The sequence below is a fragment of the Aquila chrysaetos genome, chromosome 11 (genome assembly GCF_900496995.4).
Source record: "Aquila chrysaetos chrysaetos chromosome 11, bAquChr1.4, whole genome shotgun sequence".
NCBI lineage: Eukaryota > Metazoa > Chordata > Aves > Accipitriformes > Accipitridae > Aquila > Aquila chrysaetos.
The window spans coordinates 1,235,126-1,379,304 of NC_044014.1; the positions used below are offsets into that span (position 1 = coordinate 1,235,126).

Genomic DNA, 144,179 nt, shown 5'->3' on the forward strand with positions numbered 1-144,179 from the left:
TGTTCTCACAGGAGCAACACACGAGATCTCTTCTTTCCTTGCTCTCATGCTAGATCAAGTCGCAAACTCCTTCCTTCCCTTTGAACTCTCTCTAATGTGTCTTGAGGTCTGGGCTTGGTAGCAGCCTAGTTTGTCATTTGAGAAATGTAGATAACGGCCTCACTACTAAAAAAGAGAGAAGACCAAGACAATTTCCCAACCATCCTGCTGTACACAGGGCCTCCAGAAGGAATAGTGAATTCATGGAGCTACATAAATATTGCTGCTAATACTCCAAGCACTATTACACTCATCAGCACCCTTCATTTGGACATTAGCTCCACAGCCAGAGATCAGCGCTCTACCTTAACACCACGGCTTGGCAATTTTATCTGATTACTGGAGTAAGTGGTGCATACAAAAGAAAGCTGCCTAATGACAAAGCCCTGATATGAGGGATCTAGAGATTAATCAAGCACATCACTCTTTCTGTAGGAAACAGGCAATTTCTTTAAAATTAATGGCTTGGAAGACTTTCTAGTAGATTAAAAAAAAAAAAAACACAACAAAAAAACCCCAACAAAACAAAAAAACCAACAAACCTTGGCAGATTTGCTTGGTGTGTGAAGTGTGTGGAGGCAAGTTTGGAGGAGCGGAGTCAACTGGTGTAAAGCACAACGCTGATGCTGCAGGATGCTCCATTGCAGGAGCCATCAGACCTCGCTCCACGGATGGACTCTAGCCCCATGTTGGTGCCCACCAGGGTCAGCAGCGGAGGACTGGCGGCTCAGGGGAGCTAGTGGGAAATTCTGCTTGCCTCCATCCCGTGGACTCACTCACTAACACCTGCTTTGGGAAGCCATGAGAAATGCCACGTCTGCCCCACAATGGCCCATCATAGCACATCTTGCTGCTACAAAGCAAGCAGTGAAAAGAGAAAAAAAATATATATATTTAAAGCCTGCTTTTATTGGTATTCAACAAACAATAATAATGTAATCAGAGATCAAATCTTCAAGTACTGTCAAATTATTTCTGGAAGATGAAAGCATGAAATGTTCTGTGCTTCTGGCAGTTTTTGCTACAGAAACTGAACAAACTGAAGAGTTTGATAATGCATTAATGTTACTGGTTTTAAGTGCAGTTTGCGTGAAATGCTACATTTCCCCTGCCACAGGATCGGTGGGGATTTTTTTCTTGTTGCTTGGTGCGTTGGGGGTTTTCTCTCCCACCTCTGCACAATCATGCTCAGCTCGTACATAAAACCCTGCACGCTCCCAGCAGTGCAGCAACTGGTCTCCTGGTCCCACTCGGGGGGAGTTTGAGCTTTAGTTATAGACTGGGGAGTTAAAAGAAACTGTCCCTTGCTGGTAAAACCTTAGAGATTTGAGGAAGCAAACTCAGTTGTGGTTAAATGTCTGGGTGTCTGTAAAACTCCTAGAGACTGGAAAAGAGCCACTTAAAAGACTTTGATCATTTCTTTGTCCAAACTGATAAAAACAAGACTTCCTTTTCTCAAGTGTATAATGTGGAGTAAGGGGAGGTGAAAATAAAATAAGGCCTGAGAGGTGTGGTTTGAGCTGGGCAGTGGTCTGGACTGGGCTGCTGAAATTCAAGGTAAGAGGAAAGTTTGAAAGTGGTATCGCTCCTGGGATCACAGATAGGGACATATTTCCTGCTTGTATCAAAGCAAAAATAATTGACAGACTTAGAGTAAAATAAGAAAGTGACATAAGAGAATAATGGCAAAAATCAGAGGGATTACAAAGGAGTGTAAAAGTAGCACTGACGTTTTGAGAAATTTTTTAAAAGATATGGGTAACTAAAATGTTTGTTGAAGTGTGATATTAAATATCTCCCATTCAGTTGAGACTGCTCAGACATGCAGGACCTGGCTAGATATAAAAGTTGCATCACTTGGTGATGCAGGGCACACATGCCTGTGCCGTGTCGCCCGTGGATGGAGACAGGTCCCACCACTTCTCTCCTCACTGGGGACCTCAGTGAGGCTTCCAAAAGCCGAGGTCATGCATGTCGACCTGGGCAGCGGGGACCAGCCCTCAGTGGTAAATCTCTGGTCAAGCTCTTGGCAGGGAGGACTCGGCTCGCAGACGGTCCTGGCTCACGCTGGGCACGGCTGAGGGATGATGCTCATCTAACAGTGGCTGCATTACAGATTGGGCAGGGTGGTGGTGGTGCTTTTATTTATTTTTAATTTGTTAGTGGAAGAGCTGCTTCGTTTAGCCCGGAGAAAACCTTCACCTCTGGCCAAGGGCAGCTTTTACTGGAAACGTTACACTTTCCCCACCTGATGAGAAACTTTTTGAGTTCCGCTGGCTCGCTACCATAAATATGGAAGGATTTTTAACGGGAGAGCTTAGGAGAGGGCAGACCACAAAGTTAATCATGTCATTATCTAAGTGGATAAATAACTCTTCAGGAATGGCATTAAACTCTCATGGTCTGCTAATTGTATTATTTAAAAGGTTGGCTGTGCTGCTTAGAAATATTTGTATTTGGGCTATTTGGGCTTTTTCTTCTTTAGAAAGTTACTGGGGAAACAATTTCAGCTCCTTCCACCATGTCCACCCCCACCCCAGCATGCTCAAACAGGCCATTAGTACATTGAGTTTTCTCTGAAAGACCCCATGAAGAACTTGTGAAGGACTTAAAAAAAAAAAAAAAAACCAAAACAAAAAACAAAAAAAAACCCCCCAAAAACCCCCCAAAACCCTCAACAAACCCAACAAAAAACAAACCACAACCAAAAAACCCAAACCCAAACAACCAAATCCCGAACAAACACACAAAAGACTGTGATGAGCTCAGGGACCTTCCCCCCCCCACTTTCACGAGGGCTCAGAACAAGTAACACACAGAACTCGATTACCAAGAAGAAACACCGTGGAAGATGTAATTGCCACCTACCAGCAGGACCCTCTGGAATTGATTACTTTTTCCCTTTGGGACCTTGCTTGTCAGTTGAGCTTTGCTTTCATTAAAGTACTTCTTTTCTCTTTCCATTTTTGTCTGCTCAAAACCACCCTAAAAAGAAACTAAGGTTTTTTTTTTTTTACCTCTTTAGTAGAACAGCCTTACCAGCAGTTGCTTAGGCTACTTTTAAATTACAATGAGCAGAGGAATTTTCTAATAAGAAGAGAGGATTTCAGTCATTATTAGTCTCACTTGAAGCCCAAGCCCGAAGCTGACAGTTTTCCCCACCTCTAGTTGTCCTTTTGGAGAAGAAAGGCACAACAAGTCTGCCATTGTGCCAGGCACGGCATGCTTTTTTTGGTTTGGTAAGACTTTTTACTTTTGTCTTAAATTTACAATCCTCAAGGTGTCTGGAGAATTAAACTGCTTTGCAAGGTTGATCACAAGTCTTTACTAAGCAGTAATAGTGATTTTTTTTTTTTTAAATAAGCAATACCAAGATGGCTAGATGTGTATTCCTTCTAAAAACTTGTGTTAACTGATTCTTTTTTAAGCTGCTTAGAAATTCTCCTCTCTGTCCCTGTCTCTCTTTCCATTTTCCCATCTTCTTATGAAAATTTAAGATCATATCCATTTGTACATTAAAAATAACCTTTTTCTATAGGAGAAAGTAATAATTTGGGATTCTGTCACAAGGACTTTTTAGTATGTATTTCTTTAAAATGTATTTGAATATTTTCTAAGCGCTAATTTCATAAAAATAAAGTTAGGGAAGTGTCATTATGGATGGGTGATATAACAAAGAACTTTATTACTTGAATGAAAGGAACTGATTTGAATGCAGCAATTATTAGTTTAATGATAATGATTAGCTAGAAATACTTTGGGACAATACTTTTTTTTTTTAGGTAAGCTGGATGCATATTTATAATTTACAAAGTATATCTGGCACAGCCGAAGTAAGTTTTTGGAAGCAAAATAATAGACTTCTGTGGTATCACTACCTAGACTTAAGGAAAAAAAAAAAAGTGCTCCAGGGGAAGGAGAAAGGATGTTACAACAAAGCCTGTTTTTGTTTTTTTGGTTTTTTTTTTTTGTTTTTTTGTTTTAAGAACTCTGATCAGGTTTATCAAACAGGGGAAAAACATGTAGATGATCTTATGAGAGATTAAGTCAAATATCCTGTCTAATTGTATTAATAAACAAATTAAAAATATGCACTTGTAACCATAACTAGTGCAAAATCATTGTTGGTGTACGGTTTTGAGATAAGAACCTAAGGCATTATTTTTAAAGCAGTGTAATAAGTCCTTTTTTCCTTAACATATTAAGACAGATAAGGAAAAACGCATAAAGTAAGAGAAATCAAGCAGGCAGCTATTGCAGGAGTTACCAGTGGCTATTACAATAAATGCGGTGGCTATTTATGGGACTCCAAGGGCATATGATAAGGATTCCAGTTCTGGTGACAGTCACCAGCCCAAAGCACCGTGTCGCTTGGTCCTCTTTAGTCTTACAACATCAGGTATGTGAGATTTCTGCTTTCACATGGCTGAATTTCAGCCACCGTGAGCTCACCGAGCGAGCAGTAGAAACTGTTAAAATGTAATGTTGTGAGATCTTCCAAACCAGGAGCTGGTTCTGGGTTAGGAGGATTTCTCTGTGGGTGATCTCAGAAACACGCTCGCGTTCAGTTCATCTTGCAACGCTACGTCTCTGGAGCCGTTCTGCTTCTTTCGGCACCTGACAGCTGACTTTGGCATCTGCAGTGAATCCTTCTGTAAAAAGAAGCCAAGTGAAGAAGGTTCTTGATGTCAGCTCATAGCCCGTAGGAAAACTCATTAAGAGCTGAGCCGCTCCACGGACCGTTTTGAAAATAGAAGTTCATGTACAAGGAAGATTATTATTCAACAAAATGATTTCTTCAAGCAGCAAACAAAATACAAGTTGGGCTTGTGACATGAATGACATATTGTGAAGAAGCGTCAGTTGGGAATATTGCCTTCAAACAGCAAGTGCATCCATCCCGGCTGCGGGAGCGTGTGCTCTTTGTGGAGCCCTCGTTCCTCGGAGCACTGCATGGGGAGAAGACAGCGGGGATCAGAGGGAGTCTCCGGCTGTAATGAAGGGAAGAAGGCAAGAGAGAAAATAACGCTTGCCTCTGCCCTCCGGTATTTCCTTTTAACACTGGAGGTGGTGTCCTCGTCAGCCGAGCAAAACATAAATAAGTTATGATGCTGGTAATGCTCAACCCAAAGACAGAAATGCACAGCTTGGAGAGATCTCTAGAGAGAGGAGAGCGTGCATTTACCTACTGTGGACAGAGGTAAAATATCAGTCCTTGAAGGGTTTTTTTGTTTGGGGTTTTTTTTGTGTCTTCTTATTGACCAAAGTGTCAGGGAAATAAAGAGGGAAGATGAACTCCAAAGGCTAGCTGAAAAACAGCAGCAACAAACCAACCCCAAAATGTATTTTAAGATTTTGAAATCAGTGGGGTCTGCCTAACCACCTCAGAGGAGGAAAAACAGACCTGAAAACCAAAGTTAAAACCAGCCTGAGCAAACCTCTGAGGCAGGGAAGGAGAGGGGAGGCTGCCTGGCAGATGCCCAGAGAAATCCAGCAACGCTGGAGTATGGGATGATCTTCTCCAGGCTGATCTTGAGTGATGGGAATTATTTTTTGTATTTGCTACTCAACTCAATGTCATGTAGTGGGATAATGCACCACGGGAGACTGCAAGCAAAAGTGTGCATGAAACAATTTTTTTTTTTCTAATTTGCTTATTAAAAAAGTAGTAAAACAGAAACAATCAAACTATTCCATCACTTTCCATAGCCTATCTCAGGCTTTGGACTGTGTTGAGCAATTTCTCTCCCTAACTCAGGGGCTCTAAAGTTGTGCCCACCTCCATGTGCCTCTCCGCAAACTGGCGGGAACAGCAGTGGCATCTTTGAGCTGGAAATTCGTGTTTGGTTGTTAACAATTTGTGCAGTTTTGAGTATAAGCTCCTTCTGAGCAAGAAGTTTCTTATGAAATAAGAAAATGACCTTTTATGGTGGTTTCTGCACTAACTTTGAAGGCTGAAAGCCACAGCTCGGTCAACGTTATTCACAACCTGTGTGAAACGGTTCTGTCTCGGAAACGTAAGAAGCGGCTGGCGAGCCCTAACGAGCGGCTCCTCTGCGTCCAGCGCTAGCCTGACCCATTCCTCGGCTTTATCAGCGCTCTCTTGCTTTGTGCTGGACCGTATCCTGACACGGTGGCTGCATCCCGACCTGGCAGACGGAGCCTCGGGCTCCCTGCAGAGCAGGAGGGAGGGACTGCGGCTCCCGAGCCCTGCGGCCGGTGGGCCAAGCCCCGTTGCTGTGCCTGCGGTGGGTGGGAGCCCTGCAGGGACGGATCCAGGGCAGGGGCTGGTGCGAGGAGCCAGCGGTGCCTTTCTCCTCGTGGGGTGGAGGGATGGGGCTGGCAGCAGGAGTTACCCTTCGCTCTTGGCGCGACGGTGTCCGTACCGCCGCCTGCCTCCCTGCTCGCCCGTTCCCGCACCAGGGTTGGGAACTGGATTCAGAAGAACGAGTCGGACCTTCCCCAGCATCTCCTCCTCCTCCTGCTCCCCTGGGGCTCCTCACTGGAATCGGGGGAAGCCGCAGGCTGTTGCTGCTGTAGGTTGCGTCCTTGCTCCGAGCTGCGCGCCCCAAGTGCTGGGGGACGCTCCGAGCCCTTCGGGGGATGGAGCACGACTGCTCCTCTGAGACGTGGCTACCCAACCAAGGCAGCAGGGACCAGTCCTACCCCCAAAACCAGCTGTGAGATACAACTGGTATCTGCTCACGGTGTACCGATATCTTCTTACTGGGCAATAGCTGGGAGCTTAGCACTTACCGGAGAAGCTTGGGCTGGGTTCTGCTCTTGGCCAGAGGACTTCCAGGCGCTGGAGACCGCAGACCCCACTTCTCCCCGCGGCTCGAGTGCCTCCTGCGCACAGCAGCACGTGCCCAGCTCGGAGGCAGGGACTTTAATGCAAGCATTTGTTTTTAGAATGGCTTTGCGCTCCACTTAATTCCTAAGTGAACGGCTGAGCACTTTAATACGTGTCAGAACCAGACGTCTTTTATCCGGCCCTAAGCCGCTTACAGAGGAAGGTGGCTCTGCCGCGGCGAGGCGATCCCTGCCGTGCCCGCCGGTTTGCGAAGGCACGGGGAGGCGAAAAGCAGCATCCAGCCCCGCTCAGAGGCTTGCCGGTCACCGTCCTGAATTGCAGGAGAAGGGACCGGGGGTGGAATAAATGGCCTAAGCTAACAGCCAACTGCAAAGTAAAACCATCCCTGAAACGGGTAATTAGGTGGCAAGCAGAAGTAGCGGCAATAAGGAGAGACCGGGACAGCTCTGTCCTGAAAGCGTTGCGAAATGCTCTTCTGGGAGCGGAGCAGAAGCCATTACAGCTGAGTGACTGAAGAACGATACAGGGGGATTTAATGTTGGAGAAATTAAATCTGAAGGTTTCCAGATGGAATAATTAGTTCTTGGTATATTTTTTTGTAACTTGACACTGATATTTCCACATTTGGTTCCCAAAATGGTTTTGGAGATAAGTATGTGATCTGGTATGCTGTCTCCACTACTGAATCCAGAAGAATAGTGATGTTACTTAAGAGCAATAATCTGGGAAGAGAAATAATTAGGTAACAAAAATGTATTAAAGTTACTACAAAGAGGATAAAGCTCATAAAAGTGTAATTGCTCGGCTGATGAAGTGAAGTTTTAAACTTGCAATGAGCTTTGACTTAACCGTGTTGACATGGGGAGGTAAAACACCTAATTAAGAAGCCAAACCCATGTATTCATACCTTGGAACAATGTGTAAAAAGTAGAGGTAGTAATGATTTTCCACCTTCTGCGGAGACCAAAGTGCCCACGACTCACCCTCCCTCCCCTCATGTATTTTAAATAACCTGAGTTCAGTGTAACCAACTGTCTCATAACGCTGCCTTTGCAATAAGCCCTTCTAAGCAATTTGTGAAAATAGCGTGTGGGCTGATGATAATTAAGTGCCTCAGGAAAAGTCTGTCCTTGGCATGAAACATTACTGTCTCTTCACTAACCGATTTGGTGCATGTTGTGTACAACAGTAGTGTGGTGGGTGGGTGCAGCACCTTTCAAACACTCCCACTTGGCATCCAGAACATTCCTGGGGGCATTATGTCCATATCCAGAAGCCTCCTTCTTGTCTGGTGGGTGACATGACCATCCTTTGAGGACCAGCAGTCACTGTGCATCCTGGAAACAGCAGCTCTGAGACAAAAAAACTGTGTCCTGTGGGCAGTTTTGAAGACTTTCTACAGGACACGATGTGACGAATGACTATTTCCAACCCGCTGCAAAGCTGACCACACTTTTTGTTGTTCTCGATGTTACCCGCATTTCAGAGCTGTTCCTGTTGTTCCTGTTACTTCTAAGGTTCACCGCTGAGTGTGAATAAAGCAGGTTTCAGGAAGGGCCTTGCAACTATGAGATAAGCTGTGGGGCTGTTTTGCTGTCTGATGTCTTATCAGTTAATGCAGTGTTGCTCCCATGTCTTTTCTGGAAAACTGATCTTTTCTAAACTGGAGATTAAGCAATAACAAATGTTTGTTTGGGACTAAAAAGTGATACGAAGACTCCTCTCCTTCCAACTTCCACACAAACCACAGTGTTAAAATGCTGGGTGGTCTACAGCAGTGAGAAGAGAACAATTTTTTATCCCTCCAGGATGAAATGCAACTTGCTTTTGAGAGTAAATAAACGAGTTGCTGAGTACGTGACAGACTGTTTTGCTGGACGCTGGTATCTTCTGCCTGCTCTGCTAGCACTATGGAGTCTGCAGATTTGATTCCTGCTCTTCACCTTTTATTGATAAACTAGCTACAACTGAGCACCAGAAAAATTATTACTATAAACCCTACTGTTAGTCTTTCTACAAGGGAACTCATCTGACTATCTGTCAAGTATCTCTTTAGAGTAGTAGGTAGATGTGAGATGGCACCATCTGTTGTTTGTTGTTTTGGAATCCACAGCTTTTTGACTAGCTAGATGTTTTGAGCTTGTCACATATATATTTTGCTGAAATTCATGAAACAGTTAATTTCTAAGCAAGTTATTGTGAGTGAAGTCATTGATCTGACTTCACTGAGAACCTGGAATGCTCAAAATGTCTTCCTTAGCTACCCGAGGTACCTGAAATGCTTATGAGACACGTGGTGATGCAGAGGACCAGGTCTCTAGGCTTTCAGCGATGGTTGAAGAATGTAAATGAGGAAAGAATCTCTTCTGAAAAGTTAAAAATAAAACACCCCTACTGATTCTCTTCTGGGCTGTACCAGCTGCAAACCAACATCTCTTCAAACCCTCGATGCCAGGCAAGTGCCTCAGTGTTTTGGAGGACTAAGAAGGTGTAAATCTGATTCCGAGAATGCTACTTTCCTGCAATATGTCTCCTCTGAGATGCACGGATTCCTTCCAGACAATCTGTAGGCTCTGAAAAGACAGGAGGGAATAAGGAAATTTGTCTGTTTCTGCTCGTGGTGAGCAATGCCTACCAGGAGTATCTCCTGTGGAAAGCCCCTAGGGCCCCTCTGGAGCATGTGGACCAGCACCGGGTCAACACACCTGCATCAGCAATGCTGGTACTTAAGGGGAGGTGACCATACGTGGCTGGGAGGGAGCACCTCCCTTGTATCTGTTCCCTGACGTTACGGAGAAGCTCTCTTCCCTTCACATAATGCTTTGCCAAAAGCAGCTACTACACTTCTAAATTTCACAAACTGACGCGTGGTGTGTGAGGGTGGCATCGCTGCCCTGACTTGACTTCATAAATTCCAGGTGCAGATTGAGAATTCCTCTCTCACGGGTTTTAGCCAGCCTCACCCTATCTGTCTGGAAGTGGAGGGGAGATGGGTTGATGCATCTACAGATTGCTCAGTCCCACATTTAGCATGGAAACTTTTTTGGAGTCTTTTAAAGGAAGGCCCAGATCAAAGTGAGTTGTGTGTGTTCTCAGGAGTGCTCTGGGACAAAGGGTGGTCAGAGGTAGATATCTTTATCCCAGGGGGGTTTTATCCTTCTGCTACTGCGGGGTGGAACTGGGAATGACTACCAAAGAGGGTTAAAATCAGACCAGAGGTGTATTCCAACTGACTAGTTAAAAAGAAAATCTTGCCTCAAATGACTGTACTCTTTATTCTTCAGTTAAAAATGTTTCCAGCAACTTAGTCTCTAGCGTGCACATACAAAATATGCTATTTTTTTTATACTTCACTTTGTTTGAACACCTTTCTGTTTCTTTTCTTAGCTACCTGAATTAATCTTCTTGTATGCAAAACCCTGCAGAGCTTTACTCTGGACTATGCATCAGTTGTTCTGTTTTTAAAGAAAAAAGGCGTGTTTGACTTCTGCATCCAACAGGATTAGAATAAATTTAGGATTTTAGTGAACGGGTTTAGCTGTCCCAGCAGTCAGGCAGGAGATGTTTGCCTGTCCCCTCCATGCTCCTGCTTTCAGTTGACCATGCAGGAGGCTGAGGGGAGACCTTATCGCTCTCTACAACTACCCGAAAGGAGGTCGTAGTGAGGTGGGTGCTGGTCTCTTCTGTCAGGTGGCTGGTGACAGGACGAGAGGAAACGGCCTCAAGTTGCAGCAGAGGAGGTTTAGATTGGATATTAGGAAAAATTTCTTTACTGAAAGGGTTGTCAGGCATTGGAACAGGCTGCCCAGGGAAGCGGTTGAGTCACCATCCCTGTAGCTGTTCAAAAACCGCATAGACGTGGCACTTCAGGACATGGTTCAGTGGGCATGGTGGTGTTGGGTTGACGGTTGGGCTTGATGATCTTAAAGGTCTTTTCCAACCTAACTGATTCTATGATTCTATGAGGGCAGCTGTCTCTCACTTGTTTCCCCTTCCTAAATAATCAGAGTTTGAAATTTTGGTATCAATAACTCCATCTTTGTATAAAAATAGCTGAAGAATATTGTATAAGAAATCGGAAAACAAACTGATTGAAGTATAATGGAAAGGAAATTAATATTTTGCAGGTTAACTTGACAATTAATCATCTTTGTGCAATCATGTCCTTCTCTGACAGCTGCTCAAACTGCCATTGGGTTAATCTAGCACCCAGCAAGGTGAAGATTAGCCAAGATCTCCTGGTGGGACCACCAAGAAACCTGAAGGCCGGCAAGTTTGAAGTCAGAGTGAAAAAGGAACAAATGGCTAACTCGGAAATGTAAATGGTGTCGATGGCAGAGCAGCTCCAGAAATCACCCGCAGCATTACGAGGACGTGGTTCATTCACACCAGCGCAAGGTGTTGATGCCTGCTGGGGCAGGCTGGGGATGGAGGAATGCTGCTCCATCCATTTCCCCACCCAGAGATGATTTTTGGCACTCGCCTTTTTGCAAGCTGTAAACCAGCCGTGCTCCCAGGCTGGCAGAGGGCTGTGCTGAGCTGCAGGACAGTCCCCAGGGTGACAGGACCATCTGCAAAGCCTCAGCTGCTCTGTCATGTCTCCAGGCCGTGGCCAAATCCTGCTGCTTGCTCCTCTGCCACTCATTCTCACACCAGCTCTTTTAAATACCTAGAACCTCTTACTCTGGGGCTCATTAAACAGGGCGATCCCTTCAACCTAAACAAATTTAGATGATCTGTTTGTAGTTTCCTGAAGTGTCTCTCCTTGTTTAACCACTCCTCTCTGCTGTTTCACTTTTTCATTCTCCTCGCCTGTCTCCTGCTGCAGTTTTGGGTGTCTATATCCTCTGGGTAGCCAGCAGTGCGGGTCTGACTGTCCGTCCTGGTTTGCCATGGATCACCTCCTGCCAGAGCTGGGGGACGCCTCCCGGGGAACCAGGTGTCCCAAGGCGATTCCCACCATCCCCAGAGACTGAAAAAGGGCTCCTAGGAAGGCTGAAGTCAAGTATCATGCATGTTTTCCTGCAGTGATTTTTATTGCACTGAAGCTACTATTCCTTTGACTCCTATTTCTTTGATTTCTCGTACCAGGGTTGAAACAGGGCTCATGGAAATCAGTGGAATTTAGCAAAAATCAGATCACAGATCAGGTATTTCACATTACAGGAATAGAAACAAAAGGTCATTTTATTTCAGGATTTTTCATTTGATGTGTTTGCCTTGGGGACTCACTTCAGCGGCGGATTGGCTTGCGCTCTGAGGAGCAGTGGAAGCTGTTCCACCATCCACCACTCCCACGTACTGCGTAGCTCCTTCTCGGCACCAGGCAGTGGCAGCTAAATCCCATGAGAACCTGACTGGTTTAGGCATAGGGGTTTAATCCCTCTATCCAGGCACAGAGGTACTACAGCTTGGTAGCCACCATTCCCAGAAAGAGGGCTTTGTCAAAGCTTCAGGTGAGTTGCATAGGAGAATAAAAATAGCATCTGCGATTCTGCTAGCTAGAATAAAAGACTTAGGGACAATCAATCCTCATGCTACAGACTATAAGCTGATCGCTAGCTGGACTCAGAAGCTCATTTCCCTTCATAGCATGGTATTGCACAATCAGGTGCATAGTGGGTTTATTTGATACATTTCTGCTATTTACCACTGTTGGAAACAAATGACTAATGCAGCAGATAAGGATTAACCCAAGGGACAGACTATTAGTCAATGTTGTTATGAGAAAACTCAACAGAATAATCACCTCACCAGGTCATTTGTTTGGCTGGGTATTTTGACAGGTCTGCTTGGGAAGAAATAAGAGCTCCTCAGATGGGGTTCCTGATTGCTGCACTGCTGTGAAGGACTGAATTGGGTGGGTTAGTACCCGAAAAGAAAAATCTGCCGGTGTTCACGCTTGCTTTCTCACACGGCACAAGATGCCCAAAAATGGCAGAGGAGATTCCCGCTCCTTGCTCCGGCCCCTCCGCACAGTATGAAATGAGCGGTTTAACCTGAGAGGCAGACGCTGGCAAAGATAGCTGCAAACCTCATTCCCTGGGACTCTGAGCTTAGATAGCACACGGAGCAGGGAGGAATTTATTTATTAGGAATTTGCTGAAGCATGTAATTCTGCCAAGGTTCTGGTCGGTGCTATCATCTACAGGCAACTTCAGCACGTTCAAATATACACGGCTACGGATATACAGGGCGTTCTACATAATGCCTTCTGGAACATGGTACAGGATACTGTTCTCTTCATGTTTACCATACCAAATCAAATTTATCCATATGGATGGCTACTGTGCTACAATGGAGACTTTACATCATCTATTCTGTAAAATAGTTTGATGCATTAACAACAGAAAGTTTGGTCATCGCCTGACATCGTCTCACAAAAGGACAACCTCGTCATGAAGAAAAGTGGTTCATAATGTCCTCAGTAAGAAAAGTCTATAATTTAGATATTAATGAAGGGGATCCCTTTTTTGAGTGTTCAGACCGATTTTTTCAGACTTAAAAATGAAGATGATGGGTCTAAACCTTTTATTCCAGTGCTAAATGGGCTTTTTGGCTATCTATCGAAAGTACCCTTTGTGGCATTTGAGGGCTAACGTGTGCACCAGATGTGAGTGATTAACTGCCTCAGGTGCCGTTTTCTTCCCCAAAGCACTTCCAAGTTGAAGTTGCAATAGTTGAAAGAAGTTATGCCCCAAACATGTCTCTTCTTCCAACATGGTCTTTCTATTAACTCTCCCTTTTGTCATGAAAAGTGAAAAAGAAACCCCCTCTGCTGACATGGGAGGTTTTTCCCGTTTGGAACCATACCCCCTAGGCTGGTACGGGATGTGCTGTGCTGGCCTCGTGGCAGGGAGCTGTGCCTGGCTCGCTCCCTTGCCCATTCCCTGACCTGTGCTGCAGGAGACCCCAGCCCTTCTGTGTCCCTTCTCACCCTTAGAAAAATCTTTTAAGGCCCAAACTAGATTTTTCTTGCTACAGTTTAGGACTGCTTCTTCTTGTTCTGTCCACCAGGAACATGAAAAACAGAATAATCCCTTCTTGTCAGCAGCCCTTGTGCATATTTATAGCTTATTACCACATCTCTGCGCTCCCCTCTCCTTTCCATTCTTTAGCCCCAGCAGACCACCAGCATCTCCAGCCCACCAGCATCACTGTCATGAATTTCATCCAGCGCTGAGACCCCTTCAGAGGCAGGTAATACTGTAGCTGGAGTGACTGCAAAGGGCCACTGCTGCAATGACCGGCGGGTTGCTGTACCGTTCTCCTAGCAGCGTATGCCATTTCAAGCACGTGTGACCATAAATGCTCCTTCTGTCCACGGGAATGTGTAACAAGCTTGTCCCCAGAGGAAGAATACCATGCCCACGGGCTCTGGGAGTAAGCTCCACGAGGAACCAGGGAACTACCCAGACCTGTGTTACTCCTCACTCGAACGTGAGGACATCCCTCCAGCCTTTCCTTTAAGGCAGGGGGGAAGATGCGTGTTCAGGGCAGCCCCCGACCAGAGCACAGCAACCTACTGCATATGCTTTGCAGAGGGAATCACAGAATCATAGACTCATTTAGGTTGGGAAAGACCTTTCAGATCATCGAGTCTAACTGTGAACCCAACACTGCCAAGTCCAGCAGAAGGAGCAGTTGGTGGTAAGCAGCATTAGAGATGCCGCTTCATTCCTTAGGGGAGGTCACCCCACGCGCTCTGAAGGCGAACACGATGCAGATCCTGCACGTACGAGCACGGGGAGCGAGTCCAGAACGTGAAAACTTTATCTGAACCTTTTCACTTTGTAAAGCGTGTCCTCAGAGCCAGCGATCGCCCGGCCGTCACCCAGCACTCTGCAGGGGGGAGAGGAGTCTGTCCCCTGCAGCGGGGGTCGCTCCCAGTTCCCGGCAATGGCAACCGCTGCCTGAACGCTCGCAGCCGCCGCGGCTTATCTCCGCGCTGGCGCTGGACTCGGCATCACTGCCGCTCTCTGGGCTGCCCGGGAAAAGCAGAGCCCCGGCAGCGTGCACCGCCTGGCTCTGGCGGGTGATGCAGCCCCTCGCTCCTGCCGTTACCCCTCGCTCCTGCCGTCACCCCTCGCTCCTGCCACCATCCCTCATCCCTGCCGTCACCCCTCACTCCTGCCGGGCTGCAGCGTGGGAGCGCTGAGCTTGGACCGCGATGAGCCTCTTGCATGCGGGCTTGTCATAAACTTGCCACGCACATCGCCTGGGAAACACCCAAATGCTTCCCCAGCTCCCGGGAAGAAGGCACCAATCATTCTGTTACTACTTTTTGAAGAGGAGGAGAAGGAAGCCTAAGCAAAAAAGCAGCCGCTGCTTGCGTGTGCATCCTTCAGCCAGGCTGTAACATGTCTGTCTATCAGGTGAGAAACTCCCCCCGACCCCCACTGACCCAAGTGAGCTGGGGCTTTCCGAAGCCACGTTACACATACAGACTTTCCCATCTAATATTAGGAAAGTATTTAGCCAGACTGCCCGCTGGTAAGAAATTATAATGATTTTGATCTATTAATCAGTGGTTTTGATGGTCTAAATAACACCACTCTGATTTGTGCTTTAAATAGTTACACAGTTGCTGGATCTAGGCTGGCCTTTGGTAATTTTAATGGGCCGATGTTAGTCATGGTTTCAACACAAGGAATACAGTCCTCTAAGAAACAATCTTTCTTCCAGACCTTAAATAAGAAGTAGTCTTGTCAGTGTTGTGTGCCTCGGGAAAAGGTAGCTCTAAGTCCCACTAACTGGCAAGGGTGCACCCACATGGGAGGAGTACGCCTCCGAATGCAAAGGTGGATGGACACAAACAGTTTCTGAACTTCTTCAAATCCTCTTTCAACCTTTTTCCTCCCCAAAATAAATCTTCAGCCACTAATAAAAACAAAGTGTTCTATTTTGGTGCTGTTTTCAATATTTTATAGATGAACTATTGCATTTAAAACAGACTACTCAAGGACCACTGCATTTCATAGGAAACAACCTTTTTTTTTTTTGTGTTTTTTTCTTGTTGTTGTTGTCATTATGTTTCTGTTTCCTCCTTCAGTTACAATTACCAGGAAGTGGTTTTTTGAGTTTAAGAAATAGCCAGGCACCAGAACATTTGGAAGTGATCTTCTGTTTACCTGATTTCTGTCACTTTGTAGGTGACTCAAATCTCTATTTCCCAGTATCTTTCTGAGGGTAATTGTAAGCAATGTATTTCCCTGATCTTGCATTTATCCACAGATCATAATAATTTGATTTCAAAACTTCTTGGGAATTACCTCTACTAAGGTGAGTCACTGCCATGGGAGGTCCAATTCCTCTGCACACCAAATAAAAGAGAGAAAAAGATGGATTTCCGAGACCTTTGACTTTCTTCCGTGCAGTTTTAAGAAGCCCCTGGTTTGCCTACGTACAGCTGCACAATCCTGATGTAGCAAGTTCTCCATCGCGCTCTGGCACTCTGGGACCGTGGTGATTTACAAACTCAGGACGGGTGCAGCCGGATATTTGCCTTTTCTCACTGTGCAGCACTTGCCGTGCCGCTATGATGGAGAGCCGGAGCAGCGCTGGTGGTTTGGCAGAGAAACATAGCAATGATTTTAAACCATAAAGTTGAAGCATTTGTATATTCTGTGAACTCGGGCTCAGCCCATTTTACTGTTATTCATTCCTTTTAAATTTTTTGCTGGAGAGGCTGGAAGCCGTGATGCCGTCAGCAGCTGAAGAGGCTTGCTCAGCTCCTCTCTCCTCCGTGGAAAGCAGGGAGGAGAAGGCAGGAGAAACAAGCCCACAGGTTGCAAGCAAACCAGTTGCTTGTCCTGCCGCGGTGGCTCGACCCCGGGACCGCCTGAGCTGGGCTGGGGAAGGGAGCTGCTCTCGGGCACCTGCAGAGGAGGTGGGTGCTCGTTTTCCCCTCGAATCATTACACAAAGTATGATGACTCACTCCTAACTGCTAGAGGTTACCTGTGACCAGGGGTCAAAAGCTTAGTTTTTAACGAGGGGCTGCCGATGCCGCCGTCTACGGCTTGGCAGGAGCAGCGGGCAGGCCTGGGGGGTGGTGGTGGTGGGGGGTGTCCCGGGCAGTGGGACCCTTCCCACCTTCCCAGCGGCAGCACCCACAGCGGTCTGCGCTGCTGTGCCGGGCACCTCCTTCCCCAATAGGTTTTTCTTTCTCGGGCAGCAGCGACGGTGGGGGGGGCTCGCCTCCTTCTGCGGGCGAGCGAATTCCTGCATTTCTCTACCGGAGGCCGGAGAAGGGCCTCATCCGAGGGGGCGGCCGTGGGACGTTTGAGCCCGCCGGTTGACCCCAGAGAAGCCTTCTCCGTTCCCCGCCATGGGGGCGGCCGGGGGAAGGGGGGGGGGGTTGGCAGAGGTGCCCAGCCCAGCCCAGCCCAGCCCAGCCCAGCCCAGGCATCACCCCGTGAGGCCGCGCATCCCCTCGACGCCCCCCCCAAAGGCCGCCGAGACGTCTCCCCGCAGCAGAGGAGGACCCGAGATGCCAGGCGCTGGTGAACAACCTTAATGCGATAGGACGCGGAAAAAACCCTTTTTTTCCCTCCCCCCCCCCCTCGCCCGCCCCCGCGGACCACAGCAAAAGCCGCACTCCTCCGGCGTAGGGGGGGGGAGCATCTTGACCCCCGAGGCCAGTTACCGGGTGCCCCCCGCCCCTCCGGAGGGCGGCCCCAGCGCGGCCCCCCCCTTCCCTCCTTCCCTCCCTCCCTCCCCGCGTCCCCCCCCCGCGCCGGGCGGAGCCTGCCGGCGGCACCCCGCCGCGAAGTGGAGTTTCACTCGGCGGCGGCGCCGGTGCCGGTGCGGAACGTGGGGCGGCCCGCCACGGGTTCCCACCGCTCCCCGTGCCATGTAGGATGCTGCCGGCTCCCGCAGCTAAGCGCCCGCCGCCGCCCCCCCCCAGCCCTGCTTTGGCCCCCCACCGCCGAACCCCCCGCGCCCCCCTGGGCCTGGGTGGTCCCGGCTGCCGCGGGGCTGGTCAGGGTCGGTGGGGGCACCGCCGGGGCTCCCCCTCCTCCTCCTCCTCCTCCTCCGCCGCCGCCGCCCCCCCCGCCGCCGCTGCTGCTCCCGGCGCCGCCGCCCGCCCCCCCCGCCGCCCTGCTGCGGGCCGCCCCGGGCTGGCGCGTCCCCTGCGAGCCGCTCCTGCCGCTGCTCGCCGCCGCCGACCACCACGCCGCCGCCGCCTTCCTCCACGGGCAGGTAAGGGCGGCTCGGCTCGGTGTCGGGGGGCCGGGGGGGGGGGGGGGGGGGGGCAGAAGTTTCACCGTCGCCGACTGTCCGGAGCCCATCACCGGCCCCGGGGAAGGGGGATGCCGGGTGGGCGCCGCGGCGGCAGCCGCCCCCCCCCCCCCTTCCCCCGTGTGTGTCTGTGTGCCCGCCGGGCCGTGGTGGGGGGACGCGGTGGGGCTTTTCCCCCCGCGGAGCGCTGCGCCCTGGGCGCCGGTGCGCGGCTCCGCTCCCCGGTGCCGTGGCGGGCAGCCGCCGGCAGAAGGTGCGGTGAGGGCGCGGAGGGGAGCGGAGGGCGGCAGCCGTGCTCTCCCCGGCGGGAGAGGGGTCTGCCGGCCTCCTCGGAGAGGCCGCTGGCCGTCCCCGCCGGCGGTGGCTCTGCAGGAGGAGGGCAGAAAGGACGCGGCGCTCGCAGGGTCCTGTGCAACGCCGAGCGCCTCGCTTTTTTTTCTGAATATTCATAAAGACTAAAGTTTTGAGTCACGCCGGCTGAACCAATCTGTCTCGCCAGTGCTCTCCCCGATGAATATTTCGATTATCAACTGCTGTCGTGAGGCTGCTTGTGAAACAGCGAAGCGTTTCGGCCGTTTTCTGCTGTTAACGGCGGAGGTACCGGGAGCTGTACTCGTAGTTGTGCCTCGCCTTTGTATTTTTTACTAGGCAGAAGTAAAAATAAAAGAGAGATGTGAGCGCTGTAGTATCCGCTCGATTTCATGTGAAGATTTCCAGCCTTTTCGAGCACGAGCGTCTCTTGTGGCTTGGGAGCGGAGCGAGTGGGAGGGAGAAAATAGGCAGTGCTGGGTCTAATGAAACAGTAACATCAATTATTCCCCAGTGTGAGACCACTTAAATAAACTGCAGAGGTGGTTTTACTGTGGGAACCTATTTGCCAAATGAATTTAAGTTAAGAGAAAATAGGTTTCCGACATTTCCTTTGGTTCTTGTTTGCCTCCAGACGAATTTTAGAAACACTTTCGGGTGATGTTTCTGTTTTGTATGTGAGATTCTGTTTGAGCAGAGAAAAACCAAGCTTCCCTGGCGACTAGCAGCCATTAGCCAAGTACTGTGTTTGCTGCCAGGCTACTGGTTTGTGGCTTTCTAAAGCAGTTTATAATGTCAGTGCCATCCGTCGCTCACCGTCTAATGCCTAAAGAAACACAAATGGTTGCTGGGCTGAAGAGACACGTTCGAAATTTTCTGTACTCATCTTTCCTCTAATCAGGAAATCATGAAAAGCATCTGTTTGCTGAGGGTAAAATCATTTTGGTAACTTTTCTTCCCATTTTTCTCCCCTAAGTGGATATTTGGAGCTCATTCTCCAGTCATAGGATTTTCACCTTCTTCGAGCGTGGAGTTTGTTCCTATTTTTCCACCTGTGTATGCATCTACGGTTCCGCCTCATGCTGGGAAAAACTGGATCGATAAGAGGCTACCAAACTGCAAGGTAAGTCTGATCTTGGTATGTTGAAGTATTTTTAAGGCTAAAGTACCTAAGCTGAAAAATGTTACGGGTTTTGTGAATTGTGAAGGCGGAGGAGGAATGTTGTAAGGGACGGTTAATGGAGAAGGCTACTTCAGCAGTTATACAGCTTCACTTTTCTGAAGTTTTAAAGAGAGTAAACTATCTTTACGCTTTATTACATTGAGTAGAATGTTTTTATTTTATGATGGGATGTGATGATGAGAGTTTTCCATTTTCCGTTTCTTCTTGGTACTTCCCCTGGTTTTCCCCAAAACGGATGCTGCGGTACAGCGCTGGCGGCGGTGGCGTCACTGCGAGCGCTGCCATGTCCCCGGTGCCAGGGCGTCACTTGTGGTCCTGCGCCCTCGTCCGGCCCACGGTTACCTACATCTGTACCTTTACCTAGCTGAATAATGAAAACGTGGCTTTGGGACTTTACCCCATTTCCCTCTCTCACCCCCATCTCGCCAATTCGGAAGGTGACCGAAGTCTCTGAATTGAACGTGGGCTTCCTCCACAGTAGCTGTGTCAGGGACACAGTTGCTTTCAGCTCTTCTTTTCTTTTTGTGATGCTGCATTGGCTCATTAGTTGTGTTAAAAGCCATTTAATTTTTAAATGGTCAATTAAACTCAGCCTACAATGCTGACAGAGCAGAAATCAATCTATTTTTGCAAGTTTGTCCCCAACTTGAGATACTACCTGTAATATTGAGTTAAAGATACAAAATTCCAAAGTAAAAGTGAGAATAAAGTATCTCAAACCTTAACATTCTTTTATTTATTTATGTTGGACAGATATACTTGAATAATGCATTTGCTCTGGATTCAGCGTGGATACATCCTGAGGAATCAAGACTCTTCCAGGGAAATGAGAAACCTCTGTTAATGACAAATCAAGTAGCTATGGCTATAGCCAGGCCAGCTGCTGCCTCCAGGCCTCTTCCCACAGTGGTGTTGGCACCTCAGCTGATGCCAGGTCAGTAGGACGTAAATAATTACGTACTTACTTTTTTTTTTTTTTTTTTAAATGCATCTCCCAGAGATGCATAAGCCATTCTCTAAAGTAAGACTTTCATACTGTTCAGCTGAAAATCTCTTGCTTGATCTGAACCTTGATGGCAAAGTGCGTTTCATCCTCTAAATGACTTTTAAAGAAAGAAAAGACCATGTGTAATTATAGAAGATGGTAACAGGTTATTCCATCACTGGTTGTCAACTTCTGGAATGAAGGGGCCTGCCACTCCCAGCACACTTGGTTTATTTTCAAACAAGAAATTGCCAACACGGTTCATGTATAATTCTCCTATTGGCTGCTAATTTTAAGAATTTGGTGTGGTCTGTGTAGACAGCTATCAGTAGAGAAGAGCAATTGATCCATCATCTCATTAAGACTCAGTTATGCACAACGATGTTTGTGCAATAAATTCCATTAATCTGCAGAACTCGGGTATGTCACAGCTGTTAACAGCAGAGCTAAGCTTTATACTTGGAAAAGAACAGAAAATGCATTGCAGTGAAGCTGAATCTCTCTATTTTGGTGCTATAGTAGTAATTTAAAATCGCAGTTGTTTCATAGAAAAGGTTAAGAAGTAAAATGCTCCTGATGTTTAAACCCCTAACATATATTCTTAAATTCGGAATTAGGACAGTCTTAATGGCTTGCTGCCAATTGTTTCTTTCTTTCTTAGATCGAAGGTAATGTCTGTTCAGTTGGAAGCGGAGCCCCTCTTACCTTGGTCTTTGCCCTGTAAAGTACTTCTTGTTTTGCAACTGTCTAGCACGCAGGAAGTTTTCTTGTACTTTGCCAGTAATGCAGAGATTCTGTGAGAGTCTGCTGGAAGAGATCCTGACTGTTTGGGTTCATTTGCCAGGCTGATTAATTAGCAGTGAATATTGTTCTGTATTGAAACATGTTGAACCGCTCGAATCGGTTCCATATTTTGATGTTTTAGCAAGCCGTTGCAGTAAGCTGCCTTCTCCTCTTGCCAGAATCGCCCGATGCTCAACTGGCGTGCTGCTCGGCAGCGCTCGGAAATGAGACTGCCACGGGCGAAACCCCGTTATATTGATGCATTCCTCCTGGGATGCCGTGGGGAATAGCTGAGCTGTGCTCCCAGGCGCGAGGCACTGTTCAAAGCGTGTTTTTAAGGACAGGCGCGACGTTGAGGGAGGTGTTCCATGCAGGGGAGTGACAGCCCGTCGTTTGTTTATGTATGTTTAAAATACTTCCCTATTTTAAACAAACAGATTTCATCACATCCAATATTTCAGATGCAAAGAAAGAGCGTACCTGGCAGCGGGTTAGGGACCGAACAGGGCTTTCCCAGACTGATGCCACATTTGTGGTCTGTAAGTAGCACAGAGGAAAGAAGATTTTCTTCCCCCTGGGCAGTATACGCACGTTCAGGCCCGTTTTCGCAGGAGGTCTTCAGGTGGATCCAGCTCTTCTCTGGCAGCGTGCTCGGCGCTGGCTGCCACCTCTTCAGAAAGCTCCTGAGCTCCTGTTCGGGTGGGAGAGGTTCAGGGAGGAGCACAAAGACCCCCGACCATCTTTCTAAGTCTTTCTATCCCTCCTGAAGTCTTATTTCGGATTGATGCGATCAATGCTAATCCAATAACATCCCTGGCCGTGTGTGGACTCTAGAGGTTGTGCAGAGAAGTGTGCGCGGTGATGGCATTACTGCAGGATGGCAATATTGGTGCCCTCCAGCTGTAGTCAGAAGCTGCTTCTAGGAAGTGTTATGGTAGTACTTGAAGTATTTCCTATATAATCTTTACACTTAATATGAAGAGTAATAAAAATACTGAGAGAAAATTGCTTAGTTAAGTGGTTTAAACTGAGAAGTTAATAAGCTTTTTGCAGGCTCTGTGGCTGTATTCATTTTGAAAGCCTGTCTTGCAGCAGGTTTGCCTTCCACAGTTATCAGTAATGATATAATTGTTTTCTCAATGTATCAGCAATGTTACAAAGATAAAGGAATGAGGCACTGGAGTTTGGCGAATGGTAGTGCACATAATTTAACAGCTGCGAGCTCCAGCTACTAGACGGTGTTATTTTCCGTGAGAAAAGGAGGCAGCTATTATTCTCACGCATATTGCAAAACATGAATTTATGTACTTACCATTTTGTGTATCTAAAGCGAATAGTGACATTTTATTTTCCCACCTAGGAATGATAGGTGGTTTTACGTCTACTGGATACTGCGTTTTTTGTGGGGAAAGCAACGCCTAGGTATTTTCGCTGAGAAAGGATTAATATTTTTGTCTCCTGCAGTGTGCTCTCTGCTGTGTGGAGGAAGTCGGGGCTGGGTTGGTCCTGAAGGCAGAAGTGCCCATATGGCATCTGTGTGGTCCGCACATCCCTGTGCGGTCGGTGGCCGCGGGACGTGGGCTGAGGGACCGCTGGCAGGACCCCTTGGTGGCACCCGTTCCATGACGGCTGTAGCCCTCTGGCACATGATGTTCTGTGCTTTTGCTATTATTGATGCTATTTTAAATGTTTGAAGGTACGTTCTTGCGGTTTGGCGTTCCTGGCTCTCAAGAGCATCGCCAAGCGGTGGTTCCTTGCAAAGGGTGTGTTCTTACTGGTACGTTCGAGAAGGTTTTCCCAGGAAACCTTGGAGAACAAGCCTTTCGTCCAGCCTCCTGTGAGGGAGGGAGCAGGAGATAGAGGTGCAAGTGTGTTGTCGTCTCTTGAAGAAGCGACGTTCCCCAGCGGTGCTTCGGGAGCCGCCGGCGGGAGCGCGCTGAGCAGAGCTGCGGCAGGCCGCTGCTCCGGCAGCGGCTGCGCCGGGAGGGGAGCGAAGGAAGCATCCCCATCCAGGTCAAAAATTGAGTGATTTTGTGAAGTTCCGAGGTGGTGGCTTTCAGCTTATAGCCCTTGAAATCCACGTTTGCCTTCTGCTTGCTGGAGGGTGGCTATGAAATGCAAGGTTAGCGAGTCAATGTCTCCTGTAATTGGGTGCACGGTCCCGTATCGCGCAGGCTGCAGCCTTTGCAGGGACGGAAAGCTTGCTGGCTCTCCGGGAAGCCCCAGTGCGATGCTAAACCTTAACAGTGTGTGGGCACTCCAGTAGAACCAGTAATATAACGGTCGTTACTGGGCTCCTCAGTGAAGACCATGATACTCTGCAGCTCATTTCAGGGTATCATGCTTTGAGCAGATCATCTACATACAGTCCCAGGAATTCTGTAGGGAGACCCTCAGCCTGCAATAAGGAATTTCCATCCACACCTGAACCAAGTCCTGACTGCAACCCGTGCTGCAAGCGCATAGAGACGAAGGTTGCTTCTGTAAATCTTGCCAATGGCTTATCAAATAAATACCCTCGAGAGTTTCTAGGGGTTAAAGTTGTGGGCAGTTGCTCGGCAGCAATTTGGAGGCTTGCATAACCTCAAAAATAGAGTGTTTGTAGCACAGGAGCTTCAGCTAGGTTGTTGGGTAAGTGGAGCCTGGATGCTGCCTTCTGCGCTTCTACTCAGAGCAAAGGAAGATCCAACATTTGTTTCCATTTTATAAAATGTTTGACAGTCCTCAAATGGATTATTTTTTTTTGTGCACATTTCAACATAAATTGCATTTTCTTACTGATCTTGAGCATCGTACTGGCCCTGGTACAATAGATGTCTTCAGTAATAGCAGCTAAGGTGCATGCAGAAGAATGCATTAATGCATTATGGCAAACACATTGCGTTCTCGGAGGTCTCCTTCAGGGAGCCTTGTCAGAACTGTGAGTGCTGGGAGGAGACACTGAAGAGGTGAAAGCCTTTTAATGGTTTTCACCTTTAACAAAATGCTCAAGGTATTTTTTTCATTTGTAACAGAGGCAATCTAACCTGGAATGAAGGCTTTCAGTGTTTTTCAGTGTTGGTTTACTTGAAGGAAAATAGTCGTCTTAAATCAGACATTTTTTTATTTTCTTTTTTTTTTTTTCTTTTGTGGAATGATTTTTCAATAGAAAATATTTTCTGCTAAGTCAAAGCTTCATTCCTGCCTCTACATTTCCACAGTGTCTCTTTGCCCCATAGCAATCTTTTTGCTCTTTCATCCATTGGTGTTGAAATCAGAAATGCCAGAATGAGGAGTTCATGTATATTCTTTCACCAGATTGCTTTAGCATTACTGATCCTATGTAGATTAAAATTTTGATCCTTCCTGTTAGTGGCCTTTTCTTTCTTTTAATCCCACTAACCTTTATGGGACAAAGCCAGTATTTTCCATAGCGAGTATCAGAATGTATATGCAAATAGACATATACGTACAGATACAGTTTTCTAGGTAATTTCAGTTTAAATTTCAGACATTACAAATCTATGAAGAAATGTGGTTGCTTTGTGTTAAATTTGGGTTCCATTTTCTTACGTTTTTTTAACAGTTTTGAAATACGTGACACAGGACCTCTGACCTTCTGTATTTCCTAAACACAAGCTTTATGTCTGAAGCACGTGTATATACAAGTAGTCAGGTTTTGGGCCTCTCAAGTTGGATTCTCTGATACTTAATGTGTATGTGCTAGGGCTCCCTGTTTGGAAAACAATAGCAGTACTGCAGGAACCTGAAGAACCCTGAAATGCCACAAAACCCCTCTTTATTTGTGGAGCATTCAGGCACTGGAGAGATGAACACTTTACGTCTCTTGGAATGCTTGACTTTAATCACAGCCTTTACAAAGTTTTTGTTTTGCTTACCAAGTTTGTACTTTTTTGGTGCTTTTCTGTTATCTACCCAAATGAAGTGCATACTTGAGCCCAGTTAAGTTTGGTTTGGTTTTTTTTTTTTCCACTTAAATTATAGAAATAAAACTACATGTAAAGTGTTTATGGGAAAGGCTTGTAGTTCTGACCCTTTCATAATATTGTCCTACCTCGCCCCAAGACCTCATTATAAAGAAATCCAGATCTTTCAGTGATTGGCAGGGGCTGTTCTTGTTTGTGAGGAGCCAGGTATTTTTATGTATTGCATATGAGCAAAAAAGTGAGCCGTTAGTGGTGCTGTTACTGGCAGGCTCATGCAATAGCTGGAGTTTACAAATGGAAGAGGCAATAAGCTCTTTTCCCTCCCTTTGGGCTACAGGAGGTAGGGATATCAATATGTTTTCCTTTGCGTTGGGGTAAATATGCTATTTAAGTCAATCCGTTGCTTCATTTTATTGATCGATGAATGCCGCTTCCGATGCTCCGCAGCTGACATCTCGGACGACGCGCGGTTCGGGTAGCGGGGCCAGCGGGTTCTCAGTCACCCGCCTCCTGCGAGCATCGGTGCTGGCGCTGCGCGTTCGTGGGCTGGAGCTCTCCCAAGGATTCGTGCTTGATAAAAAGACCAAGTTCCTTGCAAGAGGCATCGGAAGCTCCCCTTAAAATCATGACTGGTGCCAAGCCCTGATGGGGGGGGCGGAGAGGGGGCATTGCCTGGGGGGGCATTGGGTGCAGGTAGGAAGAGGAGCGGAATTCCAGGCGGCTCGTGGGCACCGGTGGGAGAGCACTCAAACCGCGGTGCGGCCGCCCCGCGCGGGAGGGGGCTCGCCCTGGCGAGCGGTGGGGCTGGGGCGTTTGTAAATCGGTGTTCAGCGAAGTTTGGATTCTGTAAGAAATGGCAGGAGGGGATTAACCAGGAAGCGACCGTGTCTCCGTCGTCAAAGCTGGAGCCCGTCATTGCGAGGATGCGCTTTGCTGAGGGAGAAGGTGACGTTTTTGTCCTGGTGCGGAGTGCCGTCCTGGCCCCGGTGCCTTCCCAAATGCCTGCCGTCGCCGATACTCTGCATTAGACACTCAAACAGCGTGGTGTTACGTAGGGGTGGGCTCAGGTTAAGTAACACTTTCCATTTTCTCCTCCTTTTGTGAGCGTCTACCTGAGTTTTCCTGCTGGAGCCAAGTCTCTGGCCGTTTATCTCCAGCGGAGGCTCGCCAGCTTCCCACCAGTAATGCTGCCCAGCTGGGCAAACTGGCTGGCGGTCCAGCTTTCAGGCAGGAGGGCACCTCAGAGCCCACCGAAACAGATGGGATAAAAATAAGGTTTCATTGTTTCTGAAAAGGAAACTTACTTTTATTGGTAGTTGTGTGTATCTTTTTTCAGAGATATGTTTATTCTATAGAAAGTACCCAACTGGAATGGCACCTCAGTCTGCCAAAGAGTGTTGGTCCTATTGACTTCATGGCACCAGAAAATAGCTTTTAAATGGTAGAGAGCAGAGTGGAGCAAGCAAGGAGAATAGCTAGTGCTTCATCCCAAGTAGTAAACAGCCTTCTATTGATAAATAAAACAATAATAAAAGTAACTTATATTCCTAGCTGCTATCCATGTATGGGGAATTACCTAATAATAAAAAAAAATCAAATCCTGGTATTCACAAAATGTCTACAGATGGGAAGTTTGCCCCTGACCCACTAAACTTGGACCTCCCCCTTTTTTTTAATACCTCTTTCCACTTGTCATCTTGCATCTGATCTTCTCCCAGCGTGAGGGACAATTTATTGAGAAAGTTGAGAATGGAACCTTGAAGTTCAGGGAGCGTGTACCCATACTCGGCTGCTCAGAGGGAGCCGGCGGCAGCCACCTCGAGAGGGGAAAATCCAAATTCAGCCAGCATCTCCTTGGATGTACTGAAGCCAGTATACTTATGTGTATGTATATGTAGTATAAATATCTATATTATTAAAATACTCATGTCTTCAAACTTAACATTTTTGTAATCGGTAACCTTTTAATCCTAGCTATCATTTTTTATATATAAGTGATCATTTTTATCAGCTCTGCAAATGATCCAACATGTAGGGTTTTCAGAAATACCAGATTTGTTAACCGATGGCTGAAATATTTTTGAGAAGAAGTTTTTCTCTCGGTGTCCTGCCATACCTGGGCCGAGGGTGGCTGGCCGTGGGGCTTTCCCTTGCTGGCCGCGGGCACAGCCCTGCCTGGATCCCTGCCCCTCTGGCTGGCAGGAATGGGGAAAACAAGAAGAAAAGGCTCATTTTCTTCTGTAAATTGGCAGGCTTTGCCATGTTGTATTTTTTTTTTTTTTAAATTTACCTTGTGTTTTAATGGATTAGCTGGCCAAGACGGCTTCTGTGACACCAGCACTGCTGGTGAAGAGAAGGCGGAGAGGGCAGGACCCACCTCTGCTGGGGCTCCCCGCAGCAGGAGGGCTGGGAGGGCTGGTTAGGGCAGGAACCACTGATCTCTGCACAAATTTTGTTATGGTAGTCCCCTTTTTAATGGTTTGTCTTCAAGGAGGAAGGATGAAGCAATGAGTTGTTTTAGCCTATTTCAACTACCTTCTTTTTTTTTTCCCCTCTCCATCAAAAGATGGTTGTTGTCAGTTTTAATTCTGATAACAGTCTAATAAAGGACTGTCATCTAAAAGACTTTAGTTTACAGACTCTACAGATGAAGGGAAAGGGAATAAGGGATAATAATAATTCACATTTCAATTATTTTTCTTTCTTTTGGAGCTGTTTTTTAATACCTCTTTGGAAGCAGCGTTAAGTATTTTATGACAGCTGTTACCTTAAAGCTAAACTGGCCGCGGTGCCGGGACGGCGTCCTTGCCTGGTTGGGTTATGAGCTCTGTCTCCCCGGGCTGATGGGTACCAGGCAGCGGTGTGGGTGCCTGAAGAGCAGCCCTGAGGTCAGGGCAGGCAGCAGGGAAACCCCCAAAAACCAGGAACGCAGGCAGTCAGGGTGGTGGGGATCAGTTGGTTCATGACTAAAAATAAGGAGCTTGCATATTGCTTTAAAAACAAGTGACAATGGTATACGTCCTATCGGTGGAGTTTAGGACCTCAGCATTACTAACTTTCATTAACTCTGGGGTCAAAGTATTTAACTTCTATTTAATTGAATTGGTGTTTAATTTTATGTGGCTTCCATAGCATACACGTTTAAGTTGAAACCCTTCAAAATATTTTTTATTTTAAATATACATGGAAAATGTCTCAGATCCCTTAGGAAGCTACTCAATACTTGGTGTGATTTTTTCCCTAGTAGCGTTGAGTTCTGGTGTCCTTTTTGCATGCTAAACTACCACAGATTAGCATGGGAAACAGCATGGAAACAGGAGGTTTGGTGGTTGGAAAGCTTTGATTGGTAGAAATCAAGTGCTGTGTGGTTCCATATGCTTGGTAGAGACAGAGCAGCACACTGCAGTGGAAATCCATTTGTGTTATAATTGTGTCTTTTGGGTATTCCAGGCAAAAAAGAAGAGGCAGCCAGGTCAGTGTCTGTGTTGGGGTCCTTTGGTCCTCACCCGAAGGAGCACCTCCTAATGCAGAAGAGCTCTTACAGGGCCTTTGGGCACTTGCAGTAGCTCATGGGCTGAAAGGATAAGCAAAACCCAGTGATTCACTGGATCATTAAAAAAAGTTGCAAGGAACATTATACTTGTGTGTATTAATACTTTTTTCTCAAAGACAGATGAAAAGTTCAAAAGGTCTTTAACCTGCTTGAAATTTTTTCCTCTGTTATTTTTTTAATGTGGGTCTTTTGGGAAAGATATTCATAACCCTTTGGTTAAAGAGGTTTTCCTGTAGGCAAAACTGAAGACAAAGACTGAAAGACTATAATGATCAAGTGCAATTTAAAATTCATTACATTGTCTGTACAGTAAGTTTTCACAATACCGGTAACTTTTTTATCTGAAAGGAAAGGTCTTGAATTACCCTTTTTCGATAAGAGTGGATCTTCATATCTCACAAGTGTTAGTAGTCTTTACTTTTGTCTTGTTAAATAAAGTAATTTCTGTTCTTTTGGGTGTTTTTTCTTCAAGGAGGGAAATCTCAGGTTTCAATTTTTAATGTGTTGGACAATGTCAGTAGCCAAAAGGCAGGTTTGGGTGTGCTCTGTCTGCTTGCAGAGACTGTATGTGAGGGTAGAGAGGGCACTGGTGCAGACTGGGGGGAGCGGAGGCGTTTGGTGGATTTTGGAAAGGATGCTGAGCATGCTCCGTGCTGGACACGCTCTGTCTGGTGGGTCTCAGCAGGGTCAGCCTGTGTATCGCCGAGGGTCTCCTTCCTCCGTGGCGGGCGATGGAGACTACTTGAGGGCAGTGCATCGTGCCGCGTGATTTAGCATGTGCCATAGGACCACCGTGTGTGTGTCTGTCTGTCTGTCGGGTTTGCGTACCTGTGCGGGGAAGGCTCACAGCCTGCTCTTGGTGTCCTGGAAAACCCCGGGAAGGAAACGCTGGCTTTGGGCAGCGGAGGTTGTGCTGTCCAAGCCAGCCGTGTGCTGGCCAGGCACGGCAGCGTGGCCCCGGCTGGTTCGTCCTGCAGCAGGGGTGGTACCTGATGGTTCAGTTCTGTAGCCGGCGGGTGCAGATGTGCCACGTGAAAACAGGCCTTCTAGGTCAGGATCAGGCTATGGGGTACAATTCACAACCTTTTTCTAGACGATGCTGCGCTAGAAGAGAAGGCAGAACAGAAACAGCTACTCTTCCACACCTGTGCGTGTAGACCCTTTTCCACCTGGATGTTAGCAGGTAGATACTTGGCGATCACGCGTCATCCTTTGTGATGGCTTTGCTGCCCCGTTCCGGTGCCTTCACCGCGTTTCCCCGCCGTCGGTGAGTTCTCTCTGAATAATCTCTTCATTGCTTCTTCAACTGCTCTCTGCTCTTCAATTGTTTCACATCAAAACGCGCTGCCCGTCCTGGATGTTTCCCCCTAATCTGCGTGCTTGAGAAGAGCAGAGCTGGAAGGCTGGGGAAGGGCACTGAAGTGGGGTTTGTTATTTCAGCAGACCAGTATTACCTTACTAACCAGGGTGTAGCGTGACTTGGCAAAAAACAGATTTGGGGAAACCACCATTGCTAGGAAAAAAATTGCAGTTTTTTTTCCCCTCAAGGGTACATTGATGGTAGTATTTTACTACTATTTTCAAGGCATTCAACTCTTGAAATTCATGTAAATGTGGGGTGGTTAATGGTGATTCTATAAAACCCTTTAAAGAAGTTTTTGGAAATACTTAGAGCAAAGTCTGCTTTGTTTCCGAGAAGAACTTCTTCTCTCCAGCTATGCTGAGTGCAGATGAAGGTTCCTAGCTGTCAACAAGTCACGTCCTGGGCCAGCTTCCAGTTGCTTTGGCAAATCACATGTTATGTTAAGGGTTGATAAATTGCTGACGTGATTATTCAGTTGACTGAAAAGTGAGAGAGTGGGCTTGACGACCCCCAGACACCCTGTCCGTGCTCTCCTTTCAGTTGTTAATACAATTACAGGGGTAGTCCTTTCTTCATGGAATTATTTAGCAGGAGAGACGGGGAGAGAACTTCATCAAAGGCAGGGAAATCACCAAAACTTCTCTTTCAGCTGACTGATGAAACTTTAATAAAGGGATTAATGAAACTTTAATAAGGAAACTCTGCTTCAGGAGCGTTACTCATCTGTGCTGGTGGAAGACTTCAGCTATCCAAGCAACTAAGGCTTACATTGTTTTGCTGCTTTCCTGGGCTCTTTGGGGAAATTGCATCTTCTCCTCCAAAATAAAAGAATCAAACGAGAAATAAACAGCCTTTCTGCTCATGTACCCTGTCGGAAGCCAGTAGAAAAGTCATTTTTCTAGACGTCAGTTTTCATAAGAGTTACAGAAGATGTTTTGTGGATCTTTCCCAACTGCAGGCAGCTGGAATTAGGAACACACACAGGCTTTTGGAGGCCAGGTGTTTAACCTAATCTCATGGTCTGTTCTAGTCCTCAGGTGAATAAACAATAAACATGTATTACACAGTTGGATTAGTTGGCCACTGATTATTTTATTTTTTTTTAATTTCCATTGTGACTCTGGCAGAGTTTTTAATCTACCTGTGGTTGAATGATCAAAACTTTAACATTTGTGGGTTTTTTTTTTTTTTTTGCCTGCATGCCTGTTAATTAGTGCGTATGCAGGTGTTTAAGTGAATTCTTCTTGGCATTGACAAATACAGTAGAAATAATAGGAGGTTTTTTTGTGATGCTTACTGAAAATATTTGAATTCTGTTTTGCTAATGCAGAGCTTATTTTGTTGGCAAATAATTGTTTATAAAGAGTCAGGCGCAAAGCTGCCAAAAGTTAGTATAACAGATAGCCTCAGGAGCCCCAATTAGCTGCAACCAAAGCAGGTTCCTTTCCAAAAACCACTGACCCACTCTTTCGCCAATGCCAACTGAGAGCAAAACAGCATTTGGTGTCTGCAAGTCAAAACTTTTTAGGTGTCTGAGGCCAGAGCAGGATGGAAAAGCCTGGACGAGGTGTCTGGGCTGCGTAGCTGTGCAGGGGAATAGGATCTTACCCGAGCTCGCTCAGCTGCAGTTGCCTTACGGTGTCGCAGAGGGGCTGCGTCGCCCACCCGCCGCCCCGATGGCCACGCTCCCAAGCGCCGGTCGTGGCCGAGTCCCCGTTCTCCTCGCGGAGATGCACTTGGAAAAAGAAATCCGACAAACTCATGGCACGCCTGAAGTGGGGAGGCTGATCAAATAGTGATTTTTTTGCAGAGCTACAGTTGGCTCTTACTGCCTGAAGGATTTCCACATGAACTGAAAACATTTGCAGAATGACATAATAAGCTAATGATTGCTTAATTTTTGAATACATAGCTCAGTGTAGAGGGAGTAACAGCTGGTGTTTGTCAAATTAGGTTTTCTCCTTAAGATTTTTACTACTTGTTTTCTTGTTTGTTTAACATATTTAGCCAAGACTGAGCTCTGAAGGTCTTCCCCCCCAAGCTTGTTAGACTTAAAGGTAAATATTACATAGCCTAAAGTGTGTTTGAGCCTTGATTTGGGGGACTTCTGACTTCCCATGTAAAACCATGGCAAGTTTCCTGTGTGGCGTATTTTTGAGATGAAGGACACTAGTATGTAAAACCTGTAAAAGTCAGGTATTTGCGTGCATAATACAGAAGAACAGCCAGACAGATAACAGTAACATTGGATGGTTAATATAGCAAGTAATAAAAACAATTCGTGTTTGAAATCAGATAACTTACATTTAGGAAAATTCAGAATAAGGGTCATTATGAAGCTGTGGAGCTGAAGGAAATCCCGACCAATGTGTTCAAATATTTGACTTTTTTACTGAGTTTTTTCATTTAAATTTAATAAATCTGCACGGTTTATATATGACTCACTACTGTCTTGTCCCTCTAGGTTATAATGATATGTTCACATATATGGGGTTTTAATATCCATGAATGCACCAACCACAAGCTAGGACTTTAAGAATAACGATTAGGAAAGGGGCTTTGAGAGTCCTTAGAAAAAATGTTATACAATATGCTCAAAATCTAGCGTCTCACTAAGGTGGACACGCAAACAGCAGAGGCCGCATGGGAAATGTTGTAGACTTTTGTTCCATCTTGTGTTGAAATTCAGAATGATGAATCACAGCATCCTACGTAAATCCACTGGTTTCCAATTAAGAATAAAACCTGCTGTATCTCACCCTTCCACAGGTGGTTGCCAGAATAGCCTTAAACCGGTCGGCGGCAATCAAGCCCTGGCGTTGGCCGCGGCGGCCACCACCGCGATGGTGTCGGTGGAGCCCGAAGCCCCCCAGGGACCTTCGGGGCCGAGCGTCCAGCCCTGCCACGTGCTGACCTTCTCACCCATCAAAATTCCCGTCTTGGCTTCCCCTTTTCCAGGTAAGGTCACTCCTGGCGGCACTAACGAGCAGCTTTTTATATTTACTTTGCAACAGAGAGGGGCTTCCGAGTGTGGGTTTGGGTGTGCGTTGTTAAATATTCAGGGGATATCGGCAGCATTACCGTAATCTGGAATTAGACTTATTTTTTCTGGTGCGGTTTAGAGGCGTTCTTTGAAATTGCGTGTTAAAAGTGAGTTCAAAACTCCCTCTGCATTTGCAATGTTGATGTTGCTGTGGCGTTTGCAGGCAGTATATGAACTGAGCTGCTTCCTCTGTCATCTTAGTGGCTTCTGTAAGAAAACGTGGTCTTAGGGGCACCAAGTCTTTGCAGCAGATCCTCAGGTTGCAGTGTTGGCAGTTGAAAGGTATCTGCTCTACGTACAAGAATATTTAATTAAGACTTAAGTAGATTGTTTGGGTGTTTATATTTATAAAATATGCTGGACGAATGTAGCCATGGTTTTGTATTTTTTCCCGGTAGGTTTAGATGTGGTTGCTTACTGGAAAAAACACTATTTTCTTAGCGTGACATTGCATAACAACTTTCTGCATATGCAGCTGGGGAAGTACTACGGCATCCCTGACTCACTGTGGAAGTCTGACTGATTTAAAGTCCTTAGGGTAATTTTTGAAACTGTCTGCACTTTGAATGCTTAAGGCTATATTTAGAAGTGTTATGTACCGATTAAGTTAAAAATTTAAATTAGGGTGCGTTTTCCATCTTTTTGGTACTTGAAGTGTAACACAGCAAGATACAGTGAGATTGAATTTTGCAGAAGGTATGCTGTTACAATTTTCGGTGTTCAGACAGAGTCTTCATATAAGAAATGTATCTCAGTAATTATTGTTCCCGTTGAGCAGCCATTAGAATCACCCGGATAAATGCCTGCCAAGGGCGTACAGCAGTGGTTTTGTGTTTAGAAAGTCTGAAGAGCGAACTGACTCATAGGAATAAAGGTACAAGTCTTTCAGACTTTGTCGAGAAAGGACGGTACTGAAATAAGAACAGAAAGCAGAGTTAATCGCTGCTGTAGGGCAGGGAGCTGGTGGTGATTCCCGCAGAGTATTATTTGACCCACAGAAACCATTTTGCCTGTTGGTAAGTGAGCATCTTAGAGGAGAATCCAAAGGGGAAAAAAATAATTCTTTTTCTGTGCTGAAAAGCAGAATTACATGCCAGATGTGTTCTTCCCTGAATTGAGATGCTCGGGCGATCTGGGAAGGAGCCGTCGCAGGACTTTTGATTTACAGCTGCGGAGGTGAGCTCTGCGTGAAGTGTGTTAGACGTGATCGAATATTATAATGCCGGGAAGCTCTACCACTTTGATAACTGGCTCAGCTCTGCAATGATAAACATGTCAGGCCACGATAATTGTTGCTTTCCTTTCGAATGAGTGTATGATAGGCTATCAAATATCATGCTTTGAGTGCCTGAGCAATCATCCTATTATCAATCATTCACAGTAAACCATACACTTCTGGGTGTTTTCTCCTACAGAATATATAGTAGCTTTTTAGAAAAGAAAGCTTGAAAATGCCCAGTCCACGTACAATAAACTCGAGATCCAGCTAACCGTTTTTCTCTATTAATCACCATCTCTGGAGGGAAGGCGAGTGCCTTTGCAAAGGCTTACATAAAACATTTTTATGAAATTCCTTTTTATTGTGCTGGCAGAGAAGAGGACTCGAAGGTGTTGGGTTTAGATGATCTCTGTCAACACCAGCTTGATGAACGGCATCCCCCGCTGGTGCTGGGCTGGGAAGGAGCGTTGGCGCGCCCGTGGGGCAGGGACCGCTCTGCAGCTGGGCTGGCATCCGCTGGCTGCGTCCAGGGAGGTACAGCCAGAGCCGCCCGATAAAGAACGGCTGAGAGGTTCTCTACGTGCTAACGAAGGAGCCAGGCTTCTGATAGGCGTGAGCGAAAATGGGGGAAAAGCACGTGCAGAAGCTTTAAGCCCAGCTACGTCTACTCTGTGCCCGCTGGGGCTGCCGGGGGCTGCCCCTGCTCTCCGCTGCCGAAGCGCGGCGGGCGAGGGACTGAAGCTGGGTTTAACTTAATTTGCGGGAAAAAAATGGTCAGTTGGCCAAAGGCAGCTCTCTGCTGTCAAAAATAAATGTCTCTATTGCCTTATAAGTTAATGGCTGGGAAAGTGTCAAGAAAGCGTAATCTAATGTACAGATAATCCCAAGTGTGGAGCATGCTTTGCAACCCTGTTGGCCTCTCAGTTAAAAACATCCGTGCGTTGGCGTTTATTATAAGATGACTTATTGTTCTCAAAGAGAAATACATCTTGAAGAGAGCATAATCTGCGGACCCTGGGGGCAGCTGTGTTTTTCTTGATCCATGTGTCATTTATAAAGTAAGATGGTAATTAATGAACCTTCCATGTTCTCCTTGTCTAAAGTTTATGCAAGTCAATGTTCACATAATAGGAATGAATTTAGGAAACAAAAGATTAAATTATTTCTAACCTAAATCTACATGTATATTGGTGCCTATAAGGCTGAATGTTGTGTGCTTAGTTATACACTGTTAATTGATTATACTGGAGATCGGTATTATAATACTACCTTGTGCAGAACTGTGTTTCTAATCATGGCAGTTTGTTCAATCAATAATCTTATAATTGAGTATTTACTTTTAAGGAGGCCTTTTAATATGATTAGTTTTGCAGCCTTACAGTTCAGCTGTGTTACTTTCTGCCAGCCTAATTAGTAAACTTGGTGAGTTAGTAAGAAATAGCAAATTAGTGAAACAAGGCAAGCTGTTGGGGGGGTATGGCAGCGGGCGCTGGCTGGGCGAGGATCCAGGCTTCGGCGTTTTTCCAGCCTCGCAGAGGAAATTTCTTGGAGCTTCCTTGAAGCAAATCGCCAGGTCCCGTGAATTAAGGAGAACTGAAAGTATGCAGAACGCTGTGGTAATTTTTACAAGTTCATTTCCATACAATTTATTTTACATTTTGTAGAAGAAAATCAGAAGTAGAGCTATAATAGAGTACAGGTGGTTTGGGGAATTTAAAACCTTTTGTAGCCTTTCCCTGTGCGGGGTGCTGTGAAGGACAACTTTTTCTCACCCTCAGAAGTTCATGCTCAGGTGTTTATATACCCCCCTGGTCTTGGGTCGAGGACTCAGCACCTCTGCGCTGAGGCGAAATGCCAGCTCAGAGCACGGCATCCCGGCCCTGACGAGACGTTATCAAAATCAACTGTCCTGGGGGTCAGTGGCCTGGGCATGTTTCTGTTTTCTAGCCGTAAGGCAATTCCTTTGGCCCGAGAGCCCACTGTAGCCACAGTCCCTCCTAGTATAGGACATGAATTTTCTGCTCTTAATGCTTCTGGACTTGAGATTTAAACTGTTAATATCTGTTAAAAATCAGAAACCCAATTGTATTTCAGTATGATGTGGTCCTCTGCATAAATTGATATTAATAATCCTTGTCTTGGTGCTACAGGGGTTGGAATTCAATACCAATGTCGTTCTCGTTTTGTGTTTGGGTTCATTTACTGCTGATATGATTGGAAATGGTTGTTCACGATCTATAAAAGATGGTTTCTGCCTTTCTGCCATTGCCCTGTGTAAACGCGTCGTGTGATTTGTGTAAGAGTTAAGTCACTGCTGAAGTAACTTTCTGGAAGTGAGGAATCAGAGCGATGCTGTCAGCAGAAAAGGAGGGAGCAGGGTGTTCTGTCCCTCCTTCCCCAGTACTAGCTGCACTCTAAAAAATCTTGACTTTCAATGTGTATGGAGAACGTGTATTGGAGTTTGTTGTTGGTTTTTTTTTGGGTTTTTTTTTTTTTTTTTTCATTTGGTAATATTAGATAGAGCAAATCTATTTTTCTTAGCCACCTGAAAGGCACATTATTCCTTCCTCCCTATCCTTCAAAAACCACATCAGTGGTCAGGTTCCTTGTGGACTGGAGTGTGAGAAGACCACCGAGCGCCTGGTGCCCTGACTCCAGCTCAGTAAAAGCTGTGGGGGCTTTGCTGATGACTTGAATGGCTGTAGGGTCACATCTACAAATAGGGAGTGGGTGTTTGATAAGACTGAAAAATCAAAAATCTTGAAATCCTTGCATGTGTTGTTGCAGAAGTATAAAGCTAAATGCAGACCAAATGTGATGTAGAAAGCTAATGGTGCCTGGAAACAGTGAGGGTCCAGGATATTACAGAGAAAAGTTGAAATAAAAAATTAAATAAAAATGAAAAAGGAAATAAAAATTAAATAGAATGTAAAGTCAAAAGTCTATTCGCACTATGGAAGCTGATGGTGCTGGCTCCTCTAGCTGTGCCCCAGGGACATGTCATGGGAGGTCTTGGGGGCCTGGGCTTCTGTTTCCAACAGCTCAAAGAAAGTGTTCTCCTTCTGCTTTTCTAGACTGGTTTGGTTTTGCTAGCCATTTCTCATTTGGTTTAAAAAAAAAAAAGGCAAACGAGTAGAAATACGTGGGGAAAACCCCAGAATTCTGTTCCAGACAGCAGCTTGAGTAGTTTCTGGAGGAATGTGATACTTGAAATTTTTGCAGATGAAAACTGATGGCCCTTAGGCTTGATTTCCAGATTTTTTCCTGTTCAGGCATTCCTGTCTCAAAACTGCTGATCTCAAACCATTCAAGACCAGTCCCGTGGTGATCAGGTTTGTAATCCAGTTGTGAGGTATTTGTACAATTGCCAGATACATTATTCTGTTTTCTGTGTGCCAGAATGTAGGAGCCTCTCTTAATTCATTGTAGCTTTTTCCTGCAAACTCTGAGCATGCTGCATTGATGCCATTTTTGTTTACAAAAGTTTCTTTTTCCCTGATATTTTTTAAACAATGTTAAATGTTTCAATTTGCCTTCATTGACAGGGTTTTTGATGTGCTTGTTTTCTTTTATTGAGGTTTCACTGGGTTTAACACAGTGTCTATTATCATTCCCTTACGGTGAGTTCTGCTTCTGACATGCTGAAATGCAGAGTGCCGGCAGCAGCCCCGTGGAGAACTTGGCTAGAGCAGTTTTCCTAGTTTTAAGCTGGTAAGAAATCAGAGCTATGTGGTCTCTTCCATACAGTATATAGAGCAATGCCAGATAAAATGCTGATTTAGCCATCTTCTAAAGACGAATATCCTGAATATTGTAACTAGACTTCCTTCTGAAAGTGGTTAAAGCTGTACTTATGGGGGCTCGTGCAATGGTAAAAGTAATTCTTTGACACTGTTCTCAGTTTCTTTTAACCACTGTTGAGGCTCCAGCAGTCGGGTTTGAGGGAGGTCTGTGTTGTGGTTAGCCAGTGTTCGCTCTTGGAGGGAGGGATGCTCAAGGTGGTAGCGTGTAACCTATAATACTCACGCTGCAATTATCAACTGGCAGCTTCTGGAGGGTAAGGTGGAGTTATTTTACCTTATGTTTTTATCTACGAGGACTTGAGATAAGCCTCAACCAAGCTGGAGATACAGTATCAATGCTGTTGGCTAAACAAGTGTTGAAAATGTTGGCAGCTGAGTCGTTCATAAGCTGCTCACTGAAATATCCTTGTTTATCTAATGTAGCCATGTGAACATTGTCTTTAATGGCTTCAATTGTGAGTGTCTCGTGGAAGAAAATACCAAATTTTCAATACTGGCCAATACCCTTATCCCTGGAAAAAAAATCATCCTTAAGCAGAGGGAGGCCAGCTCGGTGACTCTGACGTGCCGACGTAATACAAGGCACTGTGACCTTCAGGATGCAACTTTTGCTTTCTGAAAGCTTTGCATCCCAAAAGGTGTTGGACCTTTTCTAGCTCTTTCATTAAATGATCTTTTTGCTCATCCTTTTGCTAGAGAACTTCGTGGTTTAAGTTAAATTGTTTGCAAGCAGCAAGTGTGTTATAAGCAGTTCTTCTTCAAAAAAATTCATGTTTATTTGAATAGCTCTAGTCTCCATCAACTGGGATTAAGAGAGGGTGTAAAAGCTCCTTAGTGACAGCAGTAGAAGAGATTGGAGATGGGGTGGAGCCCAGGGGCCGTTGGTGATGCAGGGATGGGCCTGGAGCATCGCCTCCGTCCGTCCCCCAGCCCGGGGAAGCATCACTTGCTGGTCAGTTCTCCCTCCAAATGGGTTTTGTTCCAGTGCAGAGATGCTCCGTGCTGGGGACAGCCTTGTCTTGGGGATCATGCGTGGGAACCTTCACTACAATAAAACTCAGGTACCTGGGGATGGAGCCCTTCAGAAACACCGTGCAGTGAGAAGGGTCTTAGCACAATATTTCCATCCTCTGCTGCGCACGGCGACAACTGTTTTCACATCAAGGAGCTAAAACAGAGGAGGTTCCAGCGGTGCTATTGGAGTTGAGTTTTGGGTTATTTGTTCCTTTTTTTCGTTTCTTCTTTTTTCATACACTGGTGGTTCTGCTCATACATATACCAGCCAAAACGTTCCCTTAAATATTTAATGTCAGCCTTGCTGTTAATTTAGGTTTTGTGCCAGGTTTAACATAAAGACGAAATAGGAGCTTGTAGAGGTGCAGCTACTCAGTGATCTGGGCTGCATCTTCATGCTTATTTGCTCTGCTGGTAAAGAGAAAACTTAATTTTCCAACACTATCAAGCCAAGTCTTTGAAGAGCACTCTATCTTAAAAAAAAAAAAACCAACCTAAAATGCAATAAACTTTGGGAATGTAAACAGTTATGTGGAGTAATTGAGGTACGGGATATCTAGTAGTCTCTAATACCACTTCTGTGGCTACTGTATTAAGAATTGGGGTATTTATTTTCTTACCCTCACATACAATTTCTTAATTATTTGAGTGAAAAAGGTAAGATATGAGTCTGTGGTTATGGACTCTGTAAATTAGCAGTGAGTACAAATATTAAAAAAGGCACCATCTGCCATATAAACCATTTGCCACCTGTTCCCCTGCTTTCAGAATTATCTAATGGTTTAAATTTAATGTTTTAGCCTGCCACAGAACAGCTGGGAAGTGACTAAGTATTTTTCCTATCAGTACCTTAATGGCCAAGCAACATTATATGTTAAAAACAGCTCTTAATGCCAGCGTTTTTCTACATGCTCTTTCATGTGTCTGTCAGCTTGCTTCATTAGCAAATTCTGCTGATATAAAACACATTTTCATAACAACAATTACTCAATTATTTTTATGGTGGTTTTTTGGAAGAAACAGCTTCTCTTCCAAACAGCAAACCGAAGTGATGGCTATTTCGAAGTGGTCATGGCATTTAGTAAGGGTTCAATGCCCATCGGGGGGAAGGTAGCGTGACGGCAGAGTTACTGGTGTGAAACCCTGAAGCTCAGCCTAACATCTTCCCTCCCCATCTCTTACTGCCGTCGTAGGTGAGATTGAATGAGCGAGGTGAGATAAAAGTTGTCTGTAAGAAATATTTTTTCTGGGAAAAGAAATTGAAGAAACTAAGGAGTAAGGTTAGACATCTCTAGCACCTTCCAGTTACCTGGAGGTTTGTTCTGCTCCTCTCCTCTCCTCCCAGTGCCCAGCTGGTGGGTTGGGGCGGTCCAGCCAGCTGCTGGAAATTGGTCCAACCTCTGTGGAAACTACAAACGCTTTTCTTTCTTAAGAAGATTAATGAAAAAATGTAATCCAGTGAGTAAATACTTGGAAAGTTTGTGCAGTTCTGGGCATTTGGATCATTTCTCCCTGCTCTCCCAGTCCAGGTGCGCTCCGCAGGGCTCTGTTTCTCCAGGTACTCATTCCCATCGTTAAGGCGATTCACTCGGTGGTAATTTTCCTTCTGCATTTGTTATTTAAGGTAACCTGGCCGTTACGTATACCAGAATTCCTAGATGTGAGGTGAGCAAGAAATAACGATTTTGGAAAATCAAATGAGAAATTCCAAATATTCCAACCAGAAATGTGGTGTTCATCTACTCGGAAAGCTTTTCTTTCCCCTTCCTGGGTGTCCTATGTGTCTCGCAGTAAACCAGGTTTGACTTTGAATACTGAGTAGTTCTAACAAGCTTGTTGTAAATGATCTGCCCAGCTTTAATGCTGTGTAACGAAGCAAGCAAATGAATGTTTATAGTTATTAAAGTGATAACTTCCTACTCGAGCTAATATTCAGCATAAAATTACTTTTCTGTTTCATATCTGTGTTGGCACATGCAAGGGAAGGCATGCATGTACAGTGGGTTTCTGAGCTAAAATAATGCCAGAGATCACATCTAAATGAGTATCAATTTCCTCCTCCCATTGGACAATAAATCTCTGCTGGAAACTGCAAGTGCTCAGCTGCCCAATTAAGACTCTCTAAGAAGCGGGGTGATCGTTCCTAAGATGGTTCTTATTGTTTGTGGGAAAATTCAGCCACTTCTTTGGGTTACCAAGGCAAACATAGTGCACGAGAAGGAGAGGCAGAGTGATATCAGGAAGAACTTTTTGATATTGCAAATTTTTTACACCATCCCCATTGAAAAATAAAGTCAATCATGGAGCATTTATTGATGCAAATGTGTGGATGGACTAAACTGGCTTTATGGGTCATGATGCAGTTAGTCAATACAAATAGATGGTGATTTCCAAGACATTATGATGAAGTCTGTCTGAGCCTATCTTATGCATCTGTAGGAAAAGACATCTCTAATCCTCCTTTTCCTGGAATATCATTGACATGACTAACTAGAAGTAGAAAGGAAGATCTTCTGGTGGGATAAAAATACACTTGCAGAGGGAATGTACTGCTGTGGTACTTTGTCTTATCTCTTGCAAGAATCCTGTGGCCAAGCTGGTCTCAGTTTCAAATTAGTCCTGCTTCATTTATGCCATGTTCTTGGGTAAACAGCTATTTTCTCTAGCGTGAACCAGAAGAAGCTGGTTCAGTGTCTTGAATGTAATATCAAGATATTGACAATAGCAAAAACTTAATTAAATATTTCACATAGTAGTTAGAAAAGACAAACAACCCAAATCCTTTCATTCATGCCCAACTGTTTGCTTGGTAAATGTCATGAAAGTCAGACTTAATTTACTATATGTTTAACTGCTTGTTAAAACAAGTAGTAGTTTTTTTTCTTCGAAAAACGCCAGTGCACTGCTGTAGAGAGAGTTTAAATCGGATTTCACGTGTTAGTAATAGCATTTACACTGTTAAAATACCTGCGGGGTGGTTTTTCCCTATTCAGGAGACAAGCAAGTGGTGCAGACCTAGGCAGTTACTGCTGCTGATACTTGGAAGATTAATACTAATATAGCAGTTAGCAGTTTTCCCTGCGGAAAGCAAAGGCAGTTCGAGGAACTTTGTCTGAACTGGTCACGTTTTGCTCTTTCCCAGCAGGACGGGTCCCCAGGGCTGCGGTGGGCTGCAAGTGCTGCCAGCCCCCCTTGCCGTGGCACGTGGAGAGTCAGCTAAAAGCACGCTGTATATCACTTTTCTTCCTCTTTTATGCTTTGTGATTATTTGGCCAGCCTCATAATGTTTTAATATCTCTCTCTTGGGAGTTTTGAAATCCTGCCTTGGCGGGATGTGGATGCCCGAACTCTCTCTTGATCTCACGCCTAAGACGAGGGGCTGTAAGAGGGGCAGGACTGGTGGGATCTCCGCAGGTCTTGCTCGCTGCTTTACGGGCTAGACTCCTCCCGCCTGTGGCAAAGGGGACCACTGAGGATCCATGGGGGAAAGGTCTCCTTTTCCATACGGCTCCTGAGATGCTAACCTGCCCACCAGTGTTCCTGAAGCGTGATCCCTAGGCTGGGGCCGTTTCGTGTGTCGCGGGGTGTGTGTTTCACACCCTTGCTCAAACATTTCATTTCAAATCAGTTCAGCTCCTCCTCATTAGCTACAAGAGACACCATTTCCCCCCTTGGAAGACTTTTCAATAGAGGATTCTCCTGCTTCATGTTTTTTCTGTTGCAGACTCAAATTTAGTTGAGATTTTTGTAGCTTAAAGCAGAGTCTTAGCTAAACTTGATATATTGTAAGTGGAGCAGAAGTCTTAGAAGAAAAAACCAAATTGACTGAAACGAACGAATAGGTCTTGCAAGAATAACGTAATAGTTTCAAGAAGAGAGTCGTTAGATTGCCCCCCTCCAGGAGAAGATGAACGGATGAGAATTACTGTTTTGAACGTGAGTTTTAAATCAGAGCTGAAGGAACACATTGTTTTGGTGGCTGCTGTTGTTGTTTCCCTAAATTTATTTATGCAATTAAACCATTAGGAACTTTGCATGCATTGCCAAGGCTTAATACAGTTATGATGTAACGTTGCTGCAATGCAAAATAATTCAAGGTACGATGACGCCAAGCCATCTTTTCTGAACTGCTTAATGGTACCCACTGGAAATACTGTGGAGATTTTGAGAGCGGTACAAAGGAGCAAATTTTGCTAAGGTCCATGTAAAAGGTGGAAAGATGCAACAGGAGTGACGTTACTTTGTGTCCATTTCTCTTGCGTTAGAGAAAATTTTAAGTATGTTCTCAGTGAGAAGAGAAAGGCATGCTTTTTTTTAAAATTATTTTTCATAATATTTTTAGCCAACTTCATTCTATTTTTCAGATTTTTTTTGGGGGGTGGGGCTTATTTTAATATTGTAAAAGGAAGCTGTAGTGTGGGTTTCAACCAACATGTTCTCAATGTTTGACCTCAATTTGCGGTACTGAATCAGCTCTGTGTGTTGTGTAAACAGCGCAAAACCAATGTCTGATGGAGGAAGAAAATTCTGTGCTCTCGGTGGATTGATCTCTTCTTGTAGAATTTGCATCCGCAGAATCTTGTACCTTCTGGTAGAAATTCTCAGTATGATGTGTGAGACAAGGAAATAGTTTCACAGCATTCCCTGAAATAGAATGGGTTCTCGAAAGGCTAATAGCTTGTTAATTTGCTCCTAAACAGTTTGTCTAATGTAATTGTGAACTGAGTAAACCCCGTGCCACAAAAGCGTCCTTCAGATAATTTAAGAATGCCATTACATTTAATCTTGGAAATTAAAAATAATATAGAAATACCTGTTTGGAAGACTATTTTAAGGAAACCCAAATGCAAACATAAATTTCAGGGAACCGTAGCAGTTACGTGCTCTTGCCCATGAGCAGCTCAGAGCAGACGGAGGGGGTCTGCAAGGGTGAGACCTCAGGGTGGTTCCCTGCCAGCCCTTCTGCTGCTGGCTGTGGTCCTCCAGCCCCGGGGACAGGTGGGTGGCTGCCGTGTCCTGAGGGAGGGCACAGGGGATGGGAGGGGTTTCTGTTGGTATTGCTTCCATTTATCCAGTAAAACAGCTATGCCCGTTCAACCTCTTGGGTGGTGGGAAGCAAATTTATAGCAATTTTCATGGTATTTTTAACCAGTTACGGTTAGGGGTTGGTGGACGTTTTCTGCTTGACTTCATGTGTTTCTCAATCAGGCCCCACTATATAAGTGTAAACAAATTTAACGAGGTAAAATGAATCTTAGTTTGTTGGCCAGAATATAAATAAGGAAAATTAATTAAATTCCACAATTTTAAGTGTGCCATAGATGCTTCCCTAGAGTAGCTAAATAGAATTCCATTGATTTTATTGCAAATTTAGTTCTGTTTACCGCATGCAAAGCGCGACGATGATGTTTCTGCAACCGAGGCAGGAGGTCTGGCCGCCCCCGGGGAAGGGCTGGCGCTGGCTCCGCGCTGACCCTCACCCCGCGCAGGAGGCGAACGCGGGGATTCGGAGGAAGGACTTGCTCTGGACTGCAAACCCCGGCGCCGGCGTGGAGGAAGCTCTGCCTGCAGCTGCGACTTGATGTGCGCGGAACCTGCAGCGGCGAGGTAAAGGCAGATGACGTCACGTCACGAAAATCTGGAGTAAGGTACGGGGAGGAGAAGTGTTCAGCTGAAGGTTTACCGAAGGAGCCGTGCTGTTTGGTTTGAGGGGCTGGCAGCAAATAACCCAAAGCAGAGAGTCCGTCTGGCGTGGGTTTGTTTTGCAGAATGGATAAAGCAGCAGAGAAAAGTCTGACCAGACGCCCATGGTTCCAGGAAAGAAAAACCCTCCTGCCAGGCCCTGTATCATGTTGACTTCCCACCGTGATTTCAAGAACCAGTTATTTTTTTAAATCTCAGCTCAGATGGCATCATAAAAACTGTGCAAGAATTGAAAAAAAGAGAGAATTGCATTTCCGGTTTCTGCTTTGCCGGTTTCAAAATTCCAAACCTAATTTATAACTCAAATCCTCCTAGAAATAAGTATTTGAAGATTTTACTCCAAAACACAATGGATTAGCTGATGCAGAAATAATTACTCTGATACGACGGAGAGAAAGTGGAAGTTCCAAAGGTTTGATGCTGCATAATTTAGTGTATTCTCTCAGAATTACATCCTATTAAATGAAGAGATTGAAATTTTATGCTGGAGTTAGTTTTCATAAAGCTGCAAAGAAATCATCAAAGTTTTGCAAATGGGACCGTAATAATGAGCAGCGAGAAGCGTTACAGGAGATGAAAGGTGTGGGGTGATCATCATCCCCGTCCTGTCCCCGGTGCTGGGCAGGCGCTTCCCAGCCCCCTGGCTCCCATGGGTGCAGGATGGGTGCAGGATGGCCACGCCGCAGTCCTCCTCCGTGTTTGCTGATGCATCTCGGTGCACCCTCTGCTTGGGGAACCGCCACGCTTACAGCCTGGGAGACTCTCGGCTACTCGCGAAATATGCCGAGCAGCACTCGGCATAAATCACAGCTCTTGGGTTTGGGGACCTACATCCTTATTTGCCAATTTTATGTGATGGAATGCGTGAATAATTCAAAAGGAGCCTTTCATCCGATACTGGCTGTCACGTTCCCGGGTTGGGGAGGTCCCCCTGCACGGCGAGGTCAGCCGGGTTAGGTGCTACTGCATTGAGAAACTTGCTGAAAATCTAATATTAACTTTTCTTTCCATTTGAGGGGACTGGATTATTGCTGTGTAACGCAGCAGGAGCCAGCGGTGCCTAAAGTGATCTCGGTGGACTTTGAGACGCGTGTCCCTAGAAACACATACGAACCACTGCTAGACAAACACGATAGCTCAAATGCTGCTTCTCTGAGCCATCAGTTACATCTCATTTGTGTTTTGCTGAAGAGTAAAATAGTAATGCCGCAATCATGCCTTTATAAAAGGGAATTAGGGGGAAGTAATCTTCAAAATGAGAATCCAGAAAAATTTAAATTATTGATACTTTAATGCCACTATTAATAGTTACATTATTTTAAATATCAATAAATAATTCAAACGTTGAGAATGTGCTGGTTTAGGTCTGGATCTGTAAGATGCAATGGCAGACTAAAGAAGAGTTTAGCGTGTTGCATTTGTAGAGGTGGGTCCTGGTGTAGGGACGTGGTGCCATCCTCTCTCCAGGCCGGCCCAAAGAGGAGAGGCTTTCTAGCAGGAAGGATGGTGACAGCGAGCGATTCCCCTCTGCAGCGGCGGCATCGGGTCTTTGCGTCCCAGCCATCCATATCGGCTCCTCTAGCGTCACGCAGATGAGATCTGGGATCTTTTGCCCAGTGTCCATCAGCTGGGAAGGCGCGGGGCGATTCCCTGGATCCGTTGCCCGCTGTCCCTGGAAAAGCAGAGCTCGGGAAGGGGGGCTGTGAGCCACCCACGGGCAGCTGCCCGCGCTTCCCTCGTGCTCAGCGTTGCTTGAGAGGGACTGCGAGTGATCGTGCAATGGCCATCCATCCGTCCGTCCATCTGCAAGAGCTGTAAAGCTTGGGCTGGAGATAGACCGCGGACCCAGAGCCCTGCGGGAGCCGCAGCCCCCAGCGCTGCCAGCTACTGCTGCTCGTTCGTATGCTCAATAAGTCACTTCGGCAGTGACAGTCTGCATGATGTCATCTTTTGTCGGATGGCATTGGTTTTACTAGCTATTAAAATGAAGCACAGAAGAGAAACAGTCTTTTAAAATAAAAGGGTAAACAATTTTTTAATTTTTTTTCATAAGAGAGCAGAGGAGCTTGGTTTTGCTTCACACGTTGCTTATTTTGGTAAATCGGGAGGATGATTTAATTCCATGAGCTTTGTATATCACACAGACTAAGCATCCAGATTTCATACACTTTTAACAAATGAACAGCCTGACTTTCAGTGCAGCCAACTCCGGCTTTTGTTATGCCTGGCAGGTGCGCTCTGTTTACTGTAGGCAAAGATGATTTTGCTGGGAGAATGGTAGTGTTTGAATTTTTTTTCTGAATTAGCATATTGTTTGCTTTCCAGAGGATCATGTTCACCAGGCTGCTTGGGTTTCGAAGGCTGTAGTCGCTTTGGAAAGGATAAAGGTAACTGTCCTTTCGCCATTCGCTGTAGGAGGACTCGGTACCGTTGTGTACTTTTCCTCTGCAAATGTATGATGCTGGCCATGTGTTCCCGAGGTGAGTTACAGGAATTAATTTAATTAATACATGGTGGTGAGCTCATATCATTCATGGAAATGAAAATGAGTATCAGTGCTACCACCCAGTGAGGCAGCGAAGTTTGTTTAATCCTGCTTGGTCCCCACCTGCAGCTTGCAGTGCTGAGATGTCCAGACTCTTCCTCCTGGTTTCTGGTGGCATCTCGGGTTTGAGCTCGGGTCTGACAAGGCACGCGGTGGGCTCTGTCCTGCTGGGGAGGTTTTGTCCTGGGTGGGTAGAGGATTTCCCTTTTTATTATTTTCCCCCTTCCCTTCTGTCTTTTCTTGAGCCTTTTCCCTCTTCTGCCTTGCAGCCCAGGTCAGCTAGAAAGGTTTTTGGTATTTTTTGTTTTCATACTGAATTGTACTGCCTCAAACATCGCCATCGTTATCATCTCATAGTGGGAACCAGCTCTTAGGTGGAGACATGTGCCACGTTTTTTGGCACAATTCTGGCAAGATTTCTTTTTAATTAATAATACTGCCTTGATACTTTTTTTTTCTCCGTGTAGTATTTTGAAAATCAGGAGAATATACAACCAGAAACGTATTAATGTAAGAAGAACAGCAGATCCGAGACAGGGTCTCTATGATGATAAATGGTGATAAATGGCACGAGTTTCTCCCGGGAGCCGCACGACACGGTGTGCTTCCAGCTGTGCCATTGAAGTAGTGTCGTTTCCCACGTTGCTAAAACAGTTCAGTAACTCAGAGAAACTTGTCATAATTGAGAATAATCCTGAGAAGTGTGCCCTACAGAATTGTTTTTTTTGTGGTTTTCAGTATATATTTTGGTGTCTGTTGCTATCCTGGGTCTTGTGGTTCAGCTTAAACGATATTGGTGCAGGAAAAAAAAAAGGAGAAAAAGTGAGTAAAGATGATTGTTTTTCTGTCCTGTGCCTCATTGTGTTGATAGCGTGTGTATATGGATACCTATACAAATGCACACAGCTGGGCTGGGTGATGGAGGTGCTGGGGACGGTGCCCGACAGCTCGCTCTGGCACCGGCACCTTTCCTGGCTGCTCCCGGGCTGCGGCTGGTGCTGGGAGCAGGAACTGCACCATGCGTGGCAGAGAGCGAAAACTTGGGGCTAATTTTCTTTGTCGACTAGAATTGCGACAAAGATTTGTTTTCCTTTTTAATAGTTAATCTATGAGCAGCGGTATTTCACATTAATTGCCAGGAGCAGGCTCACGGGAGGAGTTTTGCTGGGCTGCCTCCTCCTGACCGTCAGTGTGGCAGAGGCTCAAGCCAGTTGGAAAATGGTGGCGGTGAAATTTAAAGACTTAAGGGGTGCTTTTTGGAAGAGAAGTCCCCTTGGGTTACTGGCATAAAATACAGGAGATTCTCTAGTCTGATACTTGGCCTTTTTTTTTTTTTTTTTCCTTTCCCTTTTCTATGGAGTTGCCTTTCCTCTCCTATCAGAGTAGGCAGAATTGGGTGGGAAAGTATACTCGCTTCTAATGCTACTGCTTTTGAAAGAAGAAATACCCCTTCGGTTTCTAGATATAAGGAAGAAATTCTTCACTGTGAGGGTGGTGAGGCACTGGCACAGGTTGCCCAGAGAGGTGATAGATGCCCCATCCCAGGAAACATTCCAGGTCAGGTTGGATGGGGCTCTAAGCAACCTGGTCTAGTGGAAGGTGTCCCTGCCCAAGGCAAGGGGTTGGAATGAAATTACTTTTAAAGGTCCCTTCCAACTCAAACCATTCTGTGACTCTGATTAACACGGAAAAATGAGTAAGTCAGCGCCAGGGTAGCCTGGGTGGTGGTCAGGAGGTTTGAAGGAGTTTGCTGGTAAGGACAACCTCCTCACCAGGAGGAGGAGGAGGAGGAGGAGGAACAACCCCCTAGGAAGAAGGAGAGCTGGAGCTCCAGCCCCGGGTGTCGTACAGTCTGTGACTACTGAGATGGATTCCAGGCGTTAATTAATGAGAGCAAAAGCAGGGAATCTAATTTCACACTTGACGTATGCAGCTGTTTGGAAGCTCGCTGTAAATGGTGCTGAAGAGCTCTGTTACTAAATATATCAAGGTTTTTCCCAGGGTTGAAATCTTAGGGGCGTCTCAGTTCCCTTCTGTGGCCGCCCAATCTGTAAAACTGCAGGAAACCCTGAAATATTAGAGATGGGGAATTCCACCTTTGTGGCATCAGGTGGGGAATCAGTGTTTGATGGCCCAGAAGCTGGGTATCTTCTGGGTGGTACTGTTTGTCTTTAAAAATAAAAACGGTGAGAAAAAACTTCTGGGCAGGATTTGTATTTTCAGTCTTCTAAAGCTGTGGAATCTGAGCCCATGCAAAGTGTTTCGAGCATTGGGTTAGCAGAAGTACAGGCAGCTGAGCAGTTACATGGGGATGCCAGCTGAATCTTTGGGGACTTGCATCATTTGCTTTTCTAACTAGGGGGCTTAAAGTGGTGTTCAATAGTCTTGTCATTTTTGTTATTAAATATGTCATTTTTAATACCATTATTGTGATTCTTGCTTTTACAGCTATTGTGATGAGAAATCTCATTAAAAGTTGGGAAATGGACTGTGTTAACTTTTGCTTTGTTGCAGTGCTCTCGTTTAAATTTGGACTTTTTTTTCCAATTATACGCCAGCGACAGGAGATAGCTGATGTTGTGCACAAAGGGCATAAACTCCTGCCTGAGATCACAGATGTGTAAAGGCAGAACCAGAGGAGGGGTGAAGTAGAGCGCTGTCGGGTCTGGGCAAGGTATGTCTCAGGGAGGGTGTATGGACTTGAAGAACCATTTTTCCCCAAAAGGCAAGAAATGAGGACGCTAAAAACCCATCTAAAAATAATTCCTCTGAGAAATCTCTTAAATCGAGAAGCTTCAGATTTCCCAAACGTGGCAACAAGACTTTCAAAAAGCAATCAGAGTTATAACTGCCTGCAATTAACGCCTGTCGAGTAGCAAAACCGTAGCAGAGAGGGCAGCGGGGAGTTTTGTACAAGGTTTTTCTTTCGGGGGATGTTTCCTGCCCGCTGGAATGAGCGGTTGGCGGTGCGGGAGCGTGCGCTGCGGGTGCCGGGGCTGCTCCCCCCGTGCGTGTCCTCCCTCCCCGGCTGAGATGGGGCGGCAATGGAGGGGGCGGCCGGTGGCTTCTATCCTCGCTTTCCCCCTCCCTCAGGTCAGGGAGAGTTTCTTTGGTTGTTTTTGAACCGGTGGTATTTACAAACGTCGATAATACAGTACCCAATGTTTAAAAAGGCTAAATGTGGCACTTGAGGTGTTAGCTTTTAAGGGGTTTTGACTTCACTTTGGTTTTGAAGCTACTTTGACTTTACTTGCTTCTCTGCTCATCTGTTGGAAATTGCAAAAAACGAGGTTTTTTGGAGAAGGTTAAAAGAAGAGAAAGTGGATACAAAAATCGTGCCCCAGCTCGGCTCGTTGGCAGAGGATGCTCATTGACGCTTAGTACTTACTCTGCAGATTTACAGAAATATTTGCTGACTTTCTATCTGCACATCTTCAGTTCCCACTCCAGTGAGCAATTTACTTCATCATTTACTTGTTCCTAAAGTGCTTATGTCAATGCATACTGAAATGAAAGCTTAACATTATCCTGCAGAAACAAAAGTGCAGCTACTGCTTGTGCTGTGGAGGGTGCGGGACTCAGGCACGCTCGGCTCCATGCCAGGAGGGATTTTGCATTTGCTGTTGGAGGCACGTGATGACTTTAGCATCTCCCACCTTCAGTGGAGAGCAAGGGCAAAGCCACTGAGTTTTTGTAGTAGGAACAAATAGGGAAGTGAGGCTGTTGGAGCTTGGGTAAAGAAAAAAAAGAAAACTTTGAGAATGACCGTAGGACTTGCTCTATAGTGTATTGGATGTAACTAGGGAGGAGGACTGCTGTTAGTGGTTTACCTGCAGGGAGACATGCACAAGAGGCACAGGAGGTGGTGGGACAGGACCAGACTGCAGCAGGCGGTGGTGGAGGAGAGAAGAAAACCATCTCACGTGAGGAAAATGTTTGAGGAGCAACATCACAGGGAGCTGAGAGGGAAAGGGCTGAAACCCACCTTTCTTCTAACCTGCAAACAAGCATGAGCTGTACGTTCCTCTCTTGACCCAAAGATGTCCAAATTTACTTTCAGAGTTTTTCAGAAGTGTTTGGGGTCTCTTTAATTATTGTAAAGTACCGGGCAGGTCAGCTGCTCGTGGCACTCCCACAGACGTTCCCGGTGCGTTCTGCCAGTGGGTTGCCATCTTCACTTGTAGACAGTTTTCTCCAGCTGTCTGGTTAGCGCATGTGCTTGCATTTTCCCAAGAGCATGGCATGGCCAGCTTTTGATTTTCAGCAGTCATATGTCTCATGAACTTCCATCCTCACCTTGTTTTCTAGAGCAGCTTTTCTGGCAGGCTGTTGTGCCACTCTCTCTGTCCGTGTGGTCACTTCTGCCACCCAAACCTGTCCTACCGAGGAGAATTCAGTGTCTTTCCTCAGATCATGGCTTCTGTTTGCCAAAATAATTCTGAGAAGAAAGAAAATATGTCTCAGTTTTCTCTTTGATACTGGTCTTTACCACCTTCTGTTTTCTACTAGGAGCAAAGTAATGGAAATTAAAACGTGGCTGGAGGTAAGGGTGCCCTGGGCATCCAGCTCTGCTGCTTGGTGGGCTGGGTAGGTGGCTGTGGAACTTTGGAACCTTTTATACCCCCAGGCTTTCTGGCAAATTCATTTTAGTTGACATAAATGGGTAGCTGGAAAGTTCAGAAAACTTCCTGGTTCAGCTTTCCTGAAAAGCCATATTCTGCCTTGAGATGCCCAGTTACAGCTCTGGGATTTCTGTGGGAATTTTGGCATTTGACTGAATTAGCATCACTTGGATTTGTGGTTGCTGCTGCGGCATTAGTTAGGTGTGAAGGTCAAGGGTGAAAATGTAGCGGTGAGCCCTGGTTAGGAGTTTGGAGATGGCTGTGAGTGTCTGGATCGTGCGTGGGTCAAGGACCGATGCACCTACTCGAGCACATGTTGTCCCTGCTCTTTTTCAGGATTTTAAAGTCAACATCAGGTGTGTTTGCGCTGCTAATTGTTCCCTGCACTGGCCTCATCTGAGCTGGAGATTTTTTTCAATGCTCTAAGTACAGTTCGGTACGGTTTGTGGCGATGCCGAGAGCACTCGCCGTCTGTTGAGGAAAAGCCGAGGAGTTGCCCGTGGAGCCGGGGCGGCGTCGAGCGGCCGCGGCTGGAGCCCAGGGAAACGGGTGTTTCCAAGCCGAGGCTTGAACGCTGTCCGAGGGGTCCAGCAAAACCCTTCTGGGGTGCAGCCCCTGTGCTGGGAGAAGCTGGGGAGGCTGCCGTGCCGTGCCGCGCCGCGGTGCTCCCCGCTCTCCTGGCGTGGAGGGGAGCTCGGGAACTCGGCCGGACCCCTGAGGTGGGCAGCGTGCAGCCCTCTGCGGCTCCCAGGAGCCTTTCTGCCTCCCGCTCTCTTATTTTGCAGCCGTGGACCTGTGTGCCCCGTTTCTTTTTATTAAAAGTGACAGATTTTATCTCTGGTTAAGCAGCTGTTTATGTCCCACTTAGTTTGGTGCTGCATTTCCTGGAGACTCTGTCAATAATGTTTTCAAAGGGTTTATGTTGAAAGAATTTTTTTTTCCTTTTTTTTTTTTTTTTAAGGAAAGTCATGGCAGCACATTACGGAAGGTGCCTGTGTATGTGTCAGATGAGTGCCCACTTACCTTAAATGCTATCACTGTCTGTCTGTCTGCACATTGTATGGTCATCCTGTAAGGCTCAGGGTGACAGGGAATCCAAGCTGGAGAACACCAATACTTTGCTAATGTCTCATCACAAAAGTGAAGTGGCTGATTTTGCTTTCCTTCCCTCAAAGTATTATTTTTGTGTGTGTGTCTGCAATATATACTCAACGCCCGTACAGATCATTTTGAAGGAAAAATTTTCTGGGGTAAGCTTTAATAGAAGCAAAGTAATTTAAAACCATGCCAGTCTAGCACAGATTGTAATCTAATATTTGTAGCCATGTCATCTTTATGATTTGTATCTTGTAAATATCCGCTTGCATGAAATGAGATGAAATCATATTTTCTCTTCGTCCCTAAAAATCAATTGTCCTGTTAAAACCATTTGCAGAGCACTATCATAATTTGCAATCATGTAGGGCAGTCTGACCATTTTTCTCGCCCGTTCATGGACATGAAGAGAGTCATCTCTGTCCTTCCTTTATGAAGGACGAGGGCTGTAGGATGTAGTTAAGGACACGTGGGCATGGCTTTGTACCACGGCGGGTCTGGGGGACACACACCCCAGCACAGCGCGTCCCCAGCCACCCACACCGGCTGAGCAGGGACCCGGCACTTGTTTCCGTAGCACACGCCAGAGCCAAAATAAGTCTTCGGAGACAAACTTTGAGCTTTCTGCCACTCAAAACATGGCTCCAGTGTCTGTTTGTGGAATTACGGTACAAAGCTGGCGGTGGAGAACCTGCTGGTGGGAGTATGGGAAGAAACGCCATGCCAGGACTTTGGAAATGGGAACCCCAGCTGAACTTCTCCTGGTCTCCTGAACCCCGACGTGGCTTCTGCAGAACTAGCAAGTGTTTTCAAAAGAGAAGATGTAAGAGGAATAAATGGTACCCAACCCATCTGTGCATCGATGCCTGAGCCTAAGAGCATCCTGAGGTGGAAGAATTTGTCCGGGAGCCTCCGCATGGAAAGGGCCCTTGGTCCGTCCGCCTCTGTGGGTTGGGGTGGTTGGTCCATGCTGGCATCTTGCACTCAAGCGAGTCATCCAGAAATGTTGTGCAAATTCTGGCTTCAGAAGGGTGACACCGGGCCTGCCGTTACTAAGCAGCAATGTGAAAGCAGCGGTTTTGTTTTTCCAAAAGCTCTTTAGATAGTTTAGGAGCCAATTTTAAAACAAGACAGTAATGAAGATGCAGGAGGAGAACGCTATATGATCTTGACTGGGGTCTATGGAAGTAATTGCTGTATTACCAGGATTTGGCTCTGCTCCAAAGTGTCTCTCACTTAATTATCTGAAACTAATAGTGACACACAGCATGCCAGTTATTTGACATGATAATTTATTTTTGATTTGTATCTTTAAGGGAACAAGGGATCAATACAAATACAAAAAACGTAAACTCACAAATGTTTTATTTTTTAAAATTTTATCAGTTTCTCTTAGCACCTCATCATATTGTTTTTCTATTAAATTTTGTGCATTTCTTTCTTGAAGAAAACAAACACTCATTCAGATTCGATGTAACCCAGTGCTTCTTGGACAATGAAAATATAGCTGGAAAATATTAAAATGCTCCCAGGATTTTTCCTTCAAACACCTACAATAGTAGAAGCACTGAGTTGCTTCATAGGTTACTAGTGGGAATTTAATTCTGACTTGTACAATTTAGCAGATGAACGGCCCCAGTGGGTTGCAAGGTCTGATCCCGCCAGCCTTGCTCAGAGGGGCTTCTATTCCCTGTAACACCAGCGCCCGCGTCAGGCTCTCGATAGAAAGGAACAGCTTCCTTTTTTCAGCTTTACACAGGGGCAGAAAAAAAGGTTGAATTCGGGATGGGATTTAGAAGCCATGGGGTAGAGCAGGCCGGAGGAGGGAGGTGGTGGCCATGGCGAGTTGCTGTGGTGCGTCCGGCACGACCAGAGGAGAGAGCTCAGGCTGCGGAGCAGTCCTGGTGTGTGCCGGCGGTCTGAGCTTTCTGGCTCCCAGAGATTTAAGTAACAGTCTGTCTCATGATTTAGCTGTAATAACACGCACTGGTATTCAACCTTAGCTATTTGTATTAGCGGGCAATGTCAGTTGTACGAGCACAATGTACAATTCTGCACCCAAAAAATTCAATTTCAATTCTGTTCATTTCTGATGCATGGAGCTCTGCTCAATGTACAGTCCTGCCTTTACCACGAAGATGTCTTTGCATTTCATTTCTCCCTTTGGTTTTTGAAGAAAAACCACCGGAAAACCAGTGTTGCTTCCACTTTTGGCCTTAAAGTTATGGAGTTAGTGGCAATTAAATATTCAAGTTCCCAAATCTGTCTGTAAGTCCGAGCTGGTTGGGTTGTGCACTGATGGTTCTGTTACCAGATCAGAGTTATTGAACCTGTGCACTTCTGGAGACCAGTCTCACATTCACTGTAGAATATTTCCAGAGGAAGGACACTTTATTGCATAAAGTTGTGACGTGGACATGAGTGAGAACCCCAAGTTGTGCCCTTTAAATAGGGGAAAGGGAGTTTTTCACCACTTCTAAGCCTCCCTGCCTTTGGGAGAGGATATTCATCAGCAGTGATCTCGTACTTGATTTCCACTTTGGTATCGGCTGAAACATGCTTTGTTTTAATTTCTCTTTGCAGTTGTAAGTAGCCCATGTTCTGGTTTCTGTGCTTAGCCAGACCTGAGAATCACTGAAAACAAAGGAAGCTAGTGAGGAAAAAAAAGGTGCCAAACAGATTTGTTTTCTTAGGATACCTAATTTCTCTTTAATTAACTATAGTATCAGGCATAATTTTAAGCACACGTTTTGCATGTTTATAAAATGCATTTTTACAGAAGAAAACTAGCTGTTGCCCATACCTCCTAGCTGATCTGGATCTGGTGCAATGTTCTGGTTCCTTTAAAATTTCATTAAAAAAAATGTTTCTAGCCCAGAACAGATATTGTTTGTGTAGCTGGCAGAAAAATCAGACGCGTAACACTCCAGTCAGTTTGCATTACTATGGATTGATTTGGCTCAAGAAGGATCCCTTTTTTTTTTTTTTTTTTTAAAATCCTTTTTGGCACCTTAGAAGGTGTCCTGTTTCATTTGTTTTCTGTTGCTGATTCGTTTCTTCAAACAGATATTTAAGAAGTAACGACTTCAGTCTGAGGAGAGCGGCCACTGCATATTTAGCCAACACATTTCCGTAGGCATTGCAAGTTCATCAATCTATTCCAAAACCCCGAGTGTTTTCCAGTATTTCCAAATATGGGAAACAGACAGAAACACGTTAAGAGCATACCAAAGCTGAGGTCAAAATAGTTTTGTGAGAATTCCCACTGCAGAGATTTCCACAGATTTACCCTGGAGGAGGAATCCGGCAAGCAGACAGGTAAGCTGCCAGGTAGCCTTGGCAGAGCTCGCCCACCTGCCGACTCCTACGGCTTTCCTACGGCATCCTGGGCTGAGGACTTCCATGGGAAACGGGGGATGGCCACCGAGTCCAGAGCCATGTCCATGCAATGCCCTGGTCACACTGGTGTTGGACCTTGTAGGTGTTCTCTGAGTGCTCGCTGATGTTGATTTTGGAAAGGACGTCAGGGAGGATCTGCATAAAACTATGTAAAGTGGGAATGAGTTTTGGGGGTTCTGTGTCTTAGGTTTTATTTTGCTTCTAAGTGTTGATTTCGTTAAGATTTGTGGGAAATTTATACACAAGGGTTGGGTCGTGGCTGATACAAGCATAGAAACTTGTGTCGAGACTTATTATGAGCCAGCGTTTTCCCATTTTTAAAAACATCCCTTTCCCAAAAGAAAGAGCTAGAGGAAAAGGAAGATCAAAGAATTTCTTTCTTTGCTAAGTGTGTCTGAAAATGCTACAGGTCTTTAAACCTTAGTCCAGGTAGTAGATTTATGTCTAAGGGAGATTGTAGCATGAGCAGCTTTTCCACAAGTGAGATGAAAACTGAAATGATGGTCCTGTCTTGAAATCCTGTGAGAAATTGAGTTTTTTCAAGGAAATCTAAATTAGCATGTAGGAGGGTGTAAGAGTTGGAGAATCGGTCTTAACTGTAACCACAGTGGTGCCGCAGATCTGTCAGTTCTGTTTGCTGAGGTGAGACAAGGGTGGGCTTTTTTATTGGGCTGAAGTACTTCATCTCTGTAGAAGTACTGAGAGAGTAATGGGTATGAGATTATTTTTGGATCGTAGGAAGCCTGAAGACTTACTCAGAGGCCCTGAGAGGTCACCATCCTGTCAATGGATCTACTGTCCAGATGCCCAGGTCTCCATTGGGTGACTTCTGGGACTTGCCCATCAAAGACCCCCAAAACACTTCCCTGGAAAATCCAAACGTGAAAAATATTGAACTTTCCCATGGGATGCAGGGGGGAATCGTAGTGCATGTTAGAGTTGCCATCTGGTCGTTGGAAAGCAACGGAGGACTTTGGTAGAATCTGGAGTTGAAGTGCTGCCACAGTCAGAAGACTGAGTTGTTAAGAACTAAAGAAGAAGGAATACTGTTTGTTTTGTGAACCACCATGGTGAGTATACGCATTTGTACTCATCCTAAGTAAGGTTATTCTCGTTGAAAACAAACAGATAATTATTTTCTCTACTTTAGCTGAATCTATCTTCTCAAGCACCGTTTTCAGGCGTCACAGCCGTTTCCTATGTGGGCTATCATGCCAATTCCCCACGTGAGCACTGAGCAGAAGCCGGACCGTGCTGCCCGTGCTGCTCTCCCCTCCTCTGCGAGCGCCTCTCCCGCTGCTCAGGGGCACAGCTGCTGCGTACGTGAGCCCTCAAACCGTCTCATTACATGCGAGACTACTAATAACGCAGAGGAAAATATTTTTCCAGTAATCTGCTTTTTATGCAGAATTCACTTGCCAGCCTGGCCTCCACAAATGTAGCAGGGGATCGTTGTGATGAAATGTAAATATTTTCCAAACACGGGGCCTTTTCTGTTGGGAGCCCGCTGCTTTCTGCGACAGGGACCCCAGCACGCTGTTGCAGCAGCCGGTTCGGTCGCGTGTCGGCAGCTCTGTGAGCTGGGGGGGTCGGTCTGCACCCCCCGGCTGGGGGGGACCTGCCGAAGGGCGGCAGGGAGCTCGGCGGGGATGTGCCAGGGAGCATCCCTCCCTCCTTGCCTTGGACCCGGGAATTAAATCCGGGCAGAGTCCTCGCGCCTGAAACCAAGCAGTCCTTTATTCCTCGGTGGTAAAGGACGCCAAGACAAGGCGTTCAAAGCACGGCAGGTCAGCGGCAGTCGGAGGAGACGGCTCGCGCTTGATTGCTGAGACAGCCACGTCTGCTGGCCAGTAAGCATGCAAGGAGATGGGCAATTACCTCCTTAAGTAATTCTCTGACCTAATGAGGGATAGTTTCCTACAGATTTATGCCTCCTGGTATTTAAATAAGTACAAACTTCAGTTGAAGCTTTTTTGACATTCAGAGCACCTTCCTTTCTCGTGGATGCTTGGCCACTTAAGAAAAGATGAGGTTTTGCCATCGCCTTCTTTCAGTCCAAGCACTTAGAGCATCTCTCTCCTCCTCCCTGCCCTGCTGTTCATGAATATGGAGGTATTCGTTCAGACTGTGAAAGATTGACCTTTCTTTTCAGATTCGTACAAAAGCTACTAGTAGTTTGAAATGTATTTGTGGAGGAACACAGGTATGTTTGGGCAAATATCCCCTAACAAACAAAGGTATGAAGAAAAAAAACTTTGCTTCTGCAGGAGCCAGGCTAAGGAGCCTGGAGCCGTGCTGGGGCAGCTCCAGGGAGATGAAAGCTCATCGCTAAACAGCTCGTTATTGACCTTCCAAAAGTTTAGTGATGAGCGAGGAGCGATGAAGGGCTTTGGGCTGATGCTGTTGGCAGCTGGGTCCTCAGCGCGGCTGTTGTATTTCTGTGCCTGCTTTTTAAAAGGTATCTTCAGTCCGGGTTTCTGGTCAAAGCTATATATACTCGTCTATAAAATACGTAAGAACGCTGTAAGTCGGGCTTGAGGAGGGCTGTAAGAGCCACTGGAGCAGGACCGCCAGCTGAGGCACCTTCCGTAGCGCTGTGCCATCGGCGTCACCTCCCTCCCTCCCGGTCAGGGGGAGGGATGCGAGGGATGCAGGAGGAGGGATGCGAGGGATGCAGGGGGTGGGTGTTCCAGGGCTGCTGCTGGTGCTTTGCTGGGGAAGAGCTTTCTGCCACATTTACCTTCTAAAGCTGTTCCGAGTCAAACAGTTGTAATTAAGAAGTAGGAATTTGTTTATTTTGTATTAATTAAATGATTATTCTTGGTGCCATTTAACCACATTCCAGTGTAAAGGTGGAAAAATGGGTGCATCCTTTAGAAAAAACTGGTGGTAGTTCACCATGTTGTCTTTCTGCTGTACAGTTATATATGCGTTCATGCGTGCGTGTGTGTGTGTATCTATCTATCATCTGTAGTTATGTGTGTCATGCTACTGTTTTTCATTTAACCAAAGATTGAAAGTCCTATACTGATTTTCTGACCTCCTTATAGGGCAATTTATTAATCTGATGGAATAGCAATGAGGTGACTAAGCTTCTACACTATCCATTTTTAACTAAAAAAAAAAAAAAAAAAAAATTCTGTGTCAAAATTCATAAGCCAGCTAATGCTTTTTCCAGCCCCTTGTGTTTGTGTCAGGCGGTACCGTAACCTGCTGAGAGTTCTTCCTTTCTAGAAACAGACATTCATTTTGGTATCACCCTTCACCCTTCCATCTCATTGCCATTCTTCTATTTTCCATCCCAGGTCATTGAATACATTATTTTTGCTACTTTCCAGTACAGTAGCAAAATAGATCTTCAATAGCCATTCCCCCCCTTTTTTTTTAACATTTAAAAATAGGAAAACTCAAACAAAAATAAAACTGCAGGAAACCTGAACAAAGAACTGCAAAGCAACCAGGGTAATTCTGCCAAAAGCAATGATGCTGCCAAAATTTAAAGTGTCGTTTCTATTTGGATAGGAAACTATAAAAGTCTTGATTTCTAAAATCCTCCTGCTTTTTTCTCCCTGCCTGTACAAGGTCCTCGGGCCGTGCAGCTCGCCGGCCTCGGTCGGGGCCGTGCAGCAGGTTGGGCACGGCTGGCGCTGGGACTCGGGCACCCTGGGGATGTGTCCCATCAGCTCCTCGCTCTTGTCTCCTCTAAAGACTGTCATGGAAACTGTCCCTTTTAATGACAGATCGGTACGCATTTCTTGCTGAAAACCAGACCGTATTGAGACAGTTTTATGGTCCGTGCTCAGAAAGGTCTTTGCTGTGCTAACCAGCTTTCCAGGTGTTTCTCCTCGCCACCAGCCCTCCCTTTCTGGGTTAGTTATGAGCCAGTAGATGTTTGGCTTTGCTTTGGCTTCCAGTTCAGTCCCGTTCACTGGAACAAGCAGAAACTGCTTGTGGATTGTCCCCCTTACACTCCTGTTGCACGAGAGGGAAGGGAAAACCACGGGTGAATCCTGCACCATTTCACCCAGCGAGTCCGGCTGTGGCTTCCATGGGGTCTGGGGAAAACGTGCTTTTAAACTCCTGGTGTAAATGCTGTTCATCTATGGCCTGTCCTTCTCTATAAGCAAGGAAACACATCCTGCTTGCATCTCGTCGTTAAATTTGCTTCAGTTTCTGGTTTCCAGCTGAGAAGTCAAGGGGCCATTAGCACGTTCCAGGTGAGCGAGCGCTCCGCAGTCGTGCACAGGTACGCACCATAAATCATCATTACGTGGTGTAACTACTTGCATGGTAGATACCAGGGAAAATTACAAACAGTGATTGCCACTTCCACCCCCTCCAGCCTTTGGTGTTTTTTGGCGTGGCTGTGGTCGCTGCCCCTTCGTATGTAGCATCATGACGTATTGCAGCGTGCTGGAGATTTTCTCCAGTAACCCCACGCTGGAGGCGAGGAAAGGAGGGGAGACAGGCTGGGTTTGCTCTGCCAGACTCAGGTGAGACTCTGACTTTTTGCTGGTTTAAGTTTGCGGGGGAGGGAGGACAGGACAGGCTTTGCTAAACCTTTTAGCAGCCGGGCGGTGTCTGTGCGGGCTGTGCTGCAGACGTTTCTTGCAAGGATTCACCCAGCAGCACCTTTACAGGCCAGCGAGGGCAGCTGCTGCTCAAAAAACGCAACACGTTTTGCAATCTGAAGCAGAGGGAACAAGATAATCAGATTCAGAAAGTGTTGAATATTTTTAATGAACATATCTGGGCCTTTCAAAGAAACAGAGTAAGGAAAGAGAATTCAGCAAAGGTGGCTTCTAGGCAGCCTCAGGTTTAGCCAACTGAAAATGGCCTTGAGGAAAAGCGCGGTGTGACCTTGAGGAGAAGGTAGAAGCAGAGCCGAGGGGCTGCATGGTTTGTAAAAATTGATTTTTTTTGTTACTGTTCAATTCCTCCTTTGTTCAGGCAAAAAAGACTTCTCTTGTCCTTTGCAAATAAGCAGTGCTGCCCCAAATTACCTAATCGTGACAGATGTTGCTTCTAAATGAAGCAAGTCCCTGGGCCCTGATCTTCACTAACTTCTGGGGTCATAAAATGAGAACAGCAATAATAAAAATAAATTGGTGCGTTTCTGTGTCTGACTCTGTTACTGGCTATTAGACACAGCGATTGAAATTATTAATTTCATTGCTCTCCTCTTTTCAATAGTAAACTACGTGTTTACGTTCCAGGAATTTTTACAAACTAATCCTCCCTGTCGCTGACGGCAGTTTGGCCGGACCAAGGTGAGCAAAGGGGGGTTCCTCCTGGGGGGACAAGGTGACCAAGTGTCCGCATCACCTGGTGCTGGCGCGGCTGGTGACGATGTCATTCCCCTGGGTGAGCGCCCTTGGGGCTGGGAACAGGCAAAGTCCTCCAAAGGAATATTTCAACGATGAAAGAATTGGACCAGATGCGGATTTATTCTGTTTCCTTATTACCGAACCATCCTGCAGTGGGCTCCTTCCTCGCCAGCAGAAAGACTGCATTTCTCTGCTGGGCTTGGAGTATATCGGGTACCGAGTTCCTTCTGATGCTTCTTGCCCGACCTGCTCAGTCCTAGTTACACAGTTCTTGAGGTTACTATCTTCTTTTTCAATATTTTTGAACTTTACCCCTGTTTCTTTCAATTCAAGCCCAAATCTCACAGGAGACATTAGAGAGACAACAGAAATGAGTTAAATGTGAAATGTTGTTAATGATTTTTATAAGCAAGCTGATGTTTCCCTGCAGCACCGTGCATTGGATTTTCATTCCCAGTAGTTAACTCCAAACTACCGAGCTACCCGCGGCAGCAGCTGGGTATTACGCGCATTTCTCAAACCAGACAAGAGCCGTCTGTAGTGCCCAGTATCAAATCCCGCACAGACTTAATGCCTCAAGCTCAGCGCCTCAGACAGCGAGGAGTACTTTGTAAAATTGGTCAGCCACCGCGGTGGCGAGGTGATGGGGATGCGGCGTTGGGCACAGGCACCTTTCCCTCTTACCCGTCACGGTGTCCGCGTTGCGATGGCTGTGCCCATGCGGGAGGGCAGCATCTTCCAGGTAGGGGAGGAGGCTGGCACGTGCCTGCCCTGCAGTGTAGACGTGCTCGTTAGCTGCTGCTGAGGAATTGATTACTGCATGGCTTCACTTACCTGCTCTTCAATTTTCTGTTCCTTCCAGCAGTTTCCAGGAATTTGGATGAGATTCCTTCACAGTTTAATGCTTTTCTTTAAACCAGTTTTGTAATTTGACAGTGTTGCAACAGTTTCATTATTTTTGAATGAGCCATATATGTGTGTGTGTGTGTGTGTGTATATCTCTATGTAAATACGATCTTGATTCCACTTTGTTGGTGACCCTGTGGCCTCACAGCGTTGAGGGCAGTGGCAGAAGAACAGATGAGCAACCTTGTGCCCTTCTGCTGGAACAGGATGAAGGGCAGGGCGGGAGAGGACGTGATAGAGGTCTCGTAAGGTCATGGGAGATGTGGGGAGTGTAAGCGAGTATTAGCCTCTCACAAAGACACAGAGTTATCAGATGTTAAACAAACAAGACATAGAATGTTTGGAACTCTTTCCTAAAGAGTTTTGTCAATGCAAAAGCCTCTGCGTGGTTTTATCTTGATGGGCGCAAAAGAGTTACTAGAGACATTTGTGGACAAAAAAAGCCCATTAAGGTTATTCAATTCTTTGAGCCATAGGTATTTGAAAGGTTGGAAGAGTATCCTATCGAAATATATGCTATCTCCTTGCTTTTTTCTTACACCTTTTCCCTGTCTATCACTAAATACTTGCTCCATTCCTACACTCTTCCCACAGCAATTGCAATTAGCTGTGGCTGGGAGCTGGGAGCTGGGTCAGGAAGGACCCTTGCTCTGATGCAGTGTGTCCTTCTTAAACTTAATGTTCTTATGGATACAGTATGGTAACACATTTTTTTCGTGTTTGTGAATTAAGACCGTGTTTCAAACCAGGGGTCTCCATGCAGTCAACAGCAGCTATCCATTTGCAGCACACCCAGTGCACTCGTGGTTATTTTTCAGGTACGTGCAAGGGTGGTTTCTTTGGTTTGTTATATTTTCTCTTAATTTGATGTTGCATCCCATTAGATTATTAATAGGTGCTCCATGCTTTGCTGAACATGGATTTTAGTCTGAAAAATCCACAGAACCCAGGAGAATTTTGAGTAAAATTCTGACCCTTAGAAGACAAGGGAAGGTCTGATGTGCTCAGTGCCAGAATTTCTCCTCTTGTCTCTGAAACAGGTTTTACAGCACTGTGTTCATCCGCTCCGTGAGTTTGTATGCATTCAGGATTATTATCAGTAAGAAATAAGGGATTGATGGCAAGTTTGCGAGTAGTGTGCTCTGCTCCCAAAACTGCTTTCTGTAGGTACTCAGCGCAAAAGGAAACAGCAGCTATATCTGCCACTGTGAGGAAAGCTCTTTTGAGTGTTTGGATTCAATATTAGCGTTTTATTTCATATTTATAAGTTGTCTCCTGCTTTAGGCTTTTCTGGGGTTGGTTGTGTTTTGTTTGTTTGTTTTTTTTTTTTTTTTTTTTTTTCCCCCAATGCAAAAGTGGAATTCCTCTAAATGGTATCAAAAGGGCAAAGCCCAAAGCCTGCCTTACATCAGCATTGCTCTGCAGGTCGCTCTAGAAGTGTAAGGTAAAGCCTTGCCCGAGCAGAGCCAGACCACTGAATATTTAATGCTCTTTGAGAATACATTCTCATTACATTTCAATTTGGATGTAAAAAAGAATCATTGCGGCTCACATTTGACTTAGAAATAAGCATATCTTGGAGTACCTGCTGGGCTTCTTATTGAGTGTGGGATTTTCAGTGTTGCATCAGTGACTTGAAAGTCAACAAAATTATACTGTTAATAGGTTTTCTACTCTTTGGTCACGGGCACACTTTTGAAAATGACATTCTTGGGCTTTATACCACTGAAAATTTTTGCTGTCTTTAGAAACCAAAGGTGATCCTGTCTGTACACAGTAGAGTGTGATAAATATACAAACAAACAAGCTAGAATAAAACTTCTGACAAAGCAGTGGAATTAAAAGACCGCTGTTCCAGGAGCAGAACAAGGCGCTAGAATAGATTAAAATATTATAGGAAAGGAAGCCAATTTCCCATCTTCCCACGCCTGAGACCAGCTGCACTGGCAGGAAACCGCCATCACCGAGGAAGCTTATATTTGTACGGATTTCAGCCTCTGCGGTGCAGTCAGCCCAGCAGCGCTGCACTTTATCCAGTTAAGCAATGTAAATCTTCTGGGCCTTTGCCTCAGTCAAAAGATTAAGCCGGGAAACAGCAGGAGCGGAGTCGCCCGAGTTTTCGCGGGAGTGGAAAGCGCTGACCTCCCGAGCCCTGCCGACTAAACGGGATAACCCTGACGTCGGACCGGGCCGGTCGTCGGCTCGGGAGGAGGATTCCCTGGTGCTCGTGCTGTGCACGGCCGGCGTCCTGTAACCGCCGGGTGCGCGTCTGGGCTGGCGGCACAGGCAGTGCCTGCCGGCGCAGAATTGGTAGGTGCTGCCGTGCGGTAGAGTGCATGCACTGATCAGCTATATACAAGGGTGCTAAAATGTATTTTCCATTTGTTGTCTTCTGTTTCTGAGCTATTTAAGGTGTGAATGAGCATCAGACGTTTCTGTCCTCTTTCTGAAGCTGTCAGTGTTTTCCCATCAACTCCAGTGGGCTCTGACGAGAGCTTTTCAGTAACAAGTAACACCCCTGTGTAATCTCCATCTCAGCACCAGAGGCGCAGTGGTTTTTTTTCTTGTTTTATCTTTAAGGCAGTGAACTTTATGATGTTTGCCATTTGGACAGTAGTCTCCAGCAAAAAAATAACTTGATTATAGGATGATTAAAAATAACCTGATTTAAGGATGCTTTTTAAGTAACAAATACATTAATGGTGCATCTAGATTTTATTAAAATGCCATAGAATTAATTTGAAATGCACCCAGGCAATGACGCTTTTGTGTTTAAAAGCCAGCTTGTGATAAGCACATCCCTGCTTTGCCGTGGTCTCCTGCTGCGAGATCTCCCAGGGCAGGACTGCTCGCTCGCCTTCTGCTCCAGCCTGGTGCTGCTCTCTAGCAAGCACTGCGCCGGCGAGTTCCCCAACGTCTGAAGTTCAACTGCTGGGTGGGTAACGGGGCCGGGGGAGCGGTACCGGCCGCCTGGGAGATCCCCGGAGCTGCCGCAGCATCCCCGTCCCTCCGTGACTGCCTCCCGCTGCGGGCGCAGGGACCGGTGGATGCAGGACGGGCCGGGCGCGTTCCGGTGCATCAGTGATGCCGGTGCCGAGTCCCAGCCTGTGGCATCTCCGTACCTGAGCCCCTTTGGGTTTGTAGCTGTAGGTCTCGCAGAGATTTCTGTTTCAAGTGCAAAGTAGCTCTTGCAAGCCCTCCCCTTGGGCTGTGGCGTGACTTAAATTGCCCATGAAAGGCGGCTGGGTTTGTCCGGCTGCCAAGGCTGGGAAGGTGAGGACGAGCACAAAGCCACCCTGCTGCCCGGGTGGGAGCAGGGAGCAGAGCAGGGCTCCTCTCCCCTGGGCAAAAGAAGAGATTAATTCACCCGGTGTGGGCATTGGGTGGCTTTAAAAATAGCTGGGGGGGAGTCTTCTGAAACGAGCAGCATGAGGGAGGGTAAGAGGGCTCACTGTAAAGCGTTTGCTACAGACTTAAAATACGCTGAAAGTGTTGTTTTGAAGAAACATGCTTCCCTGTTTCAGAAAGCCGCAGTCGTGGTTCCAAAGTCACTTGAAGAGCAGCTCTGGCAGGTTGATGCCATCCTCGGAGCACTGGCTCGGTGGCACTTACGTGGTTTCCCAAGCGTGGGTAACGGCACGCCGCGCCGACGGCAAAGGCGGCGGGTCCCTGCGAGGCACCGGCGTCTCCAGCCCCGGGGCAGGGGGGATCCCAGCTGCCCCCACGCTGGCCAGCGCTGCCAAACCTGGTGAGAAACAGCAAAACTGTTCAGATGCTTTGCCCGATCTCTGCTCCCTGCGTAGGTGATGGGACAGCCGTCGGAGCCCGGCTCCTGCGAGCAGGGAGCGGGTACCAGCGGTGGCCCCCCCTTAGGGGAGGGCACCGCACCGTTTGTCATCAGTATCTCACCTCTTTCTCCCCATTTTTCTCCCTACACAGCGGGCGGGCGTTGGGGTACTGTGCTGGAGAGGCGGTTTCTCTCCCCATTTTGATGACAGTCCAGAAGGTGCCGTTTTCGCGCAGTGCTTTCGCTTGGGAGTTACCTCCTGTGCTTGGAGTAGATGGAATTGATGGGAATGGATTCCTGCAGCAGCGACTTCCCTCCGGAGAGCTTCAGTTCTGCCTGGGAGGGAGCTGCAGGACCCCTCCAACACAGCTCCTCCTTCCCGCTTTGAATAATTAGTTTGTATTTCTCTTATTTGGTGCGATCTACTGAGGATGTTTGCTGTCATTTCATCATCGTCACATATCCTTTATTTTCTGTCTTTTATTGGTAGGTCAGAATCTGACAAGCAAATACAGGCAGATGGTTATTAGCAAAAAATAACAGGAGGAAAAATTCTTTATTTGTATTTTTTTCCTGGGAAACAATCTTCTAGAGGTACACCAGCTAAGGGAAATAGATAGAGATCGCGGGGGGATTTGGCGTGCCTGAACTGCACCCACAGCGGGTGGGTCCTGGTCTGTGGGAACCTGCTGGGGTTGCTCTGCTGGAACAGAAAGTTACTTGGTATTGAAATCAGATGACTTGTAACTCCTAATGCTCAGTAGGTATCTTGGTTAATTATGCCCCAACTGCTTTTGTAGGTAGTGTTAATGAAAGTGTCCCCTTGTCTTTGCACACCTGAGTGTACGCAGATGATGGCCCGGCTTGCTTGTCCTGGGTGCCCTTTGCTGGGGATGCACTGGTCGATGTTCTAACCAAGGGCATGGGAAGAATTGTGCGTATGATGAAGGGTGATGGTTCACTTTTATATGTTATTTCCTGTAACTGGTAAGGTGTGCAAAGCAGTAGATGGACAGGCAGAAGTCCGAGTTTGTGATTTTTTTTTTTTTTTTTTTTTAAAACTATTCCTGGCTGGATTATTTCAGGCAAAACAGGATTAATAATCTGAAAAATGCCTTCGGTTTATATTCCTCTTTAACCATCTAATCCCAATGGTACAGAAAGAGTGCTTCAGTTAAATGTGTTTTTCATATTTTTGAAACAAACACGTAACTACAGGCAAATATGATGTAAGTCATAAAAGGTGAGAAAAGATGAAAAAAAGGAACGGAATAGGTGTGGTTTTAGGTATATGAAAAGCATTCAGCTTTTGCAACGGGAACGTCGGCTCTTTTTCCACTGCTGAACGGGATGGCGGCGCAGGCTGGGCCATCGCTGGGTGCTGGAGCATCCCGGAGCATCCAGTTCTGCACCAGGTCCGGTGGCTGGTGTCCGTGCGGAGCACAGCGGCCGGGGCCGCGCTTTGGTTGAGCTGCCTGGGAACAACCAGCGGTCGTACTTTGCTGGGCGGGTGAACCAGCGTGGCTGTTCCCACGCGGGGAGCCCGCCGCCCCGGTCCCACCCTTGCATCCGTGCTCTTTTGTTCTGAAGGTGGAGCCTTGCCGTGGCCGCACGTAGGCGAGCGCAGGAGTAACCGCCTTCGGTGCACGGCATCGCAGCCGGCAGAGCATCGCCCGCCCTGCGGCTCGGTCCGTAAAGCCCAGCGTCGGGGGAGCTGGTCGCTTCGGAAGCAGCCGGAGACCTTCGCGAGCATCCCGGGCGCGGAGGAGCGGTACCGGGTGGGCAGTGCCGCCCCGCGGCGCCCGGTCCCCAGCGTGGCGACGGGCCTCCGTCCCTCCATCCCTTCTCTGCAGGAAACGCCGTTGCCTATTTGATTGTGGTTTCTCACCGAACGAGTATTTCGATCGTGTAGTTGAATTTTAGAAAGTCTTACAGATGTGATCCTGATTGATTCCCACGCAGGCTGAGCGCCTCGCTGTGTCGGCTCTGCGTGCGACGTGCCCGCTGCCGCTGCCATTACCTGGGCACGTTGTGCTCTTAGGTTTCATGCCGTTCCTGAGGCAGTCTTACAAAGCCAGTAATAAAAACAAGTTCTGAGATATATTTAGCGAAAATAAATATGAATTACCAACTATGCGGTTCAGTAATGCATTAAGAGCTTTTCTCCCATGGCATAAAGAGTAGCTTTGCAAGAAGCAAATGTTTTGCAAGAAGAAAAGCTTTGGTTTCAGGAGCGTGATTCGGTGCCCATAAAGCTCAGTGGAGACACTTGTGCTGACTTCATCGGTGGTAAGATTAGGCCCATGCTACGAATATTTTCAATATGAGTACGTTAAAATAAATTGTGGCCCCTGTTCTTTTGGGTGCAGTGCCGTTAAAGCCTCCTTGAATCACATGGAGGAAAATTAGGCTTAAACCTGTGATGAACTGCCAGCCTAGCTTTAAGATAATGTTGGAAATGCCATGGTTTAACTGGAAAAGGTAAGAATTAAAACTTAGCAACAGGAACAGGAGACGTCCGCTGCCGTAGCCAGCTGTGGTGCGGTCCAGGACTGGCATCACATTATTTTGCTGCGGGCAGCATGACTCCCGTTAGCACGGGTCATTAACATCCATGCGCTGTGTAATGGAATGATGAGAGCCGATAGGTCTGCTGAGGCACAGAGTAAACATTTACAAAGAACAGTTTTGCCCTGAAAATCTGTCCTATCCCTTTCAACCGGGCCATGAACATCCGTAATGTATCTGCTCCCTCTCCTGAGGTCTGTTTTGGCCACAAGCAAGTAGAGGAGGGAGCTAGCAACAGTGATCTGTCTGTGTGGTTATGGGGTAAAAAAAGAAAGAGCCTTTAAATGCTGTTTGCTAGAAATAACAAAGGTGGAAAAGTTAGTTGTCTGTTCCGGGAAGAATCTACTATGTAATTTGATTTGACTCCTGGTGCGTGCCTGGGGACGGTGGTTTCTGCTGGAGGTGAGGCACAGTCCCTCAGTTATGTGATGGGGAATTTCCCATTCTCTTCCTCAGGTGCTGAAGCAACAGGGTAAAAATGCCAATTCAGACATGCCGGGTGACGGGGCTGTCCATTATAACCACTCCCAGTTCAGCCAGCCTGGTTGTAACCATTCCCAGTTTGGCCAGAGCTGCTGTGGGACTTGGCCTCCCTGAGCTGCCCTTGCCCGGGCGCAGAGGAGAGAGAACAAATGTTCCCGGGGGGCTGAAGCGGACCTTGCCCCGAGACTGCGGCAGGCGGGGAGCTGCACCCCGCCAGCCCCGGCTCCGGTGTCCTCGAGCCAGGACAGGACCGACCCCGGAGCAGGAGCTGTCCCCGGCACGGTCCTTCTGCTCTGCTCCAGGGGATGCTCGACCGTTCCCGAAGCGGGGCTCGGCAGGGCGGCGGTGGGTACGGGGAGCCCCCGGACACGGGGGAGCCCCAGCCCCGCAAGCAGAGCCTCGGGCACGCCAGCATCCCCTCGGGATTCCATCCGCAGGGATGCAAATCGGCGTCTGCTCGTCAGGGATGCAAATCAGGGTGGCGTGTCGCTTGTTGGAGGATCTTCAGCTTTCTGCACCTTCCGCTCATCTGCTGTTGTCCTCCCTCGTCCTTGTAATGTCCTGGTTGCGGTCAGATTGAGACGTAGGTTGCTTGTGTTTGTAAGCGACAGTAAAATGCATCTGCACTGAAATAATCTTAAAAATGGACAGATGTTCTCAAAACGCGCGACTTGCTAGTCAGGGCTCCTTGGCTCTAACAATAATCAGAAACTTTGTAGAAGAGATCGCTTTTATCCTTCCCCTCCTTAGTGTTGTTTTATGGTAAAATTTGCCTAAACTTCATCATAAAATGCACAGAGTGTGGGTGGGTGGGCTTAGGTTCATGTTTAGGCATCGTTCCAGCCCAGGTTATGTTGAGTTCATACTGAAGACTTATATTGCATCCTGACATTAAACTCAATCCACAGAGTTTATTTGTATTCCATATCCATCTATTGCAAAGACTGCTTTTTATGAGCACAAAGAACTGGAAAGCATAAATATTTATTCCTTAAAGGTTATGATTGCCTTAAATCATTCAAGCTTATTTGGTGAACATCAGATACAATTAAACTAAGCAGTTGAACTCGATCTGCATGTATGAAATAACATATATATGTGTATATATATATATATATATGTATATGCTTGACTCCAGTATGGATGGAACCTGTGAGCTAATTGCTTCCATCACATCAAAAGATGCATTGGTAATTTTATTGTTCCTGGATGTGATAATAAATCAACACAAAGAAGCAGTTGAAATTATATACTGGAAAGTCACATTTCCACACGCAGCATACGCTGTGGTAACAAAATGGGCAGAGCTCATCTCAAGTGGTACATGTCTAACTGCAGGGAAATAATTAAGCAGGTTATGAAAATTATTCCACCTTTGGGTGTAGAGAATTGCTTGTGTACTGAAATTCGTAGGCATACCTTAATGTGAGCTTACACCTGCTGTCCCTATAAACCTCAGAATCTGGGTGTGAACCTTCAAGTGTCCGCAGGCGTAGCCCACGGATGCTTCATCCGCGGCGTGGCCGGAGTCCCGGTGCGGCAGGCTCCCGCCGGCGTGGGATGCAGCGGTGGGATGGCACCGCCCGCGCTTTGGGAGCCAGCTGTGATTTTCTGCCCTGCCCAGCACCGCGGCCCCCGGCAAATGGCGCTGGCGTGAGCCGTGATGCCCGGCCGTGCTTGGGGGCCGGTTTTGGATCAGCTCAGCGTTTCTCAGAGAGCTTGCCCAGAAAGCGTGGAGCTGCGCGAGACAAGCCTGTCCCTGGGGGGACCTTCAGCAGCAGGAGGGGACCCGGGCTGAGCCCGTTTGGTGGCACAGATTCACATCTGTAGGCGTGAACCTTTCCCCCTTCCTTTGCAAATTTAAAGGTGGAAAAGGACAAGCCAGAGATTCCCGGCCATGCTCATCTCCAGTATTTTTTGATTTGTTGTTATCTTTAAAGGTGGTCATTTTGGCAGGAATTCAGAATAGCTGCATAGGCTTTTCCGGGTATGTTGTAGATAGCAAGGCAGCCGTGTGCACGTACCTCACCAGAATCAGAAGACACTGGATAATGAAATACCATTTTAATCTGTCTCTGATGACTCTGGAAGTGGTAGGATGAAAGTGTCCTTTTTGTTGTCATTAAAATTAATTTGAAAAGCCAAAGAAAATCAAACAACTCTTGTTCTATAAAATATTTTTCATGGAATTAATTGTGTAGTAATGTACATCTAAGTTACAGGTGGGAATCCTAGCTTAAGAAATGGTCTCCAAAGATATGGAAACCAGAATTTCGGCCCATTCGTGCGTGTGTCCTCTTGGGATCTCCATAAAACTGGAGGGGCTGTTGCGAGTCTGCTGTTGCATGGATTGCTCCGTATAATCAGAGGCACCTTAGACTTCAGTGTTGGAATTGATAGTTCCGCAGCATTTCTTTATATCCAGGGAGCTCATCAAAGTTAATAGTTTTGCCAGGGGCTTTGACAGAAGCAGAAAAAAAGAAACTGTCGTTGCCTGAGGTCTGAACATCGTCTCGAGCTGGAAAATGGTTCACTGTCTTGTTAGAGATGGCCAAGTTACAAGTGCCTCCAGTTACATTATTGTGCTGTAGGTAGCACAACAAACATCACACTGACCTGTTCCTCTTCTGTAAATGCTTTATTTATCATTCTTTCTTCAAAGCGAGTATGGATTAACTTTATCATAGTACCTTGCAGGGTAATTTCTTTATCGTGCTACTGATCATGTCTTGCAGGAATTTCTCTTATCCTGACTTAAATGGCGAGGGAAAAAAAAAAAAAAAGAGAAATAATAAAATGTTTCCTTTTCTGGTGTTTTTCCTGCAGCCGCTTGCAATTCATCTTCCCCGTGCCCCCCAGGTAGCCCGTGCTGCCGTAGCAGGGGTCACTGTCAGCAGCCGGTTGTGCCATCCCGGGGAGGAGAGCACCGTGAGAATGGCACGGGGCTGCTTTGTTGGGACAGTTAGTGGATCACAGAGGTCTTGCTGTTGCGGTCTCCCCCTCTCCCCTGCTCCGTTGATGTTAACTGTCTAGGATCATCTCTTGGTACCTGTTTTGCTTTGTTCTAGACCGCCACAAGTTTGTGGAGGTCTCTCGCTCAGCAGGTCAGACGAGGCATCATACCCGGGCATACACATACACGTTATGGCTTAAGAAAATCCATACTTCGTGTATAGATATTTACATGTGCCCTGAGACATGTAGCCTTCTCTGTTGTCTGTCCTGTACAGGACAGGCTCCACTGGGCCTGGGAGGATAAAATAGTGTTGGCACTGTTGTCTTGTTCCCTCTTTTCTGCCCCTTCCACTATCTGGCTGGCACGATGGTGGCTTGCTAATTAATCCTCGGCCTAGAAGGTATGTACACCAGGCGTGGGTGAAGGCTGAAGGGTGGAAGGAAGCCCGTAAAAACATTAAATGTGCTTCTTACGTTCTTGTGATTTTCACAAAATATAATCGTAGGGATGTGATGTGCTGTTGTGCAATAGCTGCGGGGCCGTCGGTCCTTGCTGTGCGTGCGGGTGTATGTGCACATGAAAACGTTCCTGGGTGTATGGTGCAAATGGTGTTTGTTTGCAAAGCGCTCATCTCGGGTGACTTTTCAGTTGTCTCGAGGCCTGATCGTGTGGCCGCAAAGCCCAAAGTTCAGGGGTTGCTCTGCATAACGCTGCCAGCTCTTGAGGAGAGATGATGCTGTGCTCATGCGTTGCTCTGAGTCGTGAGGGTTCGGAGGTCCTCTGAGGGGAAGAGGTGAAGGGGGAGGTTAATGGGGGGATCCCCCCCAGCTGATTGGGGCTAATCGTCCTTTTCCACTTGTTCATACGGAAAAATTGCAATTGTCCTCCCAGTTGTTCCATTCAGCACATTTGGAAACACGTTTCTTTTTTCCTTGCTGGATGGGGATCATGGTTTTCTGAGGTGTTTCGTTTGCATTTAAAATTAATAAATCACCCTTTACCAAGTAATGTCTGTAAGATACCCTGGCTAATAGCAAGTTGGTATCAGGCAAATGCGTTATTGAGCATTCAATGAACTTGACATTCTGGCCCCAACTCCTAAAGCTTCATGAACCTCCTACTTTTGCCAATAAGTAATGTCAGGAAAAGCTTTACTTTTCCCTGGGTGGTTCTTTAGCCATGTTCACCCTTTATAGGAATGTGACTTTCTGATTTTATAAAATGTTATTCCTTTCATAAGATTTATTATTTTATATCCATTTCTGTTGTTGTAAAAGATATTAAAAAACTGGAATTTGATTAAAATTATGTACCATGTTTTAAATTCTCCTTCGTTTGTTATGAGGGTGAATTGCACAAGTCTGGTGATAGCCTGAATCCCAGTCTGCTTCAGGAACACATACTTGATGATATGAGGAAGTGCATTAAAATGACAGCTTTGAAAACATGCTGGCTAGGAATGAAAATAGCCCCACAGTTGTTGGAATTGTATTTCTTGTGGAGAATGTCACCAGGTCCGGGCAGAAGACACGGGCTTTCCCTGTTTCAGTAGTAATTGTGGACTTCTTGCTTCCCATCGGGCGAAAGCAGATGTTTAACATTGCTTGGACCACCAGGAAACCCTTTAAAATGGCACTGTTATCTTTGGTTTGCACCAGAGACCTTTGTACGTTACGGAAACCTCTGGGCTTAGGGTGAAGTCCCAAACAGATGGATGTGCTGCTGAGCAGTCTCTGAGTGGTGTAAACTGGGTCTTCTTTAGGCTTCTGTAGTCCCCATTTCTACTTTCTTCTTCATTTGAACAATCTACTACAAAATACTCAGATTTATCTTTTCTTGGAAAGTTCACGGCCTCCACCACTGTGTAGCCTGGTCGTTGGGGTGGGAGACAAGGGGGTGGAGGGGGAAAAATCACCATGGATTTCATGATGCATATTTGATTTTACTTATACAGGTAATTCAGATTATATTCGATAGAACATATGTCTTGTCTAACAGCAAAATGCATGCTTCATTAGCATACTTAGCATCATCATTATTATTGTTGCTAAAATACTCCCCTTTTGAATGCGCCGTGCCTTTTCAAGTGCCTGTAGCCGGGGTGCTTCGTACAGCTCTGGCTGCGGAACGGGAGGGTCCCTCTGCCCTGGCTGGGACGGCTGCGCTGATCCACGTCTCAAAGCAATGAGAAAATACCCTCCTAGATTATCGCTAGCCCAGATGATACCCAAGACTCCAGTTTTGAGGAAGAAAAAGTGTCCTTTTTAATGATAAAATGTTGTTATAGTCGCATTCAGAAAAGCCACCAGTGTGCCTATGTTGGTGAGAGTTACGTTTAATAATCTGCTTTGGCACCTGGAATTGGAGAAACAAAAATCAATGATGAGGTTTATAGCGTGCGGGTGAGTTTTTATAAGAGTGAAGGTTTCAGAAATGACCCATATTACTGCAAAATGCAGAGAACTTGTGATGAGAAGTGTTTGACAGCACAAGAATAGTTAGTGAAACAAAAGGGCAGTAAATTCTGCAGCTTGGGTTGTGCTTGGAAAATATGATGTTATTCCCAGAGCCTGCCTTAAACTAGGGATATGTCCCTACTGTCAGGTTAGTTTTGAAATGGTGGCTTCTAAACAGGCTATGGAGACTGCTGATGGGACACCTGAATTTACATCTGAAATGAGATGGTGTGGTATGGGTCTTCCAGTTTCTGAAAAAAGGTTTCGTGTCTAAATGTACAGTTAATGGGAAACTGATGCTCAAAGTTTGACCTCAAATTCAGCAATAGCCACAAATTCTCAAGGATTAGGTAGTCTGGTTTAATTAGTATAGTTTTAGCAGCAGACCTGGATTACTACTTTATCATGAATAATGTATGTGGGCAATTTAGTCATTTTCTGTTTTGTGAATTGTCTGAGCAGACTGTGATTCCCTTGGATAAAGCTTCTGTTTTAAGTTAGCGGCTATTTCCCATGGTTAGAGCGGGAGACAAAGAGTTTGTGATGAATAGCAGTAGAAACTGGAGGTGTGTTATTTAGTCTTAAATAAGAAAACTGATCTTGCTGTAATCTGTTCTGAAAGCTTTAATATATCCTTGCAAATTCTTATTTTGAGGGCCACGATTTTATTAATTTAAAATTTCCGCTTATTTGCTGAGAATCAGTGGACATCATGGCCAGACTAGACCAGTAATTCAACTAAACACAAAACCTATTGTTTTAACCATGCAAATGGTTATAGGGAGAAATGATTAGTAGGAGGTTAAAAGAGCGTTCTGCGAAATACGGCTGGAAAAAAGGTGAGTTTTTTAAAGGCATTTTTGTTTACTGGAAAAATAAAAGGTTTCCTTATGGTTTGAATGCAGGTTCTGCCTCCAGAATGGATGCTCATGTGGGTCCTTTGATGCCGACGCAAGTCACCCGGGTAACTGCTGTGTCTGCACCGGCGGTGACCTTCATGGCAACCAATTTGATGGATCAGACATTATCAGGTATGCTTATGTTTCTATATACTGATTATATTACTGAAGTATATGTTGAATATTTGTATACTTCCAACCAAACCGTGCTTTTTCCATACTGCGTAGAAACGGGGGACCCTTAAAAAATCGGCTCAAACTTGATGACATTTGCTTTAGCTAATTACGATCGTATTCAGAGTGTTTCGGATCCTGTTTACTCAGTCTGGCAATTGGCAGTAGCTTTGCATTTGACGACACAAAAGGCAAGTTTCTGAAACGTCCTTGGGCTTTTCATTTCCCATGCCAGTGGTATTCACGAGCATTACAGTGATAATGTGGTTATCTTTTGGATAGTTGCTCCATGAAGCCTCGTTGGCTGAAGCCTCCGAGGATGCTTTGTGCTGTACTGTGTGATAAAACTGGTTTGTTCACCGTCATGTAAATGTCTGTGCATTGTTGTGAGAGAAGGGGCGATGCTCTTTCCCAAAGGCTGGAGGAAGTCTTGCGGCTTTGTTCAGATTCGCATACAGGCGTCGGAAATCACAACCAAAAAGCGATCAGATTTTGTTCGGAAATTGGGAACATCTTTCCTAACGACGTGAAATCCCTCGTGCAGTGCTGCCGTCGGGAAGTCAGGAGCTCTGGTAGTGGAGGTGAGATGCTGCGATGGGGCTGGGCAGGTTGGTCCTCTGCCTGGCGCGGGTGCACGCAGCCACGGAGAGGGGCTGCCAGCCAGCCCTCGCCGGCGGTGCGGCACGGCGGGGTCCTGAACGCGCCTTCCCAGCCGTGTTCCAGGGAAAGACCTGGCGTTTATCAGGAATTACTAGGTATCAGTCCAGGCATAATTTATCTGACCCTTCACACCCAGGGATTAGCACGGTTGTGGAGGTGTTGAGGAGTTAGAAATGAGTGTATTGTACTGTGTGCGTTCATGTACAGGTTTTGGTATGGAAGGTTTCACTTGTCCGGCTAAGCCGTTTCCTTCGTGGGTACCTCAGGCTCATCGGCTGTACTCACGGCTAAGATAAAATTTTCGTAAAATACTTTGTGGTCAGGTGTGCTAGGCAAATCCATAAGTGGAGCTGGAGGCTCCCTTTGAAGCAGGTCTGCCTGCTACTGTACCCATCTTGAATAAGATCCTCTGACTGAATTTATGTTGCTGAGTATTCCAGCTCTGTCTGGAAATTGCTGAATATTTTATGTCGCAGACACCTTAAAACTGAAGGAAAGTTCATACACATCTCTTGACATACTTCAGTTTAAAGTTTCTTGTCTGGTTTGGTTTGCTTTTGGTAAACACCTACTTCTTTTATCAGCTATACAGTTATTGTGCTTGAAGACCTGCATACTCCTCCTTAAAGTCACCAAGAATTGTACTGACTTGCTTCCTTGTCAGAAGCAAGTGAGACAGAGGAAATATTAAAACTGTTCAAAGAATGCAGGGACAGAAAGACGAAGATTTGTGCAAGGGTCATGCTGATCTGCAGCTTGTTGCTTGTTGAAAGCTGAAATCATGGTTTCTAATACATTTCATATCAAATGTATTTCATAATCTTCTTATTGGAAGACTTGAAAACACAAACACTCCTGATTTTATCCACCATGCTGAATAAGGATTTAACTGTATAAAGCCTTTTTGATGACTAGATGACTTGTGATGACAAGCCAGCATAACATTTGGTCAATAGGTTGCCTAAATCAAGTGGCTATACTGTTGGGAGGCCATCGCTTTGGAAGAGCAATCATTTCATTTTTATATGCATACAAGTAACATAAATACGATAAACATTATATTTTTGTTTCCAGCTTTCTGTTAAAAATAAAAAATACCTCCTTCTTCCTCCTTTTGCCACCTTTGATTTGCTGCCAGTTACATTTGAGAGAAAAATGGTAATTCACTCCAGTATAGTATGGATTTTTCTTTAATGTCTTTGAGGAGATCACGCTCTTTCCTATAGGTTGCTACAAACTGTCGTTATCTCCAGTGGAAAAACAATCAAAGTAGGAATCATAATTAAGAGCAAATGACAGTAATAAAGGTGTTTTCACACACCTCAAAGTGCTACAGAAAAGCAAACATGTGCTTTAGGAAGCCGTTAGGAGATGCTAACGTGTACGTGTAGTACGTGGAGTGCTTTAACATACGTATACAGGCCTGTGCCACCATGTTTTACTGCCGGTACATACAGTGGCAGTATTAAGCCAAGATACAGACTTTATATGGCATTACAGGCATGCTTTCATTTTGCAACATAGATAAGCCTTTCTCTGATTTGGTTTCTAAAGAGAAAATTGGGTGTTCAGTGAGGCTTGGCACGGCTGGATTTTGCTCATGACAACACAAAATCCATCTTTCTCTGAAGACAAAATTAATAAAATTTTCTGTATTTCTGGAGCAGAAGGAGTAATTTTTGCAACAGTACTGGCTCCTAGTAAGCATTTGTTTTTGTATTGGAAGCTGGAAAAGTCCAGTCTCGAGTACACATCCAACTTTTTTGTGTTACAGTAGGTACAAGAGAGGTGGAGCTGTAACTACCACCCTCACAGAGCTCTGCTTCATTTCATAGATATGCAGAGCTCAGACCGTTAAGTGCCTTGAAGATCAGGGCTGAGATCTTGAACTTGATATTTAAAAAGAATCACATGTAAAGAGCAGAGGAAGGAAGGTTGGCAAGAGTCAGCGAAGGTCTTTGACTCAGAGCCCAGCTTAGCCTGGGCCAGCCTTACAGAGGTGCAGAAACAGCTGGAGAGAGAAGCTGAGAAATGGTACAGCGGCTTAAATGAGGGGAGAAATGCAAAACCAGGTAGAAATACCCTGCCGATGAGTGTGCAGCTGCCTCGTGCCTGGGGAGGGAGGAGGCGAATGAACGGGGACCCCGTGCTGTGCCCGGCTGGTGGGACCCGATGCTGCTCCGTGGGCAGCGATGCTCGTAGCGATGCTCCTGCCTGTGCAGCCGTATGGGAAGCGAATGCACGGAGCCAGTCTGGGAGGTGGGGACGGTACGCTGCCCACCCTGCATGGTGTCCGAGGGAATATGCCGGTATGGGTTTTTCAGCTTTTCCTTCTTTAACAAAAAAAACTATATTCAGGTTAGTGGCAGATAACACCTATGGGGCAGTGTTGGCTGTGTGCCTCAAAAGTCCAACAACGAAATGAGTTTGTCTTTGAACTCTGCATCAGGCGTATAGCCCATGTTATGGTGCAGTCGTCAAAGAATTTGTCCTTGTTGTTCTACTGTTGCTGTTACAAATCTCCACAAAAATAAAGGGGTGAGTGGGAAGAGATTGCTGCAGAAGGAAGAAAGCACTGCTCAAGAGACTCATTCTAAGAGGAGAGACAGAGCGTTTAGCAGGGCACTGTGAAACTGGTCAAAGCCAAAAATAGACACTAATTAAAGGGTGAAATACAGTGTGCAGGCAGGAGCAGGATCTGTTTCCCTGAAACAGCGATGATGGGCTGAAGGTGGGATCCCCGCCTGTGGGAGCAGGGCATGGACCGTAGCTGGCACTGAAATCCCATGCTTGGCTCAAGCAGGAACCAACAGAGGAGGGCTTGTGAATCAGTCAGATATGGGTTTTAGGCTAATCTCAAAATACAAAAGCAATAAGGTTGTGGGGAGAGACAGACCTGACCTGCAGAGATACTGGTGGGATAATAAAGAACTGAGTGTTTGGATGTGTGCACTTGAACTAAATTCAATTCTCAGAAACATTTAGAATCAAAATTTTAAACTTCTTTTGAGATTAATAGAGGTTTGGCCTCTAAATACATTTGCAAAACAAATTTTTGTTATCTCTTGTCCATAGCTTCTTGTGGTATGAATCAATCTTCCTCTTCTCTCTTGCACTCCCTCTCTAATTCTGCTTTTAATAAGATGTTTATGATCATACACCTTACATCCTCTGTGATATACCCAAGATAGTTTTGGTACTTCACCTTTACTTTTCATACTGTGAATTATTCATGTCTCTCTACCTGCCGTGGAGCCTCAGAGAAGTCTCTTTAATCAGATATCTTTATCCTCCCGTCTCTGGCGCATCCTTCGGCAGCATTACAGCAAGTGCGGGAACACATCATTAGTAATTATGCAGCTAAGTTTAGGGGCAAAAAAAGGCGTGTGATTATGTCGGAAATATGTCGCGGTAGCTTAATTGTCAGGCTGCAGTTTATTTCATGCACTTAAGTTAAAAAGGGGGGGGGAAGGGGTTAATTAATGAGAAAAGAGTAAACCTGAGCAAAGACGTGCGCCGGTTGCCAGTGGAGGGTAAACACGCACCTTGCTGGCCGTCCTTTCCCCGCGTGTGCAGAGGAGAGGGAATCTGTAATGATCTAGGAAGCCCTAACTGGGGTCTGCTTGATACCCTCCTGGGAAAGCAGAGCGGGTCTGCGGGTCAGCGGCGGGGGCTCCCCGCAGCCCTCCTCCCGCCCCCACCGCCTCGCTTTTCGGGAGCTCGGCGTCCCTCCTTAGCGCAGCGAGCCCGAGCCCGGGGAGCGCTCCCTGCCCTGAGGTCAGCCGGCGGCTCCCGAGCTCGACGGGGGAAACACGAGCTTGAATTATTTTTCTCCTGACATTATACTTGGGGAAAAAAGGTCACAATGTTCAACGATAAGCTATAAAAATAAATGACTCCTGACGTGCACAGTGACTTTCAGGACTTTTTTTTGTTATTTTATTTTAATTTTTTTTTATTTCCATCTTAATTTATACGTGCTGACTGTCCAAAATTTCATGGAAGTATATTTCACATGTGAATGCCTAATGAACTGCGTGCTGCAGAAGTTCACCTACGTGTGCTGCACCGGTGATGCTGTATTTCAAGCAAAAGCTACAGCACCCAAGTCCCTCCCTGGGGCTTCACCTTTCCTGTTCGGATGCTGTGAAGGAGCTTTTCAAAGGAGGAAAAAAAGAGAGGTTGCCTCGGGCGTTGGCAGTGTCTCCGTGCTGAAGACGTGTAAGGTTCAAAAAGGAGTTAGAATGGCTGCCCGTGCACGAGAGCCTCCCCGCACCGGTACGTCCGTGCTCCGTACTTCAAGCCAATCTTCAGTTATTAAAGGGCAGGGTAAGAGCAGCCACGACAAAAGCAATTACGCCGTATGTCATAGATTCCTTCGCAGCAAACCCGAGCTCCCGGAACTGCACCACTGTGGTTTAGGCTCTCTCTCCTATTTCATTTCTTCAGCGTCAGCTCTGGGAAACTCCTCTGCCAAATTTCACTTGTGCAACAGTTTGTTTAAATCTGCCAATTGACATTTATGTGTTTGTATTAATGTTTGTAATGATTAATTAAAAGTTGACATCAGCTAGGTAAATGTGTTTTCTTGTTCCTCATGCATGTGTGCATGTGCATATACATGAATGAAAGATCTTAGCTACTTCTTAAACCAACGTGATAATGAAGACTATAAAAGAATCCGAATTCTAATAATAATAAAAAGCTTTTTTCCTAGGATTAGAGAAACAGATAAAAAGAGAAAGAAGCAGAGCTGGAAGAGGGGTTGATGTGATTTCCCTATTAAAAGGAAAGATAAATTCCAGGTCCATTAAGCATCGTTTCCCAAGCATGTTGCTCCATGTTTGAGTGACAGAATCCAAACAGCAATTTGTTTGTGGCTGTCTCATCAGCAGCTAATTGGCCTTCCAGAGTTGTTGCCTTGGGGATTATTTCATGGCAAGAGCAGAAGAGTGGAGAGCTGGAAATGCCAAGACGTACCGTGCCACTCAGCAGCGTTGCCCTCGAAGGCTCCCAGCGCATGGTCGGCCGCGGTGCCCGGAGCCCAGCACCAGCTGTGTGCCTGCAGAATGTGGCCAGCACCAGCTGTGCGCCTGCAAAAGCCATCCCAAACCTGGGTGTGTTTCGGCTGCACTTCAAATTGCTGCCAAATCAATGCCTTGCACGGGAACGTTTGCTGCAGAGGGGGATGTCTCAAGGTTCCTTTCATCCTCTACAAACATATTTCCAGAAGGCACGCTAATATTTTGGCTTAAAAATTCCTCGTCGGGAAGGAGGCAGGCTGTACAGGCACATTGCGCCTGCCGTGCCACGCAGGGCAGCGCCCGCGGGCTGGCTCGTCGTGTGCCATGGGAGCAGAGAGCAAGGCACCAAGGATATCCCAGGGGAACGGCAGTGGGAGCGTGGGAGCGACGGGAAAACGCAAGGCAAGGTAGTGAAAAACCTCTGTGAAACAGTTAAGAAACTGCACGTTGTCTTTCTTCTGCCATGTTTTAGAGCTGGAGGATATGCTAGCAGAGTTTAATTTAAGCGAGGCGCCCTAATTGTGCCTCCGGATCTCGGAGAGCGGTGGGTGCGAGAAGCGTCCTCGGTCCTCAGGTGTCCTGCGGCTGTGTTTGCTTTCCTCGCACAGGGCTTTCCTCCACCGTTTGCCAGCGCCAGCAGCCGCCTCCTGCCTCTCCAGGCGCCTGTGCACGGCACGGCACGGCACGGCACTGCTGCTCACGGGGCCGGTCCCAGCCGGGTCCCCGCGTTGTCCCTCCGGGGTCCCTGGCCCTTCTTGAGCACTCTGCCGGGATTTCCTTCCCCTTTCTGGAAGCCCAGCAGGAGATGGCCGAGGTGGGTGCTCGCAGGCAGGCTGAAGCCAGGTGTGACTTTATGGCGTTCGAAGACCACGGTGCCCGGTAATGCTTTGGTTCCTGATTACCAGTCTTTTCGTGAAGAAAGACAAGTTTAGAGACCCTTTTGATATGTATTAGCTGCTCCCTACTCCTAGCTCCTTTAATATGGAAATTAATTGATATGGTTTGTAAATCTTCTTTTTCACTACCCATAAAAATTGAGTAAGTCACTTCTTAGAAAAATGACATATATTTAAATTTTTATTATTGTGATATATTCCACGGTGCAGTAGTGTCAAATGGCTGAGGCTCCAGCCTTTCCCTTGGTGTAATTCCTGTTACATGTGTGCCTATTCTGTAGTCTGAGTAATTTTAAAATTAATTGAATAGTATTTTGACATGTGAATCTGCTACATAATATGCAGTCCTAGAAAAGCAGTGCTTGCAAATAGTTTCTGGAAGCTACTATACCAAAGTTTTAGTCTGTTCGGCAGACAGAAAGTGCTCCGTAACTCTTGAGGTGTATGGGGGGTAAGGTATGTCGTGGCTTGCCCTCGTTATGGCACTCTTAATAGTGGTAGTACCAGCCCGTATTTGCAGTGGATGCTTGCACTTGAGCTCTCCAAGGAGCCCGTGCCAGCCGAGCGCGGTGGCTGGGTGTAGGATGGGTGACTCCCGGGAAAGCCGGGGCTGTGGGTGCAGAGCCGTGCACGCAGGCGTGCTGGCGGGGATGGATCCCTGCGGCCCCTGGTCCCGAGCAGGCTGAGTCCCCTTTGGCCATTTTACTGCTGTCTTCAGGCACATATGGATGGGAATGCTCAATTACGATTCTATATTGCTCATGGAGTTTTTAGCATGAATGAGTTGAAACGTTGTCGTTATTTGTTGTTTAACTCTGCCTGAAATTTTGCAGGCTTTAAGGTAGAAATCCAAGCGCTGTGGCACGGGGCCGTGATCGGGGTTTGTAGACTTTTGTTCTAGGAGGAGCGCACCAGGTCACGTAGCCTGGGCGGCTGCCTGTCACCGGCCGGCCGCGCTCCCCGCCGGAGCCATCGCTGTCGCTGCTCTGTTCCGCCTGAGCAAAGGCGACGGCTCTAGTTGGGAACAGCAAGTGGGAAGGAGCTAGGTACGCTTTCCCTGGGACTGCTTAACTTACAAAGGATATATATATATATCTTGTCCTTCCTGCCACAGGCGGGATGGGCCAGGGGACTAGAGAGTACCTTTGCTCAACTCCCCAACTACGCATTTTAAGAAGACAAAAAAAAAAAAACCCTAGTAAAAAAAATAATGTCTGTCTTAATATTTCTTAATATGAAAACTACTTTTTTCTGATTGTTGAGTTTGTGTCTCGTACCTGCTGCCTTTTCGCCTTTCCTTACTGTCCCTTATGGCCTCCCTGTTATTGAGACGTACGCATTTTGTAGCCAGTGGAAACACTTGAGTGTTTAGCATTTCAGGATGGAGACAGCTGCTTGTAAAGGAGAGGAACGTGTTCATACAACTGCTACCAGTGGAAATGCAATTAAATGCTCATCGGCGGTTCCTGTGGAGGTTAACCCAGAGCACACCAGTATCTCCTGGCTGGGAGGACGGGGGCTGGCCGGCCCTGAGCCCCTCGGGGGGAGGCTGCTGCTCCAAGGGGTGGCCGTGCCCCCCGGGAGTAGAGGATGTGCCCATGGAAAAATGTTTGGGGTTTAAAAAAAGCAGGACTAAAATCTCAGTGCAGTAAAAGCCTCGCTCTAAAGTATATCGAGTTGGACTCGATGATCTGAAAGGTCTTTTCCAACCTAAATCATGATTCTATGATTCTATATGAATGTGTCCCATTAAAATACAGCATGATATTTAGAAAGGTGATACAGTCCTTGCCACACACGTATGTGTGTAAATAAAGGACTGAACGAGGAGGAAGAGGTGAAGAGAGGAGACTTGGACCCACGGGGAGTGGTTTGTTTTTTCTTTGCCCGTTTTGGCTTGTTGGGAATGTATTTATTGCACATTAAAAAGAAATCATTTCCCCTCACAGATAATGGCAAAGAATCGAGTAGATCCTCCTGCCCACCGACCTTGATTTTACACACGGAGAGGAAGAGTACGCCCGTGGAGAGCAATGGAGATAAGGTCTGCAATGGCATTTCTTCTTTTATAAACCTCTTTAAACTATTGAGCTGCATAAATCGGAGTCGGGATAAAGGACTGTCCTCTGGCTGGAGCTGTGCTGGTGATACAGGATTGTTTCCTACAGTCGATTTTCAAGAGCTATCTATTTAATTTATCTTGGTGCTTTATAGGAGCTCTGTCACTGTAGTGTCAGGGTATCAGAGGAGGGATGCTCGCATGCTGGAGGAGAAGCGAGTCGATGTGTGTGTGGGGTTTTGTGAGAGTGCAAACGTGGAGGTGTGACACAGCCCGGGACAAAATTTGTATACTGAGAAGTTGAAGTGCAGAAACAGAGTATCTGTGATTTTTTCTGTCTCGCTGTGGTGACAGGGACCTGTGGAGCTGAGTCAGCCCCTGCGCAGAGCAGGGTCAGCTCGCTGGACCTCGTGCCACTTATCGCAACATCAGCCCCACGTGCAAGGAGGAATTTTTTCATGGCCCTCACCTTTTTGGTGTTACTAATTTAACTGTGCTGGGCGCTTCTGTAGCACTCCTTTACAGATAATTGCAGGTCCTTGAATAAAACTGACTGGTGAACATAAATGGATAGCAAATACTGTGGGCAAATTAAGGATGGGTAATACTATATGTGTGTAACTTCATCAGCTTTTTATAAAAAAGCCTAGATTATTTTATAAAGGAAAATGACCTAAATCATACTCCCAGCTTCTATAAAATAAATGGAAGTATTTGCTTTCTGCACAGCTTATGGAGACATCCTGAAAATGGCTAAAGCTAAAAGAGGGAAACCTTTATCTGAGTATGGGGCTGTGGAAGAGCATCTCAGGCTTGGAAAGCAGCAGTGCGGAAGATGCTCGAAGCCACCTTGGAACAGGCGTGGTCTGTTCCCCCGTGCTTCTGCTCTATGCACGCACGCTTTTTGCAGCAGGAGCTCTGTCCTGCAGGAGGAGGACCTGTGGACTTGAGCTACTGTTGAGTTTATTTTCATCTGGCACATTCCTATCGCGCTGCCGTCTTTAGTCTCTGTGCAAGCAAACCTTCCCTGCCTACCAGGCGCTGCAGGTGTTCCCCACATTTGCAGCTGCGTTGGTACTCGGGCACATTGCTTAGGGCATTAAGTTGTAAAATACTTTCAAGATGAAGACCTCCGGACATACACTTTATTATTTTTTAATTAAGTACGTGCTTCTCGTGTTTTGGTACCGCATTGAGCTATCGCACCGCTCCCCTGCGTGTGCGGCTGCCTTGGGCGCAGACGTGGGAGCACCCGCCTGCTTCGCCCTGCCCCTCGTTAGCGCGGGCATCGCTCCCCGCCCGTCGTTTCTGACGAGGAGGCTCTCCTTGTCATCGCAATACATGGAGTTATGCCCGCTGTCCCAAGGGAGCTATTGGCACGGACAAAAAGCACGTCTGCTGGTTTTTCATTTGTATTGCTGTAAGCGGAGCGACATTTTTATTATTTGCTGTTTATCTGGGCTATTCTCAAGGTAGCTGGTTGTTCATAAAGCCGCTCGCGGAATAATGGCAACAAGGGTGATCCGCTTCAAGTTAAAGGCAGTGATTTGTATAACAATAACCGTCTTCTGCATCGGCTTTATTTGTTGACTAATCTCTATCTGTCTTTCAAGGATCATTCTTTTAAACTAGTAAATGAGGATGACAGCACATCAAATGGCAACAAGCCTGTGGCATCCACTCCAGTGCCAGGATCACCATGGTAAGCAAAGGCAATCAGACCTGCTAGAAGCCATTCATCAGTGCCGTTTCCCTTGCCAAACGTGCATTAGTGGTCTGGTACCTGGGGAAAATATGCTACCCTGGGTGTTAAGCAGCAATGCTGGGCTCCTGTTGTAGCTTCTGCTGGAGCTTTTCCTCATTAATCCTGTACTTAAGGAAAATGCGGGGAGGTAGCTGCAAACACGGTGTGAGCCGGCTCCTGGGATCTGCGAGGTAAGGGCAGTGTGCTGCGGCGCTCCGGCTCAGCCAGGGGCCAGGTCTGGCAGAAGGCAACCGATGGTTTCTCTGGTTTTGTGGGCATGCGTGGCCGCTCGCCTGCTGTGAGCAGGGCCGTGTTCGGTCGTGCTCCGTGGGCTCTGTCTTACATGCGTTGAGGATCCAGCTTGGATGGATCAAGGGGAAATACAGCATCTGCAAGAAATGTTCTTGCTTTTTATGGTCAGATCCTTTTTCTCTCCCAGTTATTTCAGTGACAGTGGGTGACTCTTACTGTCTCCCAACAATGGGGTTGATTTCAGGCTGTCAGTGAAAATAGGCTGTGTCTCATGATCGAGGTTTCCTGACCACGTTCCCATTCAGGGAACTACATGTTGGGAAACTAAGGCTTTCATGTCATTTTTAAATGGATAAAAACTTACTTCACTTTCTGTCCTGAACGGTTGACTAGAAGGATTTTTGACCTCCTTTACGCATATAATAATTAGTTTATACTTAGTGGATGACATCTATGGGATCGTTGGCAAAGGCACTCCACACACAGATACCAGCCATTATTTGTTATTGTCATACTGTGTCATTTGGCAAACCGGTGTTGTAAGCACAGTCCGATGTCCTACTTAATTTCAACATCATAAATATGTGATTTACATCCTTTCTCTTCTTGACAGTTGCTACTCTATGGTGTCGTGCAGAGGAACCATTTGAGTCCAGCAGTGTCATAAGCGGGTTACGGTTTCACCCGTTCTTACAGAAAAGAGCCACAGCCAGGGGCACCCACAGCGGGATCTCGTGGCAGCCCCTCTTCTCCACCAGTGTCCGCTGAGCACTGAGTGGGCATCCCCTACCTCCACCAAAGTGCTCTGCGCTCAGATCCAAACTTGTGGTGTTTTAATCTCTAACGAGAAACCTTCCTTACCTTTCTGGGTTGCCAGAGGACTGTTTAGTGACCCAGTGAGTACGCTGGGGGTGAGAAGAGGCATCCAAATCTGGTCCTGGGGACCAGAGGGAGGGGGCATAGTCCTCACGCTGACAGTTGTCCCATGTTCTGAGGTGACAACGCCTCATCTGTCCCATGGCTCCTGATGGAACATGGAGCATGCCTGTAGGGTGCTTCGAGCACAACCTACAGATTTTTTCTGATATCTTGAAACTAGATATGCAACACAAATTCAACAAATTCTGAAATTACTTCAACCGCTCCCCACCTGTAGGTTGGCTTCCTGCTTTTGCAGGACCCATGGTTGACGTGACATCACCAAGCACCTGTCAGAAGCAGCTGGACCAGAATTTTTAATGGCAGAAAAATTTTCAGGAATGTTACCAAACCTTATCTACCTTATGAAATAAGAAAAACAAGCCACCTAATATCATCATCTTGTGCCCTTACTCATTCTTAAATTACAATTTTCTAAAGGGAGACATGAACATAGCAATATCTGCATTTCCAGTTTCTGCTCTGTGACTGAAACAAAATACCATGTGTCCCCTGTGGATAATTGAAACCATTATTATACCAAAGAGGAACAGGTGACATGTTACATGGGGAAAGGGACATTAATTTTAAATTAAATGTCAAATTATATTAGTCATGGAAAAGTGAAGAGGTGTCACAAGGGACCCCAGAGTTTCTAACCTGGGGTGATGGCATGCGAGACCTGGCGATACTCCATGATTAATGAACACCATCAACATCTGTGTGCGTGGCCAGGGGAGCGGTGACCACAGCAGCGTACCAGCAGAGACAAAACACAGGTCTCCAAACCCCCTGGTTGTACCCTCTGTCAAATAACAGCTTTGACAGTCCTGCGTGCATGTGGTAGCATCGCAGGTCCCAAACAAGATGCTGGTTTCAAGTTTACCATCATTTGCAACTAATTCCCCAAGCGGTTCAAATCCTGCAGCGTGCATACTTGCCAATAAAAGAAATTACAACCAGGGGCATTTCAAAGCAGGCATTTGCTCCCGGGCAGGATTGGGCCTGTGTCCTAACTGTACTTCTGATATTTATAAAAGGATAACAATAACCCAATTTAATTAATCAGCTACGTCTGTCCTCTTCACCTAAATGCCAAGATTTTGTCCCTTCCTTCTGGGACGACTGTGGTATTTATGGGAGTGTGGAGCCTTGGTTTGACCGTGTTCCTGTAGAAGTCCCTCTGGGTGTGTTCTGCAGAAGAGGCTCAGCGCTGGTGGGTCAGTGTTTCTGGGGGAGCAGAGGTTCCCACAGCTCCGAGGTACAAAGTAAGAAGTAGTAATTAGACCTAATCATTACGTAACAGAGGATTAGCGCATCTGTCTTGTGAGGCTCTTTTGTAATCCAAAACATGTGTGTATTAAATAAACAGAAAGTTATTAAAATATTAGTCATGTCCGTGTCTCTGAGTTCAGGATGCCAGAACTCCCGTGGGGTGTAAGTGTGACTGAAGTCAACGGCTGGGTTTGTACAACCAATTTTGTGCTCCTGTTCATCGGGAGAACATTGAACTCTACTGGACATAATTACTGTGATGTTCGGGCTCAGTAACACACTTACACCGAGCTGCTCCCGGCCGGCACCCCGCAGCCCTGCGGCTCCTCCATGGTTTCTTACAGAGGTTATGTATTTTTCATTATGTGTTTGGGCAAGATCAATGGTGATGTCTTACCAGTGGTACACGGAGTGTGTTGGATTATCTTATTACAGTGCTCTGCAGCGATGGAGCATTTTTCGTATTTGCAGTCCTTTACCCAGACCGGACTTTTTTTTAAACCAGTTTTATTCCTTGCTTTTAATAACAGTTAGGCAGCAGAGCCTCTAATGATAAGATTTGTTCCTTCCAGTTATTTATGCTTCAGAGGGACCAACATTTTCCCATTATAAGTGTATGTGTGTGTGAGGAAGTCAGAGTGTGTATATGATGTTTGTTAGTTTTCATTACGATTCAGAAAGCGCGGGCTTGAGATTGATATTGTTTGTTTATTACATACAGCTGTAGTGAAGTGGAACTTGAGGGTTTTTAATGTCTATTAAGGATGGTGCGATACTTATTTTATTAGCTGATTTAAAATGTATGTCAGGACAAAAAGTTGAACTGCTGTTACGCATATTTTACCTGACCAAGTCAAGAAAACTGTGGTTTGTACAGCAGCGACTTGGTCCCATTTTTCAAATTCGAACCAGAGCCCATAAAGCTCAACCTAAACCTTTGTGGCAGACTTCTGCGGTGGCTGGTTGTGTCTGCCCGGCGCAGAGCGTGGCGGGAGCCGGCGGGAGCCGGCGGGGATGCCGCGGGGATGCCGCGAGGATGCCGTGGGGATGCCGCGGGGATGCCGCGGTTACAGGTCCTCCCACCAGCGCAGCCTTATATATAAGGCTCCGACGGCCGCCCGCCAGCCGCCGGCAGAGCCCCGGCCCGTGGGCATCGAGGCCGTGGCCGGCCAGCCCCGCGGCCGAGGCTCCTGCTGCTCGCTGCTCTCGGCCACGGCTTCAGAACGCGAAATGTATTTCCCCGTGGCTTCTCTCGCTGTGAGCGCCACGACGTTCCTCCTCGCCTGGGTCTTTTTTCCTTCCTATATATTTCACCTACTGCTTTTTGGGGGTGGTTAGACCGTTTCTGTGATGTTTTATTGATATGGAGAGAGTTTCCGTACCCGAGGTGACCGGCGCGGGCTGGCAGGGCCGGAGGCAGGCTGTCGCTCTGAGAGGAGTCGCACCCACGCACTGCAAACAGAGATGCAATGAGCCAGCTGCGGGTTAATTTCTCGGTCGTGGGTGTATCTGACATTATCTAAGCATAGTTTATCACTTGGAATAGGTGTGTAGTCTGGACTGGAGATGACCGGGTCTTCTTCTTCAACCCTACAATGCAGCTGTCAGTCTGGGAGAAGCCGGTGGACCTGAAGCACCGCGGCGACATAAACCGGATCATCGAGGATCCTCCTCACAAGCGCAAGCTGGAAGCTGCAGCAAGTAACTAAAGCCCTGTGATTATTTGCCTCTATTTAAACTTGAATATCGAATGAAACTTGGTTACTAAATACGTTCAGTGGAAGTTTGATAACCATAATTAGAGTGGCTTTCCTTTTGAGATTTCATATAAAGTATTGCGTTAAAATTGATGTTTATTGCAAAATCCGTATTTTCACTGAAATGCTGAGCTGGGGAATAGAGTGTTCTCATTATTGGCAATGAAGAAACAGGTGGCTTCTTATACTGGACGAATCTTTGATGTATAAAATACATCTCGGAAGACGCTGTCTTTATGTTTTATTACACCTATTTCCAAGATGTACATTAGGAATGCATTACCAATGCATTATTCAGCTGTTACACAAAAGCAGATACTCCATAGCTAATGATTATCCAACCAAGTCATAGAGGGGAGAAAAAATCCCAGTAGTAAATCTCAGAGCGCTAAAAGGTTTGGTGGAAATGTGGGTGCTTCCATCCAAACATGACTCTGCCAGTCACCTTCTAAACGCTGTGGATTCCTGAAGGGGAGAGTCCTGGCTAAAGAAAACCATGCTGATCTGCAGTAATACATGTTAAGTGGTTCAAAATACAGCTTAAAATACACCCCTTGGCTTGTGAGTGACCCAAGGGGTTTGGTCTCTGCCCCTCCCCGAGACGGCCGGTTCGCAGAGGCAGTTTTCCCAGCCTGACTCTCCCACCCCATGCTCCTCGCCATGCCATCTTTTTTTTTCTGCTGTCCGTACCTCAGTTGTTCAGTCCAGATGTTGTCCGTGCTGGTCACCGGTCCAGGAGCAGCCCAGCAGGTCAGCCTGTGCTTGCTGGTGCAGTAGCGGCTCCATAGTTTGTTCCATCACATTTCTCTCCAAAGATGATGTTTCACCAGTTTTTTGTGGACTCCCCGTTACTGGGAGCTGCTCCGTGCCGTGTCAGTGCTCCTTTTATTTCCTGATGCTTTACGTTGGCTTTCACGTGGGGGCAGTGTCAGTAAGACCCGCTGTTACTGGGAGGATATCTAGATGCGTGGCAGTCATTTGAAATGCTTCTTGTCTGGATTAGCTGCTTGTAATTCTTGGATATTCTGCTTTACAGCAGTTTCAGTGGAGAGCCTCCTTCAGCTGATGCTTGTTCTTTAGTGGGGAGGTCTAGAAAAATGGAGGGGGGAAAAATGAGACTTCTGTCATTCTTTTAAAGTGGAGTATTTTATAACTAAAAGTAAGGCAGCACTGCCAGTCTCGTGAAATGACCTGCCTTTTACACTCAGGCCGTCGGCGGCTGTAATGTACGCTTTGATCCACAGGCACAGCTCCCAATTAACTACTGCAAAATGGGCTGTGAGTGTGCATTTGTGGACTTGAAACACTGTGTCTGCAGGTAGATAAAAGTGAGTGGTAATCAGGATTTATGTTATCAGTATTAGCAGAAGTTTACTGAAAAAAAGCTACAAAGAATGGCTTTCTATTAGTGTAGACCTTATATAATGTCATTGGATTTTTCAATATAAATTTCAATTGTCAGATGCTTGTATATGTATCATTTTTGTATATGGCTTGAATAACTTCAGCTGTATATCTAATAATTCCAAAGCGTATCTGCTGAAGTTCATTCTTCAGGAGAAAAATATAGCATACTTTTTTTATTACAGGTTATATTGAAAGATCAATTAATTACTGACAAGGGGGAATGATGGCCAAAGACAGAACTGAGAGTCATTGTTCATGGTCTATAATTAATTAACAAGAAGAGTCTAAAGTCATTGTTGATATGTGCCACTTCAAAAATCTATTTTTTGCTGTGTGTTCCATCCTTTTTATTTATTATCTATATGTACCACCAAGATTTGATTCATGCACCAGTTTCTTTATGACCATGGTTTTCATTGTTGCTAATAGCCGTAATCTTCCTTGATATAACTGGGACTTGCGGTTGCTCAATATTTGAGACAGTGAGGTTATAATTAGTATATATTAGCTGCTGAGGTGAAAGGAATTATTTGTTACCATTTCTCTTAGCTTGTAATCTCGAGTAAATAAATAACACAAATAAGCTGTGTGTTTGCAGCAATGGTTGCCAAATTTATTTAGCTTAGTTGCTGCTGCCGAGTTTTAATTAGAATTTTTAAATCAAAGGCACGAAAAAAGTTGGCAAGGGTAGTTATTCATGGGGTGCTATAGGTTATCTGCGCATCACTCCGCCGAAAGGTCAAGTGCACTTATAATTTGGGCGTAAATGAAAAACTACTCATTTATCAATTACTCCGCCTCCACGAAGTATTGGTTCTTTGGGAGATTTCTGAAGGTGCCGTGGCTCTTCGCCAACGGGTTCCCATCAGGCCGCCCCGTGCCTCCGGAGCAGCCGGCCGGGACCACCCCAGCCCCTCCGACGGGGACGTCACCTGGGTGGAGGGACCCGCCGCCGGCCAGGCGCGGGTCAGGACAGGGACGGCCTTTCCAGGACTCTCACAGCTTCGTCTTCCACGTTCCCAAGTCAGAGCTGTCTGACGGCAGAGCGCAGCATCGTCTGGTGGCAGCTCTCTTTTTCTTGTCCGCGACTCTCATTGCTCCTCTGTCTCAGTACGGGCACAGACTGAGCATAAAACCCCTATTTCCCCTCAAAGATTCCTTGAAATGTTTCTGTCTCATTGCAGTGGAGAAAAACATTTTTATCTGTTCCTGTTCCTCCACCTGCTCAAGTGGTTGGTCTGGATGTTTAGGCTGAGGAAGTACTTTTTCAGCTAATTAGAAGAAAACTGACATTCTGACTACAGAAAATGGCATGTTGATTCCTAGGCGGTATGATCCCTATTCAGAACCGGTTATGATATACTTTACTCTGTCCCCACAAATATTTTGGACCCTTTAGCATTCAGACAATAATACGAAGCACGGTCCCTAGAAGTAGCCTGGGTAAGCTCCTAGGCTTACGTGCGATACGTGGGTGCCGGGCCTCTTTACAAAATTGCAAATCAGATTTTTGCGTGTGGCCAATGGATTGACAACACTTTAACTCACCTGGTAAATGCCGGTGTTTCCTCTTTGTTCTGGAAGATGAACCGGAATTCATGACGTGGCTGGGGTTGGCTGAATGATTTAATTAATCAGCACTAAGCTTGATAGACCGTCAGATTGGGGCAGTGCTCCGCTTCATGATTTCACGGAAAGATTACTGTCAAGTAATATTCTTCCTCAAAGCTTTAAATCAATTATTAGATTTTGTGCTCGGCTGCCTCTCTTCCCTTTCAAAGTCAGTTTATAATCTTACCAGAGGTCCAGCGGTGCGATGTAATTCAGTAGGTTCCTGAGTGAGGGTGTAGATACCATTTGTCGTGTTTTACTGAGTTTTCCATTGCACTGAAATTTTAAGTGATGATGCTGACTCTAATCTTGTCCCACTTATCCAGGACAGTATACCCACAGCAGTCACTCATGCAGGCAAAGCGAGAAGGATTTTGCATCCCTCCCTCAGGGAGGCTGTCGTTGCTCTCTGGGAGAAGCCGAGGTGTGTCAGGAACCAGCCGATGGAAGTGAACTCTGAAATCGGGGTGTGTTGTATCGGAGTTCGTTTATCTGAAGGCTGTACGGTAGCTACGATTTGGTTTTATAAATGCCCAGTCCACATATTTTTCACAGCAAAATTTAAAAATTATATATCCTTTTCAGAAATCTGTGAAAGATCTTATTGTAAGATGACTTCAGATTTGATTTCGCCTCCAGGTAGCTGGAGAACTTCACAAAATCGTTTGCCATGACCAGTGAGTTTGCTCTTGGCCTGTGGAAATGTCGAACAGGGCAGGCTCACCGCGTGGGCCAGACTTTGCACCGCTTGCTTTACTAAAAGAACATCCCATCAGGATTTGGGATGTCCGAGCGTAGCACGACGGACGTCCTTTAGCCGGCTCTGGAAGGGCTGTCTGTGGCGTGTGACAGGCGCAGGAGGTGTCCCGCGGGCACGGCTTTTCCTTTTCTTTAATAGCCGTGAGGTTTGGTAGGAACAGGGTTGTGATCTCCCAGTCACCTTTAACTTCAGCTCTCTTGGAAAGCACCATCAAGTACTCTTGTCATTTCATAGTATTACTTTCAGAATTCATTAAAGTTGAGATCACCGCTACCTCCGCCGGTTGTTCAACTCCTGACTAATAGCTTTATAATATCTCTGTTGAATTACATTCCACCATCTGAGTTTACAGGTTGTTTTTTTCTATTTCTTTGTATTTTTAATTGGGTGTCCCAAAGAAGAATTTACCAAGAAGGGGTAATACTTCCAGTGAATTTATGTTTATTTAGAACATTTTTGAATTCATTTATGTATTCATAATGCTCGTATATTGTCAGGAATGTTGAGATCAAACGCTCCTTATTTTGGAATGCCATTCATTTCTCCTCATTATCATTTTAAGTTATAGTTAGTAATGCATCCATTTGCTCCTGCTGTGTATTTCCTCCTCGTGTGGTCTCTGTTTCTGGTCTTCCCACGCCGCAACTTTACAACTACTGTCATTTTTTTATTGTTCCTTTTGCAGAGATTTAGCGTGTGCTGTGGTCAAGCACTTAATATAAATAAAAGGTAACATTTGCTGAAAGCACGATAATAAACAGGTAATTTCCCTAAACCAGGGAAACCAAATGAGCTAAGAACAAGATTCTTAAATTGAAACTTGAAATAAATGGCCAAATTTCTGTTAGCTTCAATGATACAGATGATTGGACCCATCGTCTAGCAGATGTCTTGGAGTTTCATCTGATTTCAGTGGGATCAGATCTCACCATATCAAGTTATTCAACCCTTTTGTCTCCATAACCTAAGTTCAATTTTATATTTATTTTTAATTTATTTTTTCGTAGTTTTCTAAATAGCAAGACATGTCTTCATTACCAGTCTAATACAAAAAGGCTGGGTTTTGGTGTTTCTGATATTCCCAAGCTAATCACATACAGTTTGATTTTTATATTTCTCAATTAATTCATGGTGAACTACTGAAAAGTCCCCAACACAAACGAGTTCTGGTGCTCTGTCCATTTGAATGTTGATGAAAACTGCAGTTTGTATTGGTGAAAAAAAAAGTTTCCAGAAATAAATACCTGTTCCACGTGCTTAACATTCGTTATGACTGACAGTGCAACCTCAGAGTCCTTCAAGGATGAGTGTCCAGGCCAAACCAGGAGTGTAACGTTGCCTTGGGGTTATTCTGCAACATCAGGAGTGTGGAGGTTGTTGGTATCTCCATAGCCTTGCTATACTGGTGGTTGAATTTCTGGAAAAGCAGCATTATATTGGCTTATATAAGAAAGAGAAACGGGCTAAGGAGGGAAGTTCTGGTGTGTGTTAGCACTATTGAATCCTTCAGGTTGCCAAGACTGAAATAATTTTGCAGAAATGTCTTTGTAGTTGCACTTTTAAGGGAAGGGAGGAGGGCGTATCAGATGAAACAATAACAAGATTTTTAAAAAATCGTGTCACAAATGAACAGTGAGTAATTTTTCGGAATGAAAATGGTCATTTTTATTGCTATCACTTTCATTTGGATGAAGGCATTTCTGAGGATCTATCTGAACTACGTGTTATTTTTAAAACACTCTGTGGAGAGCGAAAAATAGTAAATAAGTAAATACCTGAGCAGCGGCCAAAGACAAGAAATGAAAGGTTAATTTGAGGAATTTGTATTCCCATTTATCTAGTTCAAATCTAATAACTATTTATTTCTTTTTAGCAGACAAATGTGTTAGTTCTTGTCCAGGGGATGAAAATGATGATCTTAGCATCAAAACTAAGAGAAATAAGTAAGTTCTAAAGTTTACTTCTCTATATGTAATGTTGGGAAGCTAACGTCTGATACAAATAAGTGCAAAGAGAAATACAATTCTTCTGTGTGGATAACTACACCAATAAATTATGAGAGTCATTCTTAAAGTATCCAATCTTCATCGAACTCCATGATTCTCTGTAATCTCTCTTTCCCATGAACATCATCCATTTTTGTCTGAGTAACTCTTACTTACTTTGAAATGGTTAAAAAAAGATGGTAAGGATATGTGGTTATTTCAAAGACATTGGATAAAAGCTTTATCTTCATTGAAGTGAAGCAGATTTTTTTTCACTGGTGTCAGGGTTTCCAGGCTACTGGCTCAGAAATATCCAGAGGTATTTCTGTTATTGTGCTTTTATTTGACCTTTATTACCATGTGTGTTTCAAATTCTCATGAAGTAACAGGCAAAAAATCCATGTGCCAAGTGAGCAACTCCCTCACCCGTTGCCAAAACAGCAAGAAAATGAAGTAAACACTTCTGTTTTAAGGAGTACCTTAGAGACATTTCATTCTATTTAACCACTGGCCAGTAACTGCATATAGCATTAGCTCTCCATGCAGGCTGGCTGTGATTTAAGACACTGGTTTGGACCATTAAAAAAATAAATCTGTAAAATAAATCTGCATAGTCTGTTATATTTTTGAGGGCATTGTGACGAGTAAGTACACCAAATTTTTATATTTTCCAAGTGAATATATTGAAGATAATTCTATTCTCTCTTACATTGCCATTCTTATCCTGTAAGTGGGTGGTTCTTTTGACCTCATTAAGACTTTCTGTGGATTTGTATTATTATGATGGAAGAATCAGATACTTCTGAGCTGAATACTCAGACTATTTAAGCATTTAATGCTTGGTATAAAAGAATATATTTATACTTTATACATACTAAATATGTACTTTTACTAGTTACATAGTATTCATAAACAGTATAAAAGTTTATATTCAGTATAAAATACTTAAGAATACTTTTATTGACGTCAGTGGGTCTGACAATAATGGGCCAGTATTATGACCTGTGTCTAGAAGTGGATATTTTCCATGTGCTATTAAGGTGATTCCCTTTAGTGATTGATTGAGAAAATGTGAAAACGTCTTTCCATTGATGTACATAAATAGAATTCTAAAATTCTAAAACTTGTTCATAAACTCCAGAAAGATGCACTTATTCAAAGATTACTTTATCAAAGGAGGCGTGGGCTTACTGTGCTGTGTTGGAAGGTCAGGCAGTGCCTTTTTCACTGTCTACTTGAGAATAAGGAATATTGTCTCATCTTCACTGGAGTTCTATGACTTATTCACTTTTGAAAGACTAACTTTGGGTTTTTTATTCTCTTATTTTCTTTACACTCAAAAGGACATTGTCAAAATTGTTAAGACACAAATAGGGACCATGTTTTTATATATTTGCAGAATTTACATTTTATTATTTTATTTACTTGCAGAAAAACATTTTGATATAATTTTATTTTTCCCCAAAGCAAATTTGTTCAGTTCAGCTGGGCAATCTCAGCCCATTGCAGAGCTGCTGCATGACTCTCCTGCCTTAACGCATTGTAGCATCTTTCTTGTGGTATACATTTAGAAAAAAGTAGTTACATATATAGATGTGTAAGCATAAATCACGCAGCCATCCAGCCAGAAGTGCAGGCATGTCAGAAATCCCGCAGTGTGGTGGCAAGCACCTCCGATTGCCAGCCATGCCTGCTGCGGCACGGGCAGCAAAACAGCGCTGGCTGCGGTGTCCGCCGGTGCTGCGAAGGCATCTCTCACGGAAAAGAGCAGTCCTGGCAAGGGAAGGCATCCTTTGGGTCTTGAAAAGGTCATTTGAGTCACAGGCAACACAAACTGCTCTCGGCTGTGACTGTATGCCACAAAAGTCAAATAGCACGTGATAGTGAATGTGTATCACCTGCTGTTTATGTCATCAGGTGTCTTTATATTGTGATATGTATTTGTATGGACTAACAAATAATACAGTTTTTATCGTACTTGAGATTTCCAGCAAGATATTCATTGAGAGGATATTAAAAGCTCTGAGAACCCTATCTTAAGTTCTGACTTTAACTTCTAAAAGAAGTCTTTAAATGAGGAGGAACCAATTCTCATTTGCTATATTTGGGCAATTAGTCCTATGAAAGTCAAGGGCAACATTCACATAAGAAAGGAGTGAGATTTGGCTTGAAAGCATAGCGTTTTCTCAGACTTCGTTGTGGTGATCCCAATTCCCCAGAAGTTTGACCTGTCACCAAAAAGTCATAAAGTGTTTATTTTTCTGTCAGCAGAACATGCATCCCCAAACTACTGCATGATTTCTACAGCTGTTTTGAATTTTAAATTCTTTTATAACATGAAGATTTCCTGACATTTTGCTTTGTACCCTGAAGCAATGGCAGAATATAGAGGTTCATGGATGGACCTTTAAAATACTGACCTTTTAGTGAAGAAATGCAGTCTAAGTGCTTGTTTAAATGTATTAATAATAGACTATAGCTAACAGTACATGACATAAAGTAAAATATTGCAGGATTTTCATTTCAAACTAGAATTTAGTTATCCTCAGGCTGAAAATCAGGTATAAACTCTTTTGCTATATTAAGATAGTTTTCATTAATGTGATTGAGACATCCCACTGGAGATTGTGTGGTACCGTCCCAGCTGGGTATCCACTGCAGCGGGCAACCTCCCATCTCCGCAGCTGAGACCTAGTAATGGGTGTTTGCACAGCAGTTGAAATCGCTGCTGCCATCAGTGTTTGGAACCGATATTGTTTCTAAGCACTGGGGGTCTCGGTTGGCTACATCTGTGTGTGTCTGAATTAGCCAACAGCAGAACTGATTTAAAAACTGTGGCCTGTAATTCCTCATAAGAAAAGCAGCCAAGTTACTCGGTGCCATAAACAGCAAAAGGGGAATTCTCAAGACGCAGAGTCTACTAAAATGCTGGTCAAGCTCTGAGTTTTGGATAAGGGGATACACATCACCAGCTTTTCATTTTTCAAATAGCATGTACAAGGTCCAAATCTGACTTTCTGTTTCCTCTGCATTGTTTTACTTGGGCATGGACAAAGTGCTCGCTCTGGGCTGAATCCAGAGGTGAAAAAAGATTTCTCTTTACAGAAAACTAAATAAATTTTCATTTGGGCGCTGGACGGACAGAAAAACTATTTATATTGCTGTCGTACCCACATTAATATTTGCATATGAAGGCAGTGAGTGTTTTCCTACAATTAGCAGAGTGTGCTGCTGGGAGATAGGGAGCACTACCAGCCCGCCGTACCGTGATGCTCTGGGCTTCTGTCCCCCGCAGGTGCCCGGGCTGCGGGGCTGGACGGCAGGCAGCCTTGGCTCAGCACGCTGGGTTTCTGCACCAGGCAGGGCTCGGCGTGCGCAGAGATCCGCTGCGAGCGAGGGGCAGGTTGTAGCTGGACGGGCTGCACAGCCCTGCACCTGACATCTGCAGCGGAACAGGGAACTGAACCCCGTTTTTACCTCCACACAGCCATTATCCGCTTATTTTTGTAGTACCAACATTTTTTTCTTGGTTAAGTCTAACTAAAAAAGAAGGTCTTATATGCTTTCAGGGTTTGTCTTTAAATATGCTGTATTCCCTATTCTCCTTAATTTAAGTAAAGTTACTCAGTAAATCATATCGATCCTTCGACTTACAGTAAATCATCTGCTATACAGAAAGCGCTGTGCTAATGATAAGATCTAATTGCATCAAAGCTCCAGCACAATTCTTTATAGTTCAGCTAGAGGGTCCTCACGCCGAGGTTCACACTGGGTCACCAACCAGTTCACGTTGGTAAGAACGGGTCTGCTCTTTCGCTTCTCCTACTGTTTGCTGTGGTGACAGAGCTAGCAGAGGACTGACCCAAGGCCGGCTGCAGAAGATGGCAGGGCTCCCTTCTGTCTCTCGCGGATGTTTGCCCAACCTCTGTCCAGTGCTTCCAGCCAGAACCTGCATCTGCAGGTTTAGGAGCTCTGGGCCCCACAGGCTGCTGTTGCACGTTTATTTACATTTGGTTGGGGTATAATGAAACTGCTTAAAAATACTGAAGTCAAATTCTTACTCAGGCAATGCTCTGATTGTACTCTCTACAAAAGAAAAACAATTTTCAGAGAAACTTAGGGTTTTCTGGGTTTTCTTCACAGAATGACAGAGGGGCTGGAGGGTCTCTGTCCCACCCGCTCCCACCAGGTCGCTCGAGGACCTGTCCAGGGAGGTTGAGCATCTCCAGGGATGGAGCCCCACAGCCTCCCTGGGCAGCCTGCCCCAGTGTACGACCATCCTCGCAGGAAAAAAGCTTTTTTTTATGCTTAGATAGATTTCCCTGTATTTCAGTTTGTGCCCATTGCCTCTTCTCCTTTCAGCGGGTACCACAGTTACACACAAACGTCTCACCGCCCTATCCATTTTGAGATTTGCAGGCTTCCAAGATCGTGCTAGTTGGCTGCCCGTATGTGTACATCTGACCAGGAAGTCACATATTGTGACAGGTTATTGTATTGCTAAAGAAAATTGTATTCCTTATTGTCATTTTTGGCATGAGAAAAAAGTCTGTGTGATTTGCAGCATCATTTCCAGTTGTGTAAGGAGGGCTGAAGGAAAGAGGGGCTCTTCTGGTGCTTGGCTAGTGCAGTAGTATACTGTATTTCTCTCAGTTTCGGCTTGAAAAAGCTCTTTGTGTGTACTAGAAATTGGATTGGGCCTTTCATGTCACAGAATAAAATTTGCTATTATGATATAAAAGTCACTGTCATTCTGTGAAGAACACCAATTTGATATCTCTCAAATCACTAGTAATACAGCATCATTTTAGGATAAATATAAGTGTAATGTAATTATTTGTAGAAGGAAGATAATACGCTGGAGCTCACATTACATACTGATCTAATTCATTTACTTGGAAATAAAAAAGTGTTTTCCTGTTGAAATTTCAAACTAAGTATTATTCTGTAGTGGTGAAAATTACATCAGTAGAAAATGCAGTCATGCCTAGTGGGAGGCTAAAAATCAAATCGCCTTGCTTTCGTTATCCTCACTTGAACCTTGTGATCATTTTAAGACTCCTCATCTTTCCAGAAAGAGCCTTAATTTGTACTGAACTCATTCATTGCTCAAAGCATGAAGAACCAGCAGGACGGACCCAGAGCAGAAGTCTGATTTCGAGGTCTGAGTTGGCCAACTTCTCTGCAGTCGGGAGTTTCGTATCCCCACCTCAAATCCCGTCACCCTCCTGGAGCGGAGTCCGTCCTGCCGTGGAGGTTCCCATCTAATCGACCTCTCCCTGCAGATGCTGAGGGCCCACGGGGGCAAATTTTCAGCCCGCTGAACAGTGGGGAAGTAGGTTTTTGCCTCCAGCGCTTGTGAGAGTGCAGTGCTAACGGTTTCTCGCTCTGATAAAATTAGGTAGATGTTTGTCTGGGGTGAAAGAGTTCAGCTCCAGTGACAACACCGCTTGCGTAGGATTGCACTTTGAGGAGAGCATTGCTCTCTCGCTGCTGCCGCTTTATGGTTGCAACGTGCAGTAAACTGTCCTCTCCTGCAATGAGCACAGCCGTGCCACGTACGTGCCTGTACCCAGGCGGTCTTGTAGGCAAAGGGACTCAGGCGATAGGTAGTAAGTATTTGGTTAGAAGCACCTCTTTATTCTAATCAGATGCAATCTTGGAAAAACGCTGTCTGGATAAATACAGACCTTCTGGCTCTGACAAAGGGCAGGTTCTTTGCTGATGCCTTACTCCAGGTTTGTGCATGTGATGCGTTGCCGGATTACTTCCCTTAGGAGTGAGCTCGTGGGGCGCATGGGAACATAAAATAAAAATTAGTGTTGACTTTCAAGTTTGGGGGCACAAAAACAGAGGAAAGAAAAACAAGATGAGTCTCTTCAGTCAATCCTTTAAAGTCTTCACTCCTTGACAAATTTTATATAAAGCTGTCACTTTTCTGTAGCTTGAAATACAGCATAGTATTTCGCTGCTGAGTTCCTCTTTGATCACACCGATAGACCATCCTTCCCCATAACGAGCTGTCAGAGGTCCCTTGGCAGGGCCCGCAAGTCCCGCGGTTTAATAACGAACTGCAGGTTTGGGTCACTTCTCAGCCGTCAGCGTCGGCTCCCTGGCTGCTGCGGGCACCCGAGGACGTCCTGCCGTCCTGGAGGATTTTCTAGAGAGGGTTAAAAATCCCCTCCTGAGTTGACAATTACTGAACTATTTTCTATCTTACCTTGTTAAAGAACAGAAGATTCCCAAGCTGCTGAGCAGGGGAAGGCTGAAACGGAGGAGAAGAATGAGGAAACGTCAGCACCTCAGATCACGCCTTCCCTAGAAGAGCGCATCACTCATTTCCGAGACATGCTTCTGGAGAGAGGGGTAAGAAATACGCTTGCTTTCTTTGACATATCCCATTTATGAAAACAGGGCATCATCTAGGACCACTGCAGGACTCATTTTGTAACTATGACTTAACAGTCAAAGGAAGAATTATTGAGTGAATCCCTCTCAATAAAACATATTAACCGTGTAGGCTTTGTGGTACTTCACTGTGACTTTCCTTCTGGCCATGCAGAACTGACAGCACTTTGCAGGTGCAGTTCCAAATAAATCCCTAGAGACGGACCCGAAGATAACCAGAGGCGGTAGCTCCTCCAGTGCAGACCAGTGGCTCAGCAGGGTGTGGGGACCATAGCCACACGCCACCCCGGGGGTCCCACACGGACCCCAGAAGTGCTCATTACATGATGAACAAAGGACAAAAGATGTGTCGGGTGTATCACCTGAAAGACAGAACTAGGCTCAGAAACGTTCTTAGCAAGCTCTTCACTTTTTTTTGGCATGGGAGGGGTTTCGTCACCGCAAACTCCAATGATGCCAGCAGTGGGAAGCCAAATTCACTTACTGGCCGTCCGAAATCTGCCCAGTCTGTTAGGAAAAGACGTACTGGCGTCTTGGGAGGTTTAAGAAAACCCTTTTGCCTGGATGTCCCAGACTGTCCTTGGAGTTCCTTGGGAAGAACCTGGTGGTTCCAGCTGAGGCTGTGGTGCGGGAGCGTGGGATGCTCAGGGCTTTGGGCTGAACGGGGACAAGAAGAGGTGGCCCCTCTGCAGCCAGCTCCATCCCTCCCGCATCCAGGCCAGCGCAGACCTGGCGGCCGCGGAGCTGGTACAGGTTACGGGAGGGCCAGGAGTTATTGCAGCCATTTCACCACGACCTAATAAAGATTATGAGTCGATAGATGGAGCAGAAATTCAATTTGCAGATAGAACCCATCAGCGCTATGAGCCTCGTGACCCATGGTGAAATATGAATCACAGATCGTGTAATAGCATCCGGTGACTGATTTTGTAAAGAACTTCAGCCTGATACTTGTTTTCTGTGGTAGCATTTACAAACCTGTGTTGAACTGGCTGCGTAAAGATTACCATCAGTGTGAGGAATTTTGGATACCGTTACTTATAAACACAAAATCACCTCTACAAAAGTTCATCTCACAGTGTCCCTTCTTGCAGAGAACTGAGGACTTCTGAGTGTAAATGGAGTTAATAAGCATGCCAGGTTTAGGTCCTAATCCTGCAAATGTAAATGGGTGCATAATGGAGCAGTGTATGCAGATTTTATACCTCCCTCCAACACTCTGCAAATATGTATTCTATAGAAGTTCCTGTAATTTCTGTAAAGAAAAAAAATCCAAGGTGTCTGTTGTTAGGCAGTAAAGCCTATAAAATTTATCACTAGTAATCAGCAGACTTTAAAGGTAGATAATTAGAGCTTCAGAGGCTCGACAGTAAATTATCTCCATGCTTTATTAATAAATTCTGTTATTTATGCTTAAAAAATGCAGAAGTGCCATAAATGGTTACTGGTTGAAGAATTCCGCTGGCATATTCTAAGTCAAGGGGCAATAAGTCAAAATTTGAAAGTATTGGGGATGTTCTATAATAGGATTCGTCAAGTGTTTCCAGTGTAAGAGTCAGACTTGCTCATAAAAATAAGAAATTCAGGAAATTTACTGTTTGGTTTTGCTATTATTTGAAAATGTGTAGATAATAGGTTACTTTGCTTTCGCCCTGAGCATTTTTAAAATGTCTAGACAAGCCACTGGTTAGCAGCAGCTGGTTGGCATTGCTTGAAATGCAGTGAGGCCATTAGTGTTATTTTAAACTGATTATTTAATGAACGTCGCCTGCCGTTTTCTCGTAATGTTGTTATTTCTCAAGAAGTTACTTGATGGCATTACAAAGAGCTGGAACTAGATGGAGTTCTTCAGCGTGGTTCTGAATCTTCCTACATAAATTATATCAACAGAAGAATATTTATTGTAACATTTTTAAAATATATGTGATTTGTGGCGTAGCTCCAAGACAACGGCAGTATTCTTAAGTCTGTGGCAAGTTTTCCTATGTAAAAAATGTAATCTCTGATATCCTCCTGGAAGTTTAAAAGTTTCCACAAAATCCTGAGGGGAAGGGGAAAACGCAAGCCTCTTCCTGGCTCCCGCACAGCCACGGCATCAAAATACCCACGTTCTACAGTCTTCTCTTTGCTAGGATGCTGTCAGTGAAATGGGACTTTTTAGAGGATTCCAGATGGTATTTTTTCTCAAGATTTTACTTTCTTAATATTGGGGAGAAAAAAAGGGGGCTCAGGGGGTCCTAACCCCCACCTTCCTGTCTCAAAACAATTCTTGCAGCCTCAGTGTTATCCTAAAGAATAAATTAAAAAAACCAAATAAACAGGGTCTTTTGGGGTTTTTTTCTCTCCCAGCCTGTTTTTCAGACAGACCCAAAGAGCCCCTTCCTAGAAGGACAATCCACTGAATCCCACTTTTGGTTTTTTGGGGTTTTTTTTACCCCAAGCATCTTTTAATGGGGGTTGTCTGTGGGTTCGGGATGCTGGGAGCGCGTCAGAGCTGGCAGCAGGTGATGACACGGCTCCCAGCTGGGTGGTCCTTGCTGCTGCCCACCCGGCTGCCTCTTCTCAGCCCTTTGCCACTCCGTCCTTTTTGCTGGTTTTTGCATGTTTCGATAGCTTGTGTCTGGGGTGGACATCGTTCCCTACCAGAGCAACGTCTACTGAAAGCTGGGAATCCTTTGCTGATGAAGAAAAATGCATCCGCTGAAAATATCAGGCACTTCACCTTTCTGTTCGTATAAATCTTTTAGTCAAAGCCAAAATCTCAACCTGCCATCATTGCTGGGCTTCCAGAGTGAATTAAAAATAAAATCAGCTATTCGGAGAGATGTCCTTTCACTTCTAAACATAGTGCTCAAACCCAATATGTTGAATTTTTGTGAGTTTTTTCCCTGTACTGTGCACTCTGATTAAGAGCACGAGTTGAGAACTGGAAACCCGCGACAAGCTCAGATCTCTCCTCTCCTTTTCGTCTGTGGTGATACTAGGCCACAGAAGTAATTATTTATTCTGGGAAGAGATGCCACCCCCACCATCCCCAGCGCATGTGTTCGCTGGTTGAATGTCCCGTAGTAGGGAAGAAGACCACAATACAGTACACATTGGGAGATTAGTCAGAATATTAATATTTTATATGCATTTGTAGAGCTCCAAAATGAGTATCCTGAACGGCGTATGACGTGTAGCTAGAATTAAATAATAAATATCAGTAGCCAACATTTATTTTAGGTGTGTGTCTGCAGTATGTGAAATGTAATAATTACTAAACAAAAAAATCATAAACAGGAATGATTGCATGATAAATTAGCCTGAGCTTAACCAGCTTTGGGTTCAAACTGGCCTTTGTACTGGAAACAAAGCTGATGTCCAAGAGAGAGTATAAAAGACACCCTGAAAAAAAGGATTCCTGCTGCTGATCCTTCTGAAGGAGGAAAAACCCCAAACCTCAGGACTTTGCCACCGGCATGGGCATGGAGGGTGAACCGCAAGCTGCGAGAAGATGACTTTTGGAGGAGGCAGCCCTGAATCACTGCGCATCCGGAAAGTTAGCCTGAACCTCGACATTTCCAAGCTTCCAGTGCTAAGGAAACCCAGTCCATTTAAACCCGCTTTGCTTCATCAGAGCTTTCCTGATTGAGTGTTAATTACTCTATTTTAATTATACTTCACATACTTAATTTTTTTAGTGAATTTACTCTTCTTTGTAACTAGATGGAGTGATTAGAATATTTTATGTTACTCCAGTGTTTCTGTAACAAACTAATTAACAGGGATGCTGTACAAGGTACCGCCCCATCAGGCTGGGGATTGCAGTCCTGCGCTCCCAGACTGTTGTTTCGTAAAAGCCCCGGGCAAAGGGCGCTGGGCGAGTGAGGGACCTGCTCAGCTTCGTGGTGGTCCTTACAGCCCACGCACCATACAGAGGTTTCGGAGAAGATGGAAGAACCTCTGCAGGAGCGCGATGCCCTCGTTTCACGTGGCCGCAGGGAGGCGAGTGATGCGCGGGGCTTGGGTGCAGACCCGGGGTCCCACTCCGGAGAGGCAGATTCAGCAGAAAAGGGGAGAAGCCTCAAAACGGAGGAGATGTGACAGCCGTGCTGTTGGAGGGAAGCGGCGCATTTACTACAAAAACATGGTGCTTGGAAGATGTTCACTGTTATTTCTTTGTGTGTGCATGCATTGACAGCCTCATTTGGGTTATAATTTAAGTTTTGGAGAGGAGGGGAGTTAAAGCTGAGGTAATTGCTTAAATGGAAATTGATGCTTCTGTTGAACAAAGGGGATAATAAAATGGCATTTTCCTTTCTGCCACAGATTCTTTTCATCAAAAACATGGAATGAGCATCTCCCAGATACTCGCTGAGATGTCCTAAAGCAAATCAATACTAATGGTGTGGGGGCGACCAGAGCATTGCCAGAAACAGATTAAAATTCAACTTCCAGCCGCTCTGAGGCATCCTTTAGAGGGTTCATTAGCTTTCTGAACTACTCTTTTGCTTCACCTTGGAACATTTCCTTCTTTCACATCCTTATTAAAATTCCTTAATGCAACTGTGTTTGTGTATTTCACAGGTTTCAGCGTTTTCTACATGGGAAAAAGAGTTACACAAAATAGTATTTGATCCACGCTACCTTCTACTAAATTCGGAAGAACGTAAACAGGTGAGCATTACCTCCCGCATAGCTTCTGATTGGCAGCAAACGTCTCCCAGATTAACCGTAATAACAGAGTAATCATCTTGGTGGGATAAAAAGAATTGCATAAAATTAAAATTTCTTTTTGGGGTTTTTCAGTGAGACTGGTAATTTAGGCTCTGCTCATAAGAAAGTGCTGTGTCCTTTGAAAAGCAAGTGGTAACAAGTGAGTTTGCACACAGAGATGAGCTACGGTCTCTTGGGTTGTAGGAACAACTCCTACTGAGTCTAGGAAATGGGGCTGTAGAAAGGGAAATGGCCGTAAGGTAATGTTTCCACCCTGAATTATTTAAATGTTGTAGAGAAACTACTTCATTTTTATTACTTAGAATATTTTCTAGGAGTCTGGCAGTGTTTAGTGCTATATTTTGCAGTAGCTAAACTTGCTAGACATAAATGGATAGAACACTGTGGCTATGCTGGTATCTGTTTGAAAGGGTTTAGTTTTTCTGGCAAGCTGCAAGGGGAAGTGGACTTCTTGCTGCCTTGTTTATTTGGGCATTAATTATCACTAGGGATCTAAAAGGACCCGAGGGCTGCAGATTAGTCTAAAAAATTTAGGAGAGATGCAAGGATGTTGCAGAGAATGTGAATGCTTCTCTTCTGTAGTTATTTCTCTTTCTTACCAGTCTTTTGTCATCCTGGAGAAGGAAGAATTTTGAATATGGAATTGTCCATTTTTTAAATAAACATGATGAAAAATACACTTATTCCTATTCTGTTGCACTGGGGCCCATGTTGTCTTGTGCTTCTCCAGAGAGCTTCCTGTAGTATTTACTGAGGGACTGGACACATACATCTTCGTTTATTCCCTTTCCAATATTTTCTTTCCTAAGAAAAAAAGTGAAATAAAATAGTAAGGAAATACGGGAATGAAAACATAAGAGAAACTGCTAGAATGGAAAATACTGCTAGACAAGAGAACAAGCAGGGAGTTTTGTATTTATTTCAGGGAATCAGCAAGGACAAAACCTAGATCTTGATGAGTCAATCAAGATATATTACTTCTTTCATTTTATCAGCCCTGGAGATGATATAATAAAAATACATCATGAATACACATAATATAATGTGCTTGAAGCACTGCTGAGGGGAACCTAATTTCTGGGGTATATTTAATACTCAAGGAAAGGGTTATGAAAAGCAAGTAGTTGTCAATCCTGTAGGTAGAAACCTGTAATCAGGTAGGGTTTGGCTCCGAGAGTGACAGTAATTCAGGCTCAGAGCTAAGGTGGAAGAGGGTGATTGTCAGTTGCTCTTCTGCAAAACAGGGTTAAAAAAACAGTAAGCTTGGGAGCACAAACCAAGGTTGTAATACATTGCAGCTACTAAGGTTGAAGTTAAGATTTCTAGATGTTCATTATGAGTAGTGCCATTTAATTAGACCCCGTTTTCCTCCAAGAAATAGTCTAAGAAGAAAGTTAGACTTGGAAAAGAGTAGATGCCTGATTTAATGAAGGTACTTCTTGAAGTACAACCCAAATTAGTAGAAGATATTATTTAGGTTTATGGAAACGTTTACCTTCGCAGATGCTGGCTGTGTGGCCTGAATAGCGAGTGTCTGAGTTAGGTTAGAGGGGGTTAGAGGTGAAAAGTGGCTCACAATGCAAATGAGGAAGGAAGGGAGGAAGGACGGGAGGAAGGCGTGCCGGAGCACGGCTGGCAGTACTGCGGTTTCCTTCTTTCCATGGCCAGGCAGATGGGTTGGAAAGGGCAGGGCAGGGGTTTTGACTGTGACCTGCAAGTGTCTGAGGGAAATTCCTCTTGACTCGGACTTGCGTCGAGGTGGGTTTGACTTCCCGGAGCGCGAGCTCTGCTGTCGGTGGGTGTCCTTACACAGCGCGAGGAACGTAACGATCTGTTATTGAACATTGGCGGTTTGCTCCGCTTACTTAACAGTATTTTCCAAGGGGTTATTAACAGTTGAAAGATGCTACTGTGTTCGAGCAAGGAACAGTGAAGGGTAAAGGAGCAACTGTATTAAAATAATGAGCTCTCTGTTAATTTTGATTTATTACCTTCATAATAGCTTCACTGATACCAGAAAGGCAAGCAATAACAGTGTCACCTACTTTGTTTGTTCCATTTTTTCCATCTCCTCTTACACTCAACTTATGCAATCGCATACAGTATACTATATTTAGATTTCCTGGGTTTTTTTGTAGTACTTCTTTCATGGCCATTTTTTGATGTTTACTTTTCCAGTGCTATTTCTTCCCTTTTCCACATACCATACCAAATCCCAGTTGTAATTTGGTTACTTTAGCTTTCACAAAATGTAGATCTGCACCTGTGTATCCTCATGGCTGATGAGAAAGCAACTGTGGTAGTAACCACAGTAATCATAATTAATGCATGTAATTTGTGGTGAAAAGGATAGTGAATATGGAAAGCTAATAGCATTTTGAGGAGCAGCTCCTTTTATTCAACAGCTTAGTGTGCCACACTTTTTAGAGCGTGAAACCAACAGGGCCAGATTTTTTATGTTAAAAATGTGATTAAAGCCATTGGCAGAATTTTGTGACATAGCAAACCCCTTATTCAAGACACCAAAAATCCTGATGCTGAGCGCCTTGCTGCATATTCAGCTGCCAAATACTGTTAGAGGAACATTGTCGACTGTTCCAGACACATTAAATCTTTTGGGTGCATGTGTACAGAGGATCATGTGTAAGCTCGTGGGTTTTGACAACTGATTTGAAAGGTCTTTAGGCTTTTTTGGGGGTAACCTACAGAATATTCGTGTTTAGCGTTACAGACTTTTTCAGGAATTCCAGCAAGTTGGGAAAGATGCGAGATCCAAACTAAATAACTGCAGTCAGTTGTACAGATGCACAAAAATAATGCTATAGGCATGAAAATGCCAGCAAGACATTGAAGTCAGGAAATTTTGATTTATGTTGCACTTGATGTTTGAATGAAGATGTTATCTGTCCAAATTATACCTTTTTCCAGCTACTTATTTTTTGAGAACACAGGATGAGTGCTGCATGAAGCAGGTTCAGCTGCACGTGAGTCAGCCAATACTGAGGGCAGATAAGAACTGCAGTTCTTGAGATTGACAGCCCTTTGATCAAGCATAAATACCATAAAGGCTTTGTTAATAAATACTGTATCTTGTTTCCCTGTCTTGGAAAGATATTTGAACAGTTTGTCAAGACCAGGATCAGAGAAGAGTACAAAGAAAAGAAAAATAAATTGTTGTTAGCCAAAGAAGAATTTAAAAAGCTCCTTGAAGAATCCAAGTTATCGCCAAGGTATGGCATTGCCTTATGAAGATTTGTTAAGATAAGCTTTCTCATTTAGCCTGTGCTTATCAGCCCCAGAACGCCGTAACATTGAACTTACTCTTTATAGCAAGCTTGTACATCCATTGTTACAATACTGTGTTGACATTTCTTCTCTCTCTCTGTTCCTTTCTCTCTCTCTCTCTCTCTCTCATTCAGAATGAGTAATATTTTGCATAACATCTATTTTATATGCATATATATGCTATATTTATAGAACACACACACACATATATTAGTTATATAAAATCAGTACCGGAATGTTAAATCTCATTTATATTAGGCATAGAGGTGTAGCTAGTGAAAAACCGTATTTAGGTTTGATTTTTGATGGAAGGGAAATACAATTTAACAAAATTAGTATTAACGCCACATCACTAAATTAAAATAAAGCGTGCAATGCAATAATTTATTTTTATACATTGCTTTTTAACTAATGGATCCAAAACTGCACAATAGCAAATATGGTGCTTAGGATAGTGCTTTCTCATTTGTAAATTATATGAAAATAAAGGTTTATGTATTATAAATCTGATTAAATTGCTGGAACTAAGAAATTACGGTTTTCTCTACTAACATATGCAGGTAATTGTACAGCACTACCTGCCTAGACATCTAGATACAAACAACACATTAGGCTCTACAGAAGTAATAATTATAAGAAGTTTTTTACAACAAAACTGAGAATATTCTGGGCTAATGTAGCCGCTAAATGCTGGTTCCAGCAATGATGTTTTCAGTCTGCAAGGGCAAAATCGTGCTGGCCTACAGGACGGAGAACATTTTACCCATTAATGTTTTTGTTGAGCTGACTGCGAGACCATAGCATCAAAGAAACTCATCTACCTGCAGTAGTCTCTGGCTTGGTTTTGATGTGCAATGAGATAAATAAATCAAAACTATTTCCAACAAAAAGAAAACAGGCCTTTCCCCAAGCGACTGTTACAAATCTACACCTTATCTGGAGCCCTGATTTAGCCAACAGTAAGTAAGACAAAGCCCACGTGGCAGGGCACGGTAACCGAACGAAGTCACTGCGGGAAGAGCGAGGCAGCGGCGTGCGATGCACAGCGTCCCCGCACCGGGAACAGCCGGAGCACAGAGCAGCCAGCCTTGGGCATTGCCAAAGGAAAACCGACGGATCCGGAGCATCTCCGGTGTCCCCCTGTGCTACTCTGGATTGACAGGGATCGTTGTCTTGTACTTTAAGTACAGGCAGGGTCGGACCAGGTTGCTCAGGACTCGACTCTGGGCTGGGGCCGTGCTGCCTCTCGGGACAGCTTGTCCCGCCGCCTGCCCGGCTCCTCCGGGTCCGTGACTATTCCCGCGCTCGCCGGAGTCCCCGGCTGCGGGGAGCCCCGTCCCACCGCTCTGCCTGCGCTGCCGGGCTTTGCTGCCCGTCCTATTGTCATCCCTTTTCTCCTCTCCTTCGTTAACTCTGGTTTTCCATCGTTTCTCATGGCGCTGTGAATGCAGCCTCAACGAAAATTAAGCTAGAAAATGCTGCTAGAAGAACGCACACCTTGGAAATATAAAAAGTCCGGGAGTTTAAATAGAAACCCCTTGTCGTTAGTCTGTGAATTACGGTGCCGGTTCTTTGTAGTGCCCGCTGTGCTGCTCTCAGACCTGGACCTATGGACCTGTACTGGGATTAGCAAAGGCATCCGGGCAGAAATACCAGTGAATGTTTCTGTTCTCAGATACCGTGTTTGCATTGGAAAATGCTGGACCTGACAATGAAATCCTCAGGCAAAGCTGCCTGTGGATTTCAATTGCACTGTGCCCGTCACTCAAAGTTACAATTAGTTTTTTGCTATTTTTAGAAAAGATCAGACTAGCGTGGTATTTCATCAGGTGTCGTGTACTACTGACAGTCAAAGTGCATGTGTTTGCAATTAGACACAGGTGAGTTTCCCTGCTATATTACAGGCTAATTATTGAAATACTGGCCGTAAGCACCATCGGGCATAGATTAAAGCTACAGTAACCCATGCTGTAGCAAATGCTGTGTTAATGTTTTAAAATTGTCCTGTCAACTATCACCCAGATTTTTCTAAATCAAAAAATGGAACGTAACTATTGCAGGCTGATCCATGAGTCCAAAGCCCGGGCAGCTGTGGCGTGGTCTCGCCTCCCTTGTCCCGGGCTTACCGTCCTGTTCCTGTCAACATTCCCCAGAACACCCGTCATTTTTAGTGTCTGTATGAAAAGTTAAGTGAGATCCAGGTCAGAGTCTGAGAGTGGATTGACAAAGTCGCAGCTTTAAAATGTCTCTCTTTTCTGCAGAACAACGTTTAAAGAATTTGCGGAGAAATATGGAAGAGATCAGCGGTTTCGCCTTGTGCAGAAGAAGAAGGACCAAGAGCATTTTTTCAATCAGTTCATACTTATTCTTAAAAAGAGGGACAAAGAAAACAGGATAAGGCTACGGAAAATGAGATAAAATTTCTGAAACTGGCAATAAATACACAAGTCCATGCTGTGACTGCAGTAAGAAATTCAAATGAAGGCTAAAGCATTGGGGTTACACGTGCAACGGCTTGACGAGGAAGCGGATATCCCTGAAGAAAAACTTTCTCTAAGCGGAGTTTATTGAACATATATTGAATTTGTGAAGGTTGTTCTGCAGGAGTCTGAAGGATATTTTGTTCTCAACGAATTAATGTTTCATATTGAAGCTCTCTTTTGTACAACATCCAGAGTTTGATGCATTTCTAATTGCCATGATATGTCAATCCCTTAATTGTTTTAATTATGCAAATTACTTGTAATATACACAAATTATGAATCCAATGCAGATTTGTAATTAAGCAGAAGCAGATGCCATCCATAACAATCTCAAGATATTTTCATCATTTAGGGGAATTATCTAAAGCAATCTTTTGGCAACTTTATGCATTAACATAAAGTGTTAGAGGTACAGTGGTATGCAGGAATTCATCACCCGGTGTTCATATGTCTCTGTCCAGTTCTCTGAGTAGTAGTAATAAGATATTAATTGTTAATCTTAGTGAAGAGTGTGAAAATCTTGGCATATGTTCCATAGGAAAACTCTAAGTTTCAGAAATAGCTTTCTAATTGCCGTGAATGGTGCTTTCAGGCACACAGGCGATAGCAACACCTCTCCGTCAAAGTTCCTAAACAAAGTTATTTTGTAAAACCATCACAGTATGATTTGAATTATGTTACTGTATGTGAAAAGTCTGCATGAGATTTTTCTCATCATATTTGTATAAATAAATATTTAACTTTTTTAATTAATAAATATTTTAAGCCAATTTTCAGGGGGTTTTAAGTTTCTAAACTTTTTGAAATATTGGGTAAAATAATGCAGGTTGTTTGTACATGGTTTTTACTTAAGAGGTAGAAAACCAGAGCGCATTCCTACCGCTCATGATTTGTATGCAAGTTCCACTAATATCAACTGGAGTTCTGAGCATTTTGAGAGCAAAACAGTCGCTCTTACTATGAAGGTAGGATATCATGGCTTTTGTAAAACAGCACAGCTCCACTGAACATCAGTATATCCTTTCCTTTATGCTGCAGGAAAGACACACTCTCCTCTGTGATCATAATAATTTTCTCAGTTGACCTAATTTTTAAGTTATTACTCATTAGATTTATAGATTTCTATTTGCTAGGAGTGATGTTGGTATTTTCCCCAACTAATGGTAATTTTTCTTTAGATGTGTGCTGTATATTTTTTATAATCAACGAAATAAATGGTATTTTCTAATGCTTTGCAAAAATGAACTCAGAGCAATTCAAAGAAGAGTACTTAACATAAGATGTATTTTAGAACGTATGTAGAGTTTCAAACTTCCACATGAAAAAAATTGTCATTTATTTCTATGAGAGCAAGATCTGACCCAAAGTTGCTGTTGCTGTGAGTGAGGAAACGTGTTGCTGTGTTGGAATTACCAGGTTAAACAGACGCTGCCAGTTTTTCTCACCTCTGCAAGTGAGGGTTATACGTCGGGAGCGAACGAGCTGGAGTGCGAGCTGGTAGATGCAATTTGATTTTACAGGGCTTGCAAGGCTTGTGATAGCCACTCACTTACAACTTTTTTTAACAATTCTTTTTACATCACTGCAAGAGCCTGGTTTGTTCCCACCCCTGTCTGACTCGAGTCGTGCATGAATTATGCAGAGACAAATGCTGTTCACTTGCACGTGTGGTCGGACTAGGCGGCAGTGACCCAGAAGAAAGAAGTAGGTCTTTCAGTAGACCTGAAGACAGACTTCACAGGGGGTTTCATAAGTTTTTGCAAATTTTCCTGTTAAAAGAAAAAAGAAAAGAAAAAGTAAGATGCAGAAAACCAGTGAGATCTTGCTTTTATGCCTGAAAGCTCTTCTGTTTCAGTGGCTTGTACCCCTTGTGTTGTTTTCTGGTTTAAATGTATGTGCATATCTAGACCCTATACTGCCATCCCCTATTTCAAATATGAATAAAATGGGGTATTATTATATTGGGAATTCTCCTTGATTTTAGCATTTCCTGACGTCAGAAATCCTCGTCATGATGCAAGTGTGATAGTGAATGGATAATGTGTTTGATTTTCTTGAGAAATTCTGTGAAACATAAGAAGTGATCAGTGCTGGTGGTGATCTGTGTCTGTTAGAAAGCCTCCAAGTTTGGCTCTGTTTTCTTATATTTAAAATGGAGGAATATTAAAATAAATGCAACTAGCCCCATGATACAACAGAATGAAATGTGTATATTAAGGCACATTATAGTGAAAAATACTGATAGTCACTGAAGTAAAATACCTTCAGAGAAGTGCTTCAAGTTTGTGGAAGCATATGATCTCATCCCAAAATAATATTTTTGTGGCCTGTTCATTTCGCAATACCCTTAACAAATCCTAATCTCACTTCAGGTACCTCAAATTAAAACAGTCTCCTCTTTTGTTATTAATACCTGTATAAAAATTATCAAAATACACAGATTAGCATTGTGAATATAAATGAATTGGCATTCATGTCTAATGTGTCAAAGAAAAACCTTCTGCCACAACTTTTTAGTACAGTCTGAGATGAGTATAGGTGCTTTTTGCTTTACCACGTTATCCTTTGGATTGGTATAGTATATAGCACATAATAGCCCTTAATATTCTAATTATTATTGTTTATAATCATATTACTTTAATAAAATATAACTACTCTGCAGTCAGGAAGGCCTTGAAGGTTGCAAGTGCCTTTGGTGGGTCCAAAAGCTCGGCTCCAGGTCCGTCCATTTGTCCTGCAGACGGTCGGGCAGGGCTGGTTTTGTCGAGCTTAGAGGTGAGGTTGGTCTGACCTTCAGGCGTTGAAAAATGAGGCTATCCCTGATGCGAAATCCAGGAAATTTTAGATAAAAAGGAGGCCTGACGCTCGGTTTGGTTGGGTTTCCCCTGGGAACGCCTGCGTGGTGCATCCAGGGAGGTACGGGAGCTCTCCGCACCGCTTCAGCCTGTCCCTGGGGGTAACTTCGTGGCTCATTTGGAAATTGCACAAGAATACGTTAAGGGCATATAGTGGGTGCCAGGAAATTACAGCTGTGTAAGTCCAGGGGAGATGACCTACAGAGTCACACAGAATGCCCCAGCACCACTGCAGAGCACTGCCTGTATGCTGGGTGCAGCTTTGGAGGCAGCATCGATCCACACAGCTCGCTCACAAAGCACACACACAGCTTTGAGCTTCTGCAGGACACTTGGAAAAGCACTAGGCTCCATTAAATGGTCGGAGTTGCTTATTTTTCTCAGGAAATATAATTTTTCCAGAGTTCATTATTTCCTTTCTGCAATATATCTAAATTTTCATACGCTGGGATGCACACTTCAAAGTGTCTTGGCCAAGGTACAGCAAGGACAGACAAAGAGGCCTGCCTACCATGGCATCATTGGCAAGACCACATGGAAAATAGTTTTGAATGGAGTTCACCTGTGCGAGGTGATGGGGCGGCAGCCGGCCCAGGGGAGCACAGCCCCATCACTAGAGGACACCAGGGAGAAGAGGAGGTGGTCATGTAAGAGAAGACAAAAAAAAAAAAAAATCCTAAAAGCCTCAGGCTTTGTTTGGCCAGTACAGTTAATTCTAGAAGAGATCATTATTCTGCACGATCACGCTAGGAGGGGATAGCATAGTGGCAGATGATGTTTACTAAACCTGAACAACTCCACAAGAATAAATCAGAATAAACTGATTTTCATGACTTAGGAGTTAATTTTCAGGACTCTGTTTTTACCGCCTAAAATAAGGGCACTCTTTCTTTTAGCTGGGTAACCAAGAGGAAAATCTAATTATTCCTGACTTGAGTGACCCATTGAATTTTTTTCTAGAATGGTTTCAAGAACGTAGCACTCTGGGTGGATTGTGACCGGACTGTTCAAATTATTTTGTTACAAATTTTGTTCATCTTCAGCTCTCCAGGAATCCCTTGTTTCCTAATACCTGTCACATTAAAACAAGTGCAATCCATCTTCTAAGTCCTGGGCTCACCAGGATCTCCTGACATGGGTGGATTGATGGCGGGGGGGGCATTTATCCTAGGTTGCTGCCCCAGCACAGGGGTGGGAGACTGCCGGGGGTCCCGCTCCCTCCCATCTTCCCCGACCCAACGCAATTTTTCTAACCCTCGTCTATTTACAACAGCCTGATCGCCTCCGAGCCCCTCTGCCAGGAGTTCCCCAACTCGCACGTGGGGAATTTTTTAACGCCAGTAGCAAGAAACGCTCAAACTAGTCACCCAGCCTTTCGCCGCTACGTGCGTGTGTTGAAGCGGAGGTGCGTGCTGAGCCCGAGCCCGTGAAGGCTTACGCCTCCCTGCAGCCTTTTCGCGGGTCGTGGGCTCAGGAGGGTCCAACGTGTCCTGGGCACGGCCCCAGCGGGAACCACCCGGGCCAGGGCTGGGCAAGAGGAGACGACCTGGGCTTTCTGGTGTGAGTGTGCTGGGCCCTTTTCTCCTGAGCCTGCGATGAGCAGAGAGGGTCTGGCTGTGGAAAGTAGAAGAAGGTCCAATTACAATGGATTTCTGAAAATGAGAAAGAAAAGAGGGTGTGCGTGAGGGAGGCTTTCCTTTTTTGTTGGTGGTGAAGTTAGAAAAAAATTCTAGAAAGACCATAAGTGGACCTAAAGGAGCCAATAAAACTGCATAGCAGCCTTGAATTTGCTATTTCTACAGAGGGAAAGATAACTAAAACTGAATCTTCAACAAGATTTTTAATAAGTATGGTCTTTCTTTGTCATAAGAGGAAGAAAACCTGTGTTTTAAAGTACCAAGAAACTGAAATGCAATCAGCAGCAGAGTCCAAGCCTGCCGTAGCAGCAAGGGACAGAACTAAAAAAGAGTTTGGGAATGCAGGCAGCAAGAATGAGCTAACACCCTTTCAGAAAGAAGCTGCTAGTGTTGGTGAAACTTTCAGCATATTTGATTTCCTAGGAGCAGAAAACATTTTATCAAAATGAAAATATTTTGATCCTATAGCATTTGTTCAACGCCTCTGTATTTCAGTAAACCAGATCCTGGTCTGCTTTGTTGAAAGAGTTATGGAAATTAAACTTGGAATGCTTGGCAGGTGGGGGGGAAACAAACACCACCCTGTTCTTCTAAGCCATTCCCTGTGGGCAGGAGCCTCAGCTGTCTATAATCCCTCCTGACAGGCTTTTGGCTCTTTTGGTTCTCTAAACCTGCAGAAACAGAGATTTCAGAGATCCCCAGGTGGTTCCTATCCCACTCTAACTGGTCTTAGCCAGAAAGGTTTTCCCCTCCCAACGTCAACTTCTCTTGCTGCAGTTTAAGTCCATTGTGGCTTGGCCTACATGGGCATGGAAAGCACTGTAAATGCTTTTTATTTTGCCTAGAAACTTTGCATATTTGAAATACTTGACTCTTGTCTGAGCAACACCTAGTCGTGGCATGGGAGAAGGAAACGGGCTAGATCACGCCTTGGAGCTGCTCGTGCTCCTGCCCAGCCGCATGTGCTGGACACGCACGGTACCTGCTGTCTGCTCTCACGGCCATGTTTATCTCCGTACTGGTTTCCTTGCTTCTCGTTGGAGTCTCCAGTTGCTCTGTGTCTTCCTTTGGTTGCTCCGTGGTTTCATATCTGTGATGGACTTGGTGTTCTTTTGCTCAGGTAAGTGCCTTGGGGTTTTTGGATATCTGCTCTTTCTCAATTTTCAAGTTGGGGAAAAAAAACCCCAACATTCCAAAGCGTGTAATAGTTTTCAGTTCAACCAACAGGATAGAGAAAACAGCCCTGAAACCTCAAAATATACCCAGAACAGGATATGTATAGCAGATGTATTTATAAGTTGGTTGGGTCATTGGGAAGCTACTTGAGGAAGAAGAATGAAGTTGAGCTGACCACAGGGTACATATCCCGATGGAGCTCCTCCCCTATGAACAAAATGCTGAAAACTAAGGAAGCTGTTAATTTGAAACTAAGCTGAGGTGAAATGGACTGCCAAAGCCTTGAGCTTGTTGCATATTAGCTTCACATGCTGATAAAATACTAATAATCACTTAGCTCGAATAATGCTGGTTCAAGAGGAATTTGTTTGTTTACAACCTTAGCAGGATTATATTTGTCTGAAATGAGATAAATAGGAAGAAAAAAACAAAGGTGATAATCTTACGGGTTTTTTCTTTAGGAAAAATGAAAAATGCTTAGTGAATAAATTCTGAAACAATAAGGGCAATGTGAAAATATGCAAAAGGCTGTTGATGGCAGGTATTTATGGGTTTTGGCTTGGGTTTTTTTCTGCCTTTTGGCTTCATAACAAGGCTACAGAGTTCTGGGGAGACATTTAGTGGTTCAGCAACAGTTAAAGTCATTTTGTTTCTCTTTCCTAAATAGTTTGTGGCTCTTTTTTTTTTTAAACTTAGTTCTTCCTATTTTGATTTCTTCACTTGGGTTTACTTTGGTAAATATTACTTTCATCCCATTCCTCTGGGAACACGTTTTTATATTGCTGTATTGCTGTGATCATTGTTGGGAGAGCTAATCTCTAGCATAAATGAAGAGAAGTCAAAGAAATGAAAACAAATGATGGCAATGTTCCCAAGAGACTACGAATTTGCTTTTCTAGATTCACAGCAAGATGCTTTGGGTTTGCTTCTGTGAGCAATTTAACTTGATTTATCCTTCCAACCGTCAATGAAATATCTATATATTGTATTTCTTCAGCAGTGGCTGTGACATCCAGAATTGTTGCCTCTCCACATGCTTTTCATAATGAATACACTTCTGGCAAGTCTGCTTGTATCGGAGCTGTTTTGTATCCAGACAGTTTTTCATGGTTTTCTTCCATTTACTTGTCTTAAGGTTGTTATATTTAATAATGTCTTCACATTGGGAAGGAAAACAGGGCAGCAACTAGAAACTCAGAAAAAAAATATTCCTCCAAGAAAGGGGACTGACTTTTGCACCTTTCTGCAGAGAGAAATCTGAAGCTGATGTAGAGTATTTAGCTTTTGAAGAGTTTGTGAGAAGTTACCTTGTGATAGTAAACCGGAGGCTCGATCTACCCCTGACTGAATGCTTTATAGTTTGTCAAAATTGCTATAAATAGGACTTTTTTACCTCAGGCATCCTATACCGGGCAGCGGGGGGAGATATTAATGCAAAACCCTGCAGATGTCTATCCGTAGTTTTGGTGTGCTTTAACCTGTTTTTTCAAGATGCAAGGTAAAATATGTAGCTGTGTAAATGAAATGGGTGGATGTATGAAAATGTGTTGGGAACTTCTGAGTGTCAGCACATGGGCCGCTGCAGTTGCTGGCTTGCCTGAATGTACGTGATGTTGAGAACAGAAGGCGTAAATTTTTCTAAGCATCCAAATCTCCTAATAACTGATAACCTTAAATTAATGTGTAGATAAAGGGTTTTGCTGAAGTTCCTGCTGACATCAGCAGAGTCAGGTTTCACTTCTTGGGTCCTAAATACTTAGGAAGTTTGGAAAACAGCAAAGAAAACGGGGACTTTGGTCTTCACTTCTCAGCTCTTTCCTGTGTTCCTACACCCCTGCAGAGATGCCTGATGCCTTCCCAGACTTTAGTCCTTTCATGCTGACAATATAATTTTTTATCTAATTTCCAGTCCAAATGCAACCATAGAAATGTAACAATTGTTCTTTCTCTCCTTTAGTGGTCATTTGCCTAGTGTGTCGGTAGAAAGTGCCCCTGTCCTGCTATCGCTCACCTAGAGTAAGGCAGATTTCTTCCAGCCTCTTGGGTTAGACACTCATTTTTGCAATTGTCCCTTAGACTATCTTGATGAACTACCACAGTTCATATCTATGGAGGTTTTTTCAGTGATCACAGCAAAACATGATCATTGGATGCAGTTACTGTACAGGTGTAAGGTAAATTTAAGTCTTTCATGTTTCTGCTTGATGATTGCCTTTGTTATTGTCAAACGTTTTCCATTGCTATTCATCCTACCTGCCAGGTCATCACTTTCTGCCGTTTAAGCCTCCTAAGTTGGAGTCGGGTTGGTTAGCACGCCGGCGGTGAGCGCGTGATGGAGGTCACGCAAAGCGTTGAAGCCGGTGCCGTGTAGCCCCACGGTTTCTCCTGCAGCACATCCCGGTGTTTCTGTCCCGTAATGCTTCTTCCTATTCCTTCCCACCGCTCGTGCGCTAACCCCCAACACCTCCCTCTCGCCGAGCAGCTGCCGCTGTGCCATCCTTCTCAAAAGCTCTTCCGAAGCCCGGATGCGTCGCGTGGACTGCGTTTGCCCACTAATTGCCTAAAAGCTCGGTGCTCGGCCCCGCTTCTGGCGTGGAGCTCTGAGCTGCTCCACTCGCTTTGTTCTCCATCCTTCTTGTGCCCGGTGTGTTTCCTGCTGTTTCTCCCCACTAAAGATGTTTGGACTGTGATCATATCAAAAGTGTTTGTGTTTGCTTACAACTCATTTCTGATCCATTGTATTTCCGTACCCAGGTGTTCAGCAGGGTTTAGCTTTGGGGAGAAAAGTGAAGGATTTTGGGGTTTTTTTTAAACTACAGTTAGATAGCTGTTCCTGTCCTTTCATCTTCACTGAAGACCACAACACATCCCCTTCTCTTTCTATTACTGAATAATTTGTCAGTATTTAACTCTGACAACAATTTTCATGATACATATCAAGTTATATATCACAATGTCTTCTGTAGTTGATTTTTTCTTGAGTACAGCTTTCTTTGCCAAGTCAGCCTCTTCTTTTATTTGCAGGCTCTGAACACTCCCCCTTCTTTGTGAGCTTGTTATTTATCTAGGGAGGAAAAAAGCCTGTCCTTCTATGTTCTTGTTCTTGCTTGAGATGCAAATTTCAGGCAGCTTTTCAATTGAATTGAAGAGTCTCCAGTTCTACTCTACATACGAGTTGCTGTGCTGTAAGGACACATTTAAATTCTAAATTAATTTTTCCCACATTTGCCTGTTGGAATCTATTTTTCTTTAGCCATCATTGACTTTGAACCAAACCACTTCGGGATTAACCAATCAAAATGATTTGCATTTTTTCCCTTATATATAACTAGCTCTTTTATGCAATTCCCAACGTTTATCAAACCTATTCTTAACATAGCATCATCTTTCGTTAGTAATTTCTATATTATGTATTCAGCTAGAGCAGCTCTCCTGTTAAATCCTCTCCCTTGTTGCTTTCATGGCAGAGTGCAATTGTGGTGAGATTTAAATTCCAATATTTTCCTTCCTGATAATGAGAACCTCCACTGGCTCTTCCTCAGACTTCTTCTGCATGTCTCCTCCTCAAATACACAAAACAAAATAAAACATCTTCAAGGGGCACTTGTTAGAGGCCACGTTCTTCACCGCCTTCCCCCAGCTTTGTGAACAGCATAAACTGCTACTGACACTAAATCAAGCCTTAACTGCCCAAAAAGCAGCTGAACAACTTGACAAGGAAGGGAGAAGGAAGCCAAGTGTTAGGAAATCCCAGGGTGCAGTGGTCTGGAAGGCAAGCTGCAAGCATTACATTGCTGTGTTCTTAGATCAGGCTTTACCTGATGAAGCAAAATGTCTTTGTTATATATTTCTCTTTTTCCTACTTTGAAGAGAAAAGCTTTTCCCTGGCATCACAGGAAAGCGGTGTTTCTGCTTGGAACAAGCACTGCATGAAAAAACAAGAATATATTTAACTTTAAAGAGCATTTTTAATAAAGACCACCTACATTTGAAAAGGCTGTGATTGTAAGCATGGTAGGCTGAGAATTTCAAGGCCTGTGTTTTATTTGTATTAAAAATAATTTTCCATAAGACATGATATTTTTCCTCCTAAAAGAATAAAATATTGATTTAATAATTCAAACATAGTCAACTGGAGGTTGACATGTTTAACCTGCATAGATCTTCTTACAAATTGCAACAGTATGTTTTTATTTTTAAACAAAAGCTGCTAATATTGTCTCAAGAATATTCAGAGTAGCTGTAATGTCAGAAAGTCGGGAAATCTTCTTCCCTGCAGCACCTGATTGTGTTTTTCAGAGTGAAGAGTGTGCTCGGAGCAGGGTGCCAGTCACAAAGAGGCACAGGGGACTATGCCAAAACTTTGTCCATGCTTAAAGGAAATATGTTTGGATATTTTGCCTCGGAAGGTCATAAAAGAGCAAAAATAGAAACTTTAGAAGAACTCAAGCAATGCTAATGAGCTGGTTTTGGCGGCACAATGTGCAATGTTTCTTCTTTCCACTCTGTTGCCGTTTAATGCTTATAATCCTAAAGGAGATTAAAGGCGTTTAATTCATTCATAAGTTTTTGTAAGTGGCCTAAGGTGAAATTCAGGCCTTAATTAAAATGTATTATTTACAGACCACTGGAGAGCTCTCTCTTCTCTTCCGTTTCCTCATTTAATACCTTCTAGAGGGAGTATCTGTTTGATTTCAGTCCCGGTCCTGCTCAGCCCCAAGAAGCGGCACGGCATGTGATGCTGACACGCGCATCACAGCTGAAACCAGCAGGAAGGGATGACGGGCGATCAATCTCTGTTCTTGAATCGCGTGCGGCTGCTGGAGGGGAGCAGCGTCAAAATGGTGCTACTGCATTAAGGGAGGGATGGTCGGTCAGTGCTGGTGGCCGTCCAGGCTGTGTCTGCAGCCGAGGAAGCCCCTCCTGCCCACCACCTCCAGCGAAGAGCCTTTCTGGGCAGGATGCGGTGCTCTGGGAGTCCCTCCTGTCCTCCTCGGACCAGGGAGAAGCCAAAAAGTAGGCTGGCTACCTGAACTGCTTCTGTTGGATCATCATCTTCTGTCTGAGTGTATTACTGTATCTTTGAAACCTGGCCATCCCTTCATCCCCCACTGAGAGACAATAGAGGGGGAAAAAGAAACTCCTGAAAAAATACGTTCCCTAGGTGGTTTGCGCTGTGTTTAATTAGCTTTAAGTGAGTAGTGGGGGCAGTTACTGCTTGTCATCTGCAGCACCAGTCTCCTGGGGTGGGATCCTGTCTTATGAAAGATCCTTATGGTGTTTAATTCTTGCAAGCTCTAAATTCTTCTCTTTTCTCTATTGGAAAAGCCACAGGCTTCATGAGTATTTGGCTTCCTTACAGGAAAGATGAAATGATTTTCAGCACTGAAACTTCCTCATTCTTCAAGACCAAATATATAATCACCTGGTAACTCCAAACATGCACAGATGAATACAGCACAGATAAGACAGTTGATGTAGTCAGTCCATATTTATCCTGGAGACTTTTTTTGGAGAACATACCCCCCCAGGCAATCTGCATGCTTCATGCTGAGTTGGGGAACAGCCCAAAAGGAGCCTCACAAGCCTTTATCTGACATCTGGGCAACATAACTGCCTGCGGCTGCAGTGGGGCTGGCACCTTTGCTTCTTTGGGTCACTGAGGATCTGCATGGTGTCTGCAAAAATGGCGCGAAGCAAACCCTCAGCCTCCGCTGCTTTACAAGGGGGAGGTTTAAATTGGAAATTAGGAAAAATTTCTTCACCAAAAGGTTGTCAAGCATTGGAACAGGCTGCCCAGGGAAGTGGTGGCCTCACCATCCCTGGAGGTATTTAAAAGACATGCAGATGTGGCACTTAGGGACATGGTTTAGTGGTGGACTTGGCGGCGTTAGGCTTATGGTTGGACTCGGTGATCTGAAAGGTCTTTTCCCACCTAAAGGATTCTGTGATTCTAAGCAGACGTTGTTCTCGGCCCTGGCAATCTCCATGCATTATTCTGGCCACAAAGCAGTCGCTTATAAGGGATGCTGTAACTTCTTCCCCCAGGATAACTTCCCATCCATGCAGTTGGCCCGATGACCTCCAGGACGGCGGTGGTTCAGGGCTGCGGGCGATGCGGGAGGCGGCAGCTTTCCATTTTCCTTTGCAAGGCAACGTGGATGCTCAGCGTGTCTGAATTCACCGCGGAGCCTTTCTGCCGACTCCCTTGTGGCCTCGGAGCGGGATCTACGTCCGCGGGGCACACCTCCGCGGTCCAAGCTGGGAAGTGCCCGGCAGCCTGCGTGTAGGTGAGGTTAGGCTTTGAGCCTCTTGTGCAGGCTCAGGGAGAGCCGAGGTCGGGCTGCTGCCTCCTGCAGCCGCTGCAGGGCTTCTCTCGCTTACACCCTGCAGCAGCTTAGCGCCGGTGACCTCGAAGTAAAGTTAATTTCTTTGTATTGCAATTGCTTAGGTGGGTTTGGTTGGGTGAGTAATAAATTGCCGTTGATGATGAGCAATGAAGGGTCTCAGTAAAGCAGAACTGATCATCTCTGTGCTTCTGACACGCGGAGCAGACAAGCACAGATGACGCGCTGGCAGGGGCTCTGGCTTTTCACAGGGGAGAACTACGGGTGGCAGATGCACTCTGCAGATTATACTTTTGTCAGTCCCAATTTGCACAAATATTGGCTAATTAAAAATTATTAAATCTTTCAAATCCCTGCCATCACTTTGTTGCTAAAGTTTCTGCAGTTGCTATGAACGAAGAGAATTTGCTAGCATGTCAACTTTTGAAATTGTTACACCAAAATCTCTATTGCCCTAGGTTGCTTTGGAAAAAGAAGATCAGTGTACTGCTTTAAAATTAAAGTATTTGCTTTAGGCAATTAAAAAAAAAATCTATTTTGACTTTTAAATTTTTTTTTAAAATGCAAACGGTAAATTTCAATACTGAAATTAAGAGCATGAATATTCTGCTCACTGTTTCCGTGAACTGCATCAGTAATTTATTTTCTGTCAATTTTTTTTTTTTCAAAAAAATTTAAGCACTCCCCCCCCCCCCCCCCCCCCAAGATACAGTGCAATAAATAAAACACAAACTGACTGAACTATAACCTGCCAAAGGGTCTTCCTCACCCCTTGTGCTGGAGAGTTGTTGCTGATGCCGGAGTGGCTACGTGGCGATTGGGTAAAATGAGGGAGGAAGGAGAGAAGTGCAATACTGGCCAGCTGGCTAACAAGGGCGGCTTGCATGGGGAATTTCTGTGTCACTAAAAAAAATCTTTTTTTAGCTTTTCTGTTGTGACTTTAATATTTCGCTGTGGCAATGCCATCAGGTAGTTTCGTGAATCCCCTGTTTCTATTATTTCCCGCCTGTCAAGTTGCCTGGATAACTGGCATCTTCCTCCTCCGGCAGAGCGTGATCCGCTCTTCGTGCAGAGCTGCTGGCCGCCTGGGACCAGCCGAGCTCCCCGGGCTGCTCCTGCCTGTTCCCATCCCCGCCGAGGTTTGGTGCTGGCACACCTGCCTCTGCTGAAAGGGTCAGTGCTGTCACGTTGTCCTCGGGATCTGCTCCAAGGCGCTTCAGCCTGGTTTCGATGCCTCCCGACAGTCAGTGACAGTAGGGGCTCCTTGCATACATAAATAAAGCTTGGGCACGCAGCTCTTGCATGGGATCGGTTTGAAACAATCCCGCAGAAGGAGTAGTTCAGCAACGCTGGAGGTAAAAGTACGGGCACGCATGTGCCTGTGCCTTGATGTACACGATGCAGGTAAGGACGTGCTTTGGCTTGGGGTGAAGCTGGCGTACGCCACAGCGTCAGTGCAGAAATAAGTTTTTAACTGCTGAGGATCTCGAAGTTGGTGCTGGCATTGCATGTCATTCATGCGTCCGATTTACAGCAGCACGTTTATTTAATTGTGGGTAGGAAAATGTTAAAAGAACAAGGAAAAGTGAGCAGCTGCACCACTATCTTGAGCGTGTAGACTTCACGGGCTTCATGGCGTGACACCAGAGCAATGCTGTGAAAGAGCAATTCTTCTGGGGACCCGTGTTATCCAGGAGCATGGCCTCGGCTCTTTCCAAAAATGCCTATTGCTCGGACAGCTCTCGGAGCCTCCCCCTAAGGCTATCCAGTACAGAATATTTCCATTAAAAGAAGGGGTTGCTCTTTACAGCAAGGGTCTGCAGCCTTGGCTGTGCCCTACCACGCTCATCATGGGGGTTGCCTGTGCCATGAGTGTGGAGTTCTGTGTTTGTTCTCCGAAGTGAAGATCAGGAAGAGAAAAGGCAACATTCTCCTCTCCACTTTGCTGGTCTCTTTAAGTATTCTGCACTTGTCATCTGTTAGGAGAAAAGTTTTGCCACAGGAGAGATACTAGGGAAAAACAAAACAAAAAAGCGATAAGATTGTTTACTTTATATGCTGGGAATTATAATACAAATTATGCAGAATGCCAAAGTAAGCTGAAACGCATTCAGGAGAAGGAAGTGCGGGTTTGCATCCCAGCGCTGATTTATTCATCCCAGCGCCGGTGGCTGCCGTCACCGCCAGCCATCACAAATCCAGAATGTTCTGTTGCGGCAGGATCCCAGTGCTCCTCCTGAAGCTGGTCACACCTCTGTTCCTCAGGGCTTTGAGTAGGAATTCTCATCACATGAAAAATGTGTTTCTAGATTTCTAGCCATGTTTCTGGATGTCTTTAATCTTGGTTGTTAGGCTTTAACTATGAGAAGAAATAATTTTATTTCCCTCAGTGGAGTTGTCGGCTATTTCTTGGGCTATATAAGTAGCTTGTGATTATCTTTCCATGATAAAACCTTCACGGTGATAAAACCATTGTGTTTTCCAACTGGTATTTGGTAGTGTTGGACAGAATAAGGAGGAGGTGGGGGTTTTGGTACTTTCTTTAATATATTTATTTTGAAACAGCAGACAAGATGATAAGTCTTACTCCACCGGTCTGTCCGTAATACTCAGGAAGAAAAGACATTTTATTTTGAATCTCACTTATCTTCTTGCAGTGGCTTTTCAATGTGTATTTAGCAGACTGTCTCCCAGCAATGGGACCTGTACCTTAAGGAAGAGGCAAAAATCAAGTATTCCTTTACTGGGGTATGTTGTGGGATCGGCCCCGGAGCAGGCGGGTAGACAGCGGGGCACCAAGGGTCCCACTCCTCTATGAGAATCCCCACAGGCTGTTGGAGGAACCTGCTGCAGGAAGGCCAGCAAAAAGCTGATTTCAATCCAAAGGAATTGGAAACATTGTTTTTTAGTCCAGCCAGCTCCAATCGGATTCCCAATTAAATGAAAAAGAACCAAGCAAAGCAAAACAAACTGGAGAACCTATTGCAGCTGATGCCCTTGATAATTTCAATCGCACCGAAGCAAACCCATGGTAAAGCTGATGGTTCGGTGACTGGTAGTAACTCAGTTCCTTCTGACAGTAATGACAGAAGCAGATGGTTTTGCACATGGTTTTTATTTCTATTTCTATAAACAAACATTTATTCTGACTGCTATGCTAAATATATATACTTTATTAAATGGTCTTAGCTGCTACTGTGAATAACGGTAATTACCCAACCCATGTGTTGGGTTTATAGCTAGAGTCTGACACCTACTTTACAGCAAATGAATATATGAGATATATATATCATATATATATATATGAATATAGTGACATCACTCCCAAGCTTAAAAAAAAATAAAAATAAATAAATAAATTGAGCCACCTTTAGTTGATGCTCCACAGCCAGAATAATTTCTAAAGCAATCTTCATGGCTGTCTTGTATGCTGCTAAGGGTAGTCTAATATGAAATATGCGATAGCTCTAGTTCTTCCTTGTACTTCTGACATGACGCTTTTAATAAGAAAATATACAGTATAGCTTCACACCGCATCCCTGCATCTTCCCAGTAATTCAGGGAAATGTTCCCAGGTTTTAATTAAACAGAAGATGCTCTTGTCTTCCATCTAGCCACAGAAATCAGCTAGTCAGGGATGGGGAGGCAGAGCAAGCACGTGAATGCGTGTTAAGCCTGAAGGACAGGCAGATGCACTGCCGATGGTATAGCCTCAACAGCACCGCATCAGCAGGGTCTGAAGAACAAGGAAAACCCCAGGTAATGGATGGCTCCCCTTAGCTTATGTTGCAGGATTGTGGGTCCCCCCAGCCATCAACTCGAGGCTTACGCTGCTTAATGAGAACGAGCGGGCTTGGTCCTGGCTTCGCTGCTCCCCGCAGCAGGCAGCAGATGAAAGCGTGGCACAGGGAGCACGCATTGCCTGAGCCCCCCGCTTTGCTAAGCAAGTGGCTGGAGGCAGTTCTGCGTTTCTTGAAAACGCAAAGTTTTGAAGAAATAACGCGTTTCCCCATGCTGCCGCTTTTCCCTCTCCGGTGGCTGAGGCTGTGGTTCAGTTTGCAGGAGGGCTGGGGGCCGGGCTCGCTGGACGTGCTGCCCGTTCAGCCCCCAGAAGTAGAGACCCCCCATTTTTCAATGTGGCCATTGGGCTGCACCCCCCAGTATTTTGCCCAGGCATGCCTGAATTTTCCAAGCTTTTCTCTGGGCTGACTTTTTTTTGTCTCTAAGCAAATTATTTAATGAACCATCATGTCATTTGGTAGCAGCATTAGCGGAGGACCCTCTAACACAGAGTGCAGCCCCAGGCGATGAGCTGGCTGAGCCCTACCCATGGAAATGCATATCCCATATGAACGTGGGGTGCTGGAAGGCCTGGCAGGCAGGGCTGCAGCAGGCAGGGCTCCAGCCCTGGGCCCTCAGACCCTAAGTTGGTTCATCTCCCTGTAACAGATAGCAGCTGAGTTGCAAGCCCTTGCTGTTGGAGAAAACCCATGCTGGGGCTCCGCGCCTTCCCCCGAGTGCTTGCTGGCGCGGCTGCTGTGATGAAACATGTTCAGCCAATGCCAAAGCTCCCATCCTCCAAAATGGCAAATATAAAACATACTTAGCTCGTAGCCTAGTCCCCTGCTGAGCTCAGGCCAGTGTAAAACCATTTTGCAATCCAGCACGAGCTCCACCTGCAGTGCATTAGCTCGTGGGTACAGCCTCGTCAAAGCGATACACTTGAAAATGAATGCTAACAAATTGGAAATCATACTGCTTTATGGAGACTAGCAGAAGAATTGATATTACCTCTACCACCTCCTCTGCTTCCTTCTCCACTCAGAATGCTCCTAGACTGGCTGCAGCAGTGCATTAGAAATAGCAGAAACAACGCAGGGAGGCAAGAGCGTGTGCCCTGCTGCTCTGAGCCCACAGCAGGAGTGGGGCGTGCAGCTACATCCATTCGGTCATGTCTTTCAGTCCCCATTGCCCATGCTGCCCTGAACGCTGCAAAGCCAAAGTACCCCCAGTAAATGTATAATTCAATTTAAAGACTGGAGCTGAAATTTTTATTGGTGTTGGACAAGCTGTTGGCGGGCGGCTGGAAGCTGGTGGGTACCCGCATGTGCTCAGGGCAGGATCTCGCTATGCAAAAGAATCTGGTTGGTCCATCATAATCCATCACAAGTTCCCATTCTTCCACAGCTCATGTGAAACCCGTCATCATGGGAAAGGAAAGTGCAACAGCACTTATCGACAAGCCAAAATAACAGTAAGAGTTGTAAATAGGCCCAAGCAGAGTGTTTGTAGTCAGAGAACAGCGCTTTGCACAAATTCTGCTGGGACCGGATTATCCTTGACTTGACTTTTTGGATCTTTTGGTATGCTGCTCAATAGACGTCCTTCTCAACTCCATCTCCTGTTTTTTCACTTTAATTCCTGAACTCGATTATCTGCTCTCCCCTGTGTTTAATCCAGTTTTGGTTCACTTACTTCACACTTATCTTTTTCAAAAAGTGTCTGTGTTTACAGTTTAGCTCATTTAACTTTTGTTTTCCTCTCTCTCTCACCACAATTATATGTTATAACTGATAACTTATGCTTGGGGGATAAAAAAAGGGATACTTTGTTCCAAAACTGCCTAGCTATTTAGCAAAGGCAGCTCCTTCCAAAGCTGTCTCCACCACTGGTAAATCTCTTGCAAATCCTGCAGACCTACCCTGGCTGGGTTGGTACCTGCAGCCCAGATATGGAGCATCCGTTCTTACAAAAGAAATCATATTTTTTAATTATATCTGGGCTTGATTTAGAAGCCATACCATGGTGACAGTTGTGCAAACGGATGCCCCAGCCTGCAGGTCTGTCCCCGTTGCTGCACTCTACCGACAGCAGCAAATTATGGATGCTAACCCAAAGGACTTGCTTTCCCAGCTCGCTTCCCTGTCCTCTGAGTTAGTCCCACATCCCAGATATTGCTCGTTATTGCAGTCTGTCTGCTTTGGTTTTCCTACTTAATAATTTTCAAAAACATAGGCAGTGAATTGGTCATTTCATGACCATCCTACGAATGTCTTCAGTAGCTGTCAAAGCTGCAGTCACACCGACTTTGGGTTGGTTTCCCTCTCTTGGTTATTGCAGGGGAAGTTGAGTGGTTGTCATGAGTTACAGAGCTGCTGCTGTTTGGAGAGAAGAGCACATTTTTGATGGCAGCGCTGTTGTAAATGACCTTAAAATCTCCTTTCTAGCAACTATTAGCACACACGGAACTTTTGGAGGGTTTTTGCAAACAATTGTATAGATGAATTCACACAAATATTCTCGGAGAAAATAAAACAGGGAAAGAATGTGGTTAGAGCACATTACTTCTAAACACTATGGGTGTATTTGTTGGTGGATTTTTTCATTCAATCCCAGTGACATTTCCGACATACGGCTTATTAAAGACGGAGATGAAATGTGCTCCCTATTGCCTAGGTTGAAGTATATCACAAGGCTGCAAGCATCAAACCTCGGACATGGAGAAATGTCCCAGCCACATCGGTGTGGGATATCCTGCTGCTGCCGTACGCTCATGTCTCGCTGCACTTGTCGCTGTCCCGCTGTCTGTCGCCTGCGTAGACACGCGCACGGTGGGATGCAGCTCATACCTGCCCTGTGTTTGCACGGTGCTGGGCATCCCCGAGCTGCAGCCACCGTGAGCAGCTGATGGTCACGAGGAGCCCGTTTCATGCATAAGGCCTTTTGCAAAGGGAACTGTGAAGCATCCCCAGAAAAAAGGGATAACCAAGCAGCTGATTGGCTTAGGATAAAAATAAATTTCTCATCTACCAGATTCATTAAGCAACCCAGTGTACTTATACATATGTATAATCAACCATTTCCAACAACTCCTCGTTCCTTTTATCTGCTGATAAAAGGGGAAGCATTCAATTAACAAACAGAGGCTTTAAAAGGGTGATTAAACAGCGCTCAGGAAATAATAAACCCATTTAATGAGCAAGGTTTTCTAGACTTGCCATTTAAGCTACTTTGGTTCCTTGAGAGAAAGAGAGCTCTAGCCAAATAACTGCTCACCACCGCGTTAACTGGGGCGGTCTGTGTTTCCCACGTGCGCTCCGGGTGCCCTCGTGGGGCCCTTCCAAAATTTTGGCGACCCAGCCCCATCCCGTTTCCCCTGGATGGTGTGCCGGTGCCCCGGCAGAGCCGCCGCGGGGCGGCATCCCCTTCGCCGCGATGCTGAGGGTGTTTTACCGCAATCTGCCGCGTAGAGGAGGGATCTGCCGTCTCCTGCGTTACCGCCTGAGCACGCCCCTCACATTGCTGTAGTTAACATATGCTTGAAGAGCCTCGGAAATGGTGTGCTGAGAATGATTAATTACGTTTGCAAACATAACTGGCACCGGCTTCGCATCTCTGGCGAGCGAGGGAGAACTGGTTGTTCGGAAGGCACAGACTAAACGTGGCGTCAGGGCATCCCCCCCTGCCCTTTCTCGTGGGGGTGCTCCGAGGAGCTCCCTCGCCGACCAGACCCGTCCGCCTGCCCCAGCGGCACGTCTCCAGCGCCTCTGGGACATTTGCACTCACCGACTTTGGTGGGTTTGGGGGGCTGCCTGGCTTGGATGTAGCTAAACGCTAAACCAAAGGGTGCTCGGGGAGAAGTTTACAGCCGTTTGAGGAGGACATTGCAGGTACAAGGCAAATTAAATTTTGCCTTTAGACTCCTTTCCTGTAGTGTTTTCAGAGCTACTTTTTCCTGGCTGATGCTGGGAGGGGCAGCTGCTTCCACTGCACTGTCCCAGAAAAGTGACCCCTCATTTATTCCAGACAAGAAATAGCCACATTATGATGAATTAACCGGGGAGGTAAGGTGGGTCGCGATGAAACCATGCAATTCTGGTTGAAATGGGAGGTTGCAAGAAGGCCAGGGCAAAGCGGCTCTGCAAAACCTGGGACTGTGGTGCTCCGCTCTCCTCTGACTGAAAAGTCCCCTCTAGGCCACCAAATTTTATGGCAGGCTGTGGACTCCCACCAAATCCAAGCCTAAAGTCAGCCATTTCCAGAGGTGGATGAAAGGTAGATTTAAAATCTAAGTTTTGACCGGCGGCAGCCCCGACCCCCGTTCTCCCCAAGCACTCCTGCCGCCTTTCTGCATCTCGTCCGCCGCGGCCGTGGTGGGGACGAAGCGGGATGCAGCCGCGGCAGCCGGGCCGGCACAGCCAGCTCTCCTGGTGGGCACCGATGAGGGCAAGCAGGCAGCTTAATCAGACGACACTTTTGTAAATAGAATTTTACATTAAAACTACGTTAACAGCGTGTCCTGGTTTCAGGTGGGACAGAGTAAGATTTTCTTCCTACTAGCTGGTATAGTCTTATGTCTTAGATTGAGTATGACAATAATGTTGATAACACCCTGATGTTTTCAGTTGTTGCTAAGTAATGTTTAGACTAAGGCAAGGATTTTTCAGCTTCTCATGCCCAGCCAGCAAGAAGGCTGGAGGGGCACAAGAAGGTGGGAGGGCACACAGCCAGGGCAGCTGACCCAAACTGGCCAAAGGGGTATCCCATACCATATGATGTCATGGCCAGTATATAAACTGGGGGGAGTTGGCCTGGGGGGTGATCGCTGCTCAGGAACTAACTGGGCATCGGTTGGTGGGTGGTGAGCAATTGCATCACTTGTTTTGTATATTCCAATCCTTTTATTAATATTATTTTCATTTTATTATTGTTTTTATTATCATTACTAGTTTCTTCTTTTCTGTTCTATTGAACTGTTCTTATCTCAATCCACGAGTTTTACTTCTTTTTCCCGATTCTCTTCCCCATCCCACTGGTTGGGGGGAAGTGAGTGAGCGGCTGTGTGGTGCTTAGTTGCTGGCTGGCGTTGAACCATGACACATTGAGTTTGCTGTTTAGGAACAGAAGAAATATTCTTGTATTATTATTCATTTACATAATATATATACCTAACTATGTATATAGAAATTGTACAATTATCCAGTCCTCAATTAACTTGGGTACTAATTCAACAAGTTTGTGCACAGGCATTAATCTTTCTAATAACCTTCAGAAGAAATATTTCATCTTTGGTTCTAATGGACTCTCCTGGCTTGCTTTCCCTCCTGCCCCGGTTCTGGCCCTTGCCCTGCGAAAGCCACAGTGTGAGGGCAGCAGTGGTGGCCACTTGGCTCGCAGGCAGTGGCCGATGCCCAGGGACAGATCTGGATGAAAAGCGGTGGCTTGGAGAAGTCTGTTGACACCTTGCACGCACGTGGCTAAAGGTGGAAAGCACGATCTGGTTGGAGGTCACCTGAAAACATCTCTGGGTAGATTTCTTGCTCTTTCAGTCAAATCGAAATGGGGTTTGTTTCATGCCAGAAAAGTAGTTTTTCTCTGCAGCTGGTTAGAATGCTCAGTGCAGTGCAGTCTACTGTGGTGTGAGTGGAATGAGCAGGACATCGGTATCCAGATGCCAGGAGAAGGACTCGCTCCTCCACCCTGCAACAGAAACCAGAATGCAGGGATTGAGCTAACCCTGGGCTTGGGAGTTTTGAGAAGTGGTTTACAACATCCAGCTGTTAGTTGCTGTCCTGCAGAAGCCAGGTCAAAGAAAATTGGATTTTGTTATCGCTAAAAATTCTCATTTTTGCAAAGAAGTGTCACTGTAAAAACATTTTTTTTTCTTAGTAGGAGAAAATATTCTTCCCTGATTGACTGTGTGGCTAAGCCAAGTCCAGAAAGGGTAACAGATTATGCTTTATGGAAGTAATTTCCTTAATCTTGTGGGCTGCTTGAAGGCTTTAATCTCAGCTGTGAGGATCACAGAAAGATATTTTATTACCGCTGGTATTGCTGATCTGGTTAGGCTTATAGACTTAATAGAAATCCCGTATGCCCTTTTCCTGAAGATCACATCTTCCTTATTAATCTTTTAATGTGGTTCAATGAGAAAAGAGAACAAGACTAGGCTTTTTTTGTACCAGAATACTGGAGCGTATTTGGGACTAATTTGGTTGCCTTTTCCATTTGCTGGCCAGCAAAGTTCTGGAGAGCATCGTCTGAGTGCAGACAGAGGCATCTGGGCTCCTTACTCTGCTCTGTTTCTCCTTAGCTTCCACAGAGCCCCATCAGTTTTCCAGGACATGCAATTATGAAAAAAAAAAAAACAGTTTCACTTCCCAGCAGTGCCAGAGGGCTGGCCCCCTCTTCAGCTGGTTTCCAGCTCCTGTGGCAGAAGCGATGCTCGATGCCATGCAGCGGTGGCACGGGCAGCAGCGGGACCCTGCTAAGAAGCAGAGGTTCACCTGTTTGATCGCAGTGTTAGGCATTTATTTTGGTTCAATAAAAGCGAACGTTCGAGAAAAAAAACCTTCGCTCACCTTCCAGTTCCTGTGGGAAATGAAAAATTAAAACACAACCCTCGCCCCCAGACAACAAGCTCCCCACGCGAGTCCAAGTGCAGCCGCGGTGCAAAGGCAGCGGAGAGATGAAGGAGTCCCAGGAGGCAGAGAGCTGGTTCCCCGCGGGGTCAGAGCCCGGTCCGTCCCAGAGAAGCACATTGCGAGGATTCTAAGCCTTTGGGTAGCAGCTCATCCCCTGCCTTCAGCAAACCAGCAGAAAAGGGCCAAATGGAGACAATAAACCCTTATGCGTCTCCTGTAACTAACCTATACGAAATACTTAAATTAACAAAGTGTTTTGCTGCTATGGTTGGGAGCATACAGGTACCTGATATTTCAGCGCACACACCCCCTAAAATTGATTTCAGATTGGAGCATCTTACTTTCAGAGATCTGTTTCTAAACTGATGAAGTAATAAAAAACTGTGAATAAGCAAGCAAACGTGAAATAGATTTAACCCCCACCACATTTCTGAGTAAAGTAAAATGTATATATACCTGAAGGGTCTGCAAGCAGTTTGGCAATAAAAAAGACTAGCTTAGAATAGTAAATGAATGACAGCAAGGTCTTTTCTCTCAGTAGCTCAGCAGAGCAGATTGTTTAATTGATCACACGAATGATCGGTCTAAATGGGCAAGGCAGAACTGTGCCTTTTTTTCCCATTTCTCCGCGGGCAGAGGGTGGTTTCGGGCAGCACACTCACAGCCTGAGCTCTGCCCCTGCCCCGTCCAGCAGCTCCCGTGGGCTTTGCTTACCAGTGACACTGGTAAGGAGGGGGAAAGTGCCCAAAATTCCTGTGTAGGCTCCCATTTCATGCAGGGAGGCATTAGGGATATCCGCAGTGGAATTAAATGTTTTTTAATGTGATTGGTGAGCTCTGAAATACACACCACTTGATCTGCTCCTTGGGGAGACAGCTAAATATGCCTTGAAAGGATTAGCTTCTCCATAACAAATCTGCTTACATTTAACCTGGAAAAAGCTCCGTGAAAATATTCTATGTCAGGATTTTATTTCTCCTGTCATGGAGGCTGGCATATAATAACATCACCTGCAAATACTGGGGAGGGGGTGGGAGAAAAAGGAAAATGCAGAGAGGCAGATCAGACAAGGGTTGGGAAAACTTAAGAATTGGGAAAAGTTTAAAAAGGGATTTTTAAAAGGCTCTTTTGCATGGACACATGTGGCTGTGCATGCCACTTATACGGCATAACATGTTTTTAATGTAACAACAAATGTCTTAAGGGGCAAAGCTGTTTCATTAGAGATCAGCCTCGCCAATGCGACGCTGGTCTGGAACGTTGCTGGAAATCCTCATGCGATGAGGATCCCAGTCACGGCGCTGTGGCGGACAACACGGATGGCACAGCAGAGACCGGCTGAGGCTGGAGAGGTGTTAAAGCTCGTTCCCGGCGGATGCACTGAGCAAAGGATTACCCCGGCAGAGTGCCGTGCGATAGCAACCAGGCAGCGTGCTAAGCCGTGGGGAACTGAAATTCCTACTGCTTGCCGCGCTGCTGTCAGGAGCTGCAGACACCATCGCAGCCAGCTGAAAGTGCTGCTCAGAAGGTTTTAAATACACTTAGAAATGTACCCTCAGTTTCATTATAAATCTGGACGGCAGCGCAGTTCAGATGGGATGGTTCCGATGGAGCAGGACTGTACCGACCCGATCAGAGAAGGATTCACTGTAAGCCACACCTGCAGCGGTGTCCTTGAATCTATCAGCAGCACTTTACAGCACTTTCTGGCATTTACCCATTAACAGTGCGCCTTTACCAGAAGTTGGTAGGACACTGCCTGGAAATGTGTGGAAAGCAGTCTGACCTGTGTAAAAATTTCCGGTTGTTAAACGCAGGGAGATGATTAAATATGCCTTTACAGACATGCACTTAACACACATGCAGTAATAATGCATGCTAATCTCAAATGATTAAATCGATGTAAATCTCAATCTAGTTAGTATAGGTCTTCTTACTGACAGATTGAGTGTTTAACCATTCATACTATTTTTATGCACATTTCTCCTGCAAGCAGCAGCAGCTATTGCAGAGGGTGCTGAGCCCCATGCCCTCCAGCTGGACCACCCACAGCCACCCCAAATCCGTCTGGGGCTGAGCTTGAGATACCCACTGTCCCGGAGCCCCTGGCAGCAAGGCGATGCCCCACGCTGCTTTCACCTCCCCGCGCCAGGGCAGATACTGCAGCTCTGCCACTGCCTTAAGAGGATTTCTGTTGTCAAGCAAAAAGAATTTAAAAAAAAAAAAAAAAAAATAGCATAGTGAAACATCGTGAGGCAGCAGAGGCAAATACGGATCGTGGAAAAGTTTGTTTCCGATAATTGCACTTGAAGAGGGAATTAGATAATGATCGTAGAGCCTTGCAAGGGGAAGCACTGGCAGGCATCTCCCAGCCATCCCAATAGCTGCCACAGGATGAAGCAAATCTGGGTCATCCAGCAGAATGATCTACAAGGGTGAAATGGGCTGAGAAATTCATAGAATCATAGAACAGTTTGGGTTGGAAGGGACTTTTAAAGGTCATCTAGTCCAACCCCCCTGCCATGAGCAGAGACATCATCAACAAGACCAGGTTGCTCAGAGCCCCGTCCAACCTGGCCTTGAATGTTTCAAGTGATGGGGCATCTACCACCTCTCTGGGCAACCTGTGCCAGTGTTTAGATTAATATCTAAATTAAGTAGATATTAATAATTAGCCCTTGACTTTGGAAAACGTGAGAGGGCTTGACCTCGGCCACATAGAGACTATTTCTGGAGCACAACCACGTTTCACCCATGTGCGACACTGGGCAGTCGGGCACTTGTGGGCGAAGAACTTGCGGTGCCTCTGCGCTGCGGTCCTGGTCCGTGCCCCACGCCGTGCTTGTGGGGACGGGGAGGAAAAAGCGAAGGGAGCACAAGCGGAGCTGCAGTCGGTGAGCCTCGCCACGGGCTGGCAGCCCACGTCTCGAGCAGGACTTGCTCTGCCGCGTCCCCGTGTTGCTGGGAGCGGGGGAGCGAGCTTCTCCTCCCCGCGGGCTGCAAGGGCTGCTGAGCGCCGGGCGTAAATCACCGAGATGCATTGCTGCACGAAAACCAAATTGCAGAAGCTACAGTGGGAATAAATCTTTCAGATCAGTCAATTTATCAGTGGATTCACGGTTCCTAATTCAAAACAAGTGAAGTAATTATTGAAAGAAAGTCATTAATTGCAGTAAAGCTCTTTATTGAATATGCTGCTGAGTCGTTCTTGCAGACGTTTTGGGAGTTTGTTGCATTGTGTTTGAAATGAAGGAAAGAGTCAGCCATGGGGACGGAGCAGTCCCCACCCCACGGGGCGCGTGGACCTGAGGGAGATGGGCTGGTGTGGAGCTGCAGGAGAAGCTGCAGGAGGTACAGCTTGCTCTTAGCACTGCTTGATGAGATGCCTGCTCACTGCTGCGTCCTGCCATGCTCTCCTTCCAGCACGCGGCTTTTCCAGCAGGTTGCTTCTGCTATGCACAGCTGAAATTGGGATGCATTTCTTATGTTTGAGTAGAAAAAAATTTATACTTTAGTATTCTGCTGTTAGAGCTCACTGCAAAGCTCACCTGGGGGGACCTTTAAGACACCCTGCAGCCTCGAAAGGAAAAACGGAGAGGGGAGACGCTGTGTCTGTGATCGCTCCTCCGAGCTGGTCGGGCTCACGTGGAGGCTGCTGGGCTGAGCTGGCCGCTGAGCTTGCAGTAGTGTTGGGGGAACTGGAAAGCTTCGGGTGAAGAGCCCTTTGCATAAAAGCATGGTACGTATTTGCCACCACGGTCTTTAGCAGGTTGATGATGAGTCAGAATCTCGCCGCAGCATGCCTTAGGGTCCCTTAACTGTGCAACCTGGTGGTTGCTAGACCCCAGAAAGATGTCAGGAGTCCGTTCTCCCTGTGACCCACGCCACCAAAGCCAGAAGTTTGAGGGAGTGTTTTCTGAGAGAGAGAGAGTAATTTTCTACTATGTGAATAAAAGAAATGAGAAGATGAAACAACCTGTTCTCTTATTCCAACTTCATCTATCTAGGGTTTTCTGCTGCTGTTCTTTGTTATTGAGTCTGAGTTTATACTCTAATTATCAGCTCTGACTGGCTCTATCCCATTTTGTTTCAGCTGATGGAAAGCATCAAGTCATTCCTATGTCTATTAAGTCTCTCATTGCTCCAGCCTCAACAACTGAAAAGGCTGAGATGCGTCTGAAGCCAAGGTGAGCTCTGTGCAATTTGGTGTCTGTTTGCAGCCAGGCTCCCCACGGCTCTGGGGAGACTTCTTGTGCAGTTTGAGTCCTAAAATCCTTGTTCACACGGGGAGCAGTTGGATATTTGCTCAGTGGCAGAAATGGAAAGAGGTGGTCTTTGAAGGCTGGTCAAGAGGAATAGGGAAATCCAGGTGTAACGATGCCTTTTGGGTAGTGGTGCGTTGGTCTTGGTCTTTGTTGTTAACTGGTGACTTTCTGGTAAATCTTACAGTCGTAGGAGTACCTACTCGCTCATAAATGGCAGACGGGGAGGGTTGCTAGTTGACTTTTCTTGTGAGGTACAGACTTTCATGATATTTTGACAGGGTGTACATGATCAAATACCCAAAATTACTGTTTCAAAGAGGGTGGCTACATATGCTATGCTGTGGATAGTGCATGAGCGTATATTTGTAATTCATCAGTATTGCATTCAATAGACAACGTCATTTTCGTTTTGCTGAAAAGAAACCCAGAAGGGAACTGTCATTTCAGCAACAATGTTGGCTTGTCTGTGTGTCTGTCCGGACCTGCACACCCACAGTACAGCGTAGCTCCATATTGAAAGACTCACTCAGGAGGACGGTTTGCTCAGGATGGTTCTAAAACACGAAGAAATCAATAACAATTTAAACAGCCAACCCAAACAAACAGTCCCAGAACAAAGCAGCAGGAAAAGCCTGGCGTTGTGAGCACATCACTTGAGATCTCTGGCTCCGAGGCTGAGCAGAGTTTTATTTTCAAAGGGTGCTGAATTAGGAGGCACAGAAAAACCACTCAATTCCTCAGTTTGCTGTTTCAAGTAGTACCAGTACTGTATTTCATTTACTCTTTCAATAATGTTTCTTTATGTTGTTTTCAAAGCTCTAACTACCTCTCCTTGGAATCACTAATATTAATTGATTTCCAAAACTGAAAAGTTACAGAAAACATAAAGCAGACTGGCAATTTATTAGAAAAATATATTTCACCTGTGATCAGAAGATTGATCCAAGGACACTCATAGCAGGGGAACTGCCTGCCCACCCCCCGTTATTACAGTAATCTGTTCTAAAAATGTGTAATCAAGAATGACAACAGGAAACAAATGAATAGGGCTGGTAATGGCATGGGCAGCAGCGGAGCTGATTAACATATATATTCCATAGCTTCCAAGTGCAATGCTTTATCTGGAGTGCAGGCTGGAGAAATTAAATCATTTATTTCTGTGACTGTAATAGATAGAAAAATTATATCATAAGCAAAATGGAATAAACATTACAACATAATTTAATGATGTTTTAAGTAATTCTAATCCATGTGGTAGCAGTTTGTAGTATGGCCACTAATTTCTATTTCACATTCTTTTGTCTAAAAAAGAATAATTTTCAAAGGAATGGACAAAGAAGTGTGTGGCAGCATTTTGCCTGGCACCCTGAGGGACAGCGTACCCCCTTTCTGCAACTCTCCCACATGTGTGCCTTCTCCAGTAAGCCTTCACCTCGTGGTGTATTTGATCCTCAAACTGCCAAGTAAAAGTAAGCGGTCACTGATACCATTGCTGTTTGACCACCTCCACAGTAAATTTTATCCATTATTTATGCGAGGCTCTCTTTGCTCTTTGTGTGTGTCACTCCTGAGTATACCAGCCATGTCTTCTCTCCTTTTCTTTTTTATTTAAACTTTTGCAGAGAGTTTTCAAAAGCACAAATAGAATTTAAAGAGCCAGGTCTTTTATGGAGCTAGAGTTTTCTCTTCCCCTGATGGATGGGGAAGATATGGCAGATGAGTTGCTGACACCTCCTAGCTGAAAATTGATGGAAGTGGAACATTTTGGTTATTTTTCTTGTCCTGTGATGCTCTTGGGACTTTCCTAAACATTGAGTTTCTAAATCTTCTAGGTTGTACAGCAGCCTAGACAAGCTCTTTTTGAAAAAAAGAAAAAAAAAAAAAAAAAGGAGTCTTTGTCTCTGGTTTGTTCTCCCTTTGTCCTGGTTTCGGCTAAGATAGAGTTAATTTTCTTTCTAGGAGTTGGTATAGTCGTATGTCTTGGGTTCAGTATGAGAAGAATGTTGATAACACACTGATGTTTTCAGTTGTTGCTAAGTAGTGTTTAGTCTCAAGTCAAGGATTTTTCAGCTTCTCATGCCCAGCCAGCAAGAAGGCTGGAGGGGCACAAGAGGTTGGGAGGGGACACAGCCAGGGCAGCTGACCCAAACTGGCCAAAGGGGTATCCCATACCATATGATGTCATGGCCAGTATATAAACTGGGGGGAGTTGGCCTGGGGGGATTGCTGCTCAGGAACTAACTGGGCATTGGTCAGCAGGTGGTGAGCAATTGCATTGTGCATCACTTGTTTTGTATATTCCAATCCTTGTATTATTATTGTCATTTTATTATTGTTTTTATTATCAATGCTAGTTTCTTCCTTTCTGTTCTATTGAACTGTTATCTCAATCCATGAGTTTTACTTCTTTTTCCCAATTCTCTCCCCCATCCCACTGGTTGGGGGGAAGTGAGTGAGCGGCTGTGTGGTGCTTAGTTGCTGGCTGGGGTTAAACCACAACACCTTTTTGCAGTCAAAGACCATGCAAGTTTTCTTGACTGCTGCAGAGAATTGCATTGACTGTTTTAAAGGCTCCTTCTGCTCGTTTTTTATGTGCATACACAACATACTCATGCTCCAGTCCATTGATCCCAGCCTTGTAAGATGTGTTTCCGACTCGCAGGGAAGTGTCCGTATTGTTACCACCTTGTGCTGTAGCAAGTTAATCACTATGATGACAAAGCCATTGCTTGATCTGCCTGCATGGGCCAAACCCACTCTTGGTTTCCAGCTCCTGCCACCCCCAGAGTACAGGCATTGCTTTTCTGGGAAATGGCCCATATTTGTATGTTATTCTTTCTATCTCTTCTGATCCTCAGCTCAGGTGTTGTGGAGAAAAACCTCTTAGAATTAGTTCTTACAAACCCAAATTGTTAATCATTGAATTTTACCATGGTGAATGAGGGTCTGTCTTCCTTATTTGCTTTAATCTATCATAGCATGTTTGGATTTTTTCGTTGCTAGGAGGAGTGCTGATTTTTTTTATTATTTTTTTATTTTTAATCCTGTGGAGCCCATGACCTCAGTGGTACCCTGCCTGCTCCAAAGCATCTGACCATGGGACCAGGCCATGTACATACCCAGGAAACAGGAGGTGTGCTGGAGGCAGGAGGGATGAGCCCTGGCACCATCACCTGTGGGCTTGCAGGGATGACTTCCATCAGGTCTTTCTCCATGGATGTCTCAAATGCTGTCATTCTAAGATGGCATGCTTTACTCCATGGAAGGCTTTTTCTTCAGCGAAACAAAATAAGTAAAAAATAAAATTAATTTTGTGTTGGAAATTGTTGGTGTCTTATATATAGCAAGACAGATCAAGTGTCAGGTTTAATGTCTCTTACTCTTCTGTCTGTAGTTCCATAAATCTCTACAGGATACCCATTTATTTATTTCCTCTTGAATTCAACTATCCCATCTTTTTGATTTTTCATGTGTTAACTGATTATTGACACAGATAACTTTCTACGTCTGCCCAACTCTTTTGAGGTAGTGAGAAATACTAAGTGTATTTTCCAAGTAAGGCCACTCTAGTTTAGAAAAATATAAATTTAGGTTGGGACAAAGATTCTACAAAAGGCAGGATACTAGGGTATCCTTTGTATTGTTCGATTTCTACTCTGTTTTTATGCTGCCTAGCACTTTACTTGTAATGAGCAATAGCACACAGTGAGCAAATGAGCTTGCTCTTACAAATGCTTCCCAGATCTAATCCCTACACAAGAAATCTGCCAAAATTTATACTAATGTGTCATTGGCAAGATGCAGATTCCTCCACCATCATCCTGCCAGTTGACCTGGACTTGTTTGGTACCCACTAAATTTCCTCACAGTCTATTTCTTTTTTTTGACCTTTGCCTGGTTTCAAGTAATTTGTGGCATCAGCAACTTTCCCATAGTATTGCTCAGTCTCTTTTCCAGAGCCCAGACTGCAAAAGATGCCAATTTAAACTGTAGAAAGTCTTGGCCATTCATGCTTTGACCTTGATTTCTGTTGGT

General features: G+C 45.3%; 1 protein-coding gene across 1 annotated transcript; it reads left to right on the forward strand.

Moving 5' to 3' along the window:
• The first annotated feature begins 17,714 nt into the window (after positions 1–17,714).
• Positions 17,715–115,399, forward strand: TCERG1L (transcription elongation regulator 1 like). The gene is given in 14 exon segments (XM_030030985.2): positions 17,715–17,750; positions 17,752–18,057; positions 19,382–19,528; positions 20,342–20,522; positions 32,968–33,156; positions 76,030–76,155; positions 84,727–84,821; positions 86,450–86,538; positions 90,572–90,726; positions 96,434–96,503; positions 102,776–102,911; positions 107,523–107,612; positions 110,784–110,902; positions 113,219–115,399. Coding segments are annotated over 14 exon segments (1,896 nt in total). The 3' UTR covers positions 113,376–115,399.
• Positions 115,400–144,179: the final 28,780 nt, after the last annotated feature.